The sequence below is a fragment of the Taudactylus pleione genome, unplaced genomic scaffold, assembly GCF_031769625.1.
Source record: "Taudactylus pleione unplaced genomic scaffold, aTauple2 ptg000043l, whole genome shotgun sequence".
In the NCBI taxonomy this organism is placed as follows: Eukaryota; Metazoa; Chordata; class Amphibia; order Anura; family Myobatrachidae; genus Taudactylus; species Taudactylus pleione.
The window spans coordinates 8,947,613-9,091,791 of NW_028284445.1; the positions used below are offsets into that span (position 1 = coordinate 8,947,613).

The 144,179-nt window shown below is 45.9% G+C and overlaps 3 protein-coding genes across 4 annotated transcripts; 2 read left to right on the forward strand and 1 right to left on the reverse strand.

Moving 5' to 3' along the window:
* The first annotated feature begins 1,386 nt into the window (after window positions 1-1,386).
* On the forward strand, window positions 1,387-28,236 carry N4BP2L1 (NEDD4 binding protein 2 like 1). Of its 2 annotated transcripts, none has more exons than XM_088460240.1 (5): window positions 1,387-1,804; window positions 13,536-13,663; window positions 15,727-15,815; window positions 17,517-17,593; window positions 25,028-28,236. In XM_088460240.1, exons 1-5 carry the CDS (start codon window positions 1,587-1,589, stop codon window positions 25,131-25,133), a joined length of 618 nt encoding a protein of 205 aa, XP_088316366.1. In that variant the 5' UTR covers window positions 1,387-1,586; the 3' UTR covers window positions 25,134-28,236. The 2 variants fall into 2 exon arrangements, with proteins under 2 accessions (XP_088316366.1, XP_088316367.1); XM_088460241.1 differs by having other exon boundaries at window positions 17,517-17,576; window positions 25,028-25,114.
* BRCA2 (BRCA2 DNA repair associated) lies at window positions 27,345-106,736 on the reverse strand. Its single transcript, XM_088460239.1, has 26 exons — window positions 106,643-106,736; window positions 101,788-102,039; window positions 93,918-94,017; window positions 92,463-92,545; window positions 92,325-92,365; window positions 90,757-90,862; window positions 87,550-87,605; window positions 86,777-86,882; window positions 81,438-82,331; window positions 73,669-78,465; window positions 70,319-70,414; window positions 68,299-68,368; window positions 67,534-67,850; window positions 66,656-66,852; window positions 63,300-63,487; window positions 62,662-62,832; window positions 61,672-62,011; window positions 58,634-58,789; window positions 45,076-45,220; window positions 44,403-44,527; window positions 35,839-36,040; window positions 34,433-34,599; window positions 34,220-34,358; window positions 32,947-33,203; window positions 31,104-31,241; window positions 27,345-28,177 (listed from the first exon to the last, which is right to left on the reverse strand). The coding sequence occupies exons 1-26, from the start codon at window positions 106,707-106,709 to the stop codon at window positions 27,656-27,658; spliced, it is 9,732 nt and encodes a 3,243-aa protein (XP_088316365.1). The 5' UTR covers window positions 106,710-106,736; the 3' UTR covers window positions 27,345-27,655.
* A 14,172-nt stretch (window positions 106,737-120,908) lies between these two features.
* On the forward strand, window positions 120,909-128,521 carry ZAR1L (zygote arrest 1 like). Its single transcript, XM_088460150.1, has 4 exons — window positions 120,909-121,541; window positions 121,733-121,825; window positions 125,104-125,178; window positions 128,224-128,521. Exons 1-4 carry the CDS (start codon window positions 120,942-120,944, stop codon window positions 128,365-128,367), a joined length of 912 nt encoding a protein of 303 aa, XP_088316276.1. The 5' UTR covers window positions 120,909-120,941; the 3' UTR covers window positions 128,368-128,521.
* Window positions 128,522-144,179: the final 15,658 nt, after the last annotated feature.

Consider the following 144,179-nt stretch of genomic DNA (forward strand, 5'->3'; position numbering starts at 1 on the left):
TCTGTCGGGGCCCGTGGGCAACAAACGTGTGGGGCCCCTAAATATATATATATATATATATATATATAGGGTTCAAAAGAACACCCATTTACATATGCAGAAAAAGAAAGGTGGCACTCACAGGTCTGATGAAATAAAAGAATCAGACCGACAACTTTGTCCACCTTGTTCAACGTTTCAGTCACACATTACTTTTTTGTGTTCTTGATAAAAGTCATGTGTGACTGAAACGTTGAACAAGGCGGACAAAGTTGTCAGTTTTTTAGCAAACTTCAGAGTTACCCTATGCCTGTCAGGCTGGCCGCCGGAAATGAGACACAGGAGCCATTTTTCCTGCGTTCAGGATTGCAGTCGCAGGCAAGAGACCACCGCCCCCAAAATGGTCGTGAGACACCTATGTTTGAGTCACACCCCCATCGCCACCCACAAATGGTCCCTGCCTGTCTCCCTGTGAATTAATCCTCACTGCGACATCAGAAATTAAACTTGACACATGCGCAGTGCGACTCAGACACAGAATGATCACGGTTCACTATTGCGCAAACATGTTACCATTACATCAATAGTTTTGATAGTGGAAGCTCAGCCATCATTTGATGGAGTGCTCCAATGTCCATTCCTACCGCACATAAGAAGACTGAGGTGGGATATTTATTAAAGGCGATTTGCAGCAGATGTTGAAGATATCTGTTGCAGTCCCTCCTTGTTACATTCAAGGGATCCTTAATATTTGTGGTATAAATAAACCCTGATTTTGGTGGGTACCTGCAAATAATAAGGTTCCCATGGATGTAACAAGGAAGGCCTATAGCAGATCTCTCCTAAATCTGCCGTGTTCCATCCGTTTTCAAGTGTTTAAGCAGCCCCACGGGTTTCTATGACGGCTGCTATAAGCTGCAGGATTTACCAATCTATTCCAGAGCTTGGCAATTTTATTTCAGAGAAGGATGCGCCGATGCCTCTCAGTTTGCCCCCACTGATACATGTGCTGGTAGACGGCCATGCATGCACAGTACGCTCCCTACATCCTGCGACCGATGGTGATCTGATGCTACATCTTCGGACACGCTTGTATCTGCGACGCCATCAGAAGGCATCTTTTGCCTTCAGAAGCCTCCTGCGGCATTAGCATAGGTTAGCATTGCTGCTGCATCCAAAGACGCAGCAGTGATGCTCAACAGCGTATAACTCTGCATCAGGCCCTCAAACCGTAATATCATATCCACAACGCATTTTTTAATGCAGGATATTATAAATGGGCCCCTAAGTGACTCACACATGTGCTAATTGCCCCGGTACAGTGAGTGGCCCCCAGGTGGTCGGGGCCTAATTAATGTCACCTGCCGTGTGTATGGTTATTATGTGTCATTAGACCGGGGCAGCAGCAGCAGCAGGCCTAAGCCTGACACCGCATAGAGCACCCCAGGACCAGCCCGGGCCTGCTGCTGCCCTCATACACCGTAACTCACCCTGCTTCCCTCCCGCCCAGCCACCGCCTCCCCGCTACGCCGCACCCATCAACATCCCCAGCAAAGACACATGCTGTACGGGGACGCGAGGCGGTGCCAGGGCCGCAGTCGGGCAGGATGGCAGAGCGGCTGGTCAGCTCCTTTGGGAACCTGAGCCTGGACGGGCCGCAGCGGCAGCAGAGACACAACCGGCAGCGGGGACCCCACAGGCAGCAGCCGCCCAGCAGCAGCAGACAGGCCGCTCCCCCCGTCGCCACCACCCAGCGCCCCAGGTTCTCCAAGCACATCTACCTCCTGCGGGGGCTGCCGGGCTCCGGCAAGAGCAGCCTGGCCAGGTATCGGCTTATGTGTCATTACAGCACAGCCTGGCCCTGATCTGGCAGTGTGACAGCCTAATGCACCTTACCTGTCATGGGAGCGGGGCCGGGGAGTGCTACTGTACTGTACAGTGTGCTGGGTGCAGCTCATAACATTACTCCTGCAGCCTCTGATGTATTATATTAATATCTGGTTATTGTGCAGATTTAGCTCTATGCAGTCTCACTATGTACATTTTTGCTATGTACTATTTGCGGTGATAAAGTTGCTGGTTGTTCCACAACAAAAAGTGTCAGACACGCTACTCAGTGACCTCTTAATGATTACAGAGTAATATTTTATATTGCAACATAATTAAAAGTAGCAAAATAGATGGAAAACTAAAGAGGAAACAAATGCAGATCCCACAATTATTTAATCATAAACAGTCAATCAACAAAGGTCACACTAGGGCTTATTCTGTAATACCCAAATGCTGCAGTGTACAGGTCTTGTGTTTGCAGGTTATATTATTGTTTGAATGTCATCAATAAGAGGAATGTTTATTTTTGTAGTGTCTGTTACCTTGCTATTGCATTGTAGTATATCCCTAGTGGTTTCCTTTCCTTGTCTCTCGTCCACTTGCGCAACATCAGACCAGAGCCGTAACTAGACTTTTTGGTGCCCTGTGCCAGAGAGAGCATTGGCGCCCTCCCCCTTTTCCAGTGCCCCTGAAAAAGGGCCAAGGCCTTATGAGGAAGGGCCAGGGGAGAGATAGGAGAATCCAGGAGATGCTGGGGATAAAAGAAGAGGAAGTTACAAGTGAGAGTGATTGTAAACAAGAAATTTGACAGGTCCAAACAGAGCCCCTGCCCTGCGGTGCCCTCTGCCATGGCACTGGTCGCACTACCCTAGTTACGGCCCTGCATCAGACATTACCCAAAGTATAATGTTATTCACATATTATTTTACTTTTTTTTATTATTTAAATAAGGGTGTCTGTTCTCATCACCGCTAATAAGTCCTGGGGGTAAATTTTACTAAGATGGGAGTTCTATTTAAGAAGTGATGTTGCCCACAGCAACCAATCAGATTCCAGGTATTATCTTCTAGGTGCTACATAAATGAGAAGTAAAATCTGATTGTTTGCTATGGGCAACATCACTTCTTAAATAGAACTCCCATCTTAGTAAATGTACCCCCTGGTCTTTATAGTACCATATTCACGCTATCTATTGAGGTTTTTGTAAAGAAAGACGATACGGCTGGTACTGATTTCTGTCATTATTGACTAAACTTGCTGCTCTGCCAATGTTTGTTATTAGGATCTCACCGGTGAGAGTTCAGACTAATGATACTTATGTATTATGTGTCTGTCTCCTTATTGATTTATCCAGTGTACATGATACAACAAGTTTATCACAGGTGGATTATGTGGCTAAAGTCCTGATTAGGCACTTTATAATAACTTGTACACGATAGTCATAGCAATGGCCTCATTTACAGTAGATGTAATTGTTGTATAGATCTGTTTCTTGGGAGTAGTAAATGTTCACTATTATGAAGGGAGAATCACTATCTACTGTACTTGGTTGTACAATCCATAATAACTTGCACAGCCCCAGTAAATCAGCTTTGCCGTATGATTGCATCTGTCATTGCAAATTAGCACTGGGAAATGGGGAACCGCATAGCTAATTTAAGAAGGAAATGGGAGAGGATCATAGGGCCTGATTCACATATGGACACAATGCCGTTGTTTTCCTAAATTGGCCATATTTTAATGACTGCGCATGTGTCAGAGTCGCACAGCGTATGCATCCCGATGGATTACCATTGTTGCTTGCAGTGATGATTTATTTGCAGAGTGATTGACAGACAGGGGCAGTTTGTTTGTGACAATGGGGTGGGGGGCTGACGACTCAAACAAAGACGTGTCGTGACCATTTTTGGGGCTTTTCTCAGCCTGTGACTGAGATCCCATACGCAGTTGCAAAGGCTCCGCGTCTCAGTTCCGACAGCTATTATGAGCAACCATAGGGTCACTCAAAACTTATATAATACACTGATCTGTATCCAATGCCGGAGTGTGTCTCACTACAAATCCCAGCAGCTGTGACATTTGCATAGTTTCTCATGGTTGCTGCATACAAAGATGCAATCGTGCCAAGATTTGCGTCCATCTTGAATCGGACCCATAGAGTGGAAGAAAGGCTTAATAATATGCAGAAATTGTGCTCCATGACCTATGTTACTCTGGTCTTGCACATTTTTTATTTTCATTGAACCCTTCAGTAACTTCTTATAGGTTGTAATTTATAACATTTGTTAATTTTCATAGTAATATTATAGTAGATAGATATCTATCTGCAGTACCCGCCGTTGCCCGATTTTAAATCTTCAAGTTATTAAGTTAGGCATCCCAGACCAAATTGCCACCCCTCTGTGAAGTTTTCACCCAAATCCATCCAGGAGAAGGCACAGAACAGGCTCCCTGGTTCAAAGTTCTGTCCGGCGCACTCTGCCATGAGGATCAATCAGGACCCCAACCACTCCATTAGGCATCCCAGACCAATTGCCACCCCTCTGTGCAGTTTGCATCCAAATCCATCCAGTGGGAAGGCCCAGAATAGGCTCCCCAGGTCAAAGTTCTGCCCAGCATACACCAACAGGAGGTCCAATCAGGACCATAACCTTCCTAAAACCTGGCCAGGATCCAACTGGACCACCAAACATTGGTTTCATCCCAATCACTGCAGGGGTGTCCGAATGCATAACCGGACAGGCAGACAGACAAACAAACAGGCCAATGATTTTAGATAGAAGATGTCAGTTGTCCTGGTGTTGTAACCATAACTGCACCCAGACCTTCAAGCTGCTCCGAGAGGTGTTTTTTCCTGATAATAGTTGGCATTGATTTTTCCAGGATCTGATTGATTGGCCGTCGATTGTTTTTTGAAAGTAGATAAACATTTCTTCATCTAGACAGTTGTTGACTTCATCTGTTACTGTTCACACTGTAGATCAGAGATTTCTACTTCCCTCTCAACATTGGAGGTAGGCATCTTGGGGACATGGCGTGCCCCCTGTCAATTGGTATCGCCATTCCTGTAACCTATAGCTGCTACCTGAACTTCCCACTATGCAGAGCCGCAGTGGGGGAACATACATCTTCAACTACCGAACAATTGGGACATAGCCCTCAAATAGGGACTTCTCCTGTTGAAAAGGGACAATTGGGATATATGGTTTGTATTTTAAAGATAATGTATGCCTTCTAACCGTATTGTGACAGAACCTCTACCCTTTAATATGTGTTCCGTAATCACCACCTGTTTTATCTATTTTTAAATGTTGTAGCATTGGTTTTTTCTTTTGTGCTGAAATCTGGCTTTCAGTTTCACAGTGTATGTGTGAATCAGCATCCCGCTTCAGGCCAGTGTCACACAGCTGCTTCAGTGATATATACAATTTATTTAGAAAAAAAAAAGTGACAATTAAGCTTTTTTTTTTGTCTTATTTTATTGCTGCGATTAGTGTTAATAATTTTGTTTTTATTGCCATAAAGGGGCTGGTTGATAACAAACTTCAAATAGACCGAGACAGACTGTTCTCAGCCTAAGCATCAGTCCCTGACGAGTGAGAAAAGGATGTTCTATTCCACAGGCTCTCAAACTCTGTCCTCAGGACCCCAAACAGAGCATGTTTTCCATGTTTCCTCACAGAATCACAAGTGAAATAATTAGCTCCACCTACAGATCTTTTGAAAGGTGTCAGTGAGTGAGGACTACACCTGTCCACCTGCTAGGTGATCTGGAAAAACATGACCTGGGTGGAGTCCTGAGGACAGAATTTGAGAACCACTGCTCTATTTCATATCGGCTGTGATTGATCACAGTTAACAGTTGCACACATGCCTCCCATAACAAAGGAGGGCAGGGTGCGTGCAGACATTCATTTTCTGCCAGCTTTTACAGTTATTTACATATAGATATTTTAGATAATATGAAATACTCACTGTACAGCTCTAATCTTAGTTTATTACATTTTCTTGGTTCGAGAGTGTGTGCAAATATTGGCTGAGAAGTTCTAGCAAACAAGCTTTGTACTTTGCTCTGTGAGTTCTGGCATTCTTATTCTCGCCAGTGAAGAGTTTCATTATTTTACTTTTATAGTATAATTCAGTTTAGAAAAATGCAGCATTGGATTAAAGGAGAAAAAGAGCAAATTGTATCAGCAACCCTATGTACCATGAGCAGGGTATACCAATTAAAAAGAAAACCACAATGCATCATCAGTTTAAAAATCCAGCTTTTATTTGTAATTGTGAAACAATGGATTCCCCCTATTTTAGCTGCAGGCCACTTGTCACTGCTCGTGAACTCTGGGCCTTTCTTTTGAAATAACATCATGCTATAGCGCTGCATGTCTATGCCGAAGTTCATAAGAACCAGGACAGAAGGCTTATATATGTGCACATTGCACCATATTATTTCATGAGCGACTATTAGCCATGAGCTGCCGACGGCATTTATCTGCCTGATACTGTAAGCAGAATCTGCTCGCACCTCCGAAGGCTGTGACACAAATCTATCTTCTGCAAATAACGTGCAGGAAGCCCGACAGCCATCACGAATAATTGAATCTGCCCCTATGTGTATAAATCACCTAGTCCAGTGGTTCTCAAACTCGGTCCTCAGGACCCCACACATTTCATGTTTTGCAGGTCACCCAGCAGGTGCATAGGTGTTATCATTACTCGCTGACACATTTTAAATGGTCCACAGGTGGAGCTAATTATTTCACCTGATTCAGTGTGGAGACATGGAAAACATGCACTGTTTGGGGTCCTGAGGACCGAGTTTGAGAACCTGTGACCTAGTCTGATCTCTAGAGCAGGAGTAGACAACTTGTGGCACTTCAGCTGCTGTGGAACTACACATCCCAAAATGCCTTGCCATCATTTTTAGCATGCATGCTGAGATGTGTAGTTCCTCAGCTCGAGTGCCACAGGTTGCCGACTCCTGCTCTAGAGAATGCAAAGTAAAATGATTTCTCTCCAGTATACAGACTGGTGGCGGCAGCACCTTCACCCACCACTCGCACCAATGTCACTGTGTGCCCTGTGCACAGTCTGCTATGTAGCCTATCCTATTCACCCACCACTCACACCAATGTCACTGTGTGCCCTGTGCACAGACTGCTATGTACCCTATCCTATTCACCCACCTCTCACACCAATGTCACTGTGTGCCCTGTGCACAGACTGCTATGTAGCCTATCCTATTCACCCACCACTCACACCAATGTCACTGTGTGTCCTGTGCACAGACTGCTATGTAGCCTATTCTATTCACTAACCACTCACACCAATGTCACTGTGTGTCCTGTGCACAGACTGCTATGTAGCCTATCCTATTCACCCACCACTCACACCAGTGTCACTGTGTGCCCTGTGCACAGACTGCTATGTAACCTCCTATTCACCCACCAATGTCACTGTGTGCCCTGTGCACAGACTGCTATGTAACCTCCTATTCACCCACCAATGTCACTGTGTGCCCTGTGCACAGACTGCTATGTAGCCTATCCTATTCAAGTGGACGTGGGCCCAAAGCACCTCTCCCCTCCACCCCTTACCAGCCACGCGCATTATGTCACACCTATCTTTTGCATCAATGATGTCAATACCTTTTGGTTTTTGCTCGGCTTTAACTTAACTGATTGAGAAGAAACAAAGTGCAGGTTATCTCTAGGAGTCTCCATTACCGTTCAGTAGTTTTCCTCCAACTTGCATTAGACAGAAGAATAATGTGTCTATTAGTATAGATTAATATAAACAAATTACTGCACATGGAATTGTAAAACCTGATGTCTGATTACAACAATCATCCAGCTTTTTCTTACTAAGGCTGGGAACATGAAAAAGTTTATCTGTCCAACTAGTTGATTGGTTGGAATGAAAATCTGGTAACGTATGGGCAGAGGTGTAACTAGGGTATTTGGAGCCCAGGGCAAATGTAAAAATGGAGCCTTCCCCCCCCCTATGTGCGCATGCTGAAAAATGGGCATGGTCAAAAGGGCATTATCACTTTAAAATGGGTGTGTCAACATGACACACCCCTTTTTCGTCACTCTGCACCTTAATGCAGTCTCCCTTGTACAGTCCCTCCTATAAAGTGTCCCCAGTAGTGGTACCCCCTATGCAGTGCCCTTTATATAGTGCCCCCAGTAGTAGTCCACCCCCTATGCAGTGCCCCTTATACAGTGCTCCCTGTAGTGTTCCTCCCCATTTATTGCCCCCAGTAGTGGTCCCCCCAGTGGAGTGGCCCTTGTGCCCCCAGTAGTAGTCCCCCCCCATGCAGTGGCCCCTGTAGTCCTCCCTATTTAGTGCCCCCAGTAGTGGTCCCCAGTGCAGTGCCCCAAGTAGTAAGCCCCTCCCGATGCAGTGCTTCCAATAGTACATCCTTCCCAGTAGTAGATCCCCCCCCCCCAGTAGTGGTTCCCCCTTTCCCCGCTGGCAGCGATGTGCGTGTAAAAATGCACAGCATGAGCCCGCCTCCCACCCTCCACCTGGCGCTATTGGGTAAGCGCTCAGGGGGAGGGAAGGGGCTCGGCTGTGGAGCACAGGACCAGCGTTGGGCGCAGGGAAGGCTAGCGCCGGTCCTGTGTAAATGTGTAATGCTGACCGCACTCACTGGGGTCAGCACTACACTGGGTAACTAGGCCGGTACCGTGGCCGGCAGAACCCCCATTTATTCAGACAAGTTTGTTAAATGTTTGATCTAAACAATTTGTTCAAACAGTTTGGCGTTTGGGAGCAAATTGCAGATTGTCATTTGCTTTCATACCATACCAGATTTTCATTCCAACCAATCAACTAGTTGGATGGTTGGACAGAAAATCTTGTGTATGCAGCTTAAAAGGTGCATACACACGTAACGATTTTGTAACCAACGATTTTCTGTCAGATTTTCCCTTGAAAAAGTGAACGATTTTTTGAAGTGTAATAAACAATTTTTACAACTATGAACGAAAAATGTTCCTTCCCTTAATGAAAATAGTTATATTGGACAGTCTGAAATGGACGATGAACTACAAACTGCAAACGGGAACGCGCTTGAACGATTATCGTTCATAGTTATTACTCAGAAACTGAACTATTTTTTGAACGATAACGACAAATCGTTAAGTGTGTATGCACCTTTAGACAGAGAAATGACAGGTTACCTGAATGTACATTGATTCCACTGTTCTATTAACACTTGTTATTATTTGTGGACTATGGGCCTGATTCAGAGATGGTTGGTAATACAGCCATTCTCACAGTACCGGTTGCGGTAATTTGCAAATGCTAATCTCAGCCTTCCCTTTGTGTGGGACGGAGCGATGGAGTGTACGAGCTGTAAGATGCCCACTTTCAGGCTGCATGGTCTGTGTATTTGCGATAGAGATTGTAAACCCTCCAACATCGACGCACCATCAAGATTTGCAGTAGTCTAGGGTCTACTGTAGCTACTCTCCTCTAATCCCGGCCTCTGAAGCATTGGATTGGCCATTGGGAATGCAGTAGTAGTAGTGACACTCCCATAATGATTTAGAGCATTGTGACGACACCACATATCGCCAATATTTCCAGCATGTTGAATTAAAATAAGTGGGGGAAAAAAAAAATAAAGCCCTAATTATTTGCTTTAAGTCAAAAGGCGCAAGATGATAGTATGACACCTCACAGTAATGGGAAATTGCTGGTTCCAAAATCAATTCAGATATTTTTCCCCAGTGTAACTTTAATATATTTCGAACTTCCAATTCCCGCTGAAGAATCATTTCTCTGTGTACTGTAATAATATTCCAGAGAAGTTTCCAGAACAGTCCTACAGAGAACAAGCTTGTTGCAAGTAGTAGACAGAGAAAGACTCTCTAAGGGGTAAATTTACTAAAGTGCTGATTTTTAGAAGTGGAGATGTTGCCCATAGCAGTCAATCAGATTCTACTTCACATTTATCTAGCACCTTCTAGAACAGTGGTTCCCAAACTGTGCGCCTGGGGTACCGCAGTGCTCTGACCAGGGAGCCGCGGCCAGAGGGAAGCTGCTGCTGTGGTTTTTTTCCCTTTCTTTAATGCATCGTCGGAGAGATGCAGGATTGCTGATTGGAGCCGGGGGCGGGGCAGGTTGTATGGGATTGAGCCGGAGCCTGTTGTGCACCAGCAGTGGGCTGGGCTGCCTGTTGACGCTAGAGGATCCGGTCTGAGGAACTGAGGGAATGGCTGCGGCGCTGGAGTTCTTTAGTAAAGGTAAGTAAGGGGGACTGCTTTGGAAACTATAGGAGAGGGGGGGACAGATTGTTTTGAGTGGAATAAGTATATTATAGGGAGGGGGCCCGCATAGGGAACTATTGCGTGGGGGAGGGGCTGCAATGAGACATTGAGGAGGGGGCTGCAAAAGGAGACTGGAGACACATGGACTGGCTGCATAGGGCAATATGGTGGAGCCTGCAAAGGAGACACATAAAGGGGACTGCAATAATGTTATAGATGACACTATGTATGCCCTTACTTTTAGGCCAAGGTGCACCTTCATGCAGTGCTGTTCTGTTCTCCCAGACGGATGTCAGCTGCACCACGGAATCGGGATTAACAGCACGTTGCCTAGACAGGTAGGGAAAAAGAGACCACTCGGTAATTAATTTGCCTTAGGGGTGCCTTGAAAGAAATCCTGGAGACCCTAAGTGTGCTTTCAACTGAAGAAGTTTGGGAACTTCTGTTCTAGAAGATAATAGCTAGAATCTGATTGGTTGCTATGGGTGACATCTCCACTTCTAAAAATTCTCACTTTAGTAAATATACCCTTAAAAGGTGCAAAATGTGAACCAGATGACGTCAAACGCCCATTTTCTGGGGATGATTCAATTAGGTGGGAATTGATGTTCATGCTGTTAGCCTGGATAATGTGCTGGGAGCAACTCAATCAGAAGTGATAAGGGGACTGATTTTTGCTTGCACCTCTGTAGGGAGAGAGCAAAACTGCATTACACTGTAAGGGAGGCAGGATGTACTATGCCTAAGAATTAGATTTATGTTAACACTTCTTAATGGAGTTTACATGAAGAAAAAAAAAAAAAAGGTTTACAGGCATAAATCCCCATTGTGTGATCCATGCCACCATTACTTCCTACCTCTGTTGTCAGAGTCCTTACAAATTAGACCGTTTCCAGGTTTGCAATAAGGATTTCCATCTTCTATGCCCATAGGTGGTCTTTGTCACTTATATAGAGTGTTATCCAATTAAATATATGTGGGTTTTGCCCAAGCAGCTTAAGTGAAATGAGACAAAACTAGCATCTAGTTACCCTAACGTACAGGACAAATAAGGCATAAATTGTGCACTTACTAGTGATCTATTACCCAGAACAATATGACCTGACTTTTACTGGGTAAGTTTTTCATATTATATGGATTACATACAAGAAGAAAGTTATGATGTAGCCCTCTAATACAACCTGAGTGTGATTGAATAATAGTCATACAGCAAAGATGAGGGATACCACATGTAATGCCTTTATACCAGCAAAGTATCCAAGTGCAATGGCAGCGTAGTTTTAATGTCCAATGTGGCACAAATGAAGGTTTCAACCCCCTATCTAAAATCTGGTTGCTGAGAGTGTTGGCACTTGCAAATGCTAATAATCTAACAGCACAGAGATCTCACAGCTCCATTACCTCACCTGAGTCACAGCACAGTCTGAGTCACAGCACAGTCCTAGAGCAGGGTTTCCCAAACTCACTCCTCACAGTCCACGTACTAAGGATATCTAGCACATGCACAGGTGGCTTATTACCTCAGTCAGTTTGATTTAACCACCTGTGCTGAAGCAGGGATATCCCTAATGTCTAGACTGTGGGTGGACCAGGTTTGGGAAACTCTGTCCTAGTGAAGAGACGACACAGTTATGTGCGTAAGGGAACATAACCATTGGTGTTTCGTTTAGTTTTTTAATACTAGTAAAAACAATCATGTAAATGTCACGTTTGATGTGTGCTTTATTTCTGTCTGTAAACTGTCTAATCCACAGGTTCTCAAACTCGGTCCCTAGGACCCAAAACAGTGCATGTTTTCCAGGTCTCCTCACAGAATCAAGTGAAATAATTAGCTTCACCTGTGGAGCTTTTAAAATGTGTCAGTGAGTAAAGAGTACACCTGTGCTCCTGCTGGGTGACCTGGAAAACTTGAACTGTGTGGGGGTCCTGAGGACCGAGTTTGAGAACCACTGGTCTAATCCATTGAAATGTAGAAACACAAGACAAAGAAAACAGCGTTCCAAAAGTGTTAACTCAACAGAATGCAATGTATGTAAAAAAAATTACATACCCTAAGGAGGCGGTTTGGGACCCTGATGGATATTGTAGGGGGGGGCGCAATAAGGATGAGATCTGGGCTCTCTAGGGCTTGGCTTGTCACCCACACTTTTATTTGCTTAGAATTGCTTATAATATAACATTATAGGGGAGATGTATCAAAGCTTGGAAAGAGAAAGTGGATGGAGATAAAGTACCAGCCAATCAGCTTCTAGCTGTCACGTTACAGGCTGTGTTTGTAAATTGACAGGAGCTGATTGGTTGGTGCTTTATCTCCATCCACTTTCCCTCTCCTAGCTTTAATAAATCTCCCTAAGTTTTAAAGATGTTGGAAAAGCAGCGAATGTTCTTTTTCTGTAGGATTTATGTTTTAATCCAAACCTACGTTTGGCAGAAGTTCCCGAGAAGTCATAGTGCGGCCATTTAGCTGTCGTCCAATACAAATGTATCAACATCTCTAGCAGGTTATGTAACCTGTCACCTGTGTGCGCTTGTCCCCAAATCGCATACAAATATATCTGTTCAAATGTATTATTGTACAAACATAAAACATAACTTTTATCGCTGTAATTTATTAAAATAAATTGTTGAATAGCAGTGAATTATTACAAAATGATAGTAGTGTATATAGACTGTAAATAGTGTTTAAAATCTTCCTCTAGGGGGGAGTGACCTCACGTTCCTTTATAATGGTATTCCTATAAGCAGGCCCGGCAACAGGGGGGGACTAGGGGAGATAGACTCCGTAGAAATAAATAACACTGCAAAGCATATCAACACTGCTACTCAACAATTTATTTTAATAAATTACAGCAATAAAAGTTATGTTTTAGGTTTGTACAATAATACATTTGAACAGATATATTATATTTGTATGCTATTTGGGGACAAGAGCACTATAGAAGCAAACCCCTTTTTCATTTTTCTTCTTTTGTCTTTGAAATAACTATATAAAAGGGGCATTAGTGGTACTCCTGTATGGTAACAGGATCAGTTTGAAGGTTTAACAAATAAATAACCTATCTAATGTAACGGTGAATATCCCCATAACACCACTTCCAAAACTATAAGTGAGTGACTGGTGCGGCAATAAAACTGTATTTTTTTTTTAAAAAAAGGTATTACGCATCCACAGATGGTATTGTGTTTACTTTAAAAACCACATTAAGACTAGTTTATCAAAGTTTTGTAAATTGTAACCACCCATAATGATAGGATCGCATAGGAAAGTTATTATCAGTGGTAGCCCGTTAAGTAAATTGCTCTGAACAATAACCCTTTTTCTCCTCAGCAAATATAACCCAATATATAGTACAGTAGATTATTGTTCCTGCATGCTTTATGTACCAATAAGAATGGTTATAATAAAGACATTCTCTTTATTGCATTCTGTATTGTTTTGATTTCCAGGAAGCTGAAGAAGGAGTTCCCTAGTGCGCTTGTGTTTAGCACTGACGACTACTTCATAATGGAAGATGGGACCTATATATATGATCGTAATCTGCTGCAAGATGCTCACAGGTGGAATCAGAAGAGAGGTGAGGAACAGTAATGCTGGCCATACACTAGCACGATTTCGGGGCGATTGCCTGATTTTCGACACGTCATAAGATGAATCGTGTAGAAATCGTGTTTTTTTAAGTAGGATACGATCCGAGGCGCGCTCTCGCAGCTCCTAAAACGTACCGTATGATCAGATGTGCAGCCCATATGATCAGTCGCATTGGTATGCTGATCGTGCCGTGTTTTTCACCATGAGATGCATCGTCCGGCCGGCCGCTGACATTTTGAAGAATGATTAGTTTTTCAGCAGGCACACGATCAATCGTAACATGAGATCGTATGTACATAGTGTGTCCAAAGTGCATTCGGGACTGCCAGGGAGCTGCTGGGGAGTTCAAGGGAAATCGTAAGATGAATCTTATCCTATGCTGGTCGTACTAGTGTATGGCCAGCATTACAGGGCCCATACATCTAGCAGCTATTGGGGCAATACATCATGTCGGACAATCTTGATTTCCCATCTCCAACCCTAAAAATTGGACAATCGGCAAGTCTGGGATTGTTAACATAGCTGGGATCGCTGATCATTTATATCTGGTGATGATTGGACTGGCGTTGGCAAAATGAGGAATCGTACCGTAAATATATAGACTGCATAAGAATGTTCTGCTGTAGCCCCCATCCGCCAGCTGTATACATAAGAATGCATCCTATATATTTGCTGACCATTAGTATCTCCTATCTCAGTGATGTAACCGCATATGCTTGGCCTGATGCAGAGTTGACACGTGGGCAAAGTTCAGGGAGGGTGTGTTGATGCCACTGTGGGCTATGCCGATTGGGACATAAGCTAAAATTGGCATGGTTTCTGTTGTATCTTTTTTTTCTTAGTCAAGTATAGGCTGGTGCCAGTGTGCACCAATGATAACTAGTAGCAAACCATTCCAGCACATAGCAAGATGTATAGGGTCGGATCTACGCATTTGTATTGTATGGGGGCAACATACACCCAATCACCATCAAGCTCATTGTATGCAGATCACAGATACAGTACATACATTACAGAGCATTAACGTGTGAGATTAGGAGCATATCCAGATGGTTAGAACCCATTATTTCCTTGGGTGCAGCTTACTAGCAATAAAATCATTAATCTTCATGATAGATAATGATTTGTATGACTCAGACACATTACCAGCTATGCTCCAGCCTCAGCAGGAAGTAACTTACTAGCTGCCCAAACCACTATGCTCTAGAACGGAGAAGAGATAGAATGTCAGCGGCCGAAGCCTCAGCAGCCGTGTTGTTATGCAGTCGGTGAACACTGGATCAGCTTGGTAAAAGTAAATTATGGGAGATGTACTAGATCCAGCATTAAATTTGGCTTTTATATACTGTAAGCCTTTTTATCCTGTAACAGAACGGGCAAAACCGCACACAACTACATGTAAGTGGCACATTATAGAAAACATACTAAAATGACCAGTTCCGTTTTATTACGCTGGCTCATTGTTATTGCCTATCTACTAAGTTTTGTTTTTAGATTTAACCATTTGTGTTACTGCATATCGTTTTCAGCTATTACGGTCTTAAAAGGGGTATTTCAATTTAGGACAACCCCTTCTTAAATAAAACACGCCCCTTTTCCCCAAACAGCAAATAGGCCCCCACCTTAAACCAGTGAGTCAGACCATAGCAAATGTTGCTCATTTTTGCTATAGGGAATACAATACAGTCCCTCCAGCCCTTACCAGAAGAGCTGTACAGAGAAGCCTCCATAGGCGACCATTGTAGAGCTATAGATAATGTATGGCCGGGGGTATGTTTTATTCAGATAGCAGAATACACAAACAGTAGTGCAAATATATCTATTTTCAAGTTCACCGCACTAAGGGATATTATGTGGATCCTCTGGGGTACAATGACCACCTAATAGCCACTCATTTGTGTGGATTATGTGGCTGTCCCAGTCATATAGGTTAGGATCCACTGTGTGTCTGGGTCATACATGCTGTACTTTGCCCCCAATGATGTAACTGCACGGCCGGCCACTATCTGTATGGGGCCACCTTACTCCTTTCAGTTTTTCTCTTTACAGCTCGCAAAGCAATGACCAGAGGGAAGACTCCGATCATCATAGATAACACGAACATTGTGGCCTGGCACATGCAGCCATATGCAGTCATGGTAAGGAGGAGCAGTCTTTCCTGGTCTCTCAGTGTCTAAACTATGCAGATTTCAAAGACTACAATGAAATCTATTCTACGACTCAGGTGTATATTGTAGCAGGGTTAATAATAATCATTGTAAATCGCCTATGAATAATGTCCCAAGGGTAATGCTGAGTACACACTTTTTTTTTTTTTTTTACAGTGAAAGGATATATATATTTTTTTAATCTTTGAATTTTTATTGATTGATTTATTTTAAATAGACAACCAAAAAAAAAAAAAAAACCAACATACAATATAGGTTACAAAAATAATAAAAATCAGCCAAAATATACAACAAAAATTTGCTGCACATATAAATAAAACATTTTCAAATTCCAAATCGTATTGATATAACATCAAATATAAAATCGCTAAATTAAAAAATTAACTAAATATCTCCAGGATATTTTAAAACCACTGTTATGGTGCATACACACGGGACGACCGTCAGCGATAATGATATCGCTGAACGATCTCCCGGGTGTGCTAGATGATCGATATCGATCATCCAGCACACCACCAACCCACCAATGACGGCCAACAACCCGCAATCATTGTCCTTATTGTAACCTGGTTAATGTTGACCAGGTTGGCCTGCATGCATGGGCGATGGACAATATCGTTATCGTCCATACCTGCCCGCGCATCGCAGGTCATTGGTGGGTTAGAAGGGACCAAAAAATGCACGATAACAATATGATCGATATAGTTATCGTTCATATCGAGCATTTTAATCGTCCTGTGTGTACACACCATTAGGCAATCATCCTGAATTTTCCATCTTCATTTAAAAAACAACGCAAAAGAAGAGACAACTTCTATATTCAATTAAAGCCGCAAAACAACAACAAGAACATTAATGCTATGAATGTAATAATCCCTGTGCAGGTGGATTGCCATACCGGTCAACCTGATCTTTTTATTTTTTTCCATAATGAGATTATTCTCTGCTTTTCACATTTGTTTTCAGCTGTAGTTACTGTACCTGTGCCAAGTTAATCAACTAGATTTCATGGCCTTTTGATTATCAGTATTCTTACTGCATTTGCTAAATGAACATGAAAAGTGGGAATAGTGCATTATATTACTGTGAGAGTCAGGCTGGCAGGTATGGACCATTTTCATTGCTCCCCCTGTCACACGTTTTCGGTGAATACCCACAAATATTAAGTATTCCCAGATGTATTATGGAGAAATTTCCGGCAGCACCACAACCCCCATAGGTTTCTATGGGGGATGCGATGCAGATAGATTTACCAAGTTAGAATTCCGGAACCTGGTTCCCGCAGCTTACGCCATCTGCTACATATTGCATAACTAGCTGGGAGAGGGCTCCATAGGAACCCTCGTCAGGCAATGGCCACCGCGCAAGTGTGGTCTGTAGACCGCAAATGCGCAGGAGTATCGGCACATGAGTGGAGAGACCACTGATGAGGTCACTTCGCTCCCAGCACATGGCTGGGATGGGCTCCTTTCGGAGCTCTGTCCCTGTAGGTGCCCTGTAGTACATTAAAGTGCTATGATTGTATCCTGCAGTGCGATCAAAGGCACTAATATCATGCCCAGATCACATTGTAAATGCGAGCATTCATAAATGGCCCCATAACTATCTGGGTGGGTGAATCCTTTATTAGTACAAGTGACTAATAGGTTTCCTCATTTATATTAAAACCAGGCACTTCAGAATGGATATCAAGTCATATTCCTGGAGCCTGACACACACTGGAAGTTCAATGTAAGGGAATTAGCAAGGTACGTTATTTTGTGGTTGAGACAAGTGCGATTCCGTGTTGTCATATGTATAGCCATGTCATCTTACACTTTATAGCAGAGCCACATGCAGCTACCATTGCAATAGCCAAGGAGGAGAGCAGTTATACAATGGCAGGAGCGACCAGTGCACTGACACCATACTTCTATATAAGTGCAGATGAGCATTTTGTGGACAAGGATTTAGAATTGTGCTATGGCTGCTTGACGGATGTTTTCCGAGATGGTGGAGCCAGTCTGGGCTTAGATGCTAGCACACGCCATCGCAAAACAGTATCTCCACGGGGTAAATTTACTAAAAGGTCGCTTTTAATTAAATTTAAATTGATCAGAATCGGTGGTGTGTTTCTGGGGCTAAATAACACATTTACTAACAGATAATTTTTGATTTGATATTGATTAAAATCAACCTTTAGTAAATTTACCCCGAGGTATCCTAAGGAGGTTATAGTAAGCAGGTTCCTCCTTCCTTTCCTGTAGGGGCTCCAGCAGTGAACCTCCTGCTTAAGAACTTTTTGCTCAGCAAGCCCCCGATCCCAGGTCCGTACCCTGGGAAAATATTTTGCAGGGTGTGCCCCAGCTAAACGGTGGCAGGGCATACTTGCGTTGTGTAGGCTCACAGCAGCTGGAGTGCCACATGTTACGCACCCTGTCGTTTTCAGTTGCCAGAACAGTTGGGTGAGGCCTGGCAGAAACTGGGAAATAGTTGTTTCTGGTTCCAAGGAAGTTTTGTCTCAGGTACCTCTTCTCAAAGGTGACTTTTGCAAATGGGAGATCCCACCGAGAGTGGCCGCCTCTACTGCAAGTCTTGCTAAATCCGACACTATTCCTATTCAAAATGCAGCATCATTTAAGTACAGGTACATCAAAGCAACCAATCTGCACTACCATCGTGTAGTGTGTACACACAATTAATCTTTTGACAAATTGTGCTGTTGCATCATCCCAAATGATGTGCTGCACATTAGAGGGTTAGGCTGAAGATTAAGGTTAGAAAAAACCCAAAAAACATTTGTCGACCATATGCATAGCGACCTACTGACTGTCTAACATCTGGTGTCTATCTAGACATTGTCTACCTTTTTACTGTAGATCTTTCAATCCACATCCGATTCTCATTCACTGTCAATTTAAATAGTCATCAAGTTAATCAAGAGTGGGTATGTATTGCTTAGCTTTACCTAAACAAAGGTGACCTGACAAATACAATGTGAACTTCCTGATAAGTGGTACAGGCGCTAAGCTGCGCTCTCACGCAGCTAAAAGGGGCCGGGTATGCAAATGCCTCGATCGCACTGTCTTGTGTAAGGACGCCCTCTGTCTTAGAGAGCGACAGCAGAGCGAACGCACGCCGGAGTACAGAGCCGCCCACCTTTATTTCTTAGCACACGTCATCTCCAGGAAGTGTGTGATTAATCGGTAACATCGAGAGCCATCGGAGCTGCATGCAGCGCTTGAGGTAGACCCTACCCGACCACAAGCACTGCGATCACTGCAGGCTAAAATACAACCAAGTGACGTGTACATTGACGCTTCATTGCTAATTATACACACCCCTCTAAAATGCTGTTTAGACGCCCAGACAAGCCTGCGTTCCCACATCCACTCCCCCGTTCACAAGCACCTTCCCCTGTCACCACCCACAAACGGTGCTGTCACTCAAAGTAGCGTCCAGTCTGTGTCCTACGAGCGCTCAATTCCCGACCGCAATGAGCGACTCACGCAGGCGCATATTGCTGGTGCCGGGAGCGACTCTGCGACAGCGGGGGCCATGCTGCATCCGGCAGCATGGCCCCCACTGACTAGATCGCCCATCGGACCTGCATGCAGGTCCGATGGGCGATGCCGACGCGTGGGAGCACGCATAGTCAGCGACATAGCGGGTATACACTGGCCGATGTACCTGAACCGCTGGAACGGACGACATATCGTGTAGTGTGTACCAGACTTTAGTGATTTTACAAACCTGCAGTTGACAGAACAGTTGGGTTAGGCCTTTTTAGAAAACATCTTGAGCAAATGGGAGACCCCACCTGGAGTGGATGCCTCTACCACCAGCCTTCTTAAATTCACTGCCATTTCTATTCTTGAAGGATGGCAACATCTGTCAGACTCATTCTAGCAGCTGAATGGGTCAATAAAACCCAGTAAGAAAGTGGATTGAGAATATTGGTGTTTACAATCTGGATCAACCAGATTAGAATTGATTTAGTGGACTTTTAGTGGACAAAACAAAAAAAAGGAAATCATTGAAAATTTGGGTGAAGCCGTTGACTCTGCTGTCAATCGAGAAATTTAGCCTTGATGATCACAGCTAGACGCAGTGAATGTTTCAAAGCCTAAACCAGAGATTTTAATACTTTCTTTTTTGGGGTATAACAAAATGAGGAACTCCTTTAATGGGCTATTCCAAATGGGGATCACCGCAGGGCTAAGCAAGCTGGGTTGGGTAAGCATACATGTTCTAAGCCTGTTCACAGTCAGCACGGTAGGGCTCTTCCCCATCCACATATCTGTACTGGGATCCTGCCTGCTGCTTTTGTAGTATCAGATCAGCTTCGAAATTGTGGGTCAGAGACATTGTAGCAAGAGGTTAGGTCTTGGACCTCACCAGGGCATATCTTTTCCAGAGATTCAGAGCTTGGGCCCTCATTCAGAGCCACTCGCTATCGGCAGTACGCTCGTTCCGAGCGATGTTCGCACATCTGCGCATGCGTACGGTTTTTAGTACGCATGCGCGAACCAGTCAGTGCGGCCGAAAATCATTTGTACGCAATATAGCGAGTGCCTGCTATTTTGAGTGACAGAATGAGGCGTATGTGGGTGGTAACAGGGGAAGGTGCTTTAAAACGGGGAGTGGAGATCCGATCGCAGGCGTGCTTCAAGGTCAAAACGGGCGTTTTATGGGTGTGCATAATTAATATAGCAGCGTCAATGACCACGTCATTTGTTTTTTTTTAACTCAGAACTGCTCGCAAAATAGCGGTTGAAAAAACCAACCACAAGAATAGCGAGCAGTTCATATCCTGTTCGATGTACTCGATTAATCTAATAAATAGCGGACATGACGTATGGTGCGAGCGGCCAGGGGGCGTTTTTCAGAAATAAATGAGCGTATGTTTTGCTCGCTCGTTCAGACTTAGAGGTGTGAACAGACTGCAATGTGCGAACGGATCATTTGCATAGCCACCCCTTGTTTTTGAACGAACGAACGCAAATAGCGAACGGCTCTGAATGAGGGCCTTGGTCCTTCAGGCGACCATCCAGTCTCTACTAATGTAGTGTGATTGCTCCCTAAACAGGAAGGTTTGAGTTATTACCCTAAAAAAACATTTGTACAAAAACAGGCAGGACTTTTCAGCTTAATAGTTTCTAACTGAAAGTGGATACATTTAGGATGAAGTCTTTACTTATCTGAGCCATGAAGCTGGACAATTTTTTTTTTGCCTTAATGGATATAAGACTTATAGCTTCACATACCAGTCTAGGAGAGACAGTACTGCCCCCCGCAAACTGCAGTGAAAAAAATTCCATTATATATTTAGAGCCCTCTATACTGGTCACAGCTCCATGAGTATTCACTAGAGTTATGGCAGCTGTTTTAAAGTCAAAAGGGGTGAAGGTCAAACCACATTTGTAAGTCCTTCTGATAAATGCAAACTCATCTCAACCCGCAGCGGACAAGTAAAATGCTGAAACACCTGTCTAAGCACAGTCCATATTCAGTTGGGCAACACCACAGTGGTAGCATATATAAAGCATGACCAAAATCTCTTTAGCGATGTAGCAAACTGGGCAATATATGGGGATGTAGTCAGAATCACAACAGGATGCTGACAAATTAAACCTCCCCCTAATACTTACCGTCGCAGAATTAGGCTGCAGGACAGGAGTGTTAGGATTATACTGTGGGAGGGGTGGGTGAGGATTAGGATTGTAATACTTACAAAAATCTGTTGGCATGCTGTCGGGATGCCGCCATTGGTGTTCTGACCGTAAGCAATCCTGACCGTTGTGATCACATACCCAACCACAATATAGGTGGTATTCAACCAAAGTATAGACAATGTACATGCTGACTTTGAGTCACCATGCCATTAATCCCGGGATTGATCTTTCCATCTGGTGGTTTTCAACTAGTTTGTGGGATCAGCCAGATTTCTGCATGATGGGCTCTCGGCTGAACCTCAATGTAGTTTGTTACTGCGAAAGAACCAGGGATCCAAACAAACACATTACTAATGGATGCCATGACTGTCCCATGGAAGTACAAATAAATGTAGTGGTTCCCAAATTCGATCCTCAAGGCAACCTAACAGTCCAGGTTTTAATGGTGTCCATGCTTGAACATAGTTGGCTTAAATAGTACCACAGTCAATTTGATTTAACCATCTGTGCTGAAGCATTCATATCCTTAAATACGGGACTGTTAGGACGTGATTCAATTCAAAGCGAATTGAATAGCGCCGGGAAGGAGCTCCCGGAGCTATTCAATTCTGCACGCTGTTAGGTCGGGGAATGTTTTAGTTTTACCCCGTATTCAATTTGAAAGACTTTCCGCCTAGGCGTTAAGTCAATGCAATGTAATAGTCGGTAAAGTATCGCCTATGAATGGAAGGCATTAAAAAGTGCAGAATTGGGGTTTTGGGGTGCAACATTTTGGGAACCCCTGTGCAGCCTTCAGACAGTCCCCCAAAGGTAATCTGTGTCAAAAAAAAAAAAATTAAGGGCACCCCAAAAATTGACTTTGAAAAAGGGGGGTGAAAAAAAAAGTTGGGGTACAAACTTAAAAAATAGCGAACTTGACTCTGGGGGGGTCCCCAAGTATGCCCCAAGTGTTTTTTTTATTGCAGGTGTTTGCGCAGGTGGGTTTATCACAACTTTTTTTACGTCACTTTAGCAACTTTAAAATATGCTGAACCCCATTTTGAAGTACCCCAAATTTGATGGCCATAGTTGTTTTGCCCTAAAAAAAAACAATTTCTAAATGCTCTTCTTAATCACCTTATTCAAAGACGCATTTATGCACCTGCCGCGGCTATTAGAAACCCAGACTTCCTTCAGTAGTTAAAAATGGGGGTACCCATAGTGATCCCCATGTCTACACATCTTTAGGGGGGTCCCTAGAATATTTCCGGAAAATTCTCGTTTTATTTAACCTGTAAAAAAAAAGGTGTAAAAATGTACAAAAAAAAAAAAAAGACAAACCAGCCCCAGGCTTGCCAGCCAGTGATGGTTTCTAAAAATATGGGGAACAAAAAGTGTAGGGTTCCACCGTATTTTAGAAACCAACACCAGGCTGCAGGGACTAGTGCTGGTTTTAAATATAGGGGGCAAAAAAGACGTGGGATACCCCCTATATTTAAGACCAGCACCAGACCCAACCGACCGGGGTATAATGCCACAGCCCGGAGACCCAATCACCGGGGCTCCAGGTCCAAAGCATTAGCACCCCAAATCAGTCAGCGCAAGCCGGTGATCTCGGGGAGTCGGGGACCCCCCAAAGAAGGGTCCCCCACCTCCCGAGCGCCACATGCTTACGCTGAAGCCCGGGGCTCTTCCCCATACCCCTGGCTTGGTGGGTATGGAGGTAATGGGGGGCCAAATAATGTAAACCTATTGTGTTTTACAGTGGAACTACAAGTGCCAGCATGCCTGCCATTTTGCACTTGTGGAACAACAAGTGCCAGCAGACATGCGGCACCTGTAACTTCACTGTAAAATAAATAGTTAAAAAAAGACAAAACACAGACACCTACCCATTCACACATACTTACCTATACCAGATAAATCTGTCCTCTTCTCCAGTAGAATATCCGAAAACAGAAGAATTCATACTCGCCTATATCCTGGCGCTGGTCTCCGCAGCATCCCCGGGACTTGTCAAAACAAAAAAACGAGTTTTTCCGATCCACGCACTAGCTATCAGTATGTGTGTTGCCACACATACTCATAGCTCCCAAATGCCAGCTGCCGGAACATGCACAGAGCTGGCAGTCCCGAGAGCCAATCAGTGGCCGCGCTGACTGTAGAGCGGCCGCTGATTGGCTCCGGCTGTGGCATTACCCATTTTCATGTACCCCAAATTTGATGGGACCATTTTTAAAAACGAAAAAAATAAGCTAACTGCTCTTCTGCATCACTTCTTCAAAGTCGTGAAAAAAACACCTGCCGCAGCTATTTAAAAAACCCGACTTTCTTTTGCAGCCAAAAACGGGCGTACCCATAGTGATCCCCCATGTATGGACATCTTTAGGGGGGTCCTAGGATTATTTCCCGAAAATTCACGTTTTTTTTTACCGCCGATCCAAGTATCGCCGGGTCCCGTTTTCGCCTACTTTCATATTGAATACGGGGATACGCGGACACGCGCACGATATTTTAACGCATGGAAAACAGGCGAAGTCGGCGTTAAGTCCGGGCCGCGTTAAGTTAACGCGGCTCGGCTCAAATGAATACGGGCCTTAGTCGGGCTTAGAAGCGCGCTGAATTGAATAGCTCCGGGAGCTCCTTCCCGACGCTATTCAATTTGCGTTGAATTGAATCGAGCCATTAGAGTGTCTTGAGACCTAAGTCTGGGAACCACTGGACTAATGGTAAACGTGTGAAAAGTTTCAAGGTTATATCAGTAAAATGCCTTCATCTTAAGCATGTTGGCAGAACTTCAGTTGAGGCCGCCTCTAAACGGTCCAATTTATCACCTAGATTTTACTTGGCTGGTCACCAGATTGGTGTTTCACTAGGATAGGACTTGCCTGTGGCAAGATGGAATAAAGTTACCAATCAGACAGGTTTAGAAGGCTGAAGAACTCCAATTCTAAATTACACTTCAGCTCAATACCAGATCAGAGATTGGCTGCTGGGCAGTGTGGCACGGTGCCAGGTTCCAGTCAATAGATAGACATGAAAAAGTTTGACAATGTCTACATAGACAATAGATGTTAGGCAGGCAACAGGTCTACAGGGACTAAAGGTCCTTTCATCCGTGTCAACCTATTGCCTGTCTAACATCTGTTGTCTAATTCTTGTCTATTTTTTATGACAAACCCTTTGGGGTGACACTGCTTTCCAACCCCTTTTTTGCCCCGTTATGTTTGCATTGTGTTATTATGTCATTGCTTAATTCTTTTTTAGCCTATGGGCTTTGTCAGTCTGAAAAAATGAACTCCGGTTTGGGCAAAGGGTGTAGACTGGGGATCTAACCAGGGTCCAAACAAGAGTAGTCTGCATTTACTGCCAAGTCCTGCACCAACGCTTTCTATACTAAGGTTAGCAGTATCCCCCAACTGCATTCAGATATATGGATTTAATGGTTATTTCTAAACGCCTCACTTTTATGTTCTTGCAGTTCATAAATATCACATATTTCCATAAATGTATATAGTTTAATTTCCCTCTGTAATTGTTGCTGTTTAGAAGAAATAGCCACGGTGTGCCCAGAGACAAGATCCAGCGCATGAAAGACGTATATGAACACAACGTCACCTTCTATACTGTCCTCCGCTCGGACAAACCGTCTTAAAATTTACAAAAACTCTTCTGAAAAAGAAACGTGCTGCAGGGAAACACAGAAGAAAAGAACAATCCTTTTTGTTAAATAGAACAAGGCCATATTGGATCCACAGCGACTACCCCCTCAGCAATAACTCCATAATATGCCTCCAAGAGGCTAGGATTGCTGTTCAAAGAGCCACAACTGCAAGGGTGCACATTCCTGCAACCAATCAGGAAGCACCTACTATCAGCCGCAGCCCATCAGTAATTGGATGGAAACCCCTGTAACATTTGCTACAGTTTCTCTAAAGCGAATCATAAGGATACTAAGAGTCTTGCATTACTCCAATAAAAAAGGAACATCTTACAAGGTCCTGACCATAGATGATAGAGAGTCCTGAATGTACCAAGTTTATAGCACAGACTGATGCTGAGCGATGCTGGGATGCCGGCTTATACAGTAGGCGAAAGGCTGCAAAGTTAGCTGTCCCAATGCAATGTCCTCTGTCACTAATCTTTTATTATTATTATTACTTGGCACTTTTAGAAACTTAATTGAAAAACTTCCTCCCATTTTGTTCACCTGGCAGAGGTTAACTGCTAATTGCAGATTAGGGCCATTCCATGTCACGTACAGGACATAAAGGAAACTTCTACTTGATAATTCAGCTCAACTCTTTGTATTAAGAGCCTCCGTTTTGTTTTTACGAAAACGCGACAATTTAACTGGTCAACCTATATTGAAAACTCAAAAAGATACAGTTACAGATTTTATTTATTTTACGGTGTCACGTATGGGACATTTCATGGAATAGCTCATTACACAGTGCTCTGACTGTTCTGTAACATACCCCTGTCCCAAGACACCACTCATTCATTGGCTTACCATTGAACTGAGGGCCTGATTCAGCAAGGGACGCATGTGAGAGATCGTATGGAATGGCCGCTGCGAGTATATACTAATCAATGCATACGCACAGCATCCGCAGCACAAGGATGCAGACGCCCAGCAATACATAGCCCATCTCCATCGGAATCATACGCACAATAGGAGGTTGATCTGATGTTGTGCAGGATTTTGGCCACTTCCTGCGTGCATTGAGTCGTCTGGCCACGTATGTCGCCGCACTGCCTTAATTATGTACGCCCCTATAATGGCGTCCCACCGCACAGGCACACCTGCGTTCACCCAACCACCCCCCACAAACAGCACTTCTTGTCAATCAATATCGGAAGGGTCTGCATACACACTGTGTGTCGTCTGCGTACCCTTACCAGATCGCACTGGCTAGTTCGCGCATGTGCAGTGTGAAAACATCGGCCAAGTGCGTGCGTTCTCTCACTTGCATTCCTTGCTGAATCAGGGATATTAGTATGAAAAGGCTGCCTAGCATCCTAGTCTCTGTACACTCCCTGCTAAAGGGTGTGGGAGGGAACTTTTATTGCATTATATTTTTAGCTGTATCCAAGTAAATGTGCAATCCTCAGTTACATAAATCATGCTGATCCGCTCGAATATGACATTGTTTTGTTACTTTCTCTTTAAAAGCTATTCATTTAGTTTGCTCAATGTAATAGCAAATGTAAGGGCAAATCCTGATGAAGCTTCTATTTCTGCAAAACCAGATGGGACCACTCACACGTCATATCTGCTGTCAAGAACCATCATTAAGAGATTATTTTTGATATATAAAACTAAAAGGAATCTCAGTCTGCCTACTATTGGAACCCATTATTTCTAACCTTAATGGATTTCTTGTTCCACACACTCCTGTTTGTCAGCAGCAAGCGTATGCAGTCACAGCAACGATCCATTCCTATATATATCATATTAGCGACAATCCAGCACTTTGTGGAACCTTATCACAGTCACATAACATATATTGTAGTGATTGGAAAAGCTTTGAATTGTTCCCATCATGTGACCACAAAAGAGTTTGATGACTGACTGGCTCTGACTCAGAAGAGGTAATACATTACTGGGAATAAGCAAATAACAGATTTTTGCAGTGGCATGCTCCTAAAAATCTCTCTTACAGATTGATTTTGCACAGGGAACACAGATTTATTGGATGACCTTTAATTCATGATAAAGTAGCATTTGATATTGCACCTATTTTTGGAGAAGGTCTGACACCAGTGGAACATTGTTTTCTTTTTTTAATGTTTTATGGTCTTTTTCTTCTTAAGCTGTAAAATGACACAAGGAAGCTGTATATTTTTTCATGAAAATGTATTTTTACTTGCGTATAAACATTCCTAATTAACAGATTTATCTGCATGTAGAGAATAACTTTTTACAACTGGCTATTCTATTCACATTAAGAACATTTGAGAATTTTCCTAATGGTAGAATTTGTATTGTTTACACTCTACATTATAAATATATAAATCCACAGTGCTGTGTCCATTCCGTACCTAAATACTCCTCACATTTCTAACAGGCAACACAGAGAGCTAGTTCTGACCACCTTTTTCTTGTAAAATATTTACATTTTAAACATATATACAGTTTCTTTGTCTTCTTTGAAGCAATGATAAACTACATGTTCACCTTTTGTGTCTTCTTTTTCTGCAAAGTTTTCCTGGGTAAAGTAAATAGCTCTCTTCTTTAGCCTGATCGGAGTCCGCACTTGGGAGACCTTTGCTGTGTAAGGGATTGGGCATTTTGTCTAAATGGTTAGGAGAGTTCCTCTCTTTGTGGAGATCACCATCTGACACTTCTGAACCTGAAACTAGGCCTTGTGTATTAATCATGGCCAGCTCATCATCACCAACAAATCCGCTTTCTGAGTTAATGGGGGGTCTGGTATTAAGAACAGGTCTTCCACTTACGACGACATCCTTCTGCAAGCTGCGAGGAGGCCGAAATGCCCTTTGTAATGATGGGGATACGATTGGTCGGACAGGAGTGAGGGGTGGAGGGGAAGGTATTCGGACGAGGAAGTCCAAACCTTTCACCTTCTTGTAAGTCTTCACATCCATATCGCTACTTCTGCCAGAAGCTGTATTATTCCCATCAGGTGTATATGCAGGATTTATTTGGGGTTTTCTGATATTTGCCACTGGTGTCTAAATGTAATAAGATGAAGGAATCGAAGTCTTACACATAACGTTTTATGTTAATAAAGCCATACAATATAATTTTTTTTTTTTTTCTTCCTGCTGTTCTGTACATAGTGTTAATTCTCCTCATTATGATATAAAGTTGCAGTGATGTAGCACATTGCATTTGAAAAACATAAGTCTTCTAATCTAATTATCCTAAAAAGCAAAAGAACTCTAATATATTTAAATTCTTCAAAACAACAGTATTTAGAAAATTTAATTTTTGAAAAAAATGAAAATTCAGTGGTTCTCAAACCCTGTTCACACAGAACCTTAACAGTGCGTGTTTTCAAGGTATCCTCAGAAATAATTAATTGCCACCTGTAGATCTATTGTGTTAGTCCAGGAGGTCAAACTTGGGTGCCACGAGTTGGTGCTCCAGTACATGTTGGCAAACACAGTGCCGACGGCTGGCAATCATGAAATATCTGGACAAACAGAATCACAACCTTGTACACCAGCGCCATGGGCGTCGGAACGGGTGGGTGGGGGCAAAAAGGCGGCTTGTCCCCCAAACATCTCACAGGAGTGGCGGCCAGGGGCATAGAGAGCCACGCTGGGCCCCGGTAAAGAGGGGGCGTGGCCTAATCGTGGGAGGCGTGGCGTGGCCATGCCCCCTTGAAAAGATAAAAATATTGTTTTGTGCCGGGGAGGGGGGGCGCTGTGAGCCCCTCAGCCCGGCGCAAAGCCAGAGGGGGGCGCGATCAGAGTGATTGCCCTCCCCTTCAGGCATAGGAGATTGCTGTGGCTGCTGCTTAGCAGCCGCAAGCAATCTCCCACTGCAGCCCAGCACATGCTGTGTGCTGGGCTGCTGCAGAGGGAGGGAAGAGGGAGGGGGGGGCGGCACCGGACCCGGGCCCCCGCCAGGCCCCTCTGGAAGCCCGGGTAAACTGTACCCGCTCCCCCCCCCTCTCTGCGCCCATGGTGGCGGCCGCGGACTGTCAGTGCTGCACAGCCCCTGCACCGCATGGAGGAGGCGATGTAAAGAGCGGTCTATGTTAAAACACGGCACATTACACCCCCTCCTCTGTGCGGTACAGGGGCTCTGCAGCCTATTACTATAAAGCACAGCCCCTAACAACCTCCGGTCACCACTTAGGTAAGATGGCAGGAGGGGAAGAGAGGGGAGTGCAACATAAAATCGTTCTGATGCCCCTGACCAACGCATAACAGGTAAGTACAATAAGAAACTTTTGGCCTAGAGGTGCCGAGGAAAAAAAAATGCTGGTACTCTAGGGCAGTGGTTCCTCAGGATCCCACACAGTTCACTTTTTGCAGGTCACCCAGCAGGTGCACAGGTGTATTCATTAGTCACTGACACATTTTAAAAAAGATCTATAGGTGCAGCTATTTCACTTGTAATTATGTGAGGAGACCTGCAAAACATGCACTGTTTGGGGTCCTGAGGACAGAGTTTGAGAACCTGTGCTCTAGGGGCACCGTAATTCAAAAATACTTTTGGAACCACTGTTTATTCAGTTAACAAACCTGTGCACAAACATGCACTGTTAAGGTTCCACGAGGACCGGGTTGGGAAACACTGCATTAATGCTGGGTACACACTAGAGCAGTGGTTCTCAAACTCGGTCCTCAGGACCCCAAACAGTTCACATTTTCCAGGTCCCCTCGCACAGGTATATTCATTACTCACTGTCATTTTAAAAGATCCACAGGTGGAGCGAACTTCACCTGTGATTCTGTAAGGAGACCTGGAAAACATGCACTGTTTGGGGTCCTGAGGACAGAGGCCCTGATTCAGAGCCGGACGTTTTGACAGAGCGCTCGCTCTGAATCAGGGAGTTTTTTTTTTTTTTTTATGGAGCGGCCTCCTGGCCGCTCGCATTGCTGTGGGTTACCACCCACAGCTAATGTGAGTGGCCAGGATGATGGTCGCTATGGTCAAGACCATCGCGACCATCGGGCTTGCGACGAGACAATTGTGGTAGGGTTTCGTGGTCGCAAGCCCCAGAGAGCTTTCGGCACAAACAGAGCCGAAATCTCTCCCACTGACATCACAAGATGTCAGTGGGGCCGCCCCCAAACGGTAGGCATTCGCATGGGAACGTCTCCATCTGGGCAGTCACCCCCCCCGACCCGCCCACCAAAAGGGGGCGTGCTGTCACTCAACATCGACAGCACGCCCCCTTTGGTGCGAGACCCGGAGCGACGGATTGCCCGTGACTGTCCGAGTCTTGCGCATGCGCACGACAGAGCCGGCTCCCTCGTGCGCATGCGCTCTGGGCCACCATCGACCCTGTTGCGAGTGCTCGGCGCTTGCGACCGGGTCTGAATCAGGCCCAGAGAAAAGAACCTGTGCACTAAAGCGATATCTGCAAGATATGTAATTTCCAGACAAATTAGAACATAATATCGTGTGGATCGCACAGTGTGTACGCCCGATTGCGCGCTCCCGCGAGTTGTACATGACATCTTTTGATTGGCTGTGCTGCATGGTCAATGAAAAGTGTACGACCCCATGCTTCTAGATGGGGCCACTCATCGATATATAGTTCAGTATGTACGGGTGACCGCAATGTCGTACCATTGGTCACCCCGTCTGCCGGGATACACATTGTGTTGATGTGTACCAAGCCTAAGATAGTTTGCTGTATGAGAAGACAAATAGTTCTGAACCCTTCCACCGATTTCTCGGTTATGTAACACCTAGACGCAGTGGTGGCTAAATGATTTTGTCCTAGTTCAACAAAGCAGAGTATTAAACATTTCTCCTGGAAATATGTTATTTGACACGAGTCAGCGTGGATCTCTGCACTTTGTAGCGCAGCAAAGTATCACAAGGCAAATTGCTACCCACTAAATAATGTTGCTGGCTAAGCAATGCATTTAGGGGAAGAGTACAGTAGAAAATCAGACAGTACAGTGAACTTACGGAACTCCTGCTTCCGGCACATATTGGGGTGTGTGGATTCACAGTGCAGTGTGCAATAGATCGCCTTTCCTCTGGATGACGGACTTGCAGGATGTCCATCAGCTTGAGCTGCGCTTCATTGCAACACTCTTGGACAGACTGCATATAAAAAATTCTCCAATTAAGATTCTAATATCCAAACAGCTTTATTAGTGTCCTGCCATAGTATTAAACCTGCAACTGAGTACCCCATATGACTCCCCCACATATTTACACCAGCATAGAGTCCCCTCTCCTCTACATCATGTAAACCAGCATTACAACTCCAACATCATGACCAGGGGTTGGGCACGTGATGCCGGTGGTCAGAATCTTATAAGGGTTAGGATAGTGAAGTATCCTAAACCTAACCCTCCCCCCCTGCAGCCTAAACCTAACCCTCTCCCCCTGCAGCCTAAACCTAACCCTCTCCCCCTGCAGCCTAAACCTAACCCTCTCCCCCTGCAGCCTAAACCTAACCCTCTCCCCCTGCAGCCTAAACTTACCCCCCCACTGCAGCCTAAACCTAACCCTCTCCCCCTGCAGCCTAAACCTAACCCTCTCCCCATGCAGCCTAAACCTCTCCCCCTGCAGCCTAACCCTCTCCTCCTGCAGCCTAAACCTAAGCCCCCCCTGCAGCCTAAACCTAAGCCCCCCCTGCAGCCTAAACCTCCCCGCCTGCAGCCTAAACCTAACCCCCCCCCCTGCAGCCTAAACCTAACCCTCTCCCCTGCAGCCTAAACCTAACCCTCTCCCCCTGCAGCCTAAACCTAACCCTCTCCCCCTGCAGCCTAAACCTAACCCTCTCCCCCTGCAGCCTAAACCTAACCCTCTCCCCCTGCAGCCTAAACCTAACCCTCTCCCCCTGCAGCCTAAACCTAACCCTCTCCCCCTGCAGCCTAAACCTAACCCTCTCCCCCTGCAGCCTAAACCTAACCCTCTCCTCCTGCAGCCTAAACCTAAGCCCCCCCTGCAGCCTAAACCTCCCCGCCTGCAGCCTAAACCTAACCCTCTCCCCCTGCAGCCTAAACCTAACCCTCTCCTCCTGCAGCCTAAACCTAACCCTCTCCTCCTGCAGCCTAAACCTAAGCCCCCCCTGCAGCCTAAACCTCCCCGCCTGCAGCCTAAACCTCCCCGCCTGCAGCCTAAACCTAACCCTCTCCCCCTGCAGCCTAAACCTAACCCTCTCCTCCTGCAGCCTAAACCTAACCCTCTCCTCCTGCAGCCTAAACCTAACCCTCTCCTCCTGCAGCCTAAACCTAAGCCCCCCCTGCAGCCTAAACCTCCCCGCCTGCAGCCTAAACCTAACCCTCCCCGTCTGCAGCCTAAACCTAACCCTCCCCGCCTGCAACCTAATCCCTATACTTCCATATTCTGAGCGCTGGCATCCTGACAGCCAGGATCTAAACTACTTCCCATGATTAGCCCTGTGCCCCCTGCAATAATAAGGGTTACTGCTACCAGAGTACCTGGCAGTATGATGTGACACAAATGACTGTTCAGTAGTCTTCATTGGTGGCTAGCTGGAACTTAGTATTATTAATATACAACCATGTCTATGGCAGCAGTGAGCAGTGAGTGGCGTTGGGTGACATCGGCACAACTACAGTGTTATATGCCACACTTTTCACTTCCTATATTGGCCACAAAGCAGAAACCGGCAGAGGTGGGGGTAGTGTCACCGGCTACCACTGACATTTTCTGGCTAGAAAACACACAAAAAGCTGTATAAACTTGGGCCTCCAGCACAGACTATTGAAGCTCCAGAAAGGACATGTACAAGTTCTTCCAGTTTGGTATTTATATTTCTCTGTAGCATAGTTACCTGGACAGAATGGCGAAGTTTCTGAATTGCTTTTTGTAGATGATGCTCTTTGGGATTTGCAACAACAAAGGATAGATCTCCAGCAAACACTATAGGAATTCCAGACACATATTCCGATCTCCAGTACAGGTTACCAGCAGCGATAAATGTACATGGCTTAGTGACCTCTTCCAGGGACAGCTGTCCTAAGTCGGTCCAGAATTTTATTGCTACAACAGTATAAGTGTCATCAGATAGATAAACCATTGGAGCAGCACCTGGGGGGGAAATATTTTTACTTTACTATTTTATCATAAGGAAAAAAGATGAAATATACAAATAGTTAACCCTGTATCCACTTTAATGGGTTGAATGACCAACGGTAAAAACAATTACAGTTTACAACACATTGTATTCAATTCATCATGTAGGTTTTCCACGTTTGGAGCTAAAGCTAGGCTTACACCATAAACTTTTAAATGTAATGTATTCTAAAAGGGAAACAGACCTACAACAGGAATTCCCTGTGACCACCACATACACACTCACTCCATACAGATTCAGCAATATCCTGGTACGGTGGCCGGGGCCATCTGTAGGACAGCTGTATAGCTGAAGGATACCAGCCAGCTCCTGATTTAATAGCTGTGGCACCATCCAATCAGGAGTAGGCGCACTGCGTCTTTCACACATGGTTACAGCACCGCTCCCAACAGAGGTCTCGGGTCAACAGAAGGTCTAAAAAATTAATACATGTTTCCCTTTTATGTGCTATGATAGCATTCCGATACCTCCCTTGATATACAGTAATGCTGCCCATCCACTACTAGATGCGGGGACGAAAGCACGATTACGACGCCGTCGTCTCCCGCGGGGTGAAGTGCTTACACTGAATGTTCAGACGTTCAGTGAACCAGATCAATCATCCCCGAACATGGCAACCTGACGGCGATCATCAGGTTGCCATGACGGCGATCATCAGGTTGACCGTCATGTTCGGGCGATGACTGATGTTAAAAACGACCAGCGGGTGCGCGCATCGCTGGTCATTTTTATAATTTTACTGTCCGATTGCAGACGATTACCAAGTGATGACGACGGTCGTTATCGCTCAATCGCTAGGTTTAATCGCCTAGTGGATGGTCAGCATAAGTAGAGATGCTAGACTGCTTTCTTTATCAACTATGCAAGCAGTATCCCTAACATATTCCTTTAAAAGCAGTGTTATCTGTAAGATGACAGTGTAATCATAATATTACATTGTTTACTGACCCAGGATTGTAAATAGTCAAACCTGTTTTTTGCTGTGTGGAGACAACCAACCCCACCACGTCCACCTCTCCATAGGCAGCTGGGAAACTAGGCTTCAGAAACCAGCTGAACTCTGTCACTTGTCTCTCTGTATAAATCTGCTCCAAGATATTCTGTGAGGCCTGAAAGAAAGCAGTAATGAGCAGGTGTAGGACGTTCTGGGAGCATCTCCCCCTCCTCTCCCAGCCCAGCTCACCTGCAGCTGCTGAAACTGCGTCTTCTTTGTGGCAGTCAGCTGGACTCCTGCGGTGGTCGATTTGCTTTTTGACTGGGAAGCCGCCAGCTGGTACATTTTGTAACGAGCCCCCTCTCTTAGTAGTGACACTACATCAGGTAGCGGACGCCATATGTTTAATGTGCAGGCTGTAAAAAGGGGCATTAAAAAGAACTCTTACAGAAATAAAAATATTTCATGGTGTGCTTATAGGAATTACGGCTCACGAAGCCTACGTATTGCTCTTCCTCCCCTATTTACACTGCTAAGGTCATTTTATTCTACACTATAAAACAGGGATAGATTTGGTTTGTTTATAGCAGTAGAATATTCATGTATGCAATGTGAGATAAGTCACTGATGCCATCTGGGTAAATATATATCGTTCTGGGAATAAGTGTGGATGGTAACGCTCTGGTCAGTGCATTTTCATGCTATTTCAAGAGGAACATACTAATGAAGTCACATTAAGGGGGTGCAGTTATTTTCCCTGTAATTATAGATACTTTATCTATTCCCCGATTTTGCTTTGCAGCCTTTTGCAAAATAAAAAGTGTAATTTCATATTTAAAATCCATTATAAACCGCTATATCCACCTCCACATTTACAAGTCTCTGTCTAAAGCCAAGTACACACTATACTACTGTGCGACCCAGCGTTGCGATGTAACAATATACTGCGTCGCCATACACACTTCTAGACAGTCCGACATCGGCCATGGAATAGTCCCATATGATGTACAGCACATCCGATTGAATGATTCAATGAACGACGGCAGTAAACAAAGGCTTGGGTGTACACACTATACGATGTATATGATAGATCGTTCAGATCCACGTTGGAACAATATATATCAGACCATAGATCATGTCGTGTGTACCCAGCATGATATAATCACAGCATATAAGTAGTATCTACTGTGACATCACCAGCACTGCCCTGGTGGATTAATCCACCAATCAGCAGACTATACAGGGAGAGATTTATCTAACCCTCTAAGGAGGACAAGAGGAGGTGTTGTCCATAGCAACCAGATTCTAGCTATCATTGTATCGAATGTGCTAGACAAGTGATAGAATCTGATTCGTTGCTATGGTCAACATCTCCCTTTGTCCTCTTTAGAAGGTTTGATAAATCTCCCCCATAGACTTATCGAATAGACTGCAAGCCAATCACAGAACTTCTTCCTAAGAATATACATACATATATATATATATATATATATATATATATTTATATATTACACACACACACACACACACACACATATATATATATATATATATATATATATATATAAATAAAAATAATTTTACTCATTAATATACAAAATGTCAATTCATAATTATTCACAATGGTGTCTTTTAGTTGGTGACTGAAATTGCACCTGAAGCATTGTCATGGTCTTTGTAGTCCACAATCCTCATCTTCCATACAGGAGTAACATCCCTCCTTGCACAGCCAGCAGCTCCCTGTTCAGCAGACTCAATGGCTTTCCTGAATTCAGCCTGGATCTGGGCTTGCTTCTTATCATTCAGTGCTTGTCTGTGATGGTTTAGTGTCCTGAGCTGCTCACTACTCAGACAAGACTGACAATGATGGTTATTCAGATTTAAAGGGACCATTTCAGCAAACACCAATCTTTGTGTAATTGAAAAGGCATACATAATCTACACAGGCGGGTTCTGTATCCTGCACAAGTGAATGTTAGATATGAACATATCTTTGTAAAAATGCACATTTGGCTTCCCCCTTATAGTAAGGCTCTACACTCTACAGCAGGGGTATTCACCATGCGGCCCTGCAGCGGTTGTGAAACTACACATCTCAGCATGCCCTGCCACAGTTTTGCTATTAGGCCATGCTGTGATGTTTTGTTCCACATCAGCGGGAGGTCTGCATGTTGAATACGCCTGCTTTATAGAGTAGAACCTGGTCACTATCTCTTCTGGCCTCATCTACACTGCTTAGCCAATAAAAAAAGTTCTAATCAATTTATAATCTCAATTCTTTTTCCAATACCAACTTGAAAGGAGATGGCATACTGGCCTCTAAGGGCTTGAACACAACCAATGCAGTCTGTGGAAGGCCAGAAAGCACAGGATAGCTTGAGGTTTATGGGATCATACACAGACGTAAGCAACCATGTTATCTCCTCCATGCAAACTGAGCGGAGTGGATGCATTTGTCCATGCATCTCAGGCTGAATGTGTGTGTACATAACTCAAAATGCCACATATTCATTTGGCACACAAGATTAACTCACTATCAATACAGATCGCCAACGCATGAGACTCATAATAATATGAGATATGGTAAGAACTTACCCTTGTTATCTCTATTTCTACGAAGTCCATAGGGTTCCACAGGATACCTTGGGGTATAGGTGTGACGTCAGTCATCGGGCACCATAGAGTTAAGCTTTCAGCCTCCCAGGATGCACTAGGGTCCCCCTCCTATACCCCGCCAGCGAGCCAAGGCACCTCAGTTAGTTACCAAGCCATAGGCCGGAGGAGGAGAAGGAAGAAAGAGAAAAAAGATCTGGACACACACAAGAATCACATTCTCACCAGAGGGAGACGGAAAAACTGGTGACCAGAGCAAAGCCCATCTACAGCACAGGTGCGACAGGGCGGGAGTCCTGTGGAACCCTATAGACTTCGTAGAAATAGAGATAACAAGGGTAAGTTCTTACCATATCTCATATTTTCTACTTCAGGGTCCATAGGGTATCCACAGGATACCTTGGGGATGTCCCAAAGCAGTATCCTTTAAGGGTGGGGACGCTCCTGTGCAGAAAGGAGAATCCGCCGCCCGAAGGAAGCATCCTGAGAGGCGAAGGTGTCAAACCTGTAATACCTCACGAAGGTATGGACAGAGGACCACGTAGCAGCCTTGCAGATCTGGACTGCAGAGGCACCACGTCGAGCTGCCCATGAAGGACCCACAGACCTAGTGGAATGAGCCCTCACAGAGGATGGAACCGGCAGGCCATCATGAAGATAAGCTTCTGAAATGACCATACGGATCCAAGCTGCCAAAGTTTGCTTTGAAGCAGGCCAACCCTTTTTACGGAAGCCATAGAGGACAAACAAGGCGTCCGACTTCCTAAACGAAGAAGTGCAGTCAACATAAGTCCTTAAGGCCCGCACAACATCCAAAGAGGCCTCACCCACTGACAGACCAGGTGAGTTAAAGGCCGGAACAACGATTTCCTCGTTAACATGAAACTGGGAAACAACTTTGGGAAGAAACTCGGGCCGAGTGCGGAGCACTGCCCTGTTCCCATGAAAAACCAAGAAAGGGGGTTTACAAGAAAGAGCCCCTAAATCAGAAACATAGACAGAAGGAAAACAGTCTTCGATATTTAAGATCCACTGAGCCCAGTGGTTCAAACGGCGGTCCCTGGAGAGCCCTCAGGACCACAGCCAAATCCCAAGGCGCCACAGGTGGAACAAAGGGCGGCTGAATGCGGAGAACACCTTGCATAAAGGTGCGCACATCCGGGATTGTAGCAATCCTACGGTGAAACCAGACAGACAGGGCCGAAACCTGTACCTTCAAAGAAGCAAGGCGAAGCCCATGATCTAGTCCCGCTTGTAGGAAGGCGAGTATCCGAGACAGACGAAATTCCCGCGGTGCATAACCTCTCGGTCGACACCACTGGAAGAACGTATGCCACACGCGATGGTATATCCTCGCGGAAGACGGCTTCCGAGCTCGTAACATGGTACGCACCACAGAGCTGGAAAACCCCCTGGACCTCAGCATGGCTGTCTCAACAGCCACGCCGTCAAAGACAGCCGAGTCAGGTCCGGGTGAAGACAAGGACCCTGTGACAGAAGGTCCGGTCGTAGCGGCAACCGTAGAGGACTGTCCACGGACAGACCCTGAAGGTCTGAGAACCAGTGCCGTCTGGGCCACGCGGGAGCTATCAACAGGAGCGTCCCTCCTTCCTGTTTGAATTTCCGGATTACCCGTGGAAGAAGGGAGACCGGAGGGAACAGGTATGTGAACCGGAACGTCCACCGGACGGACAGAGCATCCACCAGAGACGCCCCTTCATCTCTTGTGCGAGACCCGTACACCGGCAACTTGTTGTTGTGCCGGGACGCCATGAGGTCGATCTCTGGAAGACCCCATCTGTCCACCAGCAGTTGAAAAACGTCCGGGTGCAGGGACCATTCCCCCGGATGAACGTCCTGGCGACTTAGAAAGTCCGCCTCCCAATTTAGCACTCCCGGGATGAAGACCGCTGATATGGCCGGAAGATTGTGCTCCGCCCATACCAGGTTCCGAGAGACCTCCACGAGAGCCGCCCGACTTCGGGTTCCTCCTTGCCTGTTTATGTAGGCCACGGTGGTAGCATTGTCCGACTGGACCTGTACCGGACGACCCTGGAGAACCCGATGTGCCTGCTAGAGAGCATTGAAGACCGCACGGAGTTCCAAGATATTGATTGGAAGCTCCGCTTATGTCGGCGTCCACCTGCCCTGGAACAAGTGTGGACCCGAAACTGCTCCCCAGCCCCGAAGACTGGCGTCCGTTGTCAACAGGACCCAATTTGGAACCCAGAACGGACGTCCCTTGTTGAGATGGGTCGTCTGCAACCACCAGGCAAGGGACAGGCGAACCTCCGGGGTGAGCACAATCGTCTGGGACTTTAGAGACTGAAGCAGCCCGTTCCACTTGGACAGGATCAGGTGCTGCAGAGGTCTGGAGTGAAACTGGGCATATTCCACCATGTCGAACACCAACACCATGGAGCCCAGTAACCTCATCGCCAAGTATAGAGACACCCGGCGGCTGTGCAGACAACTGCGCACCCTCGACTGTAAAGCAGAGATCTTCTCCTCCGTCACGAAGATCCTTTGCTGTTCCGAGTCCAATAAGGTTCCGAGGTGCAGAATCCGCCGAGACGGGATTAGAGTGGACTTCTGCCAGTTGATTAGCCAGCCGTGCCGTTGCAGTAGCGCAATGGTCAGGTCCAAGTGGCGTAGAAGGAGCACTGGAGATCCTGCCACCAATAAAAGGTCGTCCAAGTACGGCAACATGCGGACTCCCTGCAGCCGCAGAGAAGCCGCCATGACCGTCATCACCTTGGTGAACACACGTGGTGCTGTCGCCAGGCCAAAAGGTAACGCCCGAAACTGGAAGTGGTCGCTGCGGATTGCAAACCTGAGGAACTGTTGATGGCGCAAAAGAATAGGGACATGCAGGTAAGCGTCCTGTATGTCCAATGACACCATGTAGTCCCCAGGTTCCAGCGCCAGAATGATGGACCGTAGGGTCTCCATCCGAAACTTCGGAACCCGCAAAGACTTGTTGAGAACCTTGAGGTTGAGAATCGGACGATACGACCCATTGGGTTTCTGTACCAAAAAAAGATTTGAATAGAAACCCTGGCCCCTCTGGGAGAATGGAACAGGCACTATAACTCCAGCCTGGAGCATAGTGTGCAATACCTTCCGCAGCTCCGTAGCCTTGTTCCGGTCTGATGGTAGACCCGTGGTGAAGAATCGAGCCGGGGGTCTGTGCCGGAAAGAGAGGGCGTACCCGTGGGAGACCACCTCGAGAACCCAAGTGTCTGTCGTAGTGACCGACCAACACTGGGCGTACTGCAGGAGGCGGCCTCCCACTTTGGGATCCCCCAAAGGGAGGCCCGGACCGTCAGGCCGCAGGCTTGTCATCTGGCTTAGGGGCCGGACGTCTGGTACTCCATGCCTGCTTCCGGGGCTTGGCCGATTTTCTTAGGGCCAGCCTGTCGAGGAAAAGACTGTGGTTTGGGCCTGCCCTGGGCCCTATAAGACCGAAAGGACGATGATCCAGAACCAGAAGGAGCAGCGGCCGACGGGAGACAAGCCGATTTGGCTGCCGCCAGCGTGGCCACAATCTTGTCCAGATCTGGACCGAAGAGAACTTCTCCAGTAAATGGCAACGCCTCCAAACCCTTTTTGGAATCTGCGACCGCCTTCCAGGATCGCAGCCACAAGGTGCGACGAGCAGCCACCGTTGCTGAAGAAATTCTGGACACCAGAGTACTAATGTCTAAGGCCGCCTCGTTGATATAAGTGGCCGAATCACGGAGATTACCAATCAACTCCGCCTGTTCGGCCGGACAGTCGGAATCAAAAGACGCCTCTAATGAATCTGCCCAGCGCTCTGGCAACCCAGCAAATGACCATAGCCGGCCCCCCCCGCAAGGGAATAAGCGGACTTCAGGCAGATCTCCACCTTGCGGTCCGTAGCATCCTTAAGGGAGGACATGGATGGCATCGGCAATGTGGCACTACGGACAAGACGGGTCACCTGTGGAGGGGATTCCCACTTTGCAAAATAATTATCCGCAAACTGATAAGCCACTGCCAGGCGCCTCTGCGGCTGGTATCTTTTGCCAGGCTGTTTCCACGCCTCCTCTAAATGGTCCACTAACTGACCCGAAAGAGTAAAGACTGTGGCATCGCCCTTCACATCTTTAAAAAAGGCATACTTTGATTTAGCCGCTGGGGGAACTTCGTCCTCAATCACCAAGGCTGTGCGGACTGCCCGAATAAGTCCAGGAATATATACCTTGGACTTAGCGTCAGCGTCCTTAGTATGGAGAGGTTCCTGATCATAAGGATCCAGAATCTCCCCATCATCAGACGTCCCCTCGTCATCCTCATAAGGAGCCGACAGAGACGCCACCGGCCGTTTATGTGGTCGCATCACAGACTCCCCTTGCAACACATCCGACAAGTGCTGTACAGAACTCGTAAGGGAGTTAACCCACGCCGGCTCCTGAGAAACCGGGAGCGGGGAAATAGGGAGACTGTGGGGTACCACCAATTGTCGTGGGAAACCCTGCATGGGTGACGACACCACTGACTGCTGGGACAAACCCATCGACGGAAAAGCGGGCTGCGGAGCTAACTGGCCCACTAAGGTTGTAAGCGCCTGAGCGAAACAAGCCCAGGGCGGCTCCTGTACCAGTGCTGTAACCGTAATAGGCCGCGCCATAGGCAAACACTGCCGGCAGAGGCCCTCCGCGCTACCCTCCCCCTCCGCTAACGGTACTTTACACGTAGCACACTGTAGTCGGAGAGGAAAATCACTTTCAGACATGATGGCACCAAGTATGTGACCCCTCTCACCAATTATATATTAAATAGGCGAGAGACCACCCTGCAGCACCGCACCGCAAGGGCTTAGCAGAAAGGACAGGGACAGTAATAAAGCTGACAGTTAGAAGAAAAGTTACAGGCAGCAGCGCTAGCACAGTCACATACAATGCAAAGAAAAATCAATTCCTGCACTAACAGCGCTGATCACTCAACTATGCAGACACAGGGCCTGGTAGGACACAGCGCAGCATACACAGACCTGACCCAAATCGGAGGAGAGGTATGCGGGGGGACCCAGACCACGATGCTTCCGTCCAGCGCTTCCAGCAGCGTTCACCATGCGTTGGAAAGATAGCCGCCGAGGAGCAGAGAGGAGGCTGGCCTGGGGGAGGAGCGCTACTACAGGACCAGTCGTCAGTGTGCAGAGAGGGCTGTGTGCAGCGGGGGAGGCACCGGCTGTGAGACAGGGAAGGCACGCTCCCCTGGTATGCATTTAACCCCCGGGACGCCGCAGCGCTACCGCTCTGCTGCGGTCCGCTGTCCCAGGGGGTAGTGGAAGCGCAGGTTCAATACCTGGCTCCACGCTGCAGCCAGTCCCCAGGGAGCCCCCTGCCTGGGGACTCTGGACCATGTGACAGCGGGACCCACCGCGGGACCCCGCTGCTTACCTGCTGTCCCCCTTGAATCCGGCCATGGTCCGGAACATCTGGGGTCACCGCTAGCTGTGACCCCAGATGCTCACCAGCATCCCCGGATCGGTACCGACGTTCTGGTACCGGCGGGGGTGTAGGGAAGACAGCATGGACAACAGGGCTGACTGTCCATGCTGTTCATCCAGATGTGCAGCCACAGCTGCATGAAGAAAAAGCTTCAGGGGCTCTTCTAGCCCCCACTCCAACAGGTGCACCCGACTCCGGCCGGGCACCAAACTAAACTGAGGTGCCTTGGCTCGGGGGCGGGGTATAGGAGGGGGACCCTAGTGCATCCTGGGAGGCTGAAAGCTTAACTCTATGGTGCCCGATGACTGACGTCACACCTATACCCCAAGGTATCCTGTGGATACCCTATGGACCCTGAAGTAGAAAGAATCACATTGTACATATTATAATAGCACTATAAATACAATAGTGCTAATAATAGTTTACACTGAAGTGCCAAAAGACATGCGATAAATGCCTAGTACCGTGTAGGACAATCCACCCCCCCTAGCCTGGGAGAAATACAGCAACTCGACATGGCATCTATTCCACAAGTGTATGGAAGACCTCTGGAGAGATGGTGACCCATGCCATCTGGAGAGCTTCCCACAGCTCCCCGATATTTGTAGGTGCAGGATCTTGGGTGTGAATGGATCTATTAACCACATCCCATGAATGCTCGAGTGGGCTCATGTCAGGTGAACTTATTGGCCACACCATTCGTCGGAACTCTAAAAAATGATCCTCAAACCAATTCCGGACAATTTGGGATCGATGACACGGTGCATTATCCTGCTGGAATATTCCATCGTTAAGGCAATTGTGGCCAGAACTGCTGGTCACAACCATTGAGTACCCATGGTCGGCCACTGTGCTGTCCACAGTTAGGTATACCCAGTACACACGACACCATAGATCGAAGAATGTTGAATGTCCGGACAACTTCGGAAATGGAAGTCCCATCCATTGGGCACCCACTACCATGCCCTGCTCGAACTCTGATAATTCACGCCACCTTGCCAAGAGCAGCCTAGACAGTGTTCAAACTGACTCATGAGATGTCAGATTACAAGTGTTGCAGGTCTGGGCATTTCCAAGAAGTCAGTACGGTGACGCCACCTACCATTACCTTTACATACTGCTATCCCATTACTTTTGGCACTTCAGTGTACAAGAGGCTCTATCACTAATTTGGAGTTTCAAAGTGGACACTGGTAGACGGGGCATGGGTCTCAAGCAAGATTAACATAAACGTAAATGTGAACCATCAAATTCTGGTATATGCCCATCTGAATTGTGACATCTGTGTACTGATGGTTGGCCATTTGAGTCATCACCTATCTAAGCTGATGACAACTGTAAATCATATTTGGTCCTTCCGGCCATAAGCCCTCTTTTGTCATCCTTCTATTAAAGCTGATCTCACCCCTCACTCCTACAGCTTAGGTAGCAGGTCAGCCTGTAACTGGAAGGGGATGTTCCCGCAGCAGCATGACTGACTAGCCCAATGCTTTAGCCGTGAGAACATGTCATACTGGCGCTCTCATCTAATATGTGAGGTTATGCTTCCCTGAAAAGGAAATGTGCAGTACTATTGTGGTAACTAATAACCACTTGTGAGGCCACGAAAGCTTCCATCTTGCCTATTACTGGACTGATGCTTGGTCTACTATCGACTTATTCTACTAGATTAAAGTATTGAAGAATCAAAAAAATAATAAATAAATCAACCACCTAAAGTTAATCTGAGTTGTTGTATCTATTTATATAGAGTTACACATTATTACGCACTTCTATCAGCTGGTGCTAACTCGTATATTCCCCTATGCTGAGAGATTAGTTTTAGGTCAGAATTCCAAGACCCTGAAAATAATTATTTCCAAAAGAAATATTACTTCTCTGCCCTCAGCAGACTGCAAACATGCATTCTGGGACTTCGCTTGGTGCCCCTACCTAAACCTTGTGCATTTCTAAGACACCCGATATTGAACGACTTTGGGAACATTACTACAAATGCCAGGGTCAGTTCTTTATGTCCTCTGTTTCTCTGAATGGTCCCAACACTGCATGATGTTACAGGCACCTGGAATGAGCTGTACGACTACAGTAAATCTGCACACTCTACACCACAGCTGCCAGCATAATCTTACCTCCAGGTAGTCAGGGTCAGGCTCATTATAAATGGCTTCGTAGATTTCGGCACCATCTTGAAGCGCAGTAATTTGAGGTAGACTTAAAGAACGGCATTTGGATCCTTTGTTCCCCCTAGCACATGCTAAACAAAAGCGAATACTTTATTTACTAGTGTGCTGTACATACAGAATAAATAATGCCCCTTTACCAAGATGCCAAAAATATAAACTCCTCTTTATAAAATGCTTGTGTAAGGAAAAACAACAGTATTAGTGCAACCAGAACAGCAATTGCCACAGAAATATTGCAGGGCTATCTGCTGACTATAATGTAGTGTTCTTTAATATGACCCTTCCAATGCCAATTATGCAGTTTCAATGGCCTGGAGCACAATTAGGAGGCCAAAGAATTAGAAACCAACACCTTGGGTGTCAGGAGGGACTAATCATCAATTATATAAATGGGGAAAGCCAACTTGGAGATCAAGTAAAAAAAAGAAAAGTCCTCAACAACGCACTTATTTGGCGTCCCTGCAAGCCGCAATAACTTTAGCCAAAGTAGCTAAAGTATCATGAAGATAAGCAATCCCTATCTGACTCAAGAGCAAAGTTTGCTTGGTTATTGTAATAAATAAAAATGGTTTGTCAACTCCATGCAATGATCAGTAGGTTTCTAAAATATAAGTCATACCTTCTTGCTGTTCAAACTGTTCCTGAATCTTGGCGATTAATATTTCAAGATTTTTTTCCTGCTTTCCAGAGTGCCTCTCCGCCTCTCTCTCCTCTGCTCGGTCATTGCGGAACACATAAGTACCATTGGCCATTTTTTCCATCCACTGAAAAGAGAAAGTTGTTTTGAAAAGGTTAACTATTTCTGTAATCAAGTAGTGTCATAATAAGTAACAGCCATAAGGATATTACAGGAGGTAACAAATAAAAAAAAAAAAAAAAACAGGATTTTGGTACTTATCAGTAAAATCCCTTTCTCCTGGGGTATAAACTATGCTGTGTAGAGCCTGGGCACTTTAAATCTTGAGATATTTGGGCTTGGCTCCTCCCCCTCTATACCCCACCTGACCTTAGTAGAGATGGGAGGAAAAACAGTAGTAAAAAACAATTTAACTAAGTCACCAAAGACGTCACAATGACAGCAACAGCCCCCAAACATAACCATGGACACTGAAAAGAGTAGCGCAGGGATGGTGTCCAGTGTCCCCCATGTAATCAGAGAAAGGTATTTTACTAGCAAGTACCAAAAGCCTGTTTTCTCCTTCATCCACTGGGAGACACTGGAGATACACTGGGGACATCCCAAAGCAGTCCTCCCAGGAGGGAGTGTGCTGTGGATGCACAAAGCTCCCAGTGCCCAAAGATAGCCTCATTGGATGCAAAAGTGTTGAAACAATAGAATTTGACAAAAGTATGCACAGAATACCAGGTGGCAGCCCAACACAGATGAGCAGAGGAAGCCCCATGGCAAGCAGCCCAAGAAGCGCCCACTGAGAGTGGAATTATCCAAAACTCGGAAAGGTCCTCGGGTAATGCAAGCCTGTTGAATAACCTCTCAGGTTGTTAGTTTCGAAACTGGCCAACCCTTCTTGTGGAAATCCTAGATGACAAACAAAGCATCAGTCTTCTGTAATGTCGCAGTACAGGAAACAAAGCCAAAGGGCCCTTACTGCATCCAAAGAATGAGTAGAAGAATCTCGGCTAGGGAGGACAGGAACCACAACAGGCTGAATTATATAAATTTGGAAGCAACCTTTGGAAAAAAGGAAGGAGATGTACGAAGTTACACACTGTCATTATGAAAAACCAGATACGGAGACCGATACGATAAGGCACTTAGGGCCTGATTCAGACCCACTCGCGAGCGGCTGTCCGCTCGCAAGTGGGTCGATGGTGTGCACTGAGCATGCGCACGACGGAGGGAGCTCCGTCGTGCGCATGCGCGAGACGCGACGAGCGAAGGACTTTCCTTCGCTCGTTGTGTCTGATCAAAGGGGGCGTGCTGTCGATGTTGATTGACAGCACGCCCCCTTTGGTGGGCGTGCCTCCCAGACGGGGCCGTTCCCAAGGGAACGCCTACCGTCAGAAGCCTGCCCCACTGACATCACTAGTGATGTCAGTGGGAGTGATTTTGGCTCTGATAGAGCCAAAATCACTCCGGGCCTTGCGGTTGAGAAACTCAACCGCAGGCTCCGGCTCGCAGTGGCGATGGTCAAGACCATCGCGACCATCAACCTGCACGCTCGTATAGGTTGTGGGTGGTGACCCACAGCTATACGAGCGTCCAAGAGGACGCTCCATAATTATGGAGGACGGCTCTGAATGAGGGCCTTAGCTCAGACACTCTCGTGGCTGAAGAAATGGGTAGGAGAAAGACAGGCAGTCTTCCAAACGAGAACTTTTAATTCCACCGATTCAAAGTGATCAGATAATAAAAATTGCAAGACCCACGTATCCGTAGAAGGATGAAACTGGAGAACCCCTTGCAAAAAAGTCTGGGTTGCAAGAAGCAAGGCTAAGCGCCTCTGGAAAAAGACAGACAATGCCGAAAGGATTTTAAGTGCAGACCCACCTGTAAAAACACTAGTAGGCGTGAAAGCTGATAACGGGGGAAACTCACGTCTTTTACACCAGACAACATAAGCTCGCCGAATGCAATGGTAATGTGCAGCAGAGACCAGGTGACGAGCGCGCAGCATAGTTGGAAGAACTGCGTCCGGAATACCTTGTGTCCTTAGGATTGATGCTCAACAGTCGCGCCGTTAAACGTGGTTGACTTAAGGTGAGGTGGAGCGGTCCTTACTGCAATAGGTCTGGACGAAGTGGAAGAGGCCACTGTTAGTCTATCAACAGATCTCGCAGATCTGATAACCATGCTCGATGTGGAAAATTCGGAGATACTAGGATCACAGTTGTCTGTTCCCGCCTTGATGCATTTTATGACCCGTGGTAGAAGCGGAAGCAGGTAAAATTTGACGAAAAGACCATGGCAGAGTTAGGGCATCTGCTGCCAGAGGTCCACATCCGGCAGGCCACAACGAGATACCAGGGACTAGAAAACTTCAGGATGAAGAGCCCACTCTCGAGGATGAAGATACTAGTGACTGAAGTAATCAGTCTCCCAATTTGTGATGCCGGGATGAATACGGAAGCTATGGGCGAATCATGATATTCCAAAAAGGGAAGGATTCGTACAGTTTCCTTCATAAATAGGGAACTTTTCATTCTCCCTTGTTGATAGTTTTATGCCACCACCATGGTAAGGTCCAACTGGACCTTTACTAGATGTCCATGAAGGAGATGATACGCCAAAAGAAAGGAGTTAAAGATTACCCTGAGTTCCAGGACGTTAATGCTTACTTATGAGACCAAATACCCCGAAACTGGTTTTGAAGAACCAGTGCCCACCAGCCCTGGAGACTGGCATCCGTGGTCACTAAGGTCTAATCCCAAATTGAGAACACGCGACAGACTCGGAGAGTGGATGGGGTTTAATAACCAGAGGAGGGATAGATGGGTCAGAGGGGATAGACAAATCATTTTGAATAGGTGAAGGGAGCCATCCCACTTGGTCCATTTGGAGCTACTGATAGTGGATCCTGCCCAACCGGAACCCTTGAAGGCTTCCACAAGAGGCACATGCCAAAATGGATGGAAACCATCCATTTCCTGATAACCAACCTCACCAACGACTAGATAGCCTGGATTTTGTCCTGATACAGAAAAATTCTCTGCAAAGATGTGTCGAATATCATCTCCAGGAATAGTAGCCTTTGAGAGTCAGATCTGACTTTTGAGGTTTACAATCCACCCATAAGTTATGAACGTTTGGTGCAACAGTTGAACCTGATAGAGAAGAATATGTCCGCTGATGGAGCCTTTATAAGGAAATGGTTGAGGTAGGGGATAATTGTCAACCCCAACGACCGAAGGTGAACTGCCATCACTTTGGTAAATACCTGTGCGGAGGAAGAGAGTTAGAAGTGTAAAGGACTGAAAGTGGGAGTCCTAAATCACAAACTGAAGGAATGAACCAGGAATTCCCCTCTTTCGATGCTTGCTATCACAGAGTGCAGGGACTCCCATCTACAGATGTGTCCTCACTCATCTTTGCTGCAGTTGTGCCAAACCGCCCCTCTTGGCGCGCCTTGTCACGTGAGACTCTGCTACCACCATGCATCTTTATTGTGCCTTTTTCTGCGGAAAATGCATCTAAGTCGCAATGCGATGCGACGACACTTGTATATCTGTGTGCGACTCAGCATGTACTGTAAAACAAGAGATATGGTAAGAACTTACCTTTGTTATCTCTGTTTCTACGAAGTCCATAGGGTCCACAGGGTTGACCTTGGGGTATAGGTTGGGAACCAAATCCGGGCACCACGCAGTTAAAGCTTTTAGCTCCCAGGATGCACTTGGGTCCACTCTCCCTATAACCCCACCCCCCAGCCAGAGGCACCTCAGTTTGTAAGTAGCCAAAGGCCGGAGGAGGAGAGAAAAAGAGAGAGAAAACTGGAACACTCTAGAACCATACTCACAGAAAAGGAGACGGGAAACCGGTGACCAGTAACACAGCCCATATGAAGCCAGGTGCGTCAGGGCGGGCGCCCTGTGGACCCTATGGACTTCGTAGAAACAGAGATAACAAAGGTAAGTTCTTACCATATCTCTTGTTTTCTACTTCAGGGTCCATAGGGGGTCCACAGGGTTGACCTTGGGGATGTCCCAAAGCAGTTCAACCAAGGGTGGGGACGCTCCTGTGCTGAGAGGAGAATCCGTCGCCAAAAAGGAAGCATCCTGAGAGGCAAAGGAAACCAATGCCTAGAACCTTAAAAAAAGGTTTGGACAGAAGACCACGTGGACACCTAGTAAGGCAAAACAGCCGAGGCGCCACAACGAGCCGCCCACGAGGGTTACATGACCCGAGAAAAAACAAGCCTCAACGACAGAAATGCCTACCTATGGGTAGGCCCCTGAGGAAGACATACGAGGCCATCCAGCCAACATTTCATTATAGGCCGGCCATCGTTTCCTGTGAAAACCAGAAACCGCAGACCACCAATAAGGAGTCCGATTACCATAAGGAACTTGAACGGATCATATAAAGCCAAAGAGGCCGGACCACAGTCAATGAGGCCACACCAGCCGAGAAGACTGGGGACTGAATGGCCGTACCATAAGTTCCAGAATAATATGGAACCTAAAAACCACTCTAAGAAGAAATACAGGGCGAGAGCAACTCACACCCTGACCTGATGCCCTCCAGAAGAGGGAGCCACATGAGAACGCTCCCAATTCAGACACTCTCCTGGTTGATTTAAACACCCTGAGAGAGAGAGAGCTTAAACAATAGACCATGTAATGGCTATCACAACCAGCAGTTCCATTGACTGTCCCCGGACGGAACAAAGAACCACTACTAACTCCCCAGGAGACCCTAGGGAGGACAAGTGGAGGCATAATCCAGAAAACACTCCAAAGGATGAACTGGATACCAGAGCGGAGCAATTCCATATCTTAACCATACCGACAGTGTAGAGATCCGCACTGTCAGGAAAGCCAGGCCAAGGGTGAAACCCAAGCCAGCCGGAAGGAATGCCAGAATATCTGAAAATCCTGGACACCGGAGGATCGTATCGACAGGTACGATACCATAAGAATTATGTATGCCACAGTCCGTGGCAGATCCCAGCAAAGTCTGGCCTATCTGCTCTAAACATCTCAATGAAGACAGAGCCAGGGAAGCCCTAGGACCACAGTAGGGGCGCAGTCAAAGACAAACGATCCAGGTCCAGGGAAAAACAAGGACCCTGAGACAACAGGTCCAGATAGTGAAGCAGTAGGAACGGAGTATCGATGAGGAGACTCCGAAAATCTCAGTACCAGTGATGTCTGGGACGAACTGGAGCCCCCAGAAGGAAAACCCCTCCGTCTCGAATTAAACTTCCGAAGACCTCGAGGAAGAAGGGAGACCGGAGGACACAGGTACACAAAGTGGAAGGACCACTTCACTGACAAAGAGTCACTGAAGGTAGCTTCAGTACTCCTGGAGCTGGACTGTAACACCGGTAATGTGTGATCAAGTCAGAAGGCCATGAGGATCAATCCCCTCAGGGAGGCCCCCTCTGCTCACCAGGAGTTGAAACCTCTCTTGGAGAAGAGACTAGTCCCCGGGATGCACGTCGCAACAGCTGAGGAAGCCCGCTTCCCAATGGAGAGCTCCGGGAATAAACACTGCAGAGTTGGCCAGGAGAAGACCCTTGGACTATGTCAGAATGGATGACATACCTGACATTGCCACCCAACTACCAGTGTTGCCTAGATGGAAGTCACTGTTGTGACACTGTCGGACTGAACCTATTCAGGTTTACCGTGACATATGGGTTAGGCCAGAGTGAAGGTCCAAGACAGCCTAAAGTATCAACAAGTTAAGTGGCAGGACAGAAACGACAGACGTCCAACTGCCCCGAAACGAATGCGGACCAGACACTGTCTGTAGCAAAGAACACCCTGGACGAGATGGCCATAGCCACCCGGACAGAGACCAACTCGCCTCCGGAGAAAGTATCATCGTTCGAACAGCGATCCGATGGGAAAAACTCGATCCATCTGGAGGGGAGTCAATTATGGCAAGGTCTGGAATGGAACTGAGCACATTCCACCCTACCAAAAGGTAGACACTCTGGTAGACCGCGCATCACAAAGAGTAATGACATATGTCGAATGCGTAGATATCCGCACACTCCAAGTTGAAGAGTGGAGATCTTGTCTTACGCCAGAAAAATTCTCAGAGTCTGAGAATCCAGCAGTGCTCCCAGATGAAGAAAACCCTGTGAGGGATGTAGGGAGGACTTTTTCTCCGTTGACTAATTATCTGTGCCGAGAAGAAGCCACGGTTATCCTGACCTGGCGGTAAAGTACCTTGGTGATCCTGCTAAAAGCAGGAGACCGTCCAGAGAAAGGAGCATTCGGATACCCTGAACAGGTGAACTGTCAGAAAATCCATAAGGCTGGTAAACCCCGGTGGAGTTGAGGACAGTCCCAAAAGGCAGAGCCCGAAACTTACAAGTGTTGCTGTGGCACAGCAAACCTGAACCCATGCTGATGAGATGGCTCTGTACGTACCCGTAGGTACGTATCCTGAATACTCAGATATACCCTAAAATCCCCAGGTTCCAAACGTCGGATGATGGAGCATGGACGATTCCACCTGAGTCCAGGCACCGTTGGAATCTGATTCAGGGATTTGAGACAGAGTATAGGCAAATGAGGACCAGTTGGTCACCGCCCCAGAAAGAAAGTAGAACAACCAGTCCCTCACTGAGATAGTGAGGTTGGCCGAAATAGCTCTGCTTACCACAAAGACTGTATAGCTTTCTGGGATTGTAAGGCCCTGATCAGGTCTGAAGAAGGGCCCGTGTAACAATGCCTGTGAGGAGGCTGCCTGAGCAATGAGAGGCCGTTGAGAATCAGTACCTCACTCTGGAAATTCCCCAGATGTAGACCTGTCCCGTCAGGCTGAGGGTATATCCTCAGGTGTAGAAACAGGGTCGTCCGGAAGTCCAGGACTGCTCGGTACTGGATATGGTGGCCCCCATGGAGGCCGACAGCCTAGGAAAAAACAGGCCTTTAGGCTGACCCTGAGGACAAAAAGACTTAACAGAGTTAGTCCGAATGTAGTGGGAGTAGCTAAAGACGGTATCTCCCCATTAGTGATACTGCCAATGATGCAACGATCTTGTCAAGGTCAGGACCAAACAAGATCTTCCCCATGGAAGGAGTGTGCACCTCTGCTTTCCCATAACGCAGCCATAGGGTACTGCGGCGGATACAGACGCCGCCGAAACCCTGAAAGTTAGAAGACCGGCATCCCATGAGGTAATCCCACATATGACCACTGCATATTTTATGTGAGCGGCAAAAGATATTTGAACCTCAGGACGTGTTGGAGGGGAAAAACGTCACAAAAGCATCACCATGCGATGGCCATGGTAGGACGGGCAACAGGCCCTGAAAACGAGTACATTGAATTCAGGCAAAGTTACCACCTACGGATCCGTAAAATCCGTCCAGGCCGGGATGGGAGGCGTATTAATGCCTGTAACCCGATGATTAACATTGAAATCCATCCCAGAAGGGGATTTCCATTACTTGTGAGGACCCTCAGGGAATGGGAAACAGGAGGCCTTTGTGACTCCTCGTATCTGGCGACAGCCAGACTCCCGCTATGAGATCCACCCTCTGGGCAGAAAACGGGAGATGTATGATACAGGTGCAGGATCGACATTCTCTATATCCAGAATGAACCTGGCTACCAGCCCCAAAGCAGGGATAATAATACTTGAAATCGGCTCCCCCCATGTGAGAGGGAAAGAGCCGAATATACCATCCAGTTCACGGCAGAGCCACTGGTCAGTAACCACAGGACGTATATCACGCCAATTAGTATTTCTATAAAACAACATCCACCAGGGTGGCCGTTGTGGTAAACCCTGCAAGGGGAATGACAGACCGATGTGGTATCGGAGGTAATTCATGTACTGTGAAAAACCCCGGCGGGGAGCGACAGTCTGTTGCACAGGGGTAAATTGCAAGAAATTGCGAGATACCCCGAGTTCAAAAGGGCAGTATGGTGAAGTAACTCCAAGCGAGTGACGACAATGGGGCCCGCCCGGCGATCCTCAAAGGAGAGGATCCTGAGAAATAAACCGCCCTTTAAGGGGGTCGTGCAAGGGGCCCGGCGCCAGATGGTGCCGCATACATAAACCTTTCTGAGTTAAAATCCTCCGCACTAATTCCTGCAGGCTATGACTTGCAGGATCGCAATAATGGGTGCAGTATCGTGTGCAATCTCCTGGTCAGATATATCTGACTATCTTGACGGAAATATTAAGCAGCGCCATACCGGTCCTGACTGACGCTAAGATTAGCTGCAGGGACCCATTATCAGCGTATGCAACTCACAGTTCCATCTAAAATATGGCAACGTGCAGCACGCAACAGTATGTGACAAACCTCACAGATATTAACAAATATATATATGTGAGGTCTCAGAACCACCCCAGGTACACCTGTATTAGGGCAGATAAAGAAAAGGGATAGATATACACTGACAGGTGAGAGAAAAAGCAGACAGTCAGCACTAGCAAAAGTCACATACAATGCAGAAAAATATATATACATACATAAGCATGACATATAATATACTGCACAATGTCGCTACATTCAACTGCCCAGATTCAGTGTCTGGGAAGGCTATAGCGCTGTGTACACTCACCCAAATGGCCAGGTACGCAGGGGGACTGGGCTCACTGACATCCTAAGAGTTCTGCAGCACCACAGAGAGAAAATGGCCACTGGAGACCTCAGAAGAAGCGTGGCCCGCGGAGGAAGCAGCTCAGCGACGCCAGACTGTATTATTGAAAGGCGCGCTGAGCTGAGGGGAGGAGCCGCTAGACAGGGAAGGCTTCCTCCCCTGGCTAGCAATTAACCCCCCGGGATGCCGGCTCCCGCTGCCGCTATAATCCCTGGTGGGCTGTGGACACGCGGGGTATGCCTCCATGGAGGGGGAGCCCGCCGCCACCGCTAGCGCCTCCGGTCTGTCCCCAGAGACCGGAGGCATAAGGCTGCATATTCACACGTGGATCACCGCAAGCGGTGACCACGCGACTTACCTGTCCCCGTCGATCCGGCAGCAGCCCAGGGATTCCTCCAGAGCCCGGCTAGTACAGACTCTGGGGTCCCGCTGCGATCCCCAGATCTGTACTGGCGTCGCAGCGCCGGCGGGGTGTAGGAGCGGCAGCTCAGACGTCCATTGGACAGTCTGATGCTGCCGCTCTGAAGAGTAGTAAAAAATAATAAAATAAAACTCTTTTAAGCTTAGGGGCTGCTAAGCAGCCCCCCTGCAGTAACGGTGACCCAACTCCGGCCGGGCACCAACTTAAACTGAGGTGCCTCTGGCTGGGGGGTGGGGTTATAGGGAGAGTGGACCCAAGTGCATCCTGGGAGCTAAAAGCTTTAACTGCGTGGTGCCCGGATTTGGTTCCCAACCTATACCCCAAGGTCAACCCTGTGGACCCCCTATGGACCCTGAAGTAGAAAGTGCTACGTTGCAGCAGATGCAGTTTTTTCCCCACAAGTTCTGTTTACAGATTCAGTCTCAAGTAGATATACAGGTGTCACATTAAAATAATCAGCAGTGTCGCCTGGTGCATTCTAGTCTATCACATTGTGACTTAAGACACATTTTCGGCAAAAAAAAAAAAAAAGGACTTCTAACGCTAGCAGAGTTGTACGAGACCCTACGCCAGGCATATCGCGCTGCATGGTGTATTGAGGCTAGATGAGCAAGGACACATCTGTAGAAGTTTTGGAACCTCAGATGCACATTTAGGGATCGGAGATTGAGAATGGGAGGTACTAAACTGTCCGGATTTAGTACAACAAAAAAGTTTGTACTTAAAACCCTGAGATCTCGGAGTTATGGGAACCAAACTACCACCCCTTAATAAAGTAGTTTGTCTATTGCCTCCTTCAGGGCCACATGCTCTTGGCAAAAGGCTGGGAAATCTGTGGTGAAGAACCTACGAGGAGAACCCAGGAATTCCATACTGTGCCCTCTTCAGAGTACACATCTCACTCAAGCATCTAAAGAAAGTTGAAACCAGAAGTTTTAAAACAGAATATATGTGCTCCCACCATGGAGTCCCCCTATGTAGGTAGGCAACCCATTGTTTCTGTACTGGTTGGGTATCCTGTTGACGTGAGGGCCAGGACTGATGATCATTTGCTTTACTCCCTCTGGTAGCGGATGATGTCCTTTGTTTCCTCTACACAACTAAGGTGTAGAGCAGGGGTCTTCAACCTTTGGCCCTCCAACTGCTGTGGAACTACAGATCCCAGGATGCCCTGTCACAGTTTTAGCATGCTGTTATATCAAAACGGTGGCAGGGCATGCTGGGATGTGTAGTTCCACAGCAGCTGGAGGGCCAAAGGTTGAAGACCCCTGGACTTTATAGGTTTCAAAAGCCAGACACAGAAGGAAGCCAATGTCTGGATATTAAGAGGAGTAGGGTAAGAAGGAACTCTTGCCCCCTTCCCCTCTTAGCCAGAGCCATTAGTTTGTTCGCTCAGGCCCAAACAAAATTTCAACAGAAAAAAGGGAAGGGTCTCTAAAGAACGTTTAGAAACCGAATAAGCCTGCCAAGTTCTCAGCCAAAGTGCCAGACGAGCCACAATGGCAGCTGTGGAAACACTGGAACAGGCTAGGTCTGCATCTATAGCAGCTTCACCCAAATACATGACATACTGGAGTAGCTTAGTCTGGGGGATATCGGAATGTAATACTTCTTTCTGCAAGCAGGTTGGCCCATTTTTCTAATTTTCAACCGCCATGTTGAGATAAAAATAGTTCGAGGGAGATACCCACAGCCACATAAAACCGACTTTAGAGTATTCTCCAGCTTCCAATCACAACTATCCTTGAGAGATCCAGCTCAAGGAACTGGGATAGTAGTTTTCTTTTCTCTGAAAATCGAGGGATCCATTAAGAAGGGAGTGGCGACTCTCACTTAACTTTAAAAGAGATCAACCCCCTTAATGTCCACAGAACCCTCTTCCGTCACCAAAGACCATTCGAGCTCAGATTTATCTAGAGGTTCCTCATCTCTTCCCCGAGAGGAACCTTCACAATTAAATTCTTTCCAGGACTGTAGAATAGTTGGAAGTCTGCATTTCTGAGAACTCATATGTCTGGTGTAACCACCAAAACATCTAGGAGGACTGGTCCATCAGGCTCTGTAAGGAGGAAGAGAACTGTACCAACCCCTGAACCAAACAAGCTAATTCCTGAGCCCTGGGAGGTTTGGTTGCCTGGGAAGCAGGGATCACTGAAAGATCTGTAGGTCAGCAAAGGAAACAGAAAGGCTGCAGCCGCAGGCAGAATCAACATTTGCGTAGAAGCTGCCAAATATTGAGATAGTTCAGACATAGCCTAGGCCAACATTGCCACCCAAGTTGGCATATCCATTGGAGGGGAAACGCTCGCAGGCAACGCATCACTTGGAACCTACACAGCCCACGACTCACAGACCTCCTCCCAGTCAGAACGAGCATGAGAAAAGTTTGTTTTACACTTTTTTTTGTGTAGCTCCACCTTTGTCAGAAAGCGATCTGTCAGCATTGCCTTTCCCAGATATAATGGGGAACGGGTAGGAGATATCGAGGGGAGCAGTATTCAAGGAAACCCCAAACAATTTAATCTGTATAATAACTAGCAGCTACAGGAAATTTGTAGCAATGACAGAGAATGTGAGCTCTGGCAGCTATCAACAGAATGTTATGTAGAAAGTCAAACAAACAATCTGACATGCACAGAAATATACAGAGAGTTGGCAGGGACAGACTGCCACTAACAGTCTAATTTTCAGAATACACAGTGTTGGCAGGTTTAATATACTACCTTCAAACACACTATCAGCACCCATTCAGCCACACATAATAAATCAACTGCTCCTGAATGTATAGGACGGGAGGAGGTAACAAGCGTGATTTCCATGGGGGAGATTCAATTGTTGTGTGGGCGGCAATAATTAATGGGCGCCCAGTTTTGCAATTCAATTGTTCTGGGCACCCATTAATTATCGCAGTCTTCACGCTCTATTAGACCTGGTTTAGCAGTGTAATGACTAAACTAGGGATGTGCAGGCTCGGATAGGTTCGAGTTTGCACGTTGAGTTCGGATTTTTCCCTCTAAAAAAACGGAACTCAGAAAGAGGCAAAACGTCATCTTACATGGACGAACATCATCATTCCTGGACAAAAGTCCAGGAATGATGATGTTCGTCCATGTAAGATGACGTTTTGCCTCTTTCTGAGTTCCGTTTTTTTAGAGGGAAAAATCCGAACTCAACGTGCAAACTCGAACCTATCCGAGCCTGCACATCCCTAGACTAAACCCGTCTAAAGTCCTGATTAAGGCGCCCAAACTGCAGTTAGAAGAACAACCCTAACCACAGGTTTATTGCATATCTTTGCTTGCACACTCCCGTGGGTGCAAGCAGAAATGCCGGCTGCTATTGAGCCCGAACGGAGTAACAATTGAATTGCTCCGTCGGACACCCTAAAAAAATATCCACAGAAAAAAAACAAAACAGTTGATTCGCCCCCCTAGAATAGGTAGACTCTGTAGAACTGGCTGCTGTCTGTAGCTGTGTCAGCTGAACCCTGCACTGCTGGATTGCTAGGTGCTGCAGTCTAAAATAGCGTCTCCTGCCGAGGTAGAGCTGTAATGGCGGCTCCTGCTGAGGCAGGTACTTCTGGCAGGCTCTCCTGCATGCAGGAGTGCATTCAGAGAAGGATGGAGAGGGTTGGTGCTGTGTGAAGCAGGCTTAGAGCCAAAAGCCATTGCTCCCCCATCGGTCCTGGTGGTACGGAAGGGAGACTAACTGCAGCTTTAGGTGGCAATCCATCCTAAGACAGAACCTACTTGCCGCTACCCAAGCCTCCCGGAGCGCAGTGGCACTGCAGCATCTGCACTTGGAAAGCACAAACACGACCCTGTGGCAGGTTCCCCCGCAGGCAGCCCATGTAACAGGCAGACTCCGGCAGCACAGAGTCTGCACAAGGAACAAAATCAAGTGAAATTAAAAGATAACGATAAAAAAGGGACCGGCTGCTCAGAAGCTTGAAAAAAAAAAAAAAAGTCTGACCCCAGCAGGCACTTGAAGGTCAGGTGGGGTATAGAGAGGGAGGAGTCAAGCCCAAATCTCTCAAGATTTAAAGTGCCCAGGCCCCACACACAACCCCAGTGTATCTCCAGTGCCCCCCAGTTAATGAAGGAGAAATTAAGGTTAATAGACCTGGAGTTTGAGTGGAAGATATCCATATAACAATGTTTGTAAAAAGTAGGATCTTGTGGAAGTATAAAAAGACTGTAAAGAACCATTATGCCTAAACTGAAATACACCAATAGTGTGATCTGGTAAATCAACTAAAATGGCTTTAAATTAGCAAAAGATTATTGAGGCATTAAGAAATGTTAAAGTTTTATTACCATGTCTTGGATAGGAAAAAGTCAGAACAAAGATAAGCTTATATAGAGCACTCTATAAAGCCGGGAAATTGGATATTTAAACGAAAAGGTAGCAAATTAAAAGTTAAACAGGTGCAGCAGGAGACGGCAGTGGATGCAGTCGTAGCCCCATACTATAACCAATATAGAGAGGGACTCCCATACATACCTGCATAGGGTAAATCCTTTGTATGACCACATCAACGCACCCTGCTATACCACCTCCAGCAAAGAGCGATGATAGATGGAGACAAAACGGTCTCGGGTCACGGAAATACCCAAGCCTGGCATACCAGCAAGCAGGGCGAGTGCTGTTAGCTGCAATCTGAAATAAGTTACATCAGCATGAGTATTTAAAAAGCAGTGCAGCTCAAAAATAGCACAAAAACAAACAAAAAACAATGGCATATAAACAAGTGTATAGTTGGGGGGGGGGGGGGGGTCACCATTTGGAATTCGGTCTGTCCATACTAAAGAGATCCCAACATTTTACTGTAACAGTTCTTATAGAGTCGTCCCTGCAAATTTAAACAAGGGGACCCACAGCTATTGACTGTTAAGTAATCTACTAACTAGACGCTAGTACAGTTTGACCACTAGGGGCACTGTTCCTCTGAAGTCTATACAAAATAGTGGAAGTATTTTTCATTATTAAAGTTATTTAGAGCAATGTGCCAATGTGAACGGGACACTGTTGTTGGTATGAATACTGGATGTAACAATATGCATACATTGGTAGGAAATCACTGCTCATTCTTCTTGACCTTTCTGATGCTTTTGACACTGTGGACCTTACTCTCCTCCTGCAAATCCTACACTCCCTTGGATTACATGATACTGCCCTCTCCTGGCTGTCCTCCTACCTCTCTGACCATTCCTTCTTTGTCTCCCCTCATTACTCCCTATCAGACTCTCCACCTCTCACATATCTTCAAACGGGCTCTCAGAACCCACTATTTCATGATAGCCATCAAGCTGTCATCCTAACTCACTGCTCCATGCGCCATTCCTCACTGTCTACCCCATCTGTGTCACCCGTCTGTCTGTCTGTCCCTCCGCTTTAGAATGTAAGCTCTCACGAGCAGGGCCCTCTTCCCTCATGTGCTTCTCCTTCCCTTACTCATACTATTATCTACTCCCATCTCCACACAAGGGCACCTAACACCTGGTTGCTTACATCCTGCCACTTGTCGAGTGTTCCGATCACTAATTCAGCAATGTTTCTAAACCATGTCCTTGTCCTGCATTGTTCTGTACAGTTTTCTTGTTCACTCATTTGGTCATGTACTCTGTAAGGCGCTGCGGACTCCTTGTGGCTTCATATAAATAAAAGATAATAATAATCTCCGTGACTACAACATGTAATCAGCTAAGAGATTTTTTTTAATACATTTTCTAAAAAGGTGGGATTTAATATTATGGCTCAACAGGAGATCCGGTCAAAATCCCGACAGTCGGCACCCCAACAGTAAGTACTGGGGTTAGGGGGAGGGTTAGGCACTAAAGGTGGGAGGATTAGGTTTAGGGTGCGGGGAGGGGGAGGATAGGTTTAGGCACCAGGGAGGGAGGGTTAGGATACTGACCAACAAGTGTCGGTATCCTAACCCTGTCAGGATGCCGGGATTGGGATTCAGGACCTGATTGAGACCCGCTCGCAAGCGGGTCGATGGTGGCCCAGTGCGCATGACGGAGCCGGCTCCGTCGTGCGCCTGCGCGAGACCCGGATAGCTCCGGGCAAACCGTCGCTCCGGGTCTCGTACCAAAGGGGGCGTGTTGTTGATGTTGAGTGACAGCACGCCCCCTTTGGTGGGCGGGCCGGGGGAGTGGCTGCCCAAACGGAGGCGTTCCCATGTGAACGCCTCCATTTGGGGCAGTCCCACTGACATCACGAGTGATGTCAGTGGAAGAGATTTCAGCTCTATGAGAGCCGAAATCTCTCTGGGGCTTGCGGCAACGAGACCCTACCACAAGGGTCTCGTCGCAAGCCCGATTGTCGCGATGGTCTTGACCATCGCGGCCATCTTCCTGGCCGCTCGCTATAGCTGTGGGTGGTCACCCACAGCTATGCGAGCGGCCAGGAGGCCGCTCTAAAACAAGAAGGCCGGCCCTGATTCAGAGCGAGCGCTCTGTCAGAGCGTCCGGCTCTGAATCAGGGCCTCTGACCGCTGGGATCCCGAGTGCCAGCATCCCGTACCCAACCCCTCAGACGTATGCCACAGTATCATTATTTTACATAGTATTATGCATTTTAATCACGTTGCGATTATTGCTGCTTATGAATTTTAACACATTTTGTTGCAGCATTGAATTGGCTTATCAACAAAAGGTTAATGCCCTGAAGTAACATAGAACCCAGATATCAATCCAACTAGGCATCTGTAGCAACAAAAATATTCTTTCCACCAACAAGGACCACTGTCTAGATCAGGGATGGGGAGCCTCTGGCCCGGGGGCCGTATAAGGCCCCTGAAATCATTTGGTCTGGCCCTCTGCCCTCTGAGCTTTTTTCTGCTAGCCTTATCTGGCTAGCAGGGTGCCTAGAACAGCATACTGCAGCCAGAATCTATGCAGCAGTGCTGCCTGATGCGTCCTGAGGATGCATCAGAAGATCACACTGCTGCCCTTACAGCTCCCCGGAGCATCCTCAGGATGTTCCGGGCATTGCTGTAATCACCGGTGATTGTGGCCCCACCCCCATGTGATGGCCCGCGGAGGGGGCGTGGTCTGCACCGGGCTCGCGAATGTTGTATATATAAAATGGCCCTAGGCAGAAAAAAGGTTCCCCACCTCTGGTCTAGATGTACAATACTGATAGACACTTACCCATAGACTCAGAGCTGTAATTGTTGCCAAAAAGGGGGTTCTGCCAAGCATTAACTCTGGGGAGTGAATACCAACGTAATCACTTAGTTATTTTCTGTTATTTGTTACTAATTCATTGTGACAAATGGCTGGATTACATTTTTATTTTGCACATTATCAAGTACTTTGTTTTGCTTAGTGGTAGGAAGTTAAAATTAAATCCATCATGGTTCCGTGTTGCAACACAGCGAAATGTAAAAAAAAATAAAAATAAATAAAACGGAGGTGAATACCTTATATAGCCACTGTACAGTCATGATGCCACATTATAAATCATGAGGCCACAGAAGGCAGGGAAGGATGACCAAGGAGAACTGTATGGAGAAGTGGGAAAGTTAATAATACCTTTAACATAAGTGACTCTGGAGCTTGGAGGGGCGTGCACGCGTCCTCTGAGCCTACCAGCTCTGCTGCATGTACGATTATCTTCTGACCAACAAACATCCGCCCAGTGCGCAGCAGAGACGTGAGAGCAGTGTCCAGCAGGGCCTTGATCGCGTACCAGCCATCAGTCACCTCAATGACAGCAGGCACTGGCTTCCCGTCACTGGCTCCGCTTTTGTCACAGTTTCCGTCTGAAATTATTTGAGAGACGCAAAGGACCAGCGTCTTAGCTGGCGTGTCATCTCTCTCCATCATCTTCCTGACAGCCGAGCGGCTGCTTTGATCAATTTCCACATCATATCTGAAGATATAAAGGCTCTTTGTTACCAGAGATATACTGGCAAATACCATTTTTAGGATATGCGCCTGATATAAAAGCCCACTATGTTTCACTCATTTGTTATAAAAGACGCTAAAAATAAGGAGAAGCACAACTTAGTAAGTAAAATCACTTGTATAAACTAGTCCTCTTTAACCTTTGTTGCAGACATGGAGTATGCACAACAGGTGATCAGGATTTCCTGCCCATCCTTTGGTGCATACCCCTGAGTCACAGCCATCTCATATCAAGTTGTAAAAAGCAGATGTTATTTAATCAGGTTGGCGACAGGATGCCGGCACTCAGAATCCCGACAGGGTTAGGATACAGACACCTGCCAGTAAGTACCCTAACCCTCCCCCACCGCAGCCTAAACCTAACTCCTCCCCCCCTCCCACACACAACATAACCCTAACCCTCCCCCTAGTGCCTAACCCTACCCCTAAACCCAATACTTACCGTGGGTATGCCGGCAGTCGGGATGCTGGCACATAGAGTCTGACTGGTGTCAGGATTCGGGCGCCACGGCATCCTGACAGCCGGTCCATCACTTTCACAATATTTAAATTAATCAGAATGGTTGCAAATGTAAATCCAGAACAACCAGCAGCAGATGTTAATGCAACACGAACCTGTACTTGAGCTGTAATAACACCCTGTCTGGTGTTAGGCATCTGCTAGCAAACACCTCGGGGAACATCACTTCCATTGCAGCCAGTTTCCACACAATCCATCGGTAGTGATTGAACACCCATTCTGGTGAGATCAGCTTGGGGTCCACCCCTGGGGTGTCACATAGAGCCCTGGGGAAAGGGGTAGAACATCAGCACAACTACTTTATGGAAGAGTAGAGGCACAGTCATAATCATAAGGAAACCATTCATCTAACTTACTATGAGCAAAATACAGGTTTTATTTTATTTTCTGCTTTATGGGATACAATACTGAAGATTGGTGTTGCCCACTGTCATAGACCATAGTTCCATTAAAAATGATGTTATATAACAGTCTATGAAGTGTGTTAGGGGCTAAGTAAACAGACTAAGCAGCTTGTTGGGCCAGTAATGTCAGTCTGACTGCACTGAAGCAGATGATCATTGGTTATCTAATGAGAACAACTGCTCAGAGGTTGATATGATAAACAACTTATTCCATTAGATATGACAGACTCCGTTAAGGACCGATGCAATTTATGTGGCAATTAAAGGACATGTGTGTTCACTTAGTTATCAGTTTTTATTGATCCAACGTTTCAGAGTAGATGCATCACCTGTAAAACTCCAGTCTGCCTGCAGTTAATGTATCAGAGGGTACCAGCCATCCACCATCTGCTATCTGCACTCCACCACTAGGCAAAAGACATTCTGCTGCAAAATAATCCATGCAGTGAAATTCAAATATTCTTGCACGCTCACTATTGATTCCAATGTGATTCTTCACAACACCGAGTCTGTACAACTGAATCAAGATATGAGACACATAAGTAACTGTACTGTAATGTTACAAAGAGCTTCTCTCTTACCAGTATTGTGGTTTAGGAACATACAAGTAACTAAATGGTGCTATTAAATCAGATGTTACTCAGAAGCATTACTTCCAGATACAGGTCTCTTATATAGTGCAGGTGAGGCGCAGACGTGCACATGACACTCTGTGCAGTCTCCAGGACCGTCAATTCTGCAATATACCTGGGCAGCACATCCTAAACGGATGTCAGGAAAAGGGGCGTGTCAAATATCAAGAGCCTGGAGTAGGTTGGTACAGGTTGGCTTTAAGCTGCGGCTTACCAATGGGAATGTAATTACAGACAAAGACGAGAAGTGACAGCGTGCATATACACAGGAGGACAGCAGAGATGATAAAGGAAAAAAGTGAAAAATAAGAAAGATAGAGAACGCTTGAGAAAGTATACAGTAGGAGCGGTTACTCCCTTTGGGCACCTTCTGGGCTCATCACATTCCAGCGTGCATGAAAAGCAAATGCATTTTTTTTTTTTTCTACCCACCACCAACGAACACTTAAACCACCTTTCCAAGGCTGCAACAAACACGATTCTAGACCTAGTGTTCATAATAAAAGCTGCACTTGGAAAAAAAAAATATATATATTTGTACAATATGTTGTAATAACTTGGTGGCCCAATAAAGAAAACTCTTTAAAAGTAGACAAGCTATTGCATCAAATGAGGGCACCCCAAAGCTTGTTGAAGCCAGGATTGGGGGGAACTGGGCATTAGAACGCCCCCGTCTATATCTTTGGACTTTTAAATGCCTTATTTATATAGGGTATAGTCTGGTGATCAATGGCTAACAACAAGAGACTCTCCCCATTTTATTGAAGACCCCCCCCCTGAGGGTATAGGTACCAGGATAGGGGATATTAAGCACATTAAGGGCTCATCCGATCCCCTGACTAGTATTACCACAGAGCAGGATGTTATGGTCTGGTGAGTACACATACACATCATTTGAATGAGGGGAATCCTATTTAAAATCAGGGTGTCGCTGAGCTTTTTGAAGCTAGTTGGACTTCATGATTTCTGTAGTGCAGAGGTTTATTGTCTGGTGATCACACTAATCACCATATAACTATTAACAATGGTGCCAGTATGGTGGACATACGGTAATTTTAGTCATTCTCCTGGATGTACTGTATTCCTGTTGAGAAAGTCTATTTGTCAGTTATCTACCCACGGGACAAATATGGCTGTGATCGATGAGTTACACCTAGCGCATGATTCGTTTGATTTCTTTTAACGCCAGAGAGCTCTTAGTTCCTCCCTGGTGATTGCTACTGTAGTGGTATTGTCAGAGGATGAGATTTCACAAACACATTTATGACTGCCCTGAGGGCCTCATTCAGCAGTGCGATAATCAGGAATCTGCGCAGGCACCAGACCCGTACTGCGCGTGTGCAGTAGGTGTCCTGCATGATTGCACGTAGAGTGGCAGCAGACTGTGTGTGTGTCGGGGGGGGGGCATTAATACGCCTCCTGCTGCATTAATATAATTGCAAGGACGGAATTGCAAAGCTGCCTGGGTGCAGATTTGCAATTCCGTCCACTACTACCCAACTTCTCAAACTCGGTCCTCAGCACCCCAAACAGTGCGTGTTTTCCAGGTTTCCTCACAGAAACGCATGTGAAATAATTAGCTCCATCTGTGAATCATTTAAAATGTGTCACAGTAATGACTACACCTGTACACCTGCTGGGTGACCTGGACTGACACACTGCCCCCCTGCCACCTCTGTACTGACACACTGCCCCCCTGCCACCTCTGTACTGACACACTGCCCCCCTGCCAGCTCTGCACTGACAAACAGCTCCATCCCAACACATTACTGACACACTGCCCCATTCCCACCTCTGTACCATTGTACCAACTCTGAACTCATATGTTCTCACCTCTGGAGTTACAAACCCTCCTTCTTGTATTAACACTTTCCCCCCTCTATATTAAACACATTGTCCCCTTCCACCTCTGTACTAACACATGGACCCCCTCCCTCCTCTATACTAACATATTGTCCCAACTCTGAACTCCTATATGTTCTCCCCTATGTAGTAACAACTTCCCCTTCCTGTACTAACACTTTCCCCATCCCACCTCTGTAGTAACACATTACTCTTCCCTATACTAACATATTGTCCCAACTCTGAACTCATATGTTCTCACCTCTGTAGTAACAACATCCCCTTCCTGTACTAATACTTTCCCCATCCCACCTCTGTAGTAACACATTCCTCCCCTCCCACCTTTGCAGCAACATATCCCTCCCACCTCTGTAGCAACACATTTTCCTGTTTCCATCTTTGTTGCACCCCTCCAGCACTCTGTGATAATACATTTGCATCTCTCTCTGTAAATCATCCCCCCTGACCAATACAGTAACACATTCAGCCCTTGAACTATGCTACAACAAGTCCCCTCATCTGTAAAAACACACATCCTCCCCATCGCCTGTGTATTAACAGTCTGGCAGCGGATAAGAGTGATGCTCATTTACTCTGGCCCAGGATAGAAATACCACAATAGTACATACGTCCTGGGTCTCCTTGTATCTCTCCCGATTCTCATGGGCTACAAGAATGTAATTGCGGAAGATGAGTACGAAGTTCCAGTACAACGGTATTGGAACGCCAGTAAAAGCACACCAAATCGCCCTCAATTTGCCCAATTTCTCCATCATCATGTATAAGGTTTGCAACTATTTATGCCATGTACAAAAAATATGTCATCTTGGGGCTAATAAGTATGGCGTATGCGCACTAGATTGCTGTCATTGCCAGCTATGAAACGGCCCCAAGGTCACATGTATGGAACCGATGAGTGACTGATACCATTGGCCCCCAAAGGCTGTAAAAGATTGTCTGGGAGAGGAAGATAGGTTTACAGTGGCTTTAAAATAATCTCAATGTATGCAAGAGTAACAATGTAAGTGAAAAGGGATAGGATGGAAGATGCCCTGGAATAACATTTAAGCATTCAGAAGTCAACGGAATAAATACACAATAGAGGATGATTGGTAAGCATTTACCTTTATAAAAATACAAAAGCTAGGGAAATTATGGCCTACAGTACAGTACATTGGAAACAAATGACTAGGATGGTAAAATAATAGTACCTGAGCCTTAGTATACACTGTGGGTCGTCTCCCTTCTACTGCTGACACCAGTGATAGTCTGTGTGCAGGAGAGGTCTTCAGCCGATACAATGCGCCTGGGTGTGGACTAATCTTACACCTCTGCTTCTTGCGTATTCTCATTTCCTGCATGTCTCTGGCACAGCGGAGGTTAGGAACTAAATGAGTATAATCTTCTCCTAAACAAAAAGGACTACAAGCTCAGTCCATGCCATAGCACAGTAACAGTTAATACAGATACAGGATTTCTTCTCTGAAAACCCATTATCTGTCATATGCAGATATGATCACTACAGCAGCCCATACACTGTGCGATAGGCACCGTGCGACGGGGGAGTCGACGTCCCACATTTCGGGCTGCCCCCACACACTGTGCGGATCGGGTGACCGCCCGCCCGATATGCTGGCTCTCCCCTCCCCTACCCGCATAGCGCTGTATGGAATCGCACATCGCATCCCCTGATCAACTGAACCTGCAGTAAGATCAGGGGGTGCGATATACGACCTCACAGGTTTGCGCTCGGTCCAACAACATGCCCATACACAGTACGATAGAGCAGACAAATTGTACCAAACCGTCGGATTGGCTGCTTTATCGCACCGGGTATGGCCCGCTTAAGTTTATCTCCCTAAAGTGAATATGGTGGAAATTTCTATGTGTGCCTTGAAAAACACCCAAGATGGTGTTTAAACACTGACATCTAGGAGGACTGTACTTTTTATCTGAAATTACACTGTTAAAAGATACATCTAGTGCAAAAACGTCACGCTGGGCGATAGAAAAAAAAAAAAAATGATGGTAATTTTTGGGGATTTGTATCATGAATGGTCCTATTCCATGCACATAACTGTAGTACTACCTGATTCATTATTCTTGTTTCCCAAGCTTGATATCCTCACGTCTGTGTGATTGTCACGTAGAATATGCTCTGTGGCATTACTAGAGTCCTGTCTCGTCACAGTCTTTGGTTGATCACCTGACACAAGGCAGAGATTCTTCTTAAAAGGGTGTACAAGTGCGCCTGTAGAGGTTATGGACGCAGACGGACTTTTACGCTCGGCTGAGCCATCTGCTGACTTGGCTGCCAAAGAGCGTTGAAAAAGACTGGATTTACAACTAAAATGGCTTGGTGTACTAAGGTTAGATATCGGGGCATCCGGTTTTCCTTTTGAAAAACTGCAAAATAAAAATGTTACAAAATATGAAGACAGAATTTTTTTTTTTTTTTTTTAATAATTACAGATGCAGGAGCCATCATATTTTATTAGCAGTGGTTAGATAAGAACTCTATTATAAAGAGCCAAGATATTCGCCTGGGCTGTACAATCAGGTGCATCCTTCCTTGCATCTTAAAATCTAATTTCTCTTCCCAAGACCTACAAGCTCTACACATCCTGGAATAAAAAGAAGCCACACTGTGAGGCAGCAATGCTAACCACTGTACCACCCACACTACTTACCTCCTAAAACAAACACAATATTTTTCTTGTGCTTTCCATGTTGGTTATGCTCATCTAGTGTAATCTCTTAAAGGCACTTTCATCATATACGTATCCCATTCTAACACAATGATGGGTTTTATACATGCCTAATGCTACAAATTGTAAACCAAAGTTTCCCTTACCTTGTAGGATCACACGATAATGGCTTTAAGGAAACATTATACAAAAACCTCCTCCTGTCTTTAAGATTACCTAGCAGAAGATCAGAAGGAATGAAATAAGTTAGCAGTGTAGAATATTCATTGTGACCATTGCTCCAGAAATATTTCCAAAACAAAAATACAAAACTGGTAAAACACAAAAACTGTGCTGTGGTCTTTTTTTTTTTTTTTTCTACATTTATTTATTTAAACTAGATATCTGATTTATAGATTGCGATGGGCTTTAACACCTTTTGTGGGCCGTTACCTATACACTAGTATTTACAATCATCTCCCCCCAAACCAATAATATTTTACTGCATGCATAATAAATTAGCATAACTGCAGTTTTACTTTTCCCACAAAGAGAACCGCCAGCAGCATCTCTGGTGCAGAATTTCAACCGGTTCACTTCTCAGGCAGACGGCACCTACACACCTGATTGGCGACACTGCCATCCACTACCGCATATTTTGCAGCCCAAGCAGCAACAGGACCAGGTAGAACGCACAGAAGGTAAGCGGGAATTCGCTTACTGTACACCATTAAAGTACGGTTTAAACTTTACTCTACCCTCCGGGTAGTGACCACCATTCGTCCACCTGGAGACTATACTTACCACGGCACACACACAGAAACTGTACGGAACACAGATGCCCAGCAGCTCTGTGGATGATTCAGTGACTTTTTCCTATACTACAGGAACTGATTAAACCTCAGACCAGAGGTCACCATTGTTCAGTTCTGTATCCACTGAGGAAACTTTTCCTTACCCCCATTGTTCCTCCCTCACACCCTGTTATGTTGCTATAAAACAGGGGTCACAACATTGTATACACTGCTTGTCAGCGAACATATTATATACATACTACCAGCATCCAGTGCGCAGGGTACCCTTCTATTCTCATTTTACAGAGATGTAGGGCAATAATTGTTGTCTAAAATGACAGAAATGTAACATCCTAACAACTCTAAGATTCTTCACAGACGGAGATGTATGCTAAGCTGCGATAGCATAAAAGGCTTGAATTGGAGGTGTACGCATTTAAAACATTGAGCGCAAGTGTCAGACGTTTTAAATCTGTGCGTGTGATAGGCATTCATGGACGGGGGTGGATTTCATCGGCTGGCATGTCCATGTCAGGGACTGCATCAGAAGATAGCCGGAGGCCCATCTTGTCGGACATTCTGACAAACCACAGGATTGCTCTAATGTCCGCTGGATGGTGTGACTATTTACGCACTGCAGCAGATTGCAGCTGCTGGGCGTCTCAGTAGACAGCCGGCTGCGGCATTAGTATAAATTCATAGTAGCAGCTGCCTCTGCACCAGGCCCAAAATCACATACTGAAGATGTGTAGTTTGAAGCCGCATACACACTAGACGATGCTGACCAGCAACAAACGATGGCATGGAGCAGGGTCATGCTGCGTTCGGCAGCTTGGCATCGCTCACGATATCCCCAGATTGGGCTGCATGTAAAGCTGACTGGCGATATCATTAACGACCCGAGAGTGCGCACATCGTTGGTCGTTCGGACCATACATACTAGACGATATGAACGATATCGTTACGTTTTATCGTCTAGTGTGTATGCCCCTTAAGATATGACAAAAAGGAAGTGAATATTTAGTTACATTTAATTTAAGCTATTTAGCCTTAAAATGTTTTTGAATTTCCATTAACAAAGTAGGTGAAATTACTGTACCTTATTCGCATAGTTATGCTTACTTAAAATACTAGTTAAAGTTCCAGATTACAGGTAACTTCGTGCAACCTACTACATCTATGATTACATGTGTGCCATGAAACACCTAAATATTTCACTGTCATTTAATTAAATCGCTAATAAAAAAAGTTTTTTTTTTATTATCAGAACACGGTAGTATTTGATGTTATTATATTTCTGACAGTAAATTATCTATTTACGTATGGAACTACTGTAGGTTTTGAAATAGTTAATTCAGGAATGCAAAAGTGTTTTACAACAATGAAAACATACCAGGACTGCTGATCAGAGGCTTCAAAGTCAATTTGGATTCATTGTTTAATGATCTGTCAAACTCGGGTAAAAGCTGTCGTTTGATTGGAGGTTCTCCTGCAGGTGGAAACATTTATAAAGTGGTGTGAACGCTAATTAATCATTTCCAATTTATATACTTCAAAGGCAAACTATTTTATTAATGATTCATATCTGTACTTATAGAGTAATTATGTAAATAGTACTGCCTCTATACAGCAAGTATAAATCATACAATGCCAAATTACTGCATTTAGAAATGTTCTGTAATGCCATTCTAAACCTAGATATAAACACTCCGAGTAGAGGTGGTGACCAGAAGGAAAGATAATGATGATTTAAAAAAAAAAAATAACCTATAGATTTGGTTTGCGCACCAACTGACTAATATATCAAAGTGCTTCTGTAAGCACTAAGGAATGAAGGATAGGCACATTTTGCCAAGGTGCGAAAGCTGGAATAAATCCAATAACTGTTGGTGGAGGATGTAGCATTGGATTTAAGTTTCTGGACCCACAACATGGTTTAAATGACCGATTCCAAAGACTTCTCTTTTTGCTAGAATTAAGCCATAACTGCCGTGCTTGAAGGTATGGTGAAAGAACAGACCCTAAGAAAGCAGACCTGGGGGGTCATTCAGACCCGCTCGCGAGCGGCAGTACGCTCGCAAGCGGGTCGATGTTCCCGACTGAGCATGCGCACGACGGAGGGAGCTCCGTCGTGCGCATGGGCGAGACCCGGGGAGCGACGGGCTTTCCATCGCTCCAGGTCTCGCACCAAAGGGGGCGTGCTGTCGATGTTGATTGACACCACGCCCCCTTTGGTGGGCGTGCCTGCCAGATGGAGGCGTTCCCATGGGAACGCCTACCGTCTGAAGCCGGCCCCACTGACATCACTAGTGATGTCAGTGGGAGTGATTTTGGCTCTGATAGAGCCAAAATCACTCCAGGGCTTGTGGCAGGGAGACCATACCGCAGGGTCTCCGTCGCAAGTCCGATGGTCAAGACCATCGCGACCATCTTTTTGACCGCTCGTATATGCTGTGGGTCGCATATGCTGTCACCCACAGCTATACGAGCGGTCAGGAGGCCGCTTCATTTTCATGGAGGAGGGTCCTGATTCAGAGCGAGCGCTCTGGTCAGAGCGTTCAGCTCTGAATCAGGCTCCTGGTTCAGATGGCATACAACACAGGGTTCTGTTGACATCTGAGTCCATCAGGTCTTTGTACCAGGAATAATGTGATCAAACTAGAATCACCAAAACTTTCTCACCCTGACCTTCTGCAATGCTTGGGAAGTAGACTGCTTGGCTTTTAGGGACAGCTGATGCACCGATATACTGCCACAGTATACATCACATCAAGAAAACTTCGCTCCTAAAGGAGGACAGTAAGCCACTCTGCATGCCAGAAGACTGACAGACTGGAGAGGGCTTCCTGAGACCATTGTTTCAGAAGACGGAGTATCCCCAAAAAAATTTGACAACCAGCCCCCTGAGTTTTTTTACTTTACACTGGAGAATAAAACACTGGAGGACCCTGAGATAAGCGAGTGGTAAGGAACCATCAGTCAGGAGATCTCCTCATTACAGGAGAGATATCCAGAGTCTGATAAAATGAAACTGGGAGAAACAGAACTCTTTCTATAGTAAAGGCACTGATGAGCAGAGATCGAAACAATAAGGAGACAATGGACCAGATCATGGATCTTATCAAGAAGAAGAAAGAGTAGATGAAGTATGGAGAGCCTGTTTGCAAAGGTAAGCTTCCAGAACCATCACAAACTATGTTAAATTCCCTTAGGGAGGACTCTAGCACAAGAAAAGTGCTCGGATCAGGAAGGGGCATTTGCACTTAAACTAAGTGTTCCGATGTCGTGACATATAGACGGAATTGTTGGTTGAGCATGAGTGGATGCAGAGATCTGACTGATTTCGTATGTATTCAATGGATGGATGTTGCATCAAGGATAAGACTGGCGCAAATGCGCACCAATAGCCAACTTGGAAAACAGACACAGATCTGTATTTCCAAGCACACAATGCTATTATGAATCACCCCGTATATTTACAGTATTGAAGTCCAAGATAGGCCAAAAGAAATGGCTCATATTGGCAACAATCAAAAGACTGAAAAAAATTAAAATGGGTCAGAAAGGGAATAAATCACCCTCACCTGAAGGATGAACAGAATTCAGAAATGTAATCCCTTCTATGCCAAGAACCAGTGTGACTCATCCTAAGCACAGCAAGGGCTCAAGTGTGTGTGGGGGTAGGGGAGCTTACCTAAAAGGGAAAAATAATAAATAAATATATAATAAAAAAAAAAAATCACTAAAAAAAAGATCTCTCCCCCTAATTGAGAGGGGAGTCACCTATTCCAAGGGGTCAATTCTATTTGCGCATCCCGGCAAGCCCATGCTGCTATAAGCCTCACTTAAGGTAGCTCCAGACCCCATAGGACTGCATACAAAAACCCCACAAGTCTGGGGCGAGATTGGGCCACTAGGGGAACAAGTTCAGCTGCCGTTGCCAATGTTTCTAACCCATTGCAACAGAAACTCACCCCTCTTGCTCCTAAATGAATTGACCTACTAATGTGTGATCAATCAGAACAGCAGTGTTTCATTAAACTAATTTGAAAGCCAGATTGAAGGAGAGTAAAAGTTTTCCGTATAGTAAGTAAAAAGGTCGAGATGCTAATCAGGCAAAAGCCAGGCCCAAATCCTTCAGCGCTAAATGCACTTAAGAACTCGGGTAAACCGGTTGGGAATGGTGGGTTATGGAAAGGTGGGAGGAGCCTCCTTTTCTCTATAGAACGTCCCTATACCTTTTGACAGTGGACTTTAAACATCAGAGAGGTTCTATCATGCAGGATGGGTAAAAGAGAAATTAAAAGTATGATCGTTCTGTTAGTACCACCATTGTTTGTGGTGCTATCATTAGGTGGCCTATCGCACAAGGTCCAGCAGCGGAGCTGCATCATTATTGTGGTGGGGACTGTCCTGTAGACTAAAGCACGTATCATACTTAGAAGCTTGCTGATAGTCTCTCGTCGGCTGTAAAAATACAGAAAGGAATAAACATCTTGGTCAGATACTGCCAATAAGTAGTACCTGCTCAAATTTCAGAAAAATGGCTGCCATTATTGGACCTTAGAGAGAGAGTTGTACTCATTCTGCAGGTTATAGGACAAAATGAGGATATAGGATACACACTAAAAAGCGGTCAGGGTAATAAATAGGTAAAGCTATGACAAGTGCACATTTGAAATATAAATATCGGCAAATCTTAAAGATAAAACAGAAAAAAAATAAAAGGAATTGTTCACGTACCACGTGGGATTCCATCATCGGGCCTCAATCTTTTGCCATTTCTAACATTTGGAGCCTTGTCTGGACTTAAAAACAATTTATCAATCCTTATTTCGGCATCAGTCAGTTCTTCATCGTCCATAAAAGCTTTAGCACTTTCTGCCGCTTCTAATTCAAAATCATTTTCTGGCGTTTGTGATGACTTCAAATACAAATTTGATTTTAGCCTCCTCGGAATGCTTGCCCCAGCTTCATGGAAGGGTGTGGAGTGCCTTCCAAGCATCGGCAGTGGAATGCTTGTCATTTGGTCGTCACAGGAGCCTGCTGACATAGTGCTCACACCATCACCTACTACAGGATTGGTCATGTCAGTGTGAAAGTTGGTGATCTTGGTAATGGAGTCTGCAATATGCTCAGGTTTGTTAGGAATAGGTGTAAGCAGATTCATCTTTGCAGAGTCATGGTTTGTATTCAATGTTTCCTGTAAACTTTCAACAATACTGAATTCGTCAAATAAACCCTTAACTTTCTGCAGTGCACTTTCTGAAACAGACACTTGTTTCCCACTTGCAGTGCTGAATCCCAATGAATTTTTAGAAGCTGCATTTGGTGAATACTTTATTTCTGATGTTTTTTGCACCTTCTCTCTTACTGGTTTCTTTTTCGATAACCCTTTAGAATGGTTATCTAGAGCGCCTTCAAGTTTGCCATGCTGTGAGGAGCAGATATCCATTTCAGAAAACATCTCCCGAGCTTTCATCAACGACTCCTCAGATGTTGTCACAGACCTACCGCCTGCGGTGCTAAAACATGGCAACCTGGGTAAGGAATCATTTTCCACCACTAGTATTCCAGAGTTGTTACTGGAATTCTTAACCACAGTGTTATAACTAACCGTTGGGTTTGGTTTCCTAGACAAACATCTGTTAATATCAGGTTTCTTTACTGGATATGCATCTTGTGCTGAGATGCTCCCCTGCTCTTTACTCTGAGCTTTAATCTCCGTATCTGGTGCATCATCAGTATCTGTAAACATCAGCTTTGCTTTTTGGAGAGAATGGGCAGAGACTGCTACAGTCTTTCCACTTGCTGTGCTGAAGGCAAGGGTAGGCAGGTCACCAGATGTGGCTTGTGCTTGCTCAGTAGGTTTCTGTACTTCTAAGTTGCTGTTATTTAGGGAGCTGGTCTTTATCTTTCCTTTGCCATGCTGCTTGACTATCAAACCTGGCCAGACCGTTGCATGAGGTTGCTGATCTACTATCTTTCCATCATCTATTTCCCCATACATCTCCATAGCTTTTTTCAAAGCCTCATCAGACACATGAACAGGGTTACCATGTGCAGTTGTAAAATATGCCATCTCTGAGATAGGAATCTCTTGCTGGTGCAAATATACCTCTTTTACCCCTTCAATATCAGCCATATTTCCGGAAGACTGTACACTACACAGCATTCCAGAACATGGGTCAGCAATGGTCAGATTCAGAGCTAGTTTTCCTGGGTTGACTTCTGTTATGCTGGTCTGAATTCTCTTGTTGCACTTCAAGGGGTCCAAGACACCACCACACTCTTGGTCTACTTTTCCAGTGTTAACATGACAGGACAGAAATCTATGTTTGACCTCTGATACTGAATCAGTATCACCAGAATCTGAAAACATCAGTCTTGATTTCTGGAGAGCCTCATGAGAGACTGCTACAGCTTTGCCACTTGCTGTACTGAAACCTAGTGGAGGCAGGTTAAAGGCAGGTTCTACTATTTTCTGTACATCATGCCAGCTACTGGTATTTCGGGAGCTGGATTTGATCTTCCCTTCTCCACTTTGCATGATTGAAGAACCACGTTTCTTCTGACCATCCACATCACCCAGGTCAGCAAACATTTCCCGAGCTTTCTTTAATGACTCATGTGACAGATGAACAGGTTTACCACCTGCAGTGTTAAAGGTAATCTTGGAGATGGGAATATTTAACTTAGGCAAGCTTAACTCGCCAACCACTTCTTTATCAGCTAAATATCCTAAAGGGGGTATACCAGATACACCTTCTGTACATGGGTCAGCGGTAACCTGCAGATCATTCCGAGAGACTGCTACAATTTTAACACTCGCTGTACTGAGCCCCAGCGGAGGCAGCTCAACATCCATTTTTATTTCATGCATAGAATTTCTTTGTAGGTCTTGCACGCTGCTGGAATTCAGGAAGCAGGGATTGATCTTCTCTTCAGGACACTGCCCCACTGTAGAAGCAGCCCAGCCAATCCCAGGTTTTTGCATGTCATCTATTTCAGCAAACATTTCCCGTGCTCTCTGCAAAGACTCATCGGAGAGCTGTACAGGTTTACCACCTGCAGTGCTGAAAAACGCCATCTTTGGGATTGAAACATCTTCCTGAGACAAGCCTGCATTTTTATTCACTTCTTTTCTAGACATATTTCTAAACATTTCCCTTTCTCCCTGGAGAGAATCATTAGAAGCTATTGCAGCTTTATCACTTGCTGCACTAAAGCCAACTGGAGGCTGGTCAAGAGCGGAGTTGTGTGTTCCCTTCTCTTTGTCACTGGGAAGAACTATGGCTGAATTTGGTTTAATAAGAGAGTTTGAAGATCCATGTACTGTGTGTGTGTTGCAATGGTCTTCACCTTTATCAGATGGCTCCAATATATCATTAAACAAAGTTCTTGCTTTCTCTAAAGAGGCTTTATTAATGTTAATGAGCTTTCCTCTGCCAGTAGCAAACCCAACTGGCAGTGCTGAGAAACATGCAGCAGAAGCAAGTTTTCCATAACCACTGGCTATACCATCACAATTGGGAACACACTCTGCTCCTAATGCTGAACAACTGCCATCATCACTTGTACCATATAAGTCATTGTTCATCTCAGGGAAATTTAACTTTTGGAAACATGATGATTGTTCCCTGTTAAGCACATGTTGTTCCCTATCTGAGCGTTCATTGTGAAGTAAACCCTTTTCCTTGATTTCTGGACAGGATTCTAGAACGCCAGGGTTTATACTTTGTGATATTCCTTTAACAGTCTGTGTATCAGCACGGCTATCTATATTGACATGCAGAACATCGATAGATTCAGAAACGGATATAGAATTTGGCTCTGGTGTTCTTTTGCTGCTATCTTCTGGCAGGTGAGAAGATAACGGAGGTATTTCATCTAAATCACTAAATAACTTAATAGCCTTGGCCAAACCTTCATCAGCAATGTTAATAGATTTACCACTTGCCAAGTTAAATCCTCCGTATGTTCCTTTATTTTGTTTGAACAATGAACACGGTACAGCTTCAGCATATGTGGAGCCACAAGCACTTGCGTCAGTGTCATAGTAACTTTCAGAAGCCAATTTGACAACAGAAGCCTTGTTATCTATATTTTCTCCTTCAGTAGCGAAACTATCATTGAAGTCCACATCTTTCCAAACATCTGAATTATTGAGCTTCTGCGATTCACTAATGCGCTCTTGTGGACTTTGAAGGTTCTCTCTATTTAATGCCCGTATATTCACCTTCCTAACTTGCGTAAAGTCGAACTGACTGTCCGCATTCTCTAGGATAGAAGAGAGTTCATTGACTTCAGCTTTTTGGCTTTCTGTCAAGATGTCGCAGAAATGAGACTGTATTTTAGCAGATACACCGAGCAAGTTTATCTGGTTTCTCTCAGCAGGAGCACAGTTCATGTCACAGGCTGCATTTTTCTTGAGGTTTTGAATAGTTTCAGATGACAAAATCTTACTTTGGTCATTTAGGTCAGAATTTGTTTCACCATCTGCTGAAGGTGGTTGTTTGGATGAATGTGCAATATTTAATTTTTGATTTTCCTCTTTTACTTCCCCATATGGCATCTTGCCCAAATTCTTTGAAATATTAATTTCTGTTCTGTTTGTGGTTTCATCCTGGCCAGGCTTTGTGTTGGCTGGCTTAGGGAACAGATCGAACAGGTTTGTTTTGCGTCCCTTAGATGGGTTATGATCAATCGTATCTTCAATATCTTTAAATAAGAGACTTCCAGCAGCAATTTTGCTCTCTGCAATTATTATGTCCTTATGTGATGCCGTTTTGAATCCTTTAAATGTCATTGCTGAAGCAATACTATTACAACAGGTTGTGACCTCTAAAAGATCTTTGCCCTCTACAATATTGTCTGCAATGAGACGAGAACGACACAGAGATGACGATTCTTCATTAAATAATGGGTCTCCTTTTCTTACATTTTCCTCTGAAATGTGCATTTTCACATTACATGCTTGTTTGAAACCTCGAAAATCTTGAACATTTGTCGTATATAAAGGGTTACATGTTTTGTTAACAGAATCAAAATCGCTTTTTGAAAGGCTTAGCTCAGAGCTTCTGGCTTGTGCTGTGTACTTAGAGGCAGCAACTTTGCAGCTTGAGCTTTCAGGTCTCCACTTAGTGTCATCATTTATATCCAGAACACCAGTCACATCCGAACTCAGGACACTTTCATTGGTCCAGTTGTGCGCTAATACAACGTTAGTGGGTTGTACTGCATTATTGCACAAGATATCATCAGCTGCTGGGATGCTGAGGGTTTCTGTCACCGGCAGCTTTCTAGCAAGGTCACCAGAAGTGGTTGTAGAGTTTGGCTTCACACACAATGTATTATCACAGGTTGTTGCTGTATCCTTAACATTTGCCCGTTTATTGGTCCGATTTATGTCCAAGAGTTTTTCGTCCATTTCTCGGAAGGAAACATTGTCATTTTTAAAGTCCTCGCTACTTTCCATTCCAAATAATTTTACTTCTGGCTGGCTATGTGTACATGTTGTATTCTCCAAGTACAATGCTTCTGAGAAAAAAAAGAAAATAAGAGAAGGATAATGAAACCCATTATACGGTGAAATGCAACAGTTAATGAAACAGCAATAGAAAAATAAATAAAAATTCATACTGTATACAGGGTTGAAAAAAAAAAAAATAGTTATTTTTTTTGTTTAAACCAGTTTAGCCATTTTCTCTTTGAATTCGCACAGAGAATTAATTTTGCAATCCAATTAGCTATTAAACACTGAACCATTCAGAGTGAATTCGCATTTTTCCATTCGCACTTCCCTGAGGGTGACAGGTGGAAAGGAAAATCTTTAAAGGTTAAAATGTCAGTACACCATGTTGAACCCCTTGGACACCCCTCCCTAATGACTAATTAGGCACCTGAAATTTTCCAATTAGCTTAATTAGTCCAATAATTACATGTCTTTTTTTGGGGAGGGGGGGGGGGGGGTTAAAATAAAAAAATAAAATCCTCAAAATCAAATTTTATGTTAATTTAGGCACCCCAAATTTACAGTATTTTTTTATTATTGAAAAATAGTTTTTTTGGTTTTTACAATTTTTCAAAGTGCCCTTGAAGTACCCCAAAATCTCCTTTTTCTTTACTTTTTTTTCCCATATTCGTTTAATTAGTTTGAGATTAAACAAAAAAAATATATATCTTTTTTGCTGTTTAAAAAACAAAACAAAAACACAAAATCAGCCACTTGACACCATTGAAAATGGAATCGGTATGTAATGTCAGCGGCTGTTTAGCCGCCGGATCACATACAGACAGCGGCAGCCAGACGGGTCGGAATCCCGACTGCATCAGGTAGTCTAATCCTCCCCTCCCCTCCACCCCCCCAACCCTCCCATAGGTGTGCCTAACCCTAACCTCCCCCCGTTAGTGCCCAATCCTAACCTCCCCCCGTTAGTGCCCAATCCTAACCTCCCCCCGTTAGTGCCCAATCCTAACCCCCCTCCACGCACCCTAAACCTAACCCTCCCGGGGGGGTGCCTAACCCTAACCCCCCCCTTTCCCTACATAACCCTCCCGGGGGTGGTGTCTAACCTTAAGTCCCGCAGGGGTACCTAACGCTTAGGCGGCTACACGCTAAGACACCGGCTTACCTTCGTTCGGCATTCTGGGTGTCGGGATTTCGACGCCTATCTTTAGTCCCATGTCGGTATGTGGCTGTCAGGATATCCCTTAAAAACCTACAGTACTTTCCTAATGCCCACAAACAGCCTTCTATATGGTCCTGCTATCAAAATTATCAATTTCGGGGGTCCAGGATGGTCTCCCCACTTTTTCATACACTTCTCTCACATCGCATTTGGCAATCATTTCACAAAGCACCGCTGCATTCGTGCAAAGTTATTGAGTTTCATGACAACAAACTCTCTACTCGCAATTCACACCTAATTGAATTGACCCCAATATGTAAGCACAAACACAACATTTATAATACATACAACATGAACATCTGTAAAGACTCCTGTAAAATATATACATACGCCTGACTGGCATGATTCATTTGGAAAGGGTTGAGTAATGCAAGGCATAAGGTGTTAATGTGACTCAACTGTATCCAGTGTTTTCTAAGGGGAAAGCATATGAAATGTGCCAAAGTACAGTAGGATCTCTGGCCCTGATTCAGAGCCGGACGCTCTGACAGAGCGCTCGCTCTGAATCAGGGCCGGGCTATTTTTTTTTGAACGGCATCCTGGCCGCTCGCATAGCTGTGGGTGACCACCCACAGCTATAGCGAGCGGCCAGGAAGATGGTCGCGATGGTCTTGACCATCGGGCTTGCGACGAGACCCTTGTGGTAGGGTCTCGTTGCCGCAAGCTCCAGAGAGATTTCGGCTCTAACAGAGCCGAAATCTCTCCCGCTGACATCACTCATGTCGTCAGTTCACATGGGAACGCCTCCGTTTGGGCAGCCACTCCCCCGGCCCGCCCACCAAAGGGGGCATGCTGTCACTCAACATTGACAGCACGCCCCCTTTGGTACGAGACCCGGAGCGACGGCTTGCCCGTCGCTATCCGGGTCTCGCGCATGCGCATGACGGAGCCGGCTCCTTCGTGCGCATGCGCTCTGGGCCACCATCGACCTGGTTGCGAGCGCTCAGCGCTTGTGACCGGGTTAGAATCAGGCCCTCTGTACGTAGCCAGTCAGTAAAGGCGAACACACGAAGGAAAGCAGCACAAGGGTGCCCTGTGGGGCTTCATATATATCCCTAGTGACCACATATGCTCCATTTCCCTGCACAGACCTGGCAGTGTACCCAGCAAAGGGTTCTGAACACTACAGTAAACATGCAAAGTGCAACAACTCTGGTTGTATGTAAGAGACAGAACATTTTGAGTTAAAATTTAGTATGTGTCTCATTACATCTTAGTTATTTTAATATGCAAACTATGAATGAAAAAAAGCAATAAGACATTACAATCATGATCTTTGAAAGAAAGCCCCGAGAGAATATGAAATTCTCTCTGTAACTTAAGGTTGTCCTTGTTCAGTATCAAATAATAGTCCCTATATAGTCTTAGAAATTGCTATCATTTCATATCTTTATAAATTCCAACTGATGCAACAGGATCATGCTATGAGCCATATACAGTATACGTGTTGAAACTGTAAACTTCACCCATTATTTTTGCAAAATGTTGATGCTGACAGCGGTTTTATCCAGCCTAGCCAAAGTGATAATAGGATACACACACTGATGTGCAGGAGAGGATATACAGATAGTGCATGTCGACCATTTGGTGCCAACATATTCATTGTTGACCTTTTTACTGTCGATCTTTTATACACCCCCCCAAGCTTTTAGGAGAAATTAGTTCCTCAGCTATGAGAAAATAGCACACGCAGCTTCAGAGGATGAACCCTTGTACCTGGGAGATGGTGCTATTACCTTCTACTCCTCTTCTAAAAGATACAAACGTTATATCACCATGTTCTCTTTCATGCCATGGGCTATATGAATGAATGATACATACTTTGGCTTCCTCTGATTTGGGCATCAGGTATTTCATGGTATGAGGTCCCATCCATGTCTCTTACACATTCACCATCGTGACCACTTATTTCACTGTTTAAGCTGTATAAAAACTTTGTTTGTCTTTTCCGTGTAGAAAGCACAGTTTTAGCTTTGTTGGCTGTACCATTACGTTTCCAAAGATTGTCATTGTTTGCTGCACTGGAGGATGACCGATCACCTGAAACAAGCCTGTCTGAATGTAGAACGTCACTTGTATCTCTGCAAGCAGGGTCTATGTCAGGACCTTTTACATGCTGCGTGTTTTGAAAAGTGTTTGAGACGCACCTTTCCTGGCCACATAGGTCAGACATGACCGTTCCAGTGCCGGGTGCTCCGGATGTGCAGCCGTGCCTTTGTGTATGTGAATTTCTGCACGTTGGATTGTTTGCACAGCCATAACCCACCATTTCAATAGGTAAGTTCTCCACCTGTGTAGTGTTAAAGTCAGGTAGGTTAAGCGGAGACCAGTCATATGATGAAGATAAATCTCTAGTAGAGGTTTCCTGGTCATTGCCTTGCCTGCACTTGCTGTATTCCTGATTCTCCAATGATAGTAATACATTTTGCTCCTCAATGTTTCCTAGCACTAGAGCATTGCTTTGGAGTGCACGACTTTCTGCTCTATTTCTTCTCTTAATGCGCCGATCAATATTTACTTTCCGCCGTCCTGATGGCTTTTCACTGAAAAAGATGGACAAGACGTCCTCCATCCCATCAATCATAGTTCCAACTCCTTGGCAACCATCTTTATTTTGGACTGCATTCAGAACAGCGTTCTCTTGTTGTGCCTTTGGGGAATCAGTAGATATTGTTTCACAGTTATCAGTTTTATCATCAGGTGCTGCCGAGTCACCTATAACAGGATAAAGAGGAGAACACGCGATAGGTTACTAATGATGAGCATGGCCTAGCCCAATAAACTTCACCTGTATACAGCTAGTCTCGGACATTGCATTATTTTTCACTACAGCATGGCAGTTCATTTTTTTTTTTTTTTTTTCTTTAGCAATGCATCATCATACATTGTGGTCTGCTTTTCTAGCTACTGTCAGTATCTCCCTCCGGTTTAACATTAACCCTTAGGGGTTAAAGTTAACCCCTTAAGTTTGACACAATGTATGGTGTTATATTTTAAGTCATTAACATGAAAGAAAAAAAAGGAATGAAAGATAAAATGAAGCTAAGCCTTGTCACAATGCCTTACAGTTATATTATAGTCGTGATAATGTCATACCCCAAATAGAGCAATATGTCAGTTATTAATGATTAGCCCTGAGATTTATGTTTAGGGAGGTTTATGTATCTCTGTGTGGGTTATCTAAAATGTGACAACTTAAAATATCAAATGTCAAAAAGATTCACACATAATATTAAATAGAATTACCCCATAGGTTCATATTCAAAGAGATATTTTTAAGAGATTTAAAAATCACACCCCATTGACTAGTGTCCCTCATTACAGCTCATGCAATTGTAACAAATGTTACTGCAACAATCTATTGTCACCATAATGCCTCAACAGCTCTATATGATCCACTTTTCCCACAGCTCCTATTATATAAGCCAGTTATAAGTGCAGTTTTACAAAGACTATACTTAAGAGTCATACAATGACTACTCCATTATTTTTAGTCTCTCTTGTACTATAACACATAACGGATGCACCCTCTTTGGGGTTAGGAGTATAGCAATACTACATTGCTAGAATTCCTGTTGTGGTTTCACCATGATGGATATAGTTGCATAAATTACCCAGAAAAACTGGGCTGCTAGCGTGATACAGACGCATATATTCAGGTTAATGTACCAACATTGAGGGGGAGATGTGCTAAGCTCTGGAAAGTGACAAACTACCAAGCAATCAGCTCCTGTCATGCTACAGGCTGTATTTTAAAAATAACAGTTAGGAGCTGATTGGTTGGTAGTTTATCACTCTCCCCCTGAATCTCTTACGGCAATAATTAAGTTGTCATTATGCCTGTTCCCATCTTGCCCACCTCTTCAATATTTTCCACTCATCTGGTACTGCCCCTTTTGCATTTAAGCATGCCCTCGTCTCCCCCATTCTTAAAAAAAAAAAAAAAAAAAATTACCCTTGATCCTAACTCTCTCTCCAACTACTCACTCTCCTTCCTTTTACCTCTAAACTCCTTAAGCGTATGATTTATAACCGTCTGTCTTTCCATTCCAGTCTGGCTTCTGTCCCCTCCACTCCACTGAAACTGTCCTCACAAAAGTCAGCAATGACCTCCTTGCTGCCAAATCCAAGGGCCACTACTCTCTGCTCATTCTCCTCTACCTGTCTGCTGCTTTTGACACAGTGGACCACCTTCTCCTCATGCAAAGCCTTCACTCCCTTGGTCTATGTGATACTGCCCTCTCCTGGTTGGCCTCCTACCTCACTGACCACTCCTATCTCCTCTCATGACTCCTCCCACATCTTTCCTGGACCTCTCCTTTTCTTCCTCTATACATCCTCTTTAGGTGAACTAATCGGCTCCTTTGGACTCTAATATCTCTCCTCCCCTGACCTCTTGTCTCTCTCGTATCTCCAACCGTCTCTCTGCTATCTCTTCCTGGATGTCCCAGCTCTTTCTTAAACCTAACATATCTAAGACTGAGCTGATCACCCTCTTGCATGATCTCAATTCCCACAATTTCATAATCTATTGACGGCACAGCCATCTCCTCTAGCTTCCAAGTGCGCAGTCTTAGAATTATCCTTGACTTGTCCCTTTTCTTCAAACCACATTTAATACCTTTCTCAGTCCTGCCACTACTACATGATTTTGCCCGTGCTGCTCCCTACCTATAGAATACTCTCACTCTCTATCACACTCTCCACCTCTCTACAAATCTTTAAACGTGCTTTCAAAAGCCACAACTTCACCAAAGCCATCCAGGTCTCATCCTAACCCAATCCACCATGCTCCTTCCTCACGGTCTACCTCATCTGTGTCACTCCTGTCTCTCTGCCCCTCCTCTGTTAGTTTAATTAGTTCAACCTTTGTTCCCGTATTCAATTAGTTTCGCATACGCGATAAAGTTTCACCTGCCAGACTTTTCACCTACATCACATATTTTAGCCGTGGAAACCTATCGCGTGCATAGTCGCGATTCGCCCTATTCAATTCCAAAAGACGCAAAAACTGAGACGCGCGAATCAAAACAGGCGAAAAGTGGCGTCAGTTAAGGGGGAAATCAGCCTGAACCCCCCCAAAAAGAAGCAGAAACATTGGGGATCAATATAGTAGTGCCCGATTAGCCCTAATTAAAAACTGTTTGGGGTACTTAAGTTGGTACAACTGCCTCTAATTAGCGCCTTTGCACTAGTGGTGAAGAATGGCATAAAGCAGTTTTTTTTGGCGAAAATAAGTTCTGTCAAATTTGGGGTACTAGAAAATGGGTGCTAGCATATTTAAAAGTCGCTAAAGTGAAGTTATAAAAAACGCACCTTAAGCAAACACCTGCAATCCAAAAGACACCTCACCCATACTTGAAGACCCCCCAAAAGTCTATTTCGCTAGTTTTTAAGCTTGTACCCCCACTTTGCACTTTTTCGCCCCCATTTTGAAAGTGCTATTTTGGGGTGTTCCTCACCTTTTTTTTTTTTTTTTTAGGGTTTTTTTGATGCAGTAATCCTTTGGGGGGCTGTCTCAAGGGTGCTGAGTGGTTTCCCCACCTTTGCACCGCAAAATAGCGATTTTGCACTTCTTTTCTCCACCTATTCATAGGCACATCTTTTTTGACTATTACACTGCATTGCGTTTTCTCATACGCGAAAAAAGGGTTTGCAATTGAATACAGAGATAAGTTTCCGCCTGGCGAAAAGTTGCAATCGGTGATACTTTTTCACGGATCACGGCTTTTCGCTTCTAATTGAATACGGGACTTTGTTTGAAAAATGGCAATTAGGAGCTGATTGGTTGGTACTTTCTCTCTCTCCACGGCTTAGTACATCTTTCCCACAGCCCATCGTTTCCCTAGGTACAGCTAACATCGATGTCATATGAGAAAGCAACAGCGAAACGCAGGTCTGTTAGTTGTGCACTCCAATAAAAAGACTAAATTTTTTCTGTTATGGATTCTCCACTGATCAGCAGTGGAAACAGTCACCATTAGTATCGGCACTTGCACCAGCCCCATGCTCGGTGCCAGAGATAAGATCAGAAACAGGCTTCCCTTCCCTGCACACATGACTCAGAACGTGGAGACTATTTTTTTTTTTTTTTACCCAGGATGAGGGAGATCTGCATTTAAGGTGTTAAATGACATCATCCAGCATACTTCCCTCCGAATTCATGTAATGATCATGTAAGCAACGGTTATTATATGGACTCTAAAGGAAGCATATCAGCCACCACATTCAATACATATACATTTTATTGGGATTCTATAGGTCAGTTTATGCAGCAGGTTCTACCTGTTCTGCCAACACCTCTCCCCTCTCCAAGTAATAAGCCATGCTGTATGTACCTTTTCTCTGCATTGTTTGATTCTGCTAGAAAAATTTAATAAAACATTTTCCATTTACACTAATGTGTACATTTTTGACTAAAGCTAATAATTACTTTCAATATGTCAAAGCATGTTTGACCTGCACTGTAATTTTTTTTCACAACTGTAAGCAGAGTCATTAATAGGTCCTTCGAAAAAGTAAATTAGCTACTTTAAGGTGCCCACACACATACCGATATACTTACAATCCGACGATGTGTCCGATTTCCCTTGAAACACTCCCCGGCAGCTCAGCACACGATCTGCTGTCCAATCTTCATACGATCTCCTGCAGCCAGACTTTTTTTTTATCGTGCATTGTTTCCTAAATTGTCAGATCTGCCGTACAGCATAGCAGATCTGACGATGTGATGTGCGACCTGCGGGGGCACGCGTCGCATCGTGATTGTGAGTGGGGACTCACGATTTGGCCATTTTTTACCCGATCTGTCGTTCCGATGTGTCGGACTCTGCCAGATCGGGTAAAACACATCGCTTTCATTATCACACACTCAAACATTACACAAACGGAAAATGAGATCAGGGTGTCTCCCACTGATACCCCTCTACCAATGCCTGAAACTAGTCGCTATTTTGATATGCGAACTTCCGGGAGGACCAGGTCCTTTCAGTTCTCTTCAGTATTAATATATTCTGCACTAATGATGTCTGGATGGATTCAATCCTTCATCTAAAGTTGAATGTCTGACCTTTAACCTTGCCCACACCCCTTTGTTTACTCCCCATATTAACAATGTAACTAAAGCATTACAATTATCTCCCTACTGCCCAAGTACTCACCAACAGTCTTTGTATGTGTGTCATTGTCAACCTTTGTATCCGCTGGTGGAGCTAAAGGGACGGTCTGCACTGCATTATCCAGCTTGGAGAAGAGACTCTGCACAATCTAACAAGAACAGCTGGGATTACAGAGGTACAATGTCTGACCACCACATGGTTTAAAAAAGGTAGAATGTTAAAACAGGAAGTTAATTTAAAACAAAAACTTTAAAAAGGTGCTCTTGCGGTGGTATCCAATAGAAGATAGTCAATAGGTCGATATGTAAAAATGGGTGGCACAAAAATGGCTGGTGCAAAAATTTCCAACACATAGTTTTACATTATTTTTCACCATATTTAAGGTTAGGTTTAGGGTTAGCCTGATGGAGGGCACGATTAGGGTTTGACTTGAAAGCGAGGGATAGGTTTAGGTACTAAGGGGAGATTTAGGCATCAGGGGGAGGGTTAGGGATAAATTACAAAGACAAAATTACAAAACAAAAACACGTGTCGACCATTTGAACCTTTAGCCATGTAAAAACCCATTTCTTGGTTGCTGAACACCCCCAAATAATTATAGCAGTAACTCGTTTCCCTTTTGTAGCTGTCCAATGTAAATATTAGGCACCGCATCCATAAAAACCATTCTTGTTGCAGGAACTTGTCCATTCTATAAAGTGCTTGTAAGGTCTCTGCATGGGGCGGATCAGAAATAAGAGGTAGCGCAGTACCAGAAATATGTCAGGAAGGAAAGAGGAGAGGCAGCCAGAGATGCTGCAAGACACACCACTCACCACTGCATCTTTCTTATCAAAGGTCCTCAGTCTAGGAGCTTCGTAATTAGCCTGGGCTTAACAGAAAGAAAACAAAGTACTTGCATTAGTTCAGGAGGTGTATACTTCAGACTACATATAGGGGCAGAGCTAATTAGCCACAGATTTACCCAATACTAATTGCTCTGCCCCAAGCAATTCAACCAGAAGCTGCATCCCCAAGCGATAAGCCCCAGAGGGTGCACTTAGGGCATATTTTTCCTCAGCCTCAGGAGCTGCATCTTCTGGGGCTTCACACGCGGGAAAGCCCATACATCCCTGCACTAAACGCGGAATCTATGGGTTAACAAGTGCTACTTGCGGGCTTGCCACGTGGTGAAAATGCAGAAAAATTGAATAGCTTCAGCCGTTAAACCAAGAGCTTTACCAATGCAATTGAATCTGCCCCATAAACAGTCAGCAGGATGAGGACAAGGGAGGCAGTTGAGGGCAGTAATAGGAGTATGTTTGTGCTTCTCTATAAATGTCTTAGCTAAATGTAAAGCAGAATATTTAAGCTGGCCACTGTATATGTCACAATGTCGGACACCAAGCAAAAACAAACTGGGTGGAAAGTTGCTGCTATTGACATGTGTGCAGTCACTATGTGGCCACAGCTGGACCCATGCTACGAATGGTTGGATCTAATCTCATTTGGCCACATAAGTGTGTGGCCATATTAGACGCAGAGTCAGTTACTGAGGCCAAGAGTCAGGATTGGCCCAGTGCGTATCCAGCACTGGGCTGGATTCAGAAAATCCAAAAATGAACGTTCATCTCCGATGTTGAAGGTTTTGCGCATGTGCAGAATGGGTCCTGCGATCGCGCTCGCAGACCCCCAACAAGCAGCAGCATGCTGCGGCGTTTAGGGGGCATGCCTGGACGACGTTACCGAAAACAGAGGCGTGTAGCCTCAGTTTTCCAGGGACGGACGAGGAGAGGGTCTACGTCGGCGGACGCAGATTCCTTGGCCTCTTGTTGTGTTACTAGGCACCGTATTAAAAAAAAAAAAAAAAGAAAAACACTTTTTGGGGCACACTTGAAAGATTACACATACATTAAATATATATATATATATATATATATATATATATATATATATATATGTAGAAAAAAAAACTACTTTTATTTAAATCATGTACCGTAATGAGGTCATAAAAACCAGAGAGTCTAAAAATAATCTAGATGATCTACATATCAGATCGTGTGATGATTCACACTGATATTTAATTGTCAGATCACAGAAAAATATACCATGCGTTGTTCTGGTTAATCACACAAGCTATACAAAAATGTATACATATCGCACCATGATAGCTTCAATTCTTATTCACACCAACTACATGTGAAAATATATACATCTATTATAAAAGGTACATGTGTGAATAAAATGCTGATATAACTTAATTTCAATAGACCTAGAATTGGTCAAAAATCCAATATCATGTGAAAATGAAGGGTCATTTTCTCTGCAGTATTATTTGCTTAGTAGAGTCACTATAAGGAATTTATGCACTCTCTAGTTCGAGTTATATGCTGCTTTATTACACTTTAGATTCTGCAACATGCTTAACTTATTGAAAAAATAGCCTTTCAAGCTTCAAAACAAAATATTCAGTGTTTGATACAAAGTACATAATCCAGCACCATTTCTCATTGATACAGATTTGCAACTCATATGAACATTGCTTGAACCTGTAAACAGTGGCAATATTCAGAATCAGACACATGAAAATGATTTTCTTGCTTATAATAAGGGAAACAAACCAAACAAAAAGGCGTATTAACCCCTCTTATGCCAATGTTATACATAATGTATCACTATTGAAGTCAGTGATTGTGGTTAAATGTACAGATCAAAAAAACTCCTAGAAAACAAATCACATATCCTGTGTTGAGTGGGGATATTCAGAATCAGAGAGACACATAAAAATGATTCTCATGCTTTTGAAGGGAAAAAAACCACCAAGATGGCGTATTAACCCCTCTTATGCCAACATTAAACACAGTGCATCACTGAACAGGTCAATAATTAAAAGTTAGATGTACAGATCAAATGAGTTCAAAGAATACAAACTGTATATACATAGGTGTGATAATTCTTTACAATAATTCAGCATAAATCGAAAAAAAAAAAAAAAATGGCCAGAAGCTCCTACCAGAGATAATCAAAAATAATATATGGTGTCCTAAAGAGACACAGGGTATGTGTGAAACTTACTTCTGCTGCTTCAGCTCCTGCAGCATGACCGAAGGAGCAACCATAGCGACCATCAGTCACCATGGTGATCCCAGCCTGCGACGTCGGTGCCAGTGCTGGTATCGCATATGCAGCAAGGAGGTGTCTGACTCCTCCCTCTGCATTTGCATGCGAGATGGACGGATTTGCATAGCCGCTTCCGTGCAGCTGTGTAACTCCATCCATCTCTGAGACAGGCCCCTTATTTTCAGTAATGTAAACAGAATACTATGCAATTATTATTCAGCAGTCATCCCACTAAAGAGATCACATCACCAAGATACTATTTTATTTATAAAATAAATACATATATCCACATATATACATAAAACAAAAGATAACAACCAAAAACTGTATGACCACCAAGCAAAGAAATTCGAACACTAAAAATGTGCCTATCTTTCAGTACGTACATAGGTGCACACCTATACACTGCTTTGTGAAATGCCCCTATAAAATATTATGCATTCTATTAGGGGGGATAGCTGGAAACGTACATAGTAGCGCTGCCGCCACTTTAGAATTACTCCTCCATTAAATGAAAACATCTGATTTGATTCCCCCAAACACAAAAAAAAATGGCTCATTCCAGCCTAATTTATATATTAAATTAACCATGAGAGTGCGGGGACACTGGGACTTCTCTTTATTACAGGAGTCACTTCTGTGTGTTTAATTATTTTTATTACATGGGCAAAACAGGCCCGGCTAGCCAAGGAATGCACCTATATATGTGCCATCTCCATCCATTGAACTTTGTACCTCGAAGCAGAATCTTATTTTTGCATATATGTGCACTTCAAAATGCATGTGCTCGCCCAGCACACGATAGCCTGGAATGTCTAACCCTGCCAGCTTCACCCACCATCTGGAGACAGACATTTTAGCAGCATCCCTCTTGACCTGCATAGCCATAAAAAGCACGATGACCATTTATCCATACTACTTACCGATGATCACGGTTGGAGACGGTGGCGTAGCTAAAGAACTTGACCAGGACATATCTGAATCTGCTTCTGCACCAAGACTCTCTGAAATACATCTTGGAGTTTGGTCCTTAACAAGAAAAAAATAATAAAAAAACACATGATTTTTGTACAGTAAAAACCATTTCTCAGATTAGTTTTGGACCTGCTCATGCCACAAGACTCAGATTATAAAAAGGACATTAAAATACAAAGGTCACCATTATCAAATCTTATGACAATCTCCGTGGTTAAAAAGGCTGTAAATAAACTTCTGCTAAGTCCACTGATCTCCATAACTTCAATAACTTCATTGCAGCATAACCTCAGTTTGTTCTCATCATTTATCTTTTTAACTAGTTAATGCCTCGGTCGGTGATTTTCAACCTTTTTTAACTCGAGGCACACTACACAAGATTTAAAAAATTGCCAAGGCACACCATCCGGCAATGCGGCATGCATGACCAATGAAAAAACACACATTGGCTCCCACATAAGAAAAAATACACACACATTGGCATCCACAGGAATAAAACACACTACAGTACAAGTGCGCTGAGCTGACCGCCGCGGCACACTTGACAACCGCTTGAGGCACACTAGTGTGCCGTGGCACAGTGGTTGAAAAACGCCGCTCTGTGTCATTATTAATATAATATATACAGTATGGTGGTGTGAAAATAGAAATTGTATATACAGAGGGCAGGTCTGAAATAGATTGCTTCTGTCTGTTAGAACTACTAGATTCATGTAAACATGATTTTGCTATTGTAAGTCTAAAGCATCACACACATCTGAAGTTTGGCTTAAGGTGCCCACACACATAGCGATGTGTTCTCAATCCCACAATGTTTACGATTTCCCCTGAACTCTCCCCAGGCAGCTCCCCGGCAGTCGTGGTCACGATCTGGAGTAAAAAATTCCAATCTGACTTAAGATCTATCGTGCATCCAGTGCATTGTGTCCCAGATTGGAAAATCTGCCCTACAGCACGGCAGATCTGAAGATGCGAGGTACGACGAGCGGGGACACGCAACAATATCGTGATCATGAGTGGAAAGTCACGATTTGGCCATATTTTTACACGATTTGTCCTCAGGATTCGTTAAAATCGGCCAAATCGGGTAAAAAAAAAATCGCTATGTGTGTTGGCAGCTTTAGTCATGAAGAGGCGAAAGGATTGATCGAACTTGGTTGAAGGACAACCAAGTTCCATCAATCCTTTTCTGCCGCCATTTTCTGGCTAAAATAATTGCCTGAAGTAGACAGATGGGAATGTTATTTCCAGTGGTAGATGATAGAAAGGTTACTTTCAGACATTAAGCTAAACAAACACTTATTTACAAAACTCTCATACGTGAAAAATAGACAAACGTTAATAATAAAAAAAATGATAACTAAGAATGAAAACAAATGACTGCAGCCACTACTCCCACAAATAATAAACTGTTCAAATAGTGACATCAGATAATTATTCAGCATGTGTACATGCATCCACCCTGGCCAGCTTATATACAACCTGACAAAGAACTGAAGTTAGGAAACAAACTTACCCTGATCAACTTTGGTGTGCAAAATAAACTATCACAGATTTCTGAAAGACACAGGATTATGTCATCATATTTTGGGGGCAATAAAAACATGTTTTAATTGTTTTTATTTGTGAAGACAGAACAAAGAATATTACTCACCGATTTTCCCATCGCACTTCGGAGTCCTGTGTATGTATTTGTGATCCCAAAACGGAGTCTTAAACATTTCTTTCATAACAGGGCTGAAATCATATGGAAATATAAACACTGTCACCAATAGTCTGCAACATCAGGTTTGGTGAGTTTGTTGAGCAAGTTGAAGGGCCACTAATTGATACCAGGGTACTCCTATTAATATATGTATTCTTCCTTATGACTAGGGCTAAACAAAACCCAGTAACAGATCTCCATGTTGACTAAATCATGGATCTTATCCCCGCCTCTGTTTTAGTGTTTGCAATACGTAGAGAAAGCACCCGATGCAATATACCTGCTAGGAATCATTACTACCTGTCCCAGTGAATAGGCATCGCAGGTACAGTGTGCCAGAGGCTAGAACTGCGGAACCCTGGTGAAAGGATGGCTCGTACAGAGTTACTGCACTGTATAGGTGTAATATGTATTACTGCCGGCGGTTCAATTCCCGTCAGTGGCTGCCCGACAAAGGAGGAAATCCTGATCGTCCTAAAGGTATCAACTAACCTAACTCAACCCTCCTCAACCTCCCCCTCCTGTGCCTAACCCTAACCCCCGCCTTCCCCTCTGCCTAAACTTAAGTCCCCCGGTAGGGTGCCTAACCCATACCTTCCCCGGGGGTGCCTAAACCTAACCCTCCCCCCCCCACGGCTGTCCGCTACAGCGCCCGGCATCACTTCGATCGGAATGCCGGGCGCCGGTCTCCCGGCGTCGGTAAAATGACAGGTGTCTAGATTTAGACGGCTGTCATTCAACCCTCGCCGGGATTAAGTAGTCTGGAAGCCGGCGGTAGGCATTTAGACCGTTGGCTTCCAACTGCTTCCATACTACATCCCCACTGTATATGGGAGTACTAATTACCAGGCCGTGACAAGTAAATGCATAACAGGATATAGGAGTTAGAGCAGTTGTTCCCAAACTGAGTGCCGCGGGTTAGTGGTCTGGGACCTAATCAAATTATTTATGAACCATGTGATAGGCAAAACTAGTGCTGGTGGCTGTCAGTCATAAAATAGGTTGACAAAAATAAGTGCAACCCTGTCCACCACCATATGAGTAAACCTAAGGATGACAAGGAAACACAATTTACTTAATTTAATAATTTTTGCTGAATTCCTCAATAAGAAACTTTTAGCCTATGCATGCCGTGGAAAAAATGCTGAAATACAAGGATGCCGTGATTCTAGAAAGTATTGGATCCACTGATGGAGGTTATTCTGAGGTCAAAAGCTTGTGCAGACAGCAGCAAGGGGACAAAGCATAATGGAAAGTGCTGGGGGGGTGGGGGGGACGGAACAGTATAATATACTGTGGTTTACATGCTGACAGTTATTAGGTATGAAGCCTATTAATGTGCATCTTATATGCGAGACAATTATGGCCCTAGTCCCAGAAGAAGTGCCATACAGACACTGTTACCTGTCATGAAAACATCTACTTGAGGAGCCAAAGACTTCCTTATGGAGAAGTTGCCCTGTGGTGTCAGCAGAACTCCTTTCTGGCTTATTCTTCATGTTTTCTGGAAAATAAAATATTTATAGATTTTAAAGGGAATCTACTTTGTGATTCTGTCCCTCCTCCTTCTGAGCTGCTCCCATGTAAGATGTGCTAAGAGTGGCTCCATACCTCCAGCCCTACACTTACCTAGAGGTGAGAGGGGATCCGGTCATTAGGTCTACAGTAAAAAGGTAGACAATGTTTAGGTAGACAATACAAGTTAGACAGGCAATAGGTCATCAGGGACAGAAGGTCGACACATTTTTTAGAGCTAGACACTTACTCCGACGGTTAGGGTTAGACACCTGCCCCCGACGTTTAGGCACCAGGAGGGAGGGTTAGAGTTAGGCACCAGGGGGAGGTTAAGGGTTAGGGTGAAGATTATGGCTAGAAAACAAAAACCATGTGTCGACTTTCTGTCCCTGTCACCTTCTTATTAGTGGACCTACAGACCCTATCGACCTATTGCCTGTCTAACTTGTATTGTCTACCTTTTTATTAGTAGACCTAGTGATCCACACCCAGATGAGAGACATCCTGCACTGCAGCTCCAAGGGCAGGAGGACTCCATTCTATCCTCTACAGCTCTACTGAAGGGGACTGGAAAAAGCCTTATGTTCACAGTGCATTATGGCATTCTGCTGAAGGACATGTCAAAATGTGGACAAGCCCCTGTATCTCTGACTGCAGATTAGGAAGTGAGAAGGTTATCACTGTCTGCATAAGGAAGCCACTACAGAAATACCAATTTTAACCAGCAGAAACGCAAAACACTGGCTCAATTTTGCCAAGTGCAAAAGAATTCAACATATTATAAATTTATGTTACAGATTTGTACAGCCTAAAGGCGGGTATCCACTAGAATATATGCTCCATGAGCGATATCATCTCAAGTGTTCCCCGGCAGTGATGTGCTCAAGGTCATTAATGACATTGGCACCCACACTGAACGATATATATCGTTCAGGAACGTCACCCACTCTCATCCCTGTACTTGCAGAACCTGACAATATCGTCAGGTTGCCCTGCAAGTATGGGTGATGAAAGATGAAGTCAACGACCAGCGGGAGGGCGCATCGCTGGTCGTTGATGGCATATCCACTGCACGATATCGTGGACGATGAACAATAACAATATCGTTCAATTTATTGTGTAGTGGATATGAGAATGCGCCTTTACACTGCTGTTAAAAAGTCTCCAGATCAGCAACACGAGAGAGAGAGAGAGAGAGAGAGAGAGAGAGAGAGAGAGAGATTTTTTTTTTCAAAAGAACAACAATTAAGCGCTCTCTGTGTATACAACAAATATAAAACATACATCATATAATAATTACAATAAACACACGTGCCCAATTCCCAAAATAATATGAGATATGGTAAGAACTTACCTTTGTTATCTCTAATTTCGACGTAGTCCATAGGGTTCCACAGGATACCTTGGGGTATAGGTGATGACGTCAGGCATCGGGCACCATAGAGTTAAGTTTTCAGCCTCCCAGGATGCACTAGGGTCCCATTCCTCCTATACCCCGCCCCCGAGCTAAGGCATCTCAGTTACGTACCAAGCCATAGGCCGGAGGAGGAGGAGGAGGAAGAGAGAGAAGAAAGATCTGGACACACACAAGAATCACATTCTCACCAGAGGGAGACGGAAAAACCGGTGACCAGAGTAAAGCCCATCTGCAGCACAGGTGCGACAGGGCGGGAGTCCTGTGGAACCCTATGGACTTCGTAGAAATAGAGATAACAAAGGTAAGTTCTAACCATATCTCATATTTTCTACATCAGGGTCCATAGGGTATCCATAGGATACCTTGGGGATGTCTCAAAGGAGTATCCTTCAAGGGTGGGGATGCTCCTGTGCTGAAAGGAGAATCCGCCGCCCGAAGGAAGCATCCTGAGACGCAAACGTGTCAAACGCATAATACCTCACAATGGTATGGACAGAGGACCACGTGGCAGCCTTGCAGATCTGGACTGCAGAGGCACCACGTCGAGCTGCCCACGAAGGACCCATAGTGGAATGAGCCCTCACAGAGGATGGAACCGGAAGGCCTTCATGAAGATAAGCTTCTGAAATTGCCATACGAATCCAACCTGCCAAAGTTTGCAGGCCAACCCTTTTTACGGAAGCCATAGAGGACAAACAAGGCATCCGACTTCCTAAACGAAGAAGTGCGGTCAACATAAATCTTTAAGGCCTGCACAACGTCCAAAGTGGCCTCACCCACTGAGTTAAAAGCCGGCACAACGATTTCCTTGTTGATATGGAAACGTGAAACAACTTTGGGAAGAAATTCAGGACGAGTGCGCAGCACTGCCCTGTTCCCATGAAAAATCAGGAAAGGGGGTCTACAGGAGAGAGCCCCTAAGTCAGAAACACGTCTGGCTGAAGCGATGGCCAGAAGGAAAATTGTTTTAGCTGTCAGCCATTTATATTTGTATGCCACACACGATGGTATATCCTTGCAGAAGATGGTTTCCGAGCTCTTAGCATAGTTCGTACTACAGAGCTGGAAAAACCCCTGGACCTTAACATGGCCGTCTCAACAGCCACGCCGTCAAAGACAGCCGAGTCAGGTCCGGGTGAAGACAAGGACCCTGTGACAGTAGGTTCGGTCGCAGTGGCAACCGCAGAGGAATGTCCACGGACAGACCCTGAAGGTCTGAGAACCAGTGCCGCCTAGGCCACACGGGAGCTATCAACAGGAGCGTCCCTCCTTCCTGTTTGAATTTCCGGATTACCCGTGGAAGAAGGGAGAACGGAGGAAAGAGATAAGCAAACCGGAACGTCCACTGGACGGACAGAGCATCCACCAGAGACGCCTTTTCGTCTCTTGTTCGAGACCGTACACCGGCAACTTGTTGTTGTGCCGTGACACCATGAGGTCGATCTCTGGAAGACCCCACCTGTCCACCAGAAGTTGAAAGACGTCCTGGTGCAGAGACCACTCCCCCGGATGAATGTCCTGGCGACTGAGAAAGTCCGCCTCCCAGTTGAGGACTCCCGGGATGAATACGGCTGATATGGCCGGGAGATTGCGCTCTGCCCAGACCAGGATGCGGGACTTAGGATTCCTCTTTGCCGATTTATGTAGGCCACGGTGGTGGCGTTGTCCGACTGGACCTGCACGGGGTGACCTTGGAGAACCCGATGTGCCTGCTGGAGAGCATTGAAAACCGCGCAGAGTTCCAAGATGTTTATTGGAAGCTCCTTTTCCGCCTGAGTCCATCTGCCCTGGAACAAGTGTGGATCCGTGACCGCTCCCCAGCCCCGAAGGCTGGCGTCCATTGTCAACAGGACCCAGTTCGCCACCCAAAATGGACGACCCTTGAGATGGGTCGTCTGCAACCACCAGGCTAGGGACAGGCGAACCTCCAGAGTGAGCACCATCGTCTGTGACTTTAGACTCTGAGGCAGTCCATTCCATTTGGACAGGATCAATTGCTGCAGAGGTCTGGAGTGAAACTGGGCATATTCCACCATGTCGAATACTGACACCATGGAGCCCAGTAACCTCATCGCCGAGTGCAGGGACACACGGCGACTCTGCAGACAACTGCGCACCCTCAACTGTAAGGCAGAGATCTTTTCCCCCGTCACAAAGATCATCTGCTGTCTGGAGTCCAATAAGGCTCCGAGGTGCAGAATCCTTTGAGACGGGATCAGGGTGGACTTTTGCCAGTTTATTAACCAGACGTGCCGTTGCAGTACCGCAATCGTCAGATCCAAGTGGCGTAGAAGGAGCTCTGGAGATCCTGCTACCAACAAAAGGTCGTCCAGGTACGGCAACATGCGGACTCCATGCAGCCGCAGGAAAGCCGCCATAACCTTGGTGAACACTCGCGGTGCTGTCGCCAGGCCAAAGGGTAACGCCCGGAACTGAAAGTGATCGTTGTGGATTGCAAACCTTAGGAACTGTTGATGGCGTAAAAGAATAGGGACATGCAGGTAAGCGTCCTGTATGTCCAATGACACCATGTAATCCCCAGGTTCCAGCGCCAGAATGATGGACCGTAGGGTCTCCATCCGAAACCGCGGCACCTGCAAGGACTTGTTGAGGGCTTTGAGGTTGAGAATCGGACGGTATGACCCATTGGGTTTCTGCACCAAAAATAGATTTGAATAGAAACCTGGCCCCTCTGGGAGAATGGAACAGGCACTATAACTCCAGCCTGGAGCATAGTGTGCAAAACTTTCCGCAGTTCCCTGGCTTTGTTCTGGTCTAAGGGAAGACTCGGGATGGGGGCCTGGGCCGAAAGGAGAGGGCATACCCGTGAGAAACCACCTCGTGAACCCAATTGTCTGTCGTGGTTACCGACCAACACTGAGTGAACTGCAGCAGGCGGCCTCCCACTTTGGGGTCCCCCAAAGGGAGGCCCGGACCGTCAGGCCGCAGGTTTGTCATCAGACTTAGGGGCCGGACGTCTGGTACTCCAGGCCTGTTTCCTGGGCTTGGCCGGTTTCTTGGGGCCAGCCTGTCGGGGAAAAGACTGTGCTTTAGGCCTACCCTGGGCCCTGTAAGGCCGAAAGGACGACGTAACCGAACTGGAAGGGACCGCAGCAGACGGGAGACATGCAGACTTGGCTGCCGCCAGCGTGGCCACAATTTTGTCCAGATCCGGACCAAATAGGACTTCTCCATTAAAGGGTAAAGCTTCCAAGCCCTTTTTGGAATCAGCGTCCGCCTTCCAGGATCACAACCATAAAGTGCGACGAGCAGAATCCGCTGCCGAAGAAATCCGAGATGTGAGGGTACTGATATCCAAGGCCGCTTCATTGATGTAAGTGGCCGAATCCCTGAGATTGCCTACCAACTCGGCCTGTTCAGCTGAACAGTCGGAATCCAAAGACGCCTCCAAACTATCAGCCCAGCGCTCCATAGCTCTGGCTACCCAACATACGGCCATAGCCGGTCTGGATGCCCCCCCCACGAGGGAATAAATGGACTTTAGGCAGATCTCCACCTTACGGTCCGTAGCATCCTTCAAGGAGGACATGTAGGGCATGGGCAATGTGGCACTTCGGACTAGGCGTGTCACATCAGAATCCACCTGTGGAGGGGATTCCCACTTAGAAAAATAATTGTCCGCAAACTGGTAAGCCACCGCTAAGCATCTTTGAGGCTGATACCGTTTACCAGGGTGTTTCCACGCCTCCTCTAAATGGTCTACTAACTGACCCGAAAGAGGAAACACTGTGGCGTCACCCTTAATATCCTTAAAAAAGGCATATTTGGACTTGGACACCGGAGGATCGTCATCCTCAATAACTAAAGCTGTGCGGACTGCCTGAATAAGGCCAGGAATATAAACCTTGGACTTAGCGTCTGACTCTTTAGTACGGAGAGGTTCTTGGTCAGATAGATCCAGAATCTCCCCATCATCGGTCGTCACGTCGTCAGCCTCATAAGGAGCTGACAGAGACGCCACCGCCCGCTTATGTGGCCGCAACACAGACTTCCCTTGTAACACGTCCGACAAATGCTGTACAGAACTTGTCAGTGAATTAATCCACGCAGGTTCCTGAGACACCTGGGGAGGGGAAATAGGGAGACTGTGGGATACCATCAGTTGTCTCGGGAAACCCTGCATGTTCGACGACACCACTGACTGCTGGGACAATCCCATCTGTGAAAACGCAGGTGGCGGAGCTAACTGGCCCACTAGGGTTGTAAGCGCTTTGGCGAAACAAGCCCAGGGTGGTTCCTGTACCGGAGCCGTGATAGTAATTGGCCGCGCCAATAAGTAACACTGCCGACATAGCCCCTCCGCGTTACCCTCCCCCTCCGCTATTGGTACTTTGCACGTAGTACACAGAAGCTGGAGAGGAAATTTACTCACAGACATGATGGCAAGTATGTGACCCCTCTCACTAATACTCGTTAGTATAGTGGGAGAACCACCCTGCAATCACCGCACCGCAAGGGCTTTAGCAGAAGAAGAGCAGGGACAGTGAAATGGCTGACAGTAGAAAGTGAAAGTACAGGCAGCAGACGCTAGCAGAAGTCACATACGATGCAAAGAAATTAATCTCTGCACTATCAGCGCTGTTCCTCAACTACGCAGACACAGAGCCTGGCAGGACACAGCGCTGCATACACAGACCTGTTTCAACGGAGGAGAGGTATGCCGGGGGACCCAGATCGCGATGCCACCGATCAACAGCTTCCAGCAGCGTTCACCATGCTTCTAGAAAGATGGCCACCGAGGAGCAGAGAGGAGGCCGGCCTGGGGGAGGAGCGCTGCCACATGGCCAATCGGCAGGTGCAGAGAGGGCCGTGTGCAGCGGGGGAGGCGCCGGCTGTGTACAGGGAAGGCGCACTCCCCTGGCATGCAATTAACCCCTGGGACGCCGCAGCACTACCGCTCAGCTGCGGTCCGCTGTCCCAGGGGGGTAGTGGAAGCGCAGGTTAGTACCTGGCTCCACGCTGCAGCCGGTCCCCAGGGAGCCCCCTGCCTGGGGACTCCGGACCATGTATCAGCAGAGACCCACCGCGGGATCCCGCTGCTTACCTGCTGCCCCCTTGAATCCGGCCATGGTCCAAAACATCTGGGGTCACCGCTAGCTGTGACCCCAGATGCTTACCAGCATCCCCGGATCAGTACAGGCGTTCTGGTACCGGCGGGGGTGTAGGGAAGACAGCATGGGCGTCAGTATTGACTGTCCATGCTGTACTTCCAGATGTGCAGCCACAGCTGCAATGAAGAAAACTTCAGGGGCTCTTCTAAGCCCCCCTCTAGCAGGTGCATCCGACTCCGGCCGGGCACCAAACGAAACTGAGATGCCTTGGCTCAGGGCGGGGTATAGGAGGGGGACCCTAGTGCATCCTGGGAGGCTGAAAACTTAACTCTATGGTGCCCGATGCCTGACGTCATCACCTATACCCCAAGGTATCCTGTGGATACCCTATGGACCCTGATGTAGAAAAAATATTTAAAGTGCATAGGTCAATCCATATATAAGGGACGGAAGCTTATTAGAAATCACACCAAACTTTCTGAAATACATAAAAGACCTATAGTCCATAAATGTATATAAATGTCAGGTGGACCTGTACCAAATAGAAATTAAATATGGCTTATCTGAACATTCAGAATGAATCTACAGATGTCCTCAATAACCAGAAATAGGTATTTTATTTATTTATTAAAACAAACAAAAGCATAAAGTGTAATCCCATATAGCAACCAAGTACACCAATAAAATATATGGGACGGCTATTGTGCATAGGAACACGTGCTCAGACAGATACATTGTAAATAAACAACTGTTTATTCAGATAGCAGGTTGTCCGTCATCAAAGTAAGAAATTTATATTGTACATATTTAAAGTGGCGTCAGAACAGCCATACACATTTCCCACACATAAACCTGTGGCTTTACCAGTGACCTTGGTACAGAAATCAATTTGCTCCTTTCTTGTAGCACTATTACCACTCCACACAGAACACTCTACTAGGCAGTGGTTATGCTCACGTGTAACCCTGCTTTTGGCAGGCACTTACTAGCAGGTAAGACCTCAACCAGACAGTGGTCGTGTCTTCCCAGGACTAATGAACAGAAAAGTGGCTCATGCCTTGAATAATATTGGCCCAGCAGAAACCAGAAACCACACTCAGCACTGAACAGAAGTCCTCTAAAGCCAAGGCCAGGGTTTCAGAAGGCTTGGAATTGCCATACTCTTGCAAAGTTTGGCTTTCCCAGGAAAGGATTACCCCTACAGTCATACTCCTCCCCCACATGTTCCTATGGCCCTTCATTTTCACTCAAAAAAAAACCCAAGCCTTACCTGACACAACATGATTTCTATAGTGATCTCTTGTTGGTGAAAGGAACAGAGGGGAGCGTAATTGCTGCTCTTTGAAAATAGTTGGTGTAGAGTCTAACTGACTGTAATTAGGCTGCTTCTGTTTTGGGGTCTTGAAACAGTGATCAGATTGTGCATCCTCTCTCATCTCTCCATGGTCACCTAGCCTGGGCTGAGGCTGCACAGCGTCTGCTGTAAGTTCTTCAAACCAGTTCACACTTATTGGACCTAAATCTGCAAAAAAAAGGGTCCACAAATAAAATGTGAAAACAGTAAAATATACAAAAAAAGCTCTAGATATGATGCGTAATTATTTGTAAAGAAGATATAACCACTAATTATGTATTACATTAAACATATTTAAATATGTTAAGAGGAGGGACAAAGTTTTGTTCTGCTTCTCAATGTATTTTCATTTGTACCACTTTATCATGGTGTCCAGGTACAGTTATTTTCACCCGTGGACAGAACACATTTGAAAATTATGCACTAGATTAAGACATACATACAAAGCAGCTATGTGTCATATCCAAGTGTCTGTCTTCATGATATAAAGAAAAAAACAACAACACTGAACGAAGCCAAGAGAGATAAATTAAATATAGCTTAATATGCAGGAGGTCATGTACAGTAAAGATCAGTCTACATAATGAAAACGCGTTTATCTGGTAAAATAAAATATTCCGAGTCCTTAACATGAATAATGTCATAGGCACTGAACTATAGCAGTAATAGACAGATAGCTGTATCATACAGTACTTTATAGTTGTGTATGAAAATGCTTTAAAGCTGGGTACACACTATATGAAGTGCCAAAAGCCATGGGATAGATGCCAAGTATCATGTAAGACCCCCTCTAGTCCGGCGAAGTGCAGCACCTCAACGTGACATCGATTCCACAAGTGGACGCGAGACCTCTGGAGAGATGCTGCCCCATGCCGTCTGCATAGCTTCTCACAGCTCCCTGATATTTGAAGTTGCAGGATCTTGGATGCAAATGGATCTCTCCACTGTGTCCCATAAATGCTCGATTGAGTTCAGTCGAACGTGGTGTTCAACCATCTGATGTGCTGCATGTCAGATGGGATGATGCAATGTACATTGTGTATTGTGTATACACAACACGCATGGGGAAGATTTAATTGGCTTAGCATGCCCTATCTGTCACTTTAGACAGAGCGATAGTCAAAATGTTGCTCTGGTGGCGTCCAATCCTTTATCGTGCTGGTTGTGTCCAAATAGACGCGTAAAGCAGCTAAACCTGTCTAAAATATTGCGCATGACAAGAAAAATGTGCGAAAAGACAGGGGCGAGCAGAAATAATGGGCACCTGTGGTATTCATGCCTTCAACAGAGCAACAATTGAATTGCGCCCAAAAACAATTGAACTCCCCCCACAGTGCACAGGAGCAACAATTAATAGGATACTATCACCAGACACAAAATATTATGCAGTCTTGCATATTGTGTACGGTAGACATAGTGTGCTTTGGGATCATATTATTGTAAGTGAAATCGAAACGACTATTGAAATGTTTGTTACATCGTTCAGGTGTGTACCTAGCTTAAGACTATCTTACACTAGACACAAGTTGATTGGCTGCTGTGGTTCAATGTAAATATTGGGCCTCATTCACTGTAAAGCTGGGTACACACTATACAATATGTGTACCAGCATCATGACTGCCGACCCCCCATCGACATATCGGGCGGCCAGGCCAGTACACATTAGACGACCTGGTCCCCGCCCGATATGTCGGCCCCTGCCGAATCCCGCTGCATGGGGTCGTTAGGTTGAACAGCTTGTAAAGAAGACTTGACGATGTGGCTGAAGACCCCACGGGAGCGCGCAACAGCCGATCACCCTACACAATTTGGATGATATGTCGTTCCGATCCTTTGGAATCGGGCATATCGTCCGAGAAATCGTATAGTGTGTACCAGGCATCAGGTGCAAATTACATGTAAAACGCACACTGCGTCCCAAAAAGACTCTCCCACACCATAAAAGTCCAACCAGCAGCAAAATCGGAAGACAAAAATAGCTAATAGCACTAAGCTTTGCCAGCCAAAGAAACCGGCAGCATGAGGTCCCACCCGCCAGAGTATCAAACCAGCTCCAGGCCAGACAGCGCAAGGCTGTATTTCCTATGAGGATTGGGCTCGAAAAGAAATGCTGGTGGCACTAGTGTTCTTCCCGTAAATGTGCAGCAGTGGGTGTGGGGTGTATTTTTCTGCTGGTAAACTACAGGTCCAAGCAAGCTCTGCCATGCCCAAAATGTAATGTCTGTCATTACAAGAACTATAAGCAATGGAGATATTCGACTGTGCAGGCAGTCAGAAAGAAATGGTTACATTTCTAGCGTCTCTGGGGTCGGGTCAATTAGAGGTGATGTGATGATATTTGAATGCTGGCAACGGCACCCTACATCGCACGTTTTATATTGCAGCCTCATTGGTGTGTGTATTGAAATGCACAAATTGAGGCTACTATAGGTACAGATTTTGTGGTTACTGAACATCACCGCACTGGATGTAGCCATTTTGCAACACTCTAAATCAGGGGTCTTCAAACTTGGCCCTCCAGCTGATGTGGAACTACACATCCCAGCATGCACTGCCACCTTTTTGATATAACTGCATGCTAAAACTAGGTGCAGTGCATGCTGGGATGTGTAGTTCCACAGCATCTGGAGGGCCAAGTTTGAAGACCCCTGCTCTAAATATAACTGAACCCTCTAAAAACCTGGGACAGATGGCAATTATGCACTTTGTTATAAGGAATAATGGTACTTGAGTTTACAGACTCATTGCAGAGAGAACCCAAGTGTCCTACACTCATTATTATCAATCATGATAATGTCTAAATCCCCTTCACGGAGAGGACTCTGACGTCATCAGCCAGTGTCCAGCGTCATTCCCAGTGTCCAGCGTCATTCCCTACCATCCAAGTGGGCATGGATGGGGAATATCAATTAATTCCAGTTTCTCAGCGCCTGATTGACCAACTGCTGATAATTAGCCTATACACTCCTGCAGCAAAATAATATGAGGTGTTGCCAACATCACAAATTAGGACAAAGAAAAAGAAATTCTGCGCTGGAGTGCGAGTACAATCAAATATATTTATTAATACCATATAATTCTCAATAAAAACAGCATAAATATAACATGTAGCACTTAGGACTCATGCATGCACTGTCCCAAATAAAACAATTATAACCACTCTTTGTTTGCATCAAGTGGAAATATAGAGCATAAACAATACTAAAAATAAATGAAATAAACAGCAGTTCAGTACATAGAAATAAGCTATACTATAAGCCTGTATATAAAGTATTAGCAGCTTGAACGAATAATTGTTTTTTAAATCCAGGTGGTTAATCCTAAAAAGGACCACTTAGGTATTTATTAGTATTGTGGATATCCAAGTAATTCTCCTATTACATATGGAGGATAAAAAAGTCACTAGATTACCTCCAGGTACTAGCTAAAGTATATCCAAATAAATGAAATGCCCCAAACACTGAGGCAAACAGGGGCGTCCCCCTAGAGCAGGTCAGGGTAACAATCGATCAGGTCCAGCCTGACTCACCATCCATACCATGTGTCATCCGCTGATAGTAGCTGGCAAGTGGGAGAAGCTGTAATTACAGCGCCACATTCATCCAGTCTCAGAGCCGGAGCGCTGGCCGCCGTCGCTTTGTCAGGTATAGTGGGGCTGTGCCGCTGACCGCCGTATGTCTTTTTCAACTTGAAAAAGGTCACAGCAGTGACTGAAACGCGTAGTTGTTCCTGTAGCTCTTGGTGTCCTAGCTTTCCTGAACTGCTATCCCATTACCCACCTGGAAAGACATACGGCGGTCAGCGGGACAGCCCCACTATACCTGACGAAGCTCCGGCGGCCAGCGCTCCGGCGCTGAGACTGGATGAATGGATGGATGTAATAGGAGAATTACTTGGATATCCACAATACTAATTAATACCTAAGTGGTCCTTTTTAGGATTAACCACCTGGATTTAAAGAACAATTACTCGTTCAAGCTGCTAATACATTATATACAGTCTTATAGTATAGCTTATTTCTATGTACTGAACTGCTGTTTATTTCATTTATTTTTTGTATTGTTACATTTTATGCTCTATATATTTCCACTTGATACAAACAAAGAGTGGTTATAATTGTTTTATTTGGGACAGTGCATGCATGAGTTCTAAGTGCTACATGTTATATGTATGATGTTTTTATTGAGAATGATATGGTATGAATAGATGGGGAATATAACCTTGTGGTGAGCATAGCGAGCCACCGAGTCTGAAGCGTGGCGAGAGCAGAGAATCCACGAGGGGACAACTTTCTTCTTTAGGTGGGGACAACTTTATGTACTTGTGTACGTAAAGTACACAAGTCTCATTTAAAACATTCATTGGGTTCTCTCTGCAATGAGTCCGTAGAGTACACAAGTATCGGGAGAGGGAGACAATGACAGGCGGTGACATGTTATATTGAAAGAGCGGTGTGCGCTCTGAAGCGCTGGTACAGCATATGTGTGACATGCCATGAAAGAATCTTTGCATCTTTAAGACCCGGAGTGCCGCCTGTCATGTTTGCACTATTGACCCAAATATTGGGGAAGGCACCAGGGCACATTGTAAACAAGTACCGGTCCTTTGGCTCTCTGGATAGAATAGATACATAGATACATACACACAGATGTTGAAGCCCACAGCTAGGAAACTTCTGACATTGCCCCATTATATGTGTGTGTATGATATGATGCATGAGGGACTATAGACAGGTCATACACCGCTCATGGCTATAGATAGTATATAGTACCTGAGTTACTGCAGCGCTCCTGGAAGAGCTGGAAGAAGACTGATCTCCCGCACTGTACAGAGGCCATGTTCCCGTCATCACATGCAGAGCCAGCAGCACAGCGTTACAGTACACAGCTAGGAGCGCAGCGTTACAGTACACAGCACAGAGCCAGGAGCGCAGCGTTACAGTCCACAGCACAGAGCCAGGAGCGCAGCGTTACAGTCCACAGCACAGGGCCGGCAGCGCAGCGTTACAGTCCACAGCACAGAGCCAGGAGCGCAGCGTTACAGTCCACAGCACAGAGCCAGGAGCGCAGCGTTACAGTCCACAGCACAGGGCCGGCAGCGCAGCGTTACAGTCCACAGCACAGAGCCAGGAGCGCAGCGTTACAGTCCACAGCACAGGGCCGGCAGCGCAGCGTTACAGTCCACAGCACAGGGCCGGCAGCGCAGCGTTACAGTACACAGCACAGGGCCGGCAGCGCAGCGTTACAGTACACAGCACAGGGCCAGGAGCGCAGCGTTACAGTACACAGCACAGGGCCAGGAGCGCAGCGTTACAGTACACAGCACAGAGCCGGCAGCGCAGCGTTACAGTACACAGCACAGGGCCAGGAGCGCAGCGTTACAGTACACAGCACAGGGCCAGGAGCGCAGCGTTACAGTACACAGCACAGGGCCAGGAGCGCAGCGTTACAGTACACAGCACAGAGCCGGCAGCGCCGCAGAGATACATCACTAACTGCACAGACAGCTCCAACTTCCCGCGGCTGCATACGAATACAGCCCTACACAGCTAATAGGCACGCTGATCTTAGCAGCACCTTGTGTATGAGACGAGAAATATAATTGGCTAATGCGCTGCGAGACTTTAGTCTTAGGGATATTTTTCCTACAACTCCCAAAATGCACCGCGCGCTGTGCCCGGCTGGGGGGGAGTGTGTGGGAGTTCAGTTGTAGTCGGGACTCGATCTCGGACCCGTCCCAAAAGTTGCTGCTTGGAGCACGCAGTCTGTGGTGTGTTTAGTCTCAGACTGACTCTGGCGGTGTCAGTAATAAATCAGACAGGGGGGGAATTATAGTTTCTCAGCACACAGCCCGCTGGGGGCACACAGAACCTGTGCTAAAGGTGCCCATTGTATGCCAGACACCTACACCGAGCAGTGAGCCTAATTCAGTAATTGCGATTGCAATAGCAATTACACTCACAGTCTAACTGCGACAATATGCTAATCCATTGCGATTGCTATGCTGTCGCAGCACAACCATAAGGACACCCACTTTACCTTACACATATCCACAGTGGCGTAACTTCATCCTAGGTGCCCGGAGGCAAGATAAATGTTGGTGCCACCCCCAAATTAAAATGTACCACCCCCTCAGCACCTATGCCAGCCCCAGCTGCCGCCACCCTATGCAGTTCCCCCAGTAGTGGTCCCCCTGTGCAGTGCACTCTGTAGAGGTCCCCCTATGCAGTGCCGCCTATGTAGTGTCCTCCAGTAATGGTCCTCCTATGCAGTACCTCCAGTAGTGGTCCCCATTTGCCGAGCCCCAGTAGTAAGGACCCCTGTAGTGCTCCCAGTAATGCCCCCTGTAGTAAGCCCCTGTAATGCCCCCAGTAGTAAGCCCCCATTAATGCCCCCTGTAGAAAGCCCCCAGTAATAAGCCCCCGTAATGCCCCCTGTAGTGCTCTCAGTAATGCCCCCTGTAGTGAGCCCCCAATAATGCCCCCTGTAGTGAGCCACCAATGATGCCCCCTGTAGTGAGCCCCCCCGCGAGCGCACACACATACAAAAAAAAACAATACTTACCTGAAACCCCACTCCAGTGCTGCTGCCTTCCATCCCCGGTGCCCGCTCCTTGGAACTATGGGAGTGACGTCATGAAGTCAGTCCCATAGTGCATTGCGGGACCCGGAAGCGGAGCTCAGGAGTGAGCTCCGTTCCTCCGGCTGCCGCCGGGGGGAAAGAAGGAGCCGGACGCCCGCTGGTAACACAGTCAGCGGGCGCCCAGCAAATAGGGGGTGCGACCGCACCCCCCGTATTGACGCCGCTGGAGGTGGAGCGACGATCAGCGGCGCTCCATCTACATAGCAGTGCCCGGAACGGCCCGGGGCACAATGGAGCCAGGTGCCCCCTTAAGGGCTGGAGCCCGACGGCAAATGACTCCATTGTCTCCGGGAGTTCCGCCACTGCATATCCGTAATGTTTAGCAAGACTGCAAAACCATCAGTACAATCGCAGCCTCACGCACATTTGGACAAGCTCTGACCTTGCTCAGGAGATGCCAACTTCATCACACGCTATGTGGCCTCAGGATGCGTAGGGCATCGCAGTGCCTAATTTATGCACGCCCTTGCAACGGTGTTAAAACGCACCGGCACGTTTACATTTCCCCGACCCCCCTGTCACCACCCACAAACGGCACTTCCTGTCTATCACTCTGCGATGGGTCTGCGTAGTCTCGGTGATAGCAGGCCCGATCCCAGTGGCCTGTTCGTGCACTGCGATGCATACATAAAGGACGTCTTATGTGATGTATCTGGAGAAATCATGTGTGTGCAGTGTATCACCAAGTAGAATTTCTCTTTATGATCTTCATAAAAGAGTTTATATATATATATATATATATATATATATATATATATATATATGTATAGTATGTATATGTATTGTGTATATATAGATATAAATCTATACATAAGATTCAAGCTACTCCAGTAGAAAGGAAAGCACTCTCCAGATTTTTGTTTAATATTTTTATTTTCATAAATAAGTTAATATGCCATCATGTTGCAGACTTTTCGACTCTCTTAGGAGTCTTTCTCAAGGCTGTTTTTTAAGGCACTTATATTAATGCACTTAGGCCCTGATTCAGACCCACTCGCAAGCGGCTGTCCGCTCGCAAGTGGGTCGATGTTGTGCACTGCGCATGCACACGACGGCGGGAGCTCCGTCGTGCGCATGCGCCAGACGCGACGAGCGAAGGACTTTCCTTCGCTCGTTGTGTCTGATCAAAGGGGGCGTGCTGTCGATGTTGATTGACAGCACGCCCCCTTTGGTGGGCGTGCCTCCCTGACGGAGGCGTTCCCAAGGGAACGCCTACCGTCAGAAGCCGGCCCACTGACATCACTAGTGATGTCAGTGGGAGTGATTTTGGCTCTGATAGAGCCAAAATCACTCCGGGCCTTGCGGTTGAAAACCTCAACCGCAGGCTCCGGCTCGCAGTGGCGATGGTCAAGACCATCGCGGCCATCAAACTGCACGCTCGTATAGGCTGTGGGTGGTGACCCACAGCTATACGAGCGTCCAGGAGGATGCTCCATAATTATGGAGGGCGGCCCTCATTCAGAGCGTGCGCTCTGCTCAGAGCGTACTGCTCTGAATCAGGGCCTTAGTTAAACATCTTGTCTCCATACTGCATATATATGTACACAAGGGGCACAATACCATTAGCGACGCCTGCTGATTGCATTACCATCAAAGCATGTCTGTGGCCTGGGTCCTCTGCATGTCTCCTCTCTGGCAATGGCGGGGACTGTGCAAGAGGTGGCGGTGGCAGGGACTGTTCACGAGGCTCTGTTCAGCTCATCAGCGGCACGTGTGAATGGAGCCACCCAGGCAGTCCCTGCTACCGCATCCCGCACAGCCGTTGCCGGAGAGGAGGCATGCAAGGACCCGGACCACTGACGTGCTCCTATGGTAATGCAAACATAAAGCAGTGCCAATAGTAGTATGCAGAGGACCCTGGAGTTGATGGTGCCAGTGGTAGTGTGCCCCATGTTCTGAACTTGGGTTCATAACAGAGATGAGAGTGGCCAGGCAGGCCATTTGTATACAGTATACATCAGCACTTGGAAGAATTGAGTCAAAAGTAACATACCTCTTCCATCTTCACCTACTTGGATGCCAGAGCCCTGGGTTATTTTATAGAGCGGACAATCGTAGGCTGGACACCCACAGGAGGAAAGACACGGCAAAGTGCATCGCATGCGCAGTACCAGATGTTGGAGATCTCTTCTCCAGGAAGTTGCTGGGTCCTAGTGCCTGGCAGCTGTCTGGCTCCGATACAGACTTAGGGCTCGATCCAATTAGATACGATGTACTCGCGTGTGCGAGGTCATCGCGACAGTGGCCGTGCTTGACAGCCGCCCAGATTCGCCTGAAAGTGCTTGCTGCCCCACAGGATAGCGAGCAAATTCAGGCGAATTCAGTGGCGAGTCGGGCTGCGATGTGCCGGGCCGCTGCCGGCGTTTTAATGCCATTGCAACGGCATATCGCACCTGATTGGATCGAGCCCTTAGAGGCAGCATAGAGCATGCCTCTAACAGACTGACCCCATGAAACCGATGCATTTGGGCGTGATGCCAGGACACAGGGCCTGATTCAGACCTGGTCGCTGGGCTGCATTCGCACACATGTGTATGACAGTGCGCGCGCGCGAACCAGTCCATGCTATCGCAAAGTGATCTCACCCTGTACACAGTCGCACCGCCAGCATGATGATAGGACGTGCCGTTTGTGGGTGGTGACGGGGTGGTCGATGGTAACGGGGGTGTGGTGGTGCGAACGCAGGCGTGTCTGTGCGCCTGAACGCCGTTTCAGGGGCGTGCAAAATTAAGACACATCGTCAGCGTACACGTCACATGGCAGAATTACATACAGCAGCACTTGCGGTAGGGTACGGTCAGCCACAAGTGCTGCGTATGGATCCGATTGTTTCATACACTTCCTGGAGGTGACGTATGTTACTAAGGGAAAGTGGGCGTCTTGTGTCTGGCTGGTGGGCATCTAAATACACACCGCGATCACACGGCAAGACATAGTGGGCATGCTAATGTTTTGCTAGAGATTGCAGGATTTTCATACTTTGGTTGCTGACGGCTGCGTGCAAACGCATCCTAGCGAACGAGTCTGAATCAGGCCCACAGTGCCAAAGTCCCATATAGTCCTTAGCAACCCATGTATATGTATATACAGTCAGGTGCATAAATATTGGGACATTGACAGAATTTTCATATTTTGGCCTCTATTCACCACCACAATGGCTTTGAAATAAAACAAACAAGATGTGCTTTAACTGTAGACTTTCAGATTTAATTTGAGGGTATTACATCCAAATCATGCGAACGGTGTAGGAATTACAATAGTTTCTATATGTGCCTCACACTTTTTAAGGGGTCAAATGTAATGGGACAATCAACTTAAAAGCTATTTCATGGACAAGTGTGGGCTATTCCCTCGTTATTTCATTATCAATTAAGCAGGTAAAAGGTCTGGAGTTGACTCTAGGTCTGACATTTGCATTTGGAATCAGTTGCTGTCGACTCTCAATATGAGATCCAAAGAGCTGTCACTATCAGTGAAGCAAGCCATCATTAGGCTGAAAAATCAAAACAAACCCATCAGAGAGATAACAAAAACATTAGGTGTGGCCAAATCACCTGTTTGGAACTATCTTAAAAAGAAAGAACGCACCGGAGAGCTCAGCAACACCAAAAGACCCGGGAGACCACGGAAAACAACTGTGGTGGATGACAGAAGAATTATTTCCCTTGTGAAGAAAAACCCCTTCACAACAGTTGGCCAAATCAAGAACACTCTCCAGGAGATAGTTGTATATGTGTCAAAGTCAACAATCAAGAGAAGACTTCACAAGAGTGAATATAGAGGGTTCACCACAAGATGTAAACCATTGCTGAGCCTCAAAAACAGGAAGACAAGATCAGAGTTTGCCAAACAACATCTAAAAAAGCCATTACTGTTCTGGAACAACATCCTATGGACAGATGAGACAAAGATCAACTTGTACCAGAGTGATGGGAAGAGAAGAGTATGGAGAAGGAAAGGAACTGCTCATGATCCAAAACATACCACCTCATCAGTGAAGCATGGTGGTGGTAGTGTCATGGCGGGGGCATGTATGGCTGCCAATGGAACTGGTTCCCTTGTATTTATTGATGATGTGACTGCTGACAAAAGCAGCAGAATGAATTCTGAAGTGTTTCGGGCAATATTATATGCTCATATTCAGGCAAATGCTTCAGAAATCATTGGACAGCGCTTCACAGTGCAGATGGACAATGACCCGAAGCATACTGCAAAAGCAACCAAAGAGTTTTTTAAGGCTAAAAAGTGGAATGTTATGCAATGGCCAAGTCAATCCCCTGACCTGAATCCGATTGAGCATGCATTTCAATTGATGAAGACAAAACTGAAGGGAAAATGCCCCAAGAACAAGCAGGAACTGAAGACATTTGCAGTAGAGGCCTGGCAGAGCATCATCAGGGATGAAACCCAGCGTCTGGTGATGTCTATGCGTTCCAGACTTCAGGCTGTAATTGCCTGCAAGGATTTGCAACAAAGTATTAAAAAGTGAAATTTAGATTTAGAATTGTTTAGTTTGCCCCATTACTTTTGGCCCCTTAAAAAGTGGGAGACACATATAGAAACCGTTGTAATTTCTATAGCGTTCACCTGATTTGGATGTAATTACCCTCAAATTAAATCTGAAAGTCTGTAGTTAAAGTTAAAGCACATCTTGTTTGTTTCATTTCAAAGCCATTGTGGTGGTGAATAGAGGCCAAAATATGACAATTCTGTCAATGTCCCAATATTTATGCACCTGACTGTATATAGATGCACAGCTGGGGCGGGGTGGTCACTGGTACTCTGTATCATATGGTGGTCACTGTGATGTTCTCTGGAGTATATGGCAGTCACTGCAATGCTCTGTGGTGGGTAAGACAGTGTAGAACAAGTAGCGATACTTAGCCATTGAGGGGCATATTCTTGCAGTGTGCCCCTGATATTAAAGATTCCTTATCACCGCAATTTGTGGCAATTAGGAATCCTTATTTGCTTGAATGTGTTATTACAAAGTCACTGGCACAGGAGCTCCTATAGGAACCCATTCCGGGGATCAGTAGAAGAAAAGTGATCGCATTCCCAATCATTTTGCTTTCTGCTTCTACCAGCGGGAGCAGCATACGGTAAATTTTGCAAAATGTAGCCCATATGCTACAAAAGGTTAAAGATGGAGTTAGCTGCCAGGGCCAAGGTAACTTGGTAAAGCTGACAGCCTAGCAGCCTCTATAGAAACCTATGTGAGCTGCTTCTGTTGTCGGAAATGGAGGGACTGCAGCAGATATCGGAGATATCCCTCCATGGTAGATCCTGGGATCCTTAATATTTGCTGGTACCCACTGATATCCCACAAATACTATTTGATAAAAAGGCTACTAAGGGCCTGATTCAGAGACGCTCGTAAGCGGCCGCTCGTTCGTTCCGAGCGATGTTAGCCCAACTGCGCATGCGTACGGATCGTTATACGCATGCGCTAACCAGTCAGTTTGGCCGAAATTCATGTGCTCGCAAAACAGCGAATGCCTGCTATTTTGAGTGACAGAAAGAGGCGTATGTCGGTGGTAACAGGGGAAGGTGCTTGAAAATGGGGAGTGGAGATCCGAACGCAGGCGTGCTTAAAGGTCATATGGGTGTGCATATTTAAAACAGCAGCGTCATTGACCACGTCACTGGGTTATTTTATAGTCAGAACTGCTCGCAAAATTGTGGTAGCAAACACCAACCCCAAGAATAGCGAGCAGTTCATACCCTGGTCGATGTACTCGATTAATCTAATAAATAGCGGACATGACGTAGGATGCGAGCGGCCAGGGGGCGTATTTTTCCAAAAAACGAACGCAAGTTTTGTTCGCTCGTTCAGACATAGAGGCGTGAACAGACCGCAAACAGCGAACGGTTCATTTGAATAGCCACCCCTTGTATTAGAACGAACGACCGCAAATAGCGAGTGGCTCTGAATGAGGGCCTAAGTCTTGAGACAGTGAAGCCTACATGCTCCAGTTAAAACCACAGAATAAATGCAGCAGGCGGTGTGACCTTAATGTTACAGGACTAGAAATGGGTTTTGTCCTCACCCTACAAACATTTCAATCTCTACAATGTTGACATCTGTATTCAAGCTGGCCAAGGGTTACTACTGTCTACTGAAGGAAAGGAGGGCAGGCACTGCAACAGAAATCTTGTGCCCCCCCATCCCTCCCCAGTAGGTACAGGCCGGTCAGTCATTGGCTCATCCCACCTGTGTCTCTCCAGCCTCGTCCCCACCTGTATCTCTAAGCCTCATTCTATGCGTCTCTTCAGTCTCATCCTCACCTGTGTTGCTCAAGCCTCAATTCCCCTCTCTCCAGCCTCGTCTGTGCTGCTCCATCCTGAACATCCCTCTCCAGCCTCGTCTTCGCCTATGTCTCTCCAGCAACATTCCTGTCTCTCTAGCCCACGCTTACCTCCTGCTGGCTGCTGCTCCTCTGTCCTCTCCGATCCAGCGCAACGGCATTGTGACGTCACGTGCACTGCACTGGCACAAGAAAAAACCTTGTCTTGGTCATCGGGTCCTTCTCTTTCTGCTGTGCCCTGCAGAATACTGCAGCGACACAGGCAAGAGGAACACATGAACTGGACTCCTGAGATCCATGAGGGACTGTGGCCCTCGGAATCTCGTAGCCTGGTACAAGCATCCACCTTGTACCTCCCTTTCGCCGGCCTGAGGGAGGGCTCCGAGCTGCGTTTAGCTTCACCCTTGCATTCTAGTCATTGATATACGAAACAGAGAGCATTTCTTGTTATCACTTTGTAACATAGAAAGCATTCCATTAACTGATATATAATGCAGAGAACATTCTAGTTATTAAGAACATTCTAGTTATTAAGAACATTCTAGTAATCACTATGTAATACAGAGAGCATTCCAGCGACTGATATGTAATACAGAGATCATGCTAATGTTCAGTATATAAAACACAATGCATATCAGTGACATATTCATGAATATCAGCGCCTGATTCAAAAATGGTCACTTGCACAGCTAGTTGCACCTTTGGGTACAGCTGCTGTGCAATACTATGGTAATGCTACAGGAGGCGTCTGAAGGAAAAGGACACTTCCTGCAGACATCTCAGATCTGATGCCTGCATCTGAAGACGCAGGATCGGATCAACACTGCGACCATCGGCCATCTGAGTAAGCTTAAGTTTACTCAGAATGGCCACCTCCTGCCTGCTTGCAAAGCTAGTAAATTTGCCAGTAAACCATGGCCTGACATCTCCGATCAGCGCCGCCCCATCCCCAAACTTGGGTGCTCTATGGGCCTGATTCAGACCCGCTCGCGAGCGCATAGCGCTGGCAAGCGCGTCGATAGTGGGGTACTGCGCACACGCAGCGCGCGCATGTGCAAGCTCCGGAGCGAGAGAAATTCTCTCGCTCCGGGACTCACTACAAAAGAGGTGGCTGTCGATGTTGATCGACAGCTCGGCCCGTTTTGTAGGCAGGGAGGGGGGGTGGCTACACAAACGGAGGCGTTCCCGAAGGAACGCATGCCGTTTCTGGGAGGCACCACTGACTTCACCATTGATGTCAGTGGAGAGCTTCCTGCTCTGTTAGAGCAAGAAGCTCTCTGGGGTTTGCAACGGACGAGACCCTACCACAAGGGTCTCGCTGCAAGCCCCGATGGTCGTGACCATCACCTGGCCGCACGCAAAAGTTGTGGGTGAGCGGCCAGGAGGCTGCAACAAAAAAAAAACCGCCCAGATTCAGAGCGAGCGCTCTTCAAGAGCATCCGGCTCTGAATCAGGGCCTATGTGTGTCAACACAGAATCCCCAAATTTCTAATGGCAAGTACAATGCAGATATCCCCAACCTGTTCCACCCACCTCAAATCTCTGATGGCTTTGCAATGCAGACCTCCGTAATAGTTTTTTCAGACCCACACTGTCACATTGCAAAACTCCACTTTGGCTTTGCATAGTTGTCAGACACAGTAGACAAAGGGCCTGATTCAGACCCACTCGCAAGCGGCTGTCCGCTCGCAAGTGGGTCGATGTTGTGCATTGCGCATGCGCACGACGGCGGGAGCTCCGTCGTGCGCATGCGCCAGACGCGTCGAGCGAAGGACTTTCCTTCGCTCGTTGTGTCTGATCAAAGGGGGCGTGCTGTCGATGTTGATTGACAGCACGCCCCCTTTGGTGGGCGTGCCTCCCTGACGGGGGCGTTCCCAAGGGAACGCCTACCGTCAGAAGCCGGCCCACTGACATCACTAGTGATGTCAGTGCCAAAATCACTCTGGGCCTTGCGGTTGAAAAACTCAACCGCAGGCTCCGGCTCGCAGTGGCGATGGTCAAGACCATCGCGGCCATCAAACTGCACGCTCGTATAGGCTGTGGGTGGTGACCCACAGCTATACGAGCGTCCAGGAGGTCGCTCCATAATTATGGAGGGCGGTCCTCAGAGCGTGCGCTCTGCTCAGAGTGTACGGCTCTGAATGAGGGCCAAAGTTCAGTACTCATTGGTGAATAGTGCAAGCTGTAGTGCAAGCTAACCGGGGCTACAGTCACTAATACTGGGTACACACTAGACCCACTAGGGGTGGGAAGTAAGCGGCCCTCCAGGTGTTGTTGAACTACACAACCCAGCATGCCTTGCAACAGTTTTAGCATGGGCAAATAGCAAAACTGGCAGGGCATGTTGGGTTGTGTTGTTCTACAACAACTGGGGGGCCGCTTATATCCCACCCTTACACTAAAGGATTTTAAGAATGATTTGGCCGATTCTTATGCATCAGAATGACAAATCGTTCATATCAACCAGTGTGTATGCACTATGGGCCTGATTTAGACCCGCTCGCGAGCGCTAAGCGCTCGCAAGCGGGTCGATGGTGGCCCAGTGCGCATGCGCACGACGGAGCCGGCTCCGTCGTGCGCATGCGTGAGACCCGGATAGTGAGGGGCAAGCCGTCGCTCTGGGTCTCATACCAAAGGGGGCGTGCTGTCAATGGTGAGTGACAGCACGCCCCCTTTGGTGGGCGTGGCTGCACAGACGGAGGCGTTCCCATGTGAACGCCTACCGTATGGGGCCGGCCCCACTGACTCAGTGGGAGTGCTTTCGGCTCTGTTTGAGCCGAAAGCACTCTAGGGCTTGCGGCAACGAGACCCTACCACAAGGGTCTCGTCGCAAGCCCGATGGACTTGACCATCTTCCTGCCCGCTCGCTATAGCTGTGGGTGGTCACCCACAGCTATGCGAGCGGGCAGGAGGCCGTTCAAAAAAAAAAATAGCCCGGCCCTGATTCAGAGCGAGCGCTCTGTCAGAGCGTCCGGCTCTGAATCAGGGCCTATGTCACTGATGATGTGTGTCGTCAGGGACATCGTCCGTCGGACCTGCATGCAGGTCTGACACGGCGATATTGTTAGCGTGGGCCATGCTGCTGAATGCAGCATGGCCCCCACTGTCATTCTGTCGCTGCCAGCATCAGCAAATGAGTGTGCACTTGCCGATGCCGGCACCCTTGCCGGGTCACTTCGCTAGTGACATCATGCTGGGTACACATCGTTTAGTGTGTATCCAGCTTAAGTGGCGATAGAAAATTTGCGTCCGGTCGTTTGGGAGTTATAATTGTGGATACGGAATTTTATATATATTTTAGAAGTGGAGTTGTTCCCCATAGCAACCAATCAGATTCTAGCTATTATTTTCTAGAAGGTGCTAGATAAATGATAAGTAGGATCTGATTGGTCGTTATGGGCAACATCTCCACTTCTAAAAACGTGCACTTTAGTAAATATACCCCAAATCTCTATTTCGCCTGGTAGGTGTAAATGACTAGGTGGCACTTAACACACCTCATGGTTGCCCCTATATGCAAACAAATGTAGTTTGCACTTAGCATTGCCTCGTGTTTTTTCCTCAGAACTCAGAATTGATGTCCATTGGAAGATGTAAAACAAACAAATAATGATTGCATTCTTACCCAGATGAAACAGGTATGTGGCACATCACGTCTCTGTAGGCAAAGTTTCAGATCTTTAATGGCCGTCAAACCCTCTCTTCTCGGAAGATCTATGGTGATAATACGGGCGTAATGACGATATATTGGGCCTGATTCAACAAGGATCGCAACTGCGAAAGCAATAGCGATTACACACGCAGTCTCACTGCGAATATGCTAATCCTCTGCGATCGCTATGCCGTCGCAGCATAACATAAGAACGCCCACCTTACCTTACACACATCCGTAATACTCAGCAAGACTGCAAAACCATCGGTAACATCGAGTACCATCGCAGCCTCACGCACACTTGCACAAGCTCTAACCTTACTCAGGAATTGCTAACCTCATTGCATGCAGAGAGTACACAAGCTGCGTATGGCATCGCATAATTTATGCACGGACATGTAACGGTGTTCAAACGCACTGACACACCTGCGTTTCGCCAACACCCCCCCCCCCCCCGGTCACCTCCCACAAACGGCACTTACTGTCAATCACTCTGCGATGGGTCCCGATCGCAGTGGAGAGCTTGCATACTCGGTGCATGCGCAGAACGCAACAATCAGCCTATTGCGTGCATAAACTCAGTTGCGATCCTTTCTAAATCAAGCCCATTATCACCAATTCCATCAGTACTGATCTTCCATTGAGAGACCTGTCACCGCAGAGACCTGTGACATGCTACACACCGGTTTAATTTCAATATGGATGCAGTCATGTGGAAATTCCAGTGATCATGTTATATGTATTATTTTATTATACCCCATATACACTTAAGTCCCGGGTCTGACCCGAGATTTGGAACATAGGTGGTGATTCAGCAGTGAACGGAATTGCAAAGCTGCACGCAGGCAGCTTTTCAATTCCGTTCTTGCAAATGCAGCAGTAGGTTTATGACATCTGCTGCTTCACTTGTGATCCCAGCACTGCGACTGAGGTCGCAGGCCAGGATCACATTCGCGATGGTGGACGGTGCCGGGCCGCCAGCCAGCTGGGCTGGCTTACGAAGCCAGGAAACTGCATCCATTGACGCAGTCCCTGGAATAGCCACTCCTGGAAAACGTGGCGGTCACGACCACCTTTCCGGGAACGCTGGCCGACCCTGTCCCCGCACCACCCCTTAAATGCCTCTGCCTGTCAATCAGGCAGAGGCATCGAAGGGGCTGCATGCGATTACGCAAGACCCATTCTGCACACTCGCAGAGTGGATCCTGGGCACATGCAGATTCTCGATAATCTGCGTTCACTTACGTGCAATGCTGAATTAGCCCCATAGTTTCAAACCGGGTCAGACCAGGACAGACCACTTTTCCACTGCTGCGTCGATCCAGGTTATTCTCGGATTGGCGCTGTTCACACTGCACATGGGTGCAGTGCTGGTGCTTGGAGATTACATAATCTCATTGCGCCAGAATGCGGCTCTCCTTGTGGTGTAAACGGATCCAGAGTCGGATGTCCTGGGTTCCCTTTACACTTATGGGGGGTATCCACTAAACGATTTAAACAAACGATTGCACGATAACGATGTTGTTATCGTGCAATCGCTTGCAAATCGCGCATGCATCGGGGATGTTTTGGACGGAAGCGACCCGCGTGGCTGCGGGTCGCTTCCGACATCGCCCGTACATGCAGGTCAACCTGACGATCTCGTCAGGTTCTGCATGTGCGGGGATGAGGGATGTGCCGGGACTGAACGAGTGAATGTTCAGTCTAGGCACATCACTAGCTATACAAACGACAGCACGATTGCAATGTCGCAATCATGCTGTCGTTTGTATATCGCTAAGTGGATACCCCCCATAAGCCTTACCCAGGACCTTCCTGGGAATTACCCTGCTCGCTAGTTGGGTTGGCTTTCTGGGTGAAGCTGTTTCCACTGACCAAAATCCTGGGTTGATGTACGTTCACGTGCAATAACCCTGGATTTTCAGGTCAGTGGAATAAGGGGATTACTTACATGTTCCAATGGACGTTAATCATTGGAACGTAAACAAAACATTGCAGATTGGAGACGACATTTTTTTGTAGAGACTTCTCCAGGTCCACAGACCCCATTGTGTTGAATGTGATCATCACACACTCTATTTCATACTTATGCAACATGAATCCAAGAGAATTAGAATATAAAAAAAAAATAAAAAATGAGTGTATCTAATATGCAGAATATTAGGGTATTTGTTTCCCAGCGGGTCGATACTAAAATTGGGGGAATTAACAAGGGTAAATCTTTAGAAATCAGTAAATTAGGGACACAGATGACACAAAGTTCTGGCTGTGTAATAATAATAACTTACAGCCACCAGGTGACGGTTCCTTTTAACTGAATTAGAGATACGCCGGTTTGGAATGGGATATTTGCACCAGTGCAGCCCCATTAGGGTAATTGTGCAACGAGGGGCAGCTGGGGTAATAAACCCTGAAAGCCATAAAGCCGAGCTCCGGGCCTCCCCACCCCAGTATACAGGGTGTATCGCTATGGCTGGTTTCATGTTCGCGCCCTATAACGCGTATCCCAGCCATGGCGGCCGCTATGGGCCCCCGACACCGCAGATCCCGACCAGGAACAAGCAGGGCCCCTCCTCCTGGAGAGCCGGCAAAAGCGCCGAGCCCGCGGACTATCTGGATAACGTCCAGCGGGCCCAGCTGAAAGCCCTCCTGTCCCAGGTGAACCCCAACCTCACCCCGCGGCACCGTAAGGCCAACACCAAGGAGGTCGGGGTACAGGTGAACCCCCGTGTGGATGTCGGGGTCCAGTGCTCCCTGGGGCCCCGCACCCTGCGGAAACCAGCGCCCCCTGCCGTTTCCTCCAAACCGCAGGCCGCGGAGCCCGTGCGCTTTACCCGCCCGGTGGCTGTGTACTCCCCGGTGGTGGATCGCAGGGTCTTCTCCCTACCCCAGGGAGGCCGCCCAGCTCGGAAGAGCCCGCCGGATCCTGGTTATAAGCCGACACCGGGGAGCAAGACTGTGCAGGAGGCCGCTGCAGAGACCCGGGCTGCGGCCCTGGAGGTAAAGGGTCCCGGTGGATCGCCGGAGAGAGTCCTCAGCCAGGAGGAGCAGCAGAGATCCGCTTTCCAGGTATCATTACTGGGGTTACCATGATAGCCCTGGGGATATACTGCAGGGGGACAAAGCTCCAGAGATGCAACCTACAATAGTCAGACTGCTCTGTGCATGGAGGGGGACTGTCTGGGGTGAGTGCTGGGGGCCCATAAACTGTATTTAGGGGGAGATTTAATTAACTTGTGTCAATCGACTTTTCCTTTCAGTTCCTGGAGCAGAAATATGGCTACTTCCATTGCAAAGACTGTAAAACCCGATGGGAGAGCGCGTACGTGTGGTGCATTTCTGGAAGCAACAAGGTGAAGTGATTTCTGTATAACTAAATGACCAGGTGTCCCCAAATAGCCGTGCGCTGCCTGTACAATAGCCGTGCGCTGCCTGTACAATAGCCGTGCGCTGCCTGTACAATAGCCGTGCGCTGCCTGTACAATAGCCAACAATCATGCAAACCAGAGGGCCAAACATGCTCTGCTCCTGAACTTCCCACCTAGTGTATGATTGCAGTCACCTGTGTTGAACTAGTCCTGAGAAGGGTTTCTCACCACACGTGGCAGCAATTATAAATATGAAGGAAGTTCAGGAACTGAACATTTAGAATGTAAGCTCTTATGAGCAGGGCCCTCTAACCTCTTGTACTTCTCCCTACTTTAGTTTCATATACTTCTTACCACTAGGGCACCTAACACTTGGCTGCTTATGCTCAGTTGCTTATCTGGGTGTTATGGTCACTAATGTAGCAATATATATTATCCATGTCCTGTGTTCTGTAAGTCTCTTGTCTACAACTTGTTTATGTGCTTTGTAAGGTGCTGCGGATCATTTGTGGCGCCATATAATGATAATTCTGTACCTAATGGAACAGATCATGTTGGAGGGTATCGTAGTATTCAGTGTTACTGAGCAATCATGATTCACAGCCTGAACTGTCAGAATTATTTGTCAAATCTGCCCAATAATTGCCTCCCAACTGCTGCTGAGCCAACTGAGTGGTGATGGGCCACTTACATTGTGTAGTGTATGGAGGTGCTCTAGTTATCGTCCCTTCCTCCATGTTGGCTGCACTATTGTGCAGTCTGTGGCCAGCTTTATTTGTAGCCTTTAACCTGCTTACTGATGGTGGTCTTGCTATGCCTCACAAACCACTTGGAGTTGAGGTGGAAAGCTGATGGTCTATAGACCTTATTTGATTTGAATTTTTTTATAGTACCAATAATGTACTTAATGCCTTTAGTTAGTGACTTTCCTAAAGAAGACTCCATTTTGGTGATGGCTATAGATGGCAGAGGTCTAATGGTTCTCTGCCATCAATGGCAGAGATGCAGCAATATTTCCACAAGGTTCATAGTTTTGTTGCCTGTGGAGCTTTAACCCTGTCCATTCCCTGATTGGCCCACCCAAGTCCCTTTTCCCACAGCAAGGATGCCATGCATGGTTCAAATCCATGGCTCTCAATCGATGGAATGAACCCTTTGACCATCCCTGCTCAATTTACATAATGTAAGAAGGGTTTGCAGGCATTGCTGAGACCCTGCAAAATGGAGCAGCCATAGAGAATTCTAATAAAGGTCTTGATTTTCCCATACGTTCAGCTTGTTGACTATGAATGAGCAGACTTTGTCAAAATTCCAATTTATATTGACTTGCATAACTTGAGGCCCCCATACATCAGCAATTGATTGCAGTAATCATGCAATTTGCAATCGATTGTGTATAAAAATCTTTACCTTTTTAATCGATTGTGGCAATTCTGCAATCGACTGAAAAAGGTAGATTTTTATACACAATCGATTGCAAATTGCACAATTGCTGCAATCAATTGCTGATGTGTGGGGGCCTTTAGTCCAGGTTTTAAGGCTATCCATGCTTGAGCACAGGTGACTTAATTAGTACCTTTGTCAATTTTATTTAAGTCTGGGTTCAAGCTTTGGCTATCCTTAAAACTTAAACCCTAATGACAGCGTTAGGGAAACCTCTTGAATAGTGTATTGTTGTAGACAGTTCTGCAGATTCAGATCTAAACAAAGTATTGGTCCAGAAAGGCCTTAATACCAGCATAACATGCACAAAAGTATGTGGTCAAATGTAGAATGAGACAAATATTCATGGAACAGTTTAGAAAGTCTTGCTCTTCTAGCTGTAGTTCTGTCTTTACGGTGGGGTGTTACATTGGCTTCATGCCCTTTTGTGTCGCTTTGGGCAGCAGTGTTCCCATGACAATTCTTGGTCCCCTGTGGCAAAATGCAGGGTTAACATGGATCTGCTATGAATTACTATAAAGCTCTACTTCATGGTCCCAATATGTACAAGTGTTCTGGAGAATGGAGTTCAGACAAGGATGATGTAGGTCATGTTTAAAGCTGCATACACCAATTATTTTATGAACTATTATCTGTCAGATTTTTTTAAAGTGTAATGAACTATTTTTTTTTTAACTCAACTATTTTTGTAACTTCCCTTAATGAAAATCGCTCAGTTGGTCAGTCAGCATGAACTACAAAATGGAACGTGCATGAACGATAATCATTCATCGTTATAACTCAGAAACTGAACAATCTTTCAACGATTGAACGGTAACGACGTTCTAGTTTAATCGTTCAAAAAAATCATCACGTGTATGCACCTTAAGGCTTTACAGACTAAAATGAACTGTTGGTGCTTTTAATGACCTTTGATTTGGAATAGTGTATTAATGCATGAGATGTCATACAGTTTGAAAAGCAGTCTAACATTTTAGAGCTCAGTGGTTGGTCCAAAAAAATCCATTGATCCTTAACTTTTCAGGAGTTGACAGCTGAGCACATACTGATACATGGTCAAACCCTTATGATTGGCTGTACAAATGACATCATACAGTGTAATGAACTTTCTATCATTTAGTACATCTAGCAGTGTACACTATCCGAACCTGTTTGAGATCACATCAGCTGTGCAGCACAGCAGATGTTATATACCAGACCTGGCCAACCTGTGGCTCTCCAGCTGTTGTGAAATTACAAGTCCCAGCATGCCCTACTGCAGTTTTGCCATCAGGGAATGCTAAAACTGTTGCAGGGCATGCTGGGACTTATAGTCTAACAGCTGGAGAGCCACAGGTTGGCCAGGCCTGGTATATAACATCTGCTGTGCTGCACAGCTGATGCGATATCAAACAGGTTCAGATAGTGTACACTGCTAGATGTACTAAGTGATAGAAAGTTCATTACACTATGTCATTTGTACAGCAAATCATCATAAGGGTTTGACCATGCATCAGTAATGTTACATATATGTATATATTGTGCCTGTGTATGGATGACTGGCTCATAGGTCTGGCCCAAGGAACAAAGGGTGACAATGCCCTGTAGCCAGCATATCTGTTGGCTGACTGGTAAATGTATGCACAGGTACATACTTACTAGGTCAGTCAATCAGTGGATTGACCAGACTGCTATTCCCACGGTGAAGTGTACCACACATTACGGACTACAATATTTATTTCCATATGCTATATATCAAGGACTCACTCTAGTGTTGCACTTAAATAAGCCTAAATGTGTTATAAAGTAACATCATCTCTCTCCAATTCTGTTTACTGCAGGTTTATTTTAAACAACTTTGTCGCAAATGTCAAAAGGGATTTAATCCTTACAGAGTAGAAGCAATTCAGTGCCAGGTGAGTGTTCCGTTCTAGAGTTAAAAGTTGAATTTTACTCTAAATCAGTGGTTCCCAAACTGGGTGCTGTGGCACTCTGGGGTGCCTCTGGGCACTTGCAGGGGTGCTTCGGGTTGTGGCCCAGTACCAAATAAAATGATTTTCAGTCAGCTTGATGAGCAAAACAAGTGCTAATGACTGCCAATCAAACAATAGGTGGCAAAAAAGCAGTCCTGTCAACCACCACATAACTGAACCTGAAGGCAACTACACAATAACTATTTGGCCAATTCCGACACAACAGAACAACAAATCATTAATGTGTAGTGTGTGCTCCTGTGGGGTTGTCTGCCTCATCACCTGATCTTTTGTACATGCAGTAAGATCAGGCGATGCAGCTGACTATCCCATGCAGCACTGTGTGGGGTGGGGGGGAGCGGCATATCGGATGGCCGGGCACCGTATCAGTGTGTATGGACCGCCTGATATGTCGGTGCTGTGATTGTGGGCAACATTGCTGGGTACATAATTGTTTAGTGTACCTAACTTGAGGGTTACATGAGCACAATTTACTTCATCTTAATTTTTGCTGACTTTCTCAAACTTTTGGCCCAGGGATGCCATGAAAAGAATACTGATACTCTAGGGTGCAGTGATTCAAACAAGTTTGGGAACCACTTCTCTAATACCTCTTTTCCACCAAAAACCCAGGTCCAACCTGGGTTTTTGGACATGGTTCCAACCCTGGTCAGACCCAGGTGAGACCCATTTACACTGCACCTTCGATCTGGGATATTCCCAGGTCAGCCCTGTTCACACTAAACTCAGGTCTGCCCTGCTAAACCTGTGAGGTCATAAAAAGTGGGAGGTGAATGCTCCACAACCACAATCAGCTCATTTTAGGCATGACCCAGGTCAGATAACCCGGCTTGCACAGTTTACACTGCACCATTACCCGGGTCCATCCTGGGTCCAACCCTGGTAGCTACCTGGGTTGGATTGCTGGGTCACTTGACCTGGGTTATTTTTCAGGGACCATTTTACACTGAGCTGCGACCTGGGTAGACCCAGAAAAAACCCAGGTTTTTGCTCTGGTGTAAAAGGGGTATATTTCTTAGTAACTTCTATATGAACCTCAGCTTTCAGTCTTGTCTAGCTGAATCTAAATGGCTATTATGTGCTAAATAAACATTCATGAGATGATGGCTTCTGTCCACTGGGAATGCTGCTGTAACCAGGGCTGTTGTGATCTCTGGGGTGGTGGTGTGGCCAAATCCAGGGAAATACTAATTCATTAAAAATCCTAAATCCTTTGCCATCTACTGCTGTATAGCAGTACAGCTGACTGCAGTGAGGAGATCGCTTTGTCCAATCTGCTGCTACTTAAACAATGGTTATCAGTGTTCTACAATGTACCTGACCAAAACCAGTCAGCAGCTCATAATGACTTACCTGGCTGTAGGTATATTAGGCTAGGTGACTGAGGACTAGACTTATAATTGGTCATCTGTTTTAGGCCCACAGCATTCTTGGAGATTTAGTTAGTCTCAAAATGATTGGTAAATAGAATGTCAGGAAGACTACAACTCCCAGAAAGCATTGCAAGCTAATCGCATCAAATCACTGGTTCTCTGCATCAAATCACTGGTGAGCTCACAATGTAAATCGTTGCTGGTATGTTATGTATGCAGGGGTCAGTGCTGTTATCTAATGCATAGTTAAGGGGCAGTACTGTTTACAGCTGCCAGTAACAGCACCTGACTGGGCCCCTCCAACTATCCCAGGCCTGGGTATATAGTACCTGCTCCCAAACCTCTTGGTGCCCCTGTATGTAACTGTAAAGTGACGTACAGATGTGTCCACAACTAGCATCCTTGCATGTTAAACGGCCCTTCTAGTTGCACCATGCTGTGGAATGACTGTAGCGCTGAGCGTCTCTTCGTGTGACATTTTTTTATTAAAATGTCTTATTTGCAATGCAAATAGGACACAAGCAGCTTCTGCTGATTAAAATATGCAGCATGCCTATATTGTGTGACTGCGGCTGTATGTGCATGCCCGTATTGTGTGACTGCGGCTGTATGTGCATGCCCGTATTGTGTGACTGCGGCTGTATGTGCATGCCCGTATTGTGTGACTGCGGCTGTATGTGCATGCCCGTATTGTGTGACTGCGGCTGTATGTGCATGCCCGTATTGTGTGACTGCGGCTGTATGTGCATGCCTGTATTGTGTGACTGCGGCTGTATGTGCATGCGAAATGCTACATTAGTGTCACAGCCATAGCACTTTGCATGCGGATATAACTGCAGTTGCACAAAGAATATGTACATGCTGCATCCTTTATATTCTGCATAAGCTGCTTGTGTGTGCACAACCCTGCTAACACGCATTGTAAATGTTATGCATGTCTGTGTATAAACACTAAGAACACCGGCTGGCCTATATAAGAACACTTTAATTCATTCTATTGTAAAGATTGGCATACCCCAAAATAACTTTTATATAAATCAATCCTATTAACATTTTCATAGGTCTATTACTGTAAATGCATGTCCTACCATAACTATTAAATCCAGACTTACTATTCTAAATACAGAGAAATGGTACTTCATTAATATTCTCAGGATGCTTAGATAGTTAAGTGATGACTAACTTAGTTGCAGCACATAACATTTGTGCTGGGCAGCACCAAGTAGTGCAAAGCTTATTGTATTTTGAAGGAGGCTGGTTATCTCAACCCCAAATGGCTCCTGATACAGGTTCAAGCAATCTTGTAGCGCAGCTGTACATATTGCAAATACACTTAAATGCCCGCCCAGTTGTGATGTCAGGCACGACATATCGGGCCGATGATTGGCAAGTGATATGCACTTAACAATTGTCAGGATGGAGAGTCTGTCGGATGACTGTTCAGTTGTCTTGGGGTATACCCAGCTTTAGATAGGATTAAACCTTTCCTGGGTAGTATTACAACTGCTATAGGCAAGGATGTTCATAGACTCTAGTCAGTTTCCCATTAGTGTATTCTAAAGCTGGTTTTTTTTTTTTTTTTTTTTTTTTTAAGGTTTGTACAAAGACTCGCTGCTCCTGTCCACAAAAGAAAAGACACATAGATCTGAAGAGGCCTCACCGTCAAGAACTCTGTGGTCGCTGCAAAAACAAAAAGCTCTCGTGTGACAATACTTACAGCTTCAAGTATATTGTCTGACGTGGCGCACATCCTGGTCTGCTCAAGGAGCACTATGTATGACCACATGGCACTCATGTTTGACCTGGCAATGAAGAATGGCCTAAAGAATTTAATGTCTGTTTTGTAGTGACCTAATTTTGTATACAGTGTAAATAAAGTTTATCTGAAAGTATATGCAAATTTCCTTTGTTCCATCCACAAGTATATACTATACTGTAACTGGAGCACAACATACTATGGGACGTTAATGAGAACAATTGTAAGTTTTGGTCATAAAGTATATGTATAATTATCCATACTAGTGATAAACGGTAAGACTTGTAACCTGAGCAAAGGGAGGATCAGCCAGATCCCCTACATGCTTTTCTACTTACTGCTTTCAAGTCCACTTATTGATTAGATCACAGGTTCTCCCTCAGTCCTCAGGACCCCAAACAGTGCATGTTTCTACATCAGGGTCCATAGGGTATCCATAGGATACCTTGGGGGTATAGGTGATGACGTCAGGCATCGGGCACCATAGAGTTAAGTTTTCAGCCTCCCAGGATGCACTAGGGTACCCCTCCTATACCCTGCTCCCCGAGCCAAGGCATCCCAGTTTCGTTGGTGCCCAGCTCAGAGTCGGAGCACCTGTTTAGAGGGGGGTTAATGATAGCCCCTGAAGTTTTCTTCAAGGCAGCTGTGGCTGCCCATCTGGTGCCCCAGGGGTTAATTGCATGCCAGGGGAGCGCACCTTCCCTGTACACAGCCAGCACCTCCCGGCTGCACACAGCCCTCTCTGCACCTGCCGATTGGCCCTGTGGCAGCGCTCCTCCAGGCCAGCCTCCTATCTGCTCCTCGGTGGCTATCTTTACAGAAGCATGGTGAACGCTGCTGATCGGTGTCATCGCAGTCTGGGTCCCCTGGCATACCTCTCCTCCGTTTCAACAGGTCTGTGTATGCAGCGCTGTCTCCTACCAGACTCTGCGTAGTTGAGGATCAGCGCTGATAGTGCAGGGATTAATTTATTTGCATTGTATGTGTCTGCTGCCTGTACTTTCACTTTCTGTCAGCCATTTCACTGTCCCTGCTCTTCTGCTAAAGCCCTTGCGGTGATTGCAGGGCGGTTCTCCCACTATACTAATGAGTATCAGTGAGAGGGGTCACATACTTGCCATCATGTCTGAAAGTGATTTTCCTCTCCAGCTTCTGTGTACTACATGCAAGGTACCTATAGCGGAGGGGAGGGTAGCTCGGAGGGGCTATGTCAGCAGTGTTTTTATTGGCGCAGCCAATTACTGTCACGGCTTCAGTACAGGAACCGCCCAGGGCTTGTTTCACCAAAGCACTTACAACTCTGGTGGGCCAGTTAGCTCCACAACCTGCGTTCTCTCAGATGGGATTGTCCCAGCAGTCAGTGGTGTCGTCACCCGTGCAGGGGTTACTGAGACAACTGATGGTACCCCAGTCTCCCTATTTCCCCCCCTCAGGTCTCTCAGGAGCCTGCATGGGTTACTTCACTGACAAGTTCTGTACAGCATGTCAGACGTGTTACAAGGGGAGTCTGTGTTGCGGCCTCACAAGCGGCCGGGGGCGTCTGTCCGCTCCTTACGAGGATGACTGGACGTCCGATGGGGATATTCTGGATCTTTCTGACCAAGAACCTCTCCGTACTAAAGAGACGGATGCTAAGTCTAAGGTTTATATGCCTGGCCTTATTCGTGCAGTCCGCACAGCTTTAGTTATTGAGGATGATGATCCTCCCGTGTCAAAGTCCAAATATGCCTTTTTCAAGGATGTTAAGGGTGACTCCAGTGTTTCCTCCTTCGGGTCAGTTAGTAGACCATTTAGAGGAGGCGTGGAAACATCCTGGCAAACTATCAGCCTCAAAGACGTTTAGCGGTGGCTTATCTGTTTGCGGATAATTATTTTGCTAAGTGGGAATCCCCCCTCAGGTGGGTTCTCAAGTGCCACATTGCCCATGTCCTCGAAGGATGCTACGTACCGTAAGGTGGAGATCTGCCTAAAGTCCATTTATTCCCTCACGGGGGGGGGGGGGGGGCGGCTTCCAGACCGGCTATGGCTGTATGTTGGGTAGCCAGAGCTATGGAGCACTGGGCCGATAGTTTGGAGGAGTCTTTGGATTCCGACTGTTCGGCTGAACAGTCCGAGTTGATAGGCAACCTCCGGGATTCGGCCACTTACAACAATGAAGCGGTCTTTGATATTAGTACCCTCACTTCTCGCATTTCCTCAGCAGCTGTAGCTGCTCGTCGCACCTTATGGTTGCGATCCTGGAAGACGAACGCTGATTACAAAAAGGGATTGGAAGCTTTGCCATTTAATGGAGAAATCCTCTTTGGTCCAGATCTGGACAAAATTGTGGCCACGCTAGCGGCAGCCAAGTCTGCATGTCTCCCGTCTGCTGCGGTCCCTTCCAGTTCGGGTATGTCGTCCTTTCGGCCTTATAGGGCCCAGGGTAGGCCTAAGGCACAGTCCTTTCCCCGACAGGCTGGGCCCAAGAAATCGGCCAAGCCCAGGAAACGGCCCCTAAGTCTGATGACAAGCCTGTGGCCTGACTGTCCGGGCCTCCCTTTGGGGATCCCAAAGTGGGAGGCCGCCTGCTGCAGTTCACCCAGTATTGGTCGGCAACTACGACAGACACTTGGGTTCAGGAGGTGGTTTCTCACGGGTATGCCCTCTCCTTTTGGCACAGGCCCCCATCCCGATTGTTCACCATGGGTCTTCCCTTAGACCAGACCAAAGCCATGGAACTGCGGAAGGTTTTGCACACTATGCTCCAGGCTGGAGTTATAGTGCCTGTTCCATTCTCCCAGAGGGGCCAGGGTTTCTATTCTAATCTATTTTTGGTGCAGAAACCCAATGGGTCGTACCGTCCGATTCTCAACCTCAAAGCCCTCAAGTCCTTGCGGGTACCGCGGTTTTGGATGGAGACCCTACGGTCCATCATTCTGGCGCTGGAATCTGGGGATTACATGGTGTCGTTGGACATACAGGACGCTTACCTGCATGTCCCTATTTTGCGTCACCAACAGTTCCTAAGGTTTGCAATCCGCAACTATCACTTTCAGTTCCGGGCGTTACCTTTTGGCCTGGTGACAGCACCACGTGTATTCACCAAGGTCATGGCGGCGTCCCTGCGGCTGCAGGGAGTCCGCATGTTGCCGTACCTAGACTACCTTTTGTTGGTAGCAGGGTCTCCAGAGCTCCTTCTACGCCACTTGGATCTGACTATTGCAGTACTGCAATGGCACGGCTGGTTGATAAACTGGCAAAAGTCCACCCTGATCCCGTCTCGGAGGATTCTGCACCTCGGAGCCTTATTGGACTCCAGTCAGCAGAGGATCTTTGACAGGGGAAAAGATCTCTGCCTTGCAGTTAAGGGTGCGCAGTTGTCTGCAGAGTTGCCGTGTGTCTCTACACTCTGCGATGAGGTTACTGGGCTCCATGGTGTCAGTATTCGACATGGTGGAATATGCCCAGTTTCATTTCAGACCTCTGCAGCAATTGATCCTGTCCAAATGGAATGGACTGCCTCAGTCTAAAATCCCAGACGATGGTGCTCACTCTGGAGGTTCGCCTGTCCCTTGCCTGGTGGTTAGATGACCCATCTCAACAAAGGTCATCCGTTTTGGGTGGTGAACTGGGTCCTATTGACAACGGACGCTAGCTTTCGGGGCTGGGGAGTGGTCACGGGTCCACACTTGTTCCAGGGCAAATGGACTCAAGCGGAGAAGGAGCTTCCAAAAAACATTTTGGAACTCCGCGCTGTTTTCAATGCTCTCCAGCAGGCACATCGGGTTCTCCAGGGTCACCCCGTGCAGGTCCAGTTGGACAACGCCACCACCGTGGCCTACATAAATCTGCAAGGAGGAACCCGGAGTCGGGCAGCACTCGTAGAGGTGTCCCGCATCCTGGTCTGGGCGGAGCGCAATCTCCCGGCCATATCCGCAGTATTCATCCCGGGAGTCCTCAATTGGGAGGCTGACTTTCTCAGTCAGGACGTTCATCCGGGGGAGTGGTCCCTGCACCAGGTCGTCTTACAACTTCTGGTGGACAGGTGGTGGTCTTCCAGAGATCGACCTCATGGCATCACTGCACAACAAGTTGCTGGTGTACGGGTCTCACACAAGAGACGAAAAGGCGTCTCTGGTGGATGCTCGGAACGTCCACTGGATGGACAGGTTTGCTTATCTCTTTCCTCAGTTTTCCCTTCTTCCACGGGTAATCCAGAAATTCAAACAGGAAGGAAGGACGCTCCTTTTGACTCCCGCGTGGCCCAGACGGCACTGGTTCTCAGACCTTCAGGGTCTGTCCGTGGACATTCCTCTGCGGTTGCCGCTACATCTGGACCTACTGTCACAGGGTCCTTGTCTTCACCCGGACCTGACTCGGCTATCTTTGATGGCATGGCTGTTGAGACGGCCATGTTAAGGTCCAGGGGGTTTTCCAGCTTCGTAGTACGAACTATGCTAAGAGCTTGGAAACCATCTTCTGCAAGAATATACCATCGTGTGTGGCATACGTTCTTCCAGTGGTGTCGGCTGAGAGGTTATGCACCTCGGGAGTTCCTTCTGTCTACTGTTAGCTTTCCTACAGGCGGGACTAGACCATGGGCTTCGCCTTGCTTCTTTAAAGGTGCAGGTATCTGCCCTGTCTGGTTCCATCGTAGGATTGCTACAATCCCTGGTGTGCGCACCTTTATGCAAGGTGTTCTTTGAATTCAGCTGCCATTTGTTCCACCGGTGGCGCCTTGGGATTTAGCTGTGGTCCTGAGGGCTCTCCAGGGACTGCCGTTTGAACCACTGGGCTCAGTGGACCTTAAATGGCTGACAGCTAAAAAATTTTCCTTCTGGCCATCGCTTCAGCCAGACGTGTTTCTGACTTAGGGGCTCTCTCCTGTAGACCCCCTTTCCTGATTTTTCATGGGAACAGGGCAATGCTGCGCAGTCATCATGATTTTCATCCCAAAGTTGTTTCCAGTTTTCATATCAACGAGGAAATCGTTGTGCTGGCTTTTCACTCACCTGACCTTTCAGTGGGTGAGGCCACTTTGGACGTTGAGCGGGCCTTAAGGATTTATGTTGACTGCACTTCTTTGTTTAGGAAGTCGGACGCCTTGTTTGTCCTCTGGCTTCCGTAAAAAGGGTTGGCCTGCTTCAAAGCAAACTTTGGCAGGTTGGATCCATAGGGCAATTTCAGAAGCTTATCTTCATAAAGGCCTTCCGGTTCCATCCTCTCTGAGGGCTCATGCCACTAGGTCTGTGGGTCCTTCGTGGGCAGCTCGACGTGGTGCCTCTGCAGTCCAGATCTGCAAGGCTGCCACGTGGTCCTCTGTCCATACCTTTTGTGAGGTATTACGCGTTTGACACCTTTGCCTCCCAGGATGCTTCCTTCGGGCGGTGGATTCTCCTTTCAGCACAGGAGCGTCCCCACCCTTGAAGGATATTGCTTTGGGACATCCCCAAGGTATTCTGTGGATACCCTATGGACCCTGATGTAGAAAATGAGATGGTTTAGAACTTGCCTTTGTTATCTCTATTTCTACAAAGTCCATAGAATTACACAGGACTCCCGCCCTGTCGCACCTGTGCTGCAGATGGGCTTTACTCTGGTCACTGGTTTTTCTGTCTCCTCCTGGTGAGAATGTGATTCTTGTGTGTCCAGATCTTATTTTCTCTTCCTTCTCCAACCTATGGCTTGGTACATAACTGAGATGCCTTGGCTCAGGGGTGGGACCCTAGTGCATCCTGGGAGGCTGAAAACTTAACTCTATGGTGCCTGATGTCATCACCTATACCCCAAGGTATCCTGTGGAACCCTATGGACTTCGTAGAAATAGAGATAACAAAGGTAAGTAATTACCATATCTCATATTTTTCCAGGTCTCCTCACAGAATCACAAGTGAAATAATCAGCTCCACCTGTGAATCTTTTGAACTGTCAGGACAGTTTGAGAACCACTGGATTAGATCTGTAGTCCAATAACACTACATATGTGTCTAATAGACATGCATCATTCCTATGTCACTATAGAATGGTGCTGTTGCTAAAAATGGAAGTCCTAGATACTAACTTGTTGGAAGACAACATTTGACTATTGCCCTAATGGTTCTATCCCAATCCATACCCTTATGGAGCATACACACTGTCAGAAGAACAATTTCTGACTGCATTAAAATTAATGGAATAGTCCAAGTCTGACTGCAAACACATCAGATATCGTTCATCTGACAAATGTCAGATTTTCCTTCAGATAAACTATTTTTAAAATCTTTATTGTACAGATCTGAAGGAAAATCTGACAGTGTATGCACCATTAGGCTAGAACTGGTACAGTAGTTCAGGCTCTGTCTGGCAGGACTTGTGTTGTGAATTGTTTAAAATGTAATATTCCGATATCTCTACTAGGAAAATAATAGACAACGGTAAGGAGAACTACAGAAAGTATATATACATATTCAGTACTGTGTCGAAGCTGAATAATTGGCTGAGACAAGTTCAGTTTAAAATTTAATTGCGGCGACGCCATCTTGCGACTGGCTGCAAGACGCCATCTTGAAAATGAGATCGCAAGACGCCATTTTGCGAATTGCTGCCTAAGCGCCATTTTAGATAAACTCACATTTTAGTACATGTGGCGATGATACTATTAGCACCATGCGATTGCATTTTTCACCATTTCTCATACACACATTAATACGCACAATTGCGCTGTTAACCAGTTGCATATTAGTGAATGCATAGGACTTTGTATGAAACCGCTGTTTTATTAGCTTTATGCGCACGCATCTGCCCCAAGTTAACTAGCGTCCTTGTATCAAACCATGAATACCCACACATTACATATTCATACATAAGGTTCAATAAGCTTTAAAGTGTATGATTTAAGTTGGTTCAGTTAGTTTAAATGCTGAGAAATAAAGGTATTTGATAACTAAGGTATTATACATGCTAAGCAAGTCGTGTTTGGTTTTGTACTGATGCGTTTTCTTTTTACAGTATTCCGGTGTTATCGGTGGGGAGGTCGCATCATGCAAACTCAAGTTATGGATCGCAGAGCCTACAAGCAACAAAATGTATATTTCATGAACAACTGTTAGGATGTTGCAGGGGGCGTGAAGAGAAAGATCCCCAGCTGTTAGAGGCAGGGAGAGTCTATTTGAACCAGCCTGTTAAATGTGCTGGAACAGATGCTTCTCCCCTGGGAACCAATGACATCAGCAACAAACTTCCCTATTGTCCTGTTTATTCTGGGGGGGTATAAATATGTGTGCTCGAATGCTGGTTCTTAGTCTTCATACTGAATGCTGCATGACTAGGGGTCTCTTGCTGATGCCTATCTCCGGGTCCGGAAGCGCTGCGTATGTATACTGTACTTGGGTCTGTATAATTTCTTTTTGCGCCTAAATTGTGTATGGATCAATTGCGTGTAACTGTCTGAACTTTTACCTGACTAACACTTGTGCTTTGGAACCACAGATTCCACATCTAAGTCTTTATTTATGGTATGACTGCGTACGCAAATTAGCATCATCCTTAGAAGGTATAGGCAGGATATTAGAAGGTATAGGAAGGTGTGTATAGAGGTTCTGATCCAGTATCGTTAGTTGGGGGCTCGTAGTGAAGTCACTTACCTGCTCACATGGTACATACGGCCATCGATATTTCAGCAAAGGGTGGAGTGGCCACATGCAGGGTTTGCCTGCAACCACTTTGTGCTGAAAGATAGCTATCCGTCTCCGTGTGAATCAAGGAAGCTGACTAGAATCCAGGGACAAGAGAGGAAAAAGTTTGTTTTCCTCTATTGATAGAACCTTACGTTTAAAGGGGTGTTGCAGTACTCCGTACGTGGCTAAGTCGCACGTTTGCGCATAGCAAAAGACGCACTTTTGTGTACGCAGTTAGAAAGCCATTATACGGTTGTGTGGTAGTCGCATTATTGTGTATGCGGCTGGTCGCACAATAGCGTATACGTACTTCTGGTTGTGCTGCCATGTGTTTGAGCAAAGCCATTGAGGTTTACATTTTTTCTATTACCAATATCTGGGTGAACGTGTATTTTTCTGCGCAGGAAAAAAGTGTGTAACAGTGAATATTTGTTGAACAAAGTTAAGGGTATCGTATGATCCTTAAGGGCTAGGTGCAAGGGTTAGTCTAGCCGCTCAGTAAGCAGCTTTACCGTTCTATACACAGTAGCAGGTGTACATGTTGTCTTTGTTGTAGAGAGGTGCGTGAGAGTAGCCGACATATAAACTCTCATAGGTGTGGAATTTGCCTTACTAAATCTTATCCAGGTGTGTGGGCGCCGCCAACTTAAATTGTCCACAGGTAAGTGAAAGTATCTTGATTGTCTTTCACCGTTTAAATCTTTATTGAAAAGCGTAAGAGTTGTCTCAGAATGGGAGCCATGCAAACAGTAGAGATGTTAGGCAATTATGTGCTGCTAATGGAGGCGCTGATCGGATCGGCCCGTCGTATCATGCATACCAAGTACGGTACTTATGCAATAAGGTATTGTGATTTATGGTTTAATATGACGAGGAAGAGTGTTAGACCGTTTCCCAGAATTGGTAGTTTTGATAAAAATGTGTTAGACAATGTCCGGAATCACATCAGTTTGATGCGCTCCCGAGAGAAAAAGGTTAAATATTTTGAATGTTTAAAACTGTGGCAGCATGAAGGGGATGCGTGGCTTAAAAATGTGCAAACGACCCAAACTCTCCATCGGTAACAACAAGGGAAGTGTTAGTGTCTTCGGCACCCGTAAAGGAAGTTGTTCATACCATACGTAGCAGCAGCAGACTAAACCCCCAGCCAGGTAACCAGGTCAAAGGTAGTAGCGCTACCGGTCTGCATCCCATTCGGACAATAACTGTTCCACATGGAAATGCAGATGCGAACGGTATAGTGCCCACGAGGGAAGTAGTAATGCATTGTCCTTGGACAAGAGCAGAACTAAATTCCATCATAGATGATTTCCCCGATCCCAAAAAGGAATTAGCCAAATGTCAAAGATTTTTGAGAAATTTGGGTAGTTCACATGAGCCCACTAATAAAGATTGGCGTGTGGTGTTAAGGGCCTGTCTGCCATGCAATACCGACGTGACAAAATTTATCACGGATTGTGTATTGGATGGTGACGTTCCCTTAACAGGCCAAGTAAACCAAGGTAACATTTCCCGCATTGTAACTCAATTGGGTATATATTTTCCAGTAGTAGTTAACTCGAACAAAATTTTCACCATTAAGCAGAAAGAGAGTGAGACTGCAGAAGATTATTGCGATCGGGCTCTGCAGGCTATCACCCAGTACACTGGGATAGAGGATATTAAAGATAGCACTCACCACCGGGGGATGATAGTCACAGTACTTGTGGATGGTCTGAAAGAGAGTTTAAAAACTTGGGTTCAGACCTCATAGCCTGGCTGGCGGGGATTCACAATAGATACCCTCATAGAAACCGCCATTGAACATGATAAAAACATCTCCAAAAAGAGAGACGCCCAGAGCGAAAAACTAATCGCTGTCAGTATACAAGCTCTGGAGGGAATGACGGTAACATCACAGCCAACAAACACACTTGCACTTACACTCATGTCTGAACAAGTATGTGCTCTCACTAACCCCACTCAACTACAAACAACTCTATCCCACTAACCCGATGCAACCACAGGTCCCAGGCTATCCACCAACTTCTTATCCCCCACAATACCCTTACCCTGCCTATCCTTACCCATATCCACCACCTTTACCCTCTGTGCAAACCTCACAACACCACGTCTTCACCCGAAACACGAACATGTTTTAACTGTAAACAAACAGGACACTTAAGCAGAAACTGTACAGTAAAAGGAGTAGGGATCCCACATCAGGGAAGACCTAGATATCCCCATAAGGGATATGCACAGAGGCCAGCAAATATTCAGCAGGCACCAGCTCCAATTGTAGCCGTAAATGCTTTATTGGAGAATGGTAGCCAATGCTAGGGGTCAGGTCATACCTGTAGTCTACAGATGGTCAGGTTAACGGGAAGTAGTAGGGAAGAACCGGTCATGATGGTTGATGTAGCTGGTACTGAATATCCTTTTCTTGTAGACACAGGGGCAACCAGGTCGGTGATAAAATCTCCCATTCATTTGGTGACCAACGAAACAGTACCAACAATGGGTGTAACAGGTAAAGTGGAACATTATCCTTTAACAAAGTCCAGAGAGGTTACTATTGGGCTGTTGCATACCAGGCATTCTTTTCTCCTGGCTGCTGCAGCTCCTACTAACCTACTGGGCAGAGACTTGTTATGTAAGATGGGATGTGTTATATATTGCACCCCTGATGGTGTATTTTTAGATATCCCAGAGAGAATGGTATACGAGGTGCGGGATATGTTAGACACTCCTCAAAGGATAATGTATCACTCTACAGTTTTAAATGAAACGCCATCACAGGTAGATGAAATGTTGTACCTAATTCCAGATTCCCTTTGGACTAAAGATGGACAGGACACTGGATTAATGGCAAACGTAAGCCCAGTAATAGTAAATTTAAAAAACGGAAGGCAAGCTCCAAAAATTCCCCAGTACCCACTAAAACAGGAGGTAGAATTAGGGGTTTTTCCAATAATTGAGCGATTATTACAACAGGGAATTTTAGTCCATACAGCTAGTGTAGCCAACAGTCTTCCCAGTAAAGAAGAGTGGTGGGAGGGGTTATAGGCTGGTACAAGACCTTAGAGGTGTTAATAAGGTAGTAGAGAGCCAATTCCCTGTAGTGCCAAATCCAGCTGTTATTTTGATGCAGATCCCACCAAATGCAACCCATTTCACTGTCATTGACCTCTGTTCTGTTTTCTTCTCTGTGCCTCTCCATCCTGACTGTCAGTATCTATTCGCATTTACATACAGAGGTGTATAATACACATGGACACGATTACCCCAAGGCTTCATAGACAGCCCCAGTATCTTCTCCCAGGCATTGCATGACTGTTTACAATCTTTTCAACCTGCCAATGGATATGTTCTAATTCAATATGTGGACGATTTATTGCTATGTTCTGACTCGTTTATGTCATGTTTGAATGATACTAAACTTTTGTTACTTCATCTCTCACAAACAGGACACAAGGTGGCTAAGGACAAACTACAGCCGTGCCAATCCAGAGTAAAATATTTGGGACACTACCCAACCCAGGGGTTACGACACCTTACAACAGATAGAATCCAGGCCATACAAAACATGACACTGCCGCAGAATCAACAGCAAATTCGTACCTTCTTGGGAATGTGTGGATACTGTAGAATGCGGATACCAGGTTTTTCTATTTTGGCCTTACCTTTACAGGAATTAGTCTCTTCCTCAAAGCCCGATCGTGTCATACACACAGAGGAATCAGAACAGGCTTTCCTTAATCTTAAGGATAGTCTGACAAGAGCTCCTGCATTGGGAATACCTCTTTGATTTGTAGTGTACGGAAGCCGATGGTTGTGCTGCAGGTGTCCTTACACAAAAACATGGTGATGCCAGTAGGCCCGTAGCATACTACAGTGCCCAATTGGACACGCTAGCAAGATCACTCCCCACCTGTTTGAGAAGTGTAGCAGCTTCCGCTCTATTGGTGAGTAAAAGTGAGGACGTAGTATTGGGCCTTGATATGATTGTCTACACTCCCCATGCTGTATCTGCTCTGTTGAACTCAGCTCAAACCAGACACGTCTCCTCGGCTAGGTTCACCAAATGGGAACTGGCTCTAATCGCTCCTGCAAATATTACTGTTAATGCAGTACACTGAATCCAGCAACATACCTACCATATGTACACCATGATGTACAAAGGGTGGAAGGAGAGGAGTTGCTGGCGGGAGGTGAGTTCGGCAGACATAATGATACGCACGATTGTATGACATATCTGAGTCAGACCTTTACTGCTAGACCTGACATACATGACACACCTTTAGAGAATGTGGATGTAACTTTTTATACGGATGGGAGTTGTCATAGACAAACTGAAATAGGTGAATTATGTACAGGTTATGCTGTTGTAAATGACATAGACATCATAGAAGCTAAACCTCTCGGTCCTCCTCAGCCCAGGTGGCAGAGTTAGTAGCACTGACTAGAGCATGTGAACTGGCAGCAGGCAAATCTGCTAACATTTACACTGACTCGAGATACGCGTTCAGGGTGGTGCATGATTTTGGGGCTCTATGGCGTCTGAGAAATTTTATGACAGCAGCAGGCACACCAGTTGCACATACCCGACACATAAAACATCTTTTAGAAGCAATCCAACTGCCCAAAGCAGTGGCAGTAATTAAATGCAAAGCCCACACATGTGAGGATGACCCGGTGTCACTGGGCAACAACAGAGCTAATGAAGCTGCAAAATGGGCAGCAGGGTTAAAAATGTTTTCTCCAACTGAAACAATTATGTCATTCCAAACTATTGATTTGCTGAAATTAATTGAGATGCAAAATTTGTATTCAATTCAGGAAAAATCCATTTGGAAGTCCAAGGGATGTGGGCAAGAGTCCTCTGGGCTCTGGAGGGACGGACATGGTAAGCCAGTAGCCCCCAAGACATATTACCCCAGCCTGGCTGAGGCAGCACACGGTCTGACTCATCTGGGTAAACAGGGTATGTGCAAGTTGGTGAGGGCATACTGGTGCACACCAGGTTTTTCTTCACAAGCAGAGAAGATAGCAACGTCCTGTCTGACCTGCTTGAGAAAGAACATAGGGAAATCGATCCCTACCGAACCATCCCACATTCCACCAACTGATGGACCTTTCCAGGTGATACAAATTGATTTCATCCAATTACCACCCTGCAGGAACCTTAAGTATGTATTAGTGTGCACAGACGTATTTTCTAGCTGGGTTGAGGCCTACCCAGCGGTCACTAATACTGCTGCGTTTACTGCCAAGAAAATAGTTCAGGAATTTGTATGCAGGTACGGTATCCCAAAAATCATCGAGAGTGATAGGGGTACCCATTTCACAGGTGATGTTTTTCAAAATATGTGTAAGCTGATGGGTATTAATAGCCGACTTCAAACCCCCTACCGACCGCAAGCCAGTGCCAAGGTAGAGAGGATGAACGGCACTATTAAAAATAAGCTAAGTAAAATCATGACAGAGACTGGACTAGGATGGCCAGAAGCGTTACCTTTGGTCCTACATAGCATAAGGACCACTCCTAGACCTCCTCTGAATCTGTCCCCATTTGAAATATTGTTCAGTAGACAACCTCATTTGATTATAAGTCCACAGGAAGATCTAAAGGGTAACAACGAGGTAACTGTGAAGTATCTTATATCAATGAGTAAGCAGTTTAAGTAACAGCAGCAGAAACTGAAAATAGTTGTCTAATGATATGCCTTGAATGAACTGTCATGATGTTGAACCAGGAGAATATGTAATGATCAGAAATTTCTTGCGTTCAGGTTGTTTGACTGATCGGTGGGAAGGTCCGTACCAGGTGCTGCTGACAAGTACTACATCTTTGAAGGTGGCCGAGAGAGATACCTGGGTCCATTCCACTCACTGCAAAAAGGTCAATCAGCCGGCGGAGAAACAAGTCGGAGACAAAGCTGATAGCGTGGACCTGTCGATCGCGAGCTTGTTCCGGGAGGATTGAACAGGTTGTAGTGAGATACCTGAACTGAGAGAAATTTGCAGGTCTTGTTGTGACAATGGACGGGCCTGCTGTGTTCATTTTCATATTCTCTTTTAGAGTGTTCACCATCCTGGTCAGTCCGGGGATATCCAGTGTCTGTGATGGGGGACCGATTGACGAAACGGGAGCTGATGGCAGTGCTGATGGAGTGGAATCAGGAGGAGTGTAATGCCAATCAGGGGAGTGTCTGACCAATCTTAGTACTGTTATTGTTGAGAGCGGTCATTCCGGATACTCAGGGAAGGTGTGGAGGTTTATCGTCTGAAGATTCCTGTATTTGTGAGCTTTGTGGGTCCCTAGTTGATGAGAACTGTATCCAACGGTGCCAACCTAAATATAATCCGTACTGGGGTGGGTATCCTCTAGAGGATTATCATAGCATGGTAGGCAAAGTGTTAAATCAAACTGATTGCTGGGTGTGTTCACATGTGCCACAGGGCAGCATAATGTAGGGTTGGTGCCATTTCCGCTGAATATCACGGAAATTTTAGAATTGCAAAAAGGGAAAACATTGGATGGAAAATTTCCCCCCATCCAAACCACCTCATTTCAAACTCCATCAATTCCAAGTAGACAGATCACTTTTGTGTCTAAACATAACCAACCCCAATTAGCCCGGGAGTTGGGAAGTGACGGGGAATAATCAGATGATGACCTTCTCACAAAGAGCTGATAATGAGTCCATAAACCATGATCTGCTGCGCTCCATTAAGTCTGGTGGGAAACATTTAAGGTATCGGTATACATTGAGTTCCACCAAAGAAATTATTGGTAAGGTGCCAAATGGGTATTGTGCTAAAATAATACAGCCAGAAACTTGCATGTACCAGATGGAGGAACCAGAAATAGGTTTGTTTACAAGGGAAATGTGCTTAATGATACTGATGCATACCATTCCTTATGTTCTCCCTGATAATATTTCATCTGTGGAAGAAAAGCGTATAAAAGGCTCTCCCCGAGTTCCGAAGGTTTGTGTTACCTGGGAAGAGTAGTCCCAGAAGTTATGACCCCCACACATGTTGAAATGCTGGGTATACATAAAAACACACAGTCACCATATCTTCACACACAATATGAACACAGGCAAAAGAAATATGGTACCTGGTGATATACATAAAGCCACTCAGTTAATCAGTGAGACAACTGGCTTTCAAGTTCTGGTCGCATTGGACCCCACCAGGATCCCTCGGGGTACATTAAATTTTAGATATATCCAGGAACTTGCTAAATTGATAGATAATATCACCGAGATGTACGATGACACATTCAGGTATACAGGGAGAGAATTGCAAGCGTACAAGAAAGAACTGGTGCAACACAGGCTAGTGTTGAATTATTTAACTGCTGTTACTGGAGGGTATTGCGTAACATTGGCCACCCAATTTGGAGTGAAATGTTGCACCTATGTCACCAATGATACCAGCGACCCTAAGGAGGTGATAGACCGGAAGATGGATGAAATTCTGCAGCTAAAGTTCGAATTTCGCAAGAACCATAACGCTTCAGTGGCAGAAGTAGGGAAGAAGATAGACGGATGGGTTTCATGGCTGAACCCAGTGAAATGGTTCTCAGGTCTAGGGGAATGGGTCCAGGAAGTGATCGCCAGCATAGGCAAATTCTTAATCCTTATACTGATTGTCATCATAATAATTGGCATATGCGTCCGGTGTGTTCCTATTGTGTTGAAGTGTGGAAAATGTAAAAACAGAGTGAAATGAAAGAATGAAACTATGATGGTGGTCAGAAATGACAATATGTATACCGAGGTAAATATAGAACTGCATTACAACCCTGAACTAGGAAATACTATCGTTTGATGTATTATATTTAGACATGCATAGAATGTATTATTGAAATGTTATTTATAGAACACCTCAGATAATGTAGTCTCAATTCCCCTTCAAGACTGCTTTTATAAGACTGGTGCATTCCCACACCTTTCACATGATCTTCCAAGATCCACGGTGTGCATATAATAGTAGTTTTATGTCCCCACCCAGAGACACATTATTGATGGATTAAGAACCACCTTGTGCCATCCCATAATAACACCAAATAATATGTAAACCTAAATTAAATTCTAATAGCAGATTGTGATAGCATGTTGTTTGCTATCAAAGGGTGGACTGTCGAAGCTGAATAATTGGCTGAGACAA

What these genes read in the sequence shown, in the direction of transcription:
- N4BP2L1 (XM_088460240.1), top strand. Translation starts at nt 1,587, where the DNA reads ATGGCAGAGCGGCTGGTCAGCTCCTTTGGGAACCTGAGCCTGGACGGG. An exon ending in CAGGTGGAATCAGAAGAGAG is followed by an intron (nt 13,664 to 15,726) that starts GTGAGGAACAGT and finishes TTCTCTTTACAG; the next exon opens with CTCGCAAAGCAATGACCAGA. An exon ending in AATGTAAGGGAATTAGCAAG is followed by an intron (nt 17,594 to 25,027) that starts GTACGTTATTTT and finishes GTTGCTGTTTAG; the next exon opens with AAGAAATAGCCACGGTGTGC.
- ZAR1L (XM_088460150.1), top strand. Translation starts at nt 120,942, where the DNA reads ATGGCTGGTTTCATGTTCGCGCCCTATAACGCGTATCCCAGCCATGGC. An exon ending in AGCAGAGATCCGCTTTCCAG is followed by an intron (nt 121,542 to 121,732) that starts GTATCATTACTG and finishes TTTTCCTTTCAG; the next exon opens with TTCCTGGAGCAGAAATATGG. An exon ending in TAGAAGCAATTCAGTGCCAG is followed by an intron (nt 125,179 to 128,223) that starts GTGAGTGTTCCG and finishes TTTTTTTTTAAG; the next exon opens with GTTTGTACAAAGACTCGCTG.
- BRCA2 (XM_088460239.1), bottom strand. Translation starts at nt 106,709, where the DNA reads ATGGCCTCTGTACAGTGCGGGAGATCAGTCTTCTTCCAGCTCTTCCAG. An exon ending in TTATCGTGTGATCCTACAAG is followed by an intron (nt 67,851 to 68,298) that starts GTAAGGGAAACT and finishes TTTATTTTGCAG; the next exon opens with TTTTTCAAAAGGAAAACCGG. An exon ending in CTGACCCTGACTACCTGGAG is followed by an intron (nt 36,041 to 44,402) that starts GTAAGATTATGC and finishes CATCATTGTCAG; the next exon opens with TCTTGTCTGAGTAGTGAGCA.